The 144,179-nt window shown below is 36.7% G+C and overlaps 1 protein-coding gene across 1 annotated transcript; it reads left to right on the forward strand.

Moving 5' to 3' along the window:
* The first annotated feature begins 26,483 nt into the window (after window positions 1–26,483).
* Window positions 26,484–101,873, forward strand: LOC150075295 (uncharacterized). The gene is made up of 11 exons (XM_090388313.1): window positions 26,484–26,599; window positions 38,513–38,864; window positions 48,613–48,734; window positions 59,919–59,963; window positions 69,047–69,178; window positions 69,281–69,482; window positions 83,439–83,618; window positions 84,453–84,695; window positions 90,244–90,359; window positions 100,309–100,404; window positions 101,301–101,873. The coding sequence occupies exons 1-11, from the start codon at window positions 26,489–26,491 to the stop codon at window positions 101,610–101,612; spliced, it is 1,911 nt and encodes a 636-aa protein (XP_090244439.1). The 5' UTR covers window positions 26,484–26,488; the 3' UTR covers window positions 101,613–101,873.
* The last annotated feature ends 42,306 nt before the right edge of the window (window positions 101,874–144,179 follow it).

The following is a 144,179-nucleotide window of genomic DNA, read 5'->3' on the forward strand; positions in this document are numbered from 1 at the left end:
TTTATTTCTTCAATCCAATGGCCAATATTGCACAAACTATTAACAAAGTGAGAAAAATTTGCAAGCTTTTTCGAATATCGCCTACCAAAAATGATATATTACAAAATTTTGTTAAAGCAAAATTTAATGGGAAAGAATATAAACTTATATTAGATTGCAAGACTATATGGGATAGCACATTCTATATGATTGAGAGATTTTTGAAATTGAAAAATTGCATTCCAAATGCTCTGTGTGCAGTAATGTCAACTGAAGTTGTGTCTGACGATGCCTGGAGAACACTTGAATTGCTATGTGAAACTTTGCGACCAGTTGAAATGATTCTGAGGGCTATAACCTCAGAAGATACAGACTTACTTAAAGCAGAGTCTTCAATAGAATTTTTCTTGCTAAGCTTGATACAGCAGAAAACCCATTTGCTTTAAAGTTTCACCAACGCCTTTTGCAGCGTTACAATGTAAGACGAAATTGCCAAACTGTGGCTTTGCTGAGCTATCTACACAACCCCAAAAAGTTTAGGAAAGAAGATTCAGGTTCAAGAACTTTTGATTTTCCAAGTAAACAAGTTTTGAAAAAGCATGCTGAGAGATTTATCAGAGATTATTTGCGAAACATTCCGAAGGAGTCTTAGCGTTGAATGAAGAAATTGAAACTAAACGAACTGTTCTTTTAGAAGAAAACAAAGACTCGTCTAGTTCCGATGTTGGAGATACACTCATGCGAGAGTATGATAGTGTAATAAAGAGATTAACTGAAGAGCCTTCAAAATATCCGAGCGAATTGGAAATCAGCAAAGAATTTAAAATTTTGGAGGCAACTAGCAGTAGAAGTGAAAAGCTGGAGAAAGTTTATAGAGCACTGCTGACCATTAAACCAACAAGTGTCCAATCTGAGAGAGTGTTTTCGATCACTGGTCTCTTTAACACAAAAATAAGGTCAAGTCTATCAGGAAAAATGCTTAATATACTGTGTTTTTTAAAGGATCATTTTCAGAAAAAAGCTGAGCAATAAATAGTAAAGTAATTTCCCCAAGTTGTTTTTTTTTTCACATTATTTTTATTTATTTATTATTATAGGGCTTATTATTTTTTTGTTTAGTATACGAAGATAGTTTTTATTCAAAGGATTTGAATACAATTTGTAATTTTGTATAATCTCAAGCTGGTTACTTTTTTGGAGCATTTTAATTTTTTTTAATATAAGAGGTGATAGACTTTGTTTAAAAGATTTGATTACGATTTGTACAATCTACCCAAGATAAAATAAATACCTGTGTTATAAGCTTTTAATTATTTTCCCTAAGCCTGAGAAAATCGGTTTTAAAAGTAAACTTCGGTTAAACTCGGTTTTGAAATTTCTCGGTTTTATGCAAGCCCTAGTCCCCACGGACTGGTGATGTGCAAATGTATCCCTAATTCACAAAGGGGGATCGAAGGGTCACAAGAGTAATTACAAACCAGTTAGTTTAACTTCTGTTCCAGGTAAAATAATGGAGTCACTGGTTAAAGATGCATGGCAGGATCATCTAGACAAGACTGCAGCAAGAATTCAGACACAGCATTGGTTTGTTAGGGGAAAATCTTGTCTGACAAATTTGATAGGATATTATGATGTGGTTACAAAGGAACTGGATGTAAAAAATAATTTTGACATCATATATTTGGATTTCAGGAAAGCTTTTGACACTGTTGCGCATGGAAGACTATTGTACAAATTGGAGCAGAATGGTATTAAGGGTAAGTTGCTACAATGGATAAAAGGATGGTTGAGTGGGAGAAGACAGAGGGTGGTAATCAATGGGTGCTGCTCTTCGTGGAGTAATGTTATTAATGGAGTCCCACAGGGTTCGGTGTTGGGTCCACTGTTGTTTTGTTTATTTATCAATGATATTGATGAAATAAAAATCAGGCTTAGTGTCAAAGTTTGCAGATGATACAAAGATTGGCAGGGTTGTTAATGACAGTAATGGTAGTGTGCTACTGCAACAGGATCTAGATAATTTGGGCAGATGGGCTAAGAAGTGGCAACTGAAGTTTAACCTTGACAAATGAAAAGTACTGCATATGGGTAGAAGTAACCCCAGAGAAACGTACCAACTGTGTGGTACTACACTTAAGGTGGTAGAAAATGAAAAAGATCTGGGAGTAATTGTGCAGTCAGATATGAAGTTTTCTGAGCAATGCAGACAGGCTGCCAGGGCAGGTCATGGGGTTTTGTCAATGGTATATAGGAATTTTGCTAGCAGGAAAAAGGAGGTGATTGTCCCTCTGTATAAGGTAATGGTCAGGCCACGCTTTGAGTACTGCGTACAGGTCTGGAGGCCTCATTTTAGGAAGCATGTAGATTTACTTGAGCGTGTACAGAGAACGGCAACAAGATTGGTGAGGGGAATGAAGGGATCCTCTTACCAAGAGAGGCTTAAGTTCTGCAAATTGCAGTGATTGGAGACTATGCACCTGCGCGTTGTGCAAGCCTTGAATGGGTTAAGCACACTGAATTCTGATGGGTTCCTTCCACTTTTTCAGATTACGAACCTAAGGGGGCATAAATTCAAATTAAGAAAAGACAGATATAGAATAGATGTGCAGAAATTTGCCTTTAGCCAGAGTGTGGTTAATTGCTGGAACAAACTTCCATCTCGTTGTGGAAGTTGATAGGTTAAATAAATCTAAGGAGGAACTGGACAGGCATTTGGAGGCAATGGTGTGATTTTTTTTTTTTTTTTTTTTTGGCTGATACTGCATAAGCTCATACACTTGCTTTCTTGCCTCGTATGCCACTACTACTACTGCACTGTTAAAATTGCTCACTTCCTAGAACTTAGGTGTTTACTATCCGTTGTGGAGAGTGCAGCGACTCTACCAACTGTGCTACTCTCATGGACAATGTTGTACTGGAGTATCATTGGTCATAAAAACATGGAGAGCTCAAGTTCGTGTGCTACCCCCAAAAAAGCACATTTTTAGCTGTGTCAGTATATCGTTTACAAAAAAAAAAAAGTTACATTGAAATTCTAAATCCCTCTAGGCACATTGGGATATTACTAGAGTATAAAAAGAGATTTTTAATTTTTTTTTTATTTCCTGAGTAGGAGGTTTGTCACTATAGGGGAAAAGGGGCTCAATGGTTAATTTGTTATTATTAGAAAACAGTGAAAGCTTTCTAGAATTACAAGGTTTTCGCCCACAGCTATATTAATAAAGAAGCCGGAATGATACTGCATTGTTCACTCATGTTTAGAAAAACGTTTTTCTAGACCAGTGGTTCCCAAACTACTGACATCTACTGACCCTTTCAAAAATCAAAAAAAAAAAAAAAAAAAAAAAAACTTTGCGGACCACTATATAAATATATATAACATATCCATATATTATATATATATATATGCATATATTTGTCTACGTGTGTGTGGGTATGGACAGTGGATTTTCTTTGAGAATAAACTTGAGTTGTTTATAAAAACAACTCAAGTTTATTCTAATTTTTAGATGATTATATAATAATAACTTTATTTATCATCAAATTGCTATACATAGAACGAATAATTTGACTAGTTCAATACGGTACGTTTCGCGGTCCCCCTGGAACAGGTCTACGGACCACCAGGGGTCCGCGAACCCTAGTTTAAGAAAAGCTGTTCTAGACAATACTGAAGTAATGAGAGAGACTTAATTTTTTTTTTTTTTTTTGCATCCAAGCCACTAAAATCGTTGACAGGATTTTGGTGTGATCGTAGCTTTTTCATTATTTCGTTTATTTATTATTTTTTGAAGAGAAAACACACTGGAGGTATATGATGGTAGTGATTTGCACATGATTTTTTTTTTTTTTTTTTCCAGGGGAGGGGGGGGAGTTAGTGATTGTTTCAGGTCCCTCCAAAATAGCAAAAATGTCTGAAGGAGATTTTTTAAAGCAGTAAAGTACTAAAAATTACGGATGCTATATATTATTTGTGTGTAGTGTGAAAAATTAGATGGAGGGTATCATAAATACCTTTTTGAAATCAAAATTATAAATTACTATTTTAAGTGTGTAGCGTCAATACACCGAGACTTTTTAAATCTATCGGACTTTTGGTTCAAATGTAAATATTTCTGGTTTCGCCTAAACCCCGCCCATTTTGCTGTTCTTTTAATTGTCTGCATTTAATGGTAGCAACCTCGTGATGTTATATATAACATCATTTTCCAGTATCTTCGCCATTAGATATGTTGATATTTACTGTTATAATTTGCAATGTGTGAACGATAAAAATTGCATATGAACCGCGGAGTGACAGAAAGTAGAACAGCTAGTGTGTCTTCAGTTCTAATTCCGCCATTTTGCTTTCGCTGTGCATGGTGGTCTAGAGGTGAGTTCCCAGTGTTCATTGTAATTTTTCCCAACATTCTGCTGTTTGTAACTACTGTGTGGCAGATATGTCTTGACATATTGCGTTTGTTTGTAGGTCGAATTTGTTCAAAATATAATATTGAGTGGCATTAGGCATTTTTATACTCATGTCTACCTGAATAGATGTAATAATGGAAAAGAACCGTATATTCGACAGAATTTTGCGTGACCTGCTTGTATTACTTGCCACTTCGAAATATAATGGGTATTATTGCTTGGATAGTGGAGTTAGGGGAGCATAACAAATAGCTTTTCTGTTGCATTTTATTTTTCATTGCTATAGGTTCAGAGCTGGTACCTGTATAAAAAAAAAAAAAATCTGGGTTAAAAATCTACTACAGTAGTAATCATGGAAAAAAAGAAGCTTAATGCGTTGTTTTATTCTCGCCATCGGTTTAGAGAATGACAGTACTTAATCAAATCCGATGTCACGGAATGTTTAATATTAGTACTGGAATTGGATGATGTACGTTGTCTTTTAATAAATTTTACAGAACTTCATCCATCGTCATAACGTATTTTACGAAGGAGTTTGCATTTCTTAAATAAATAAATACATTGTGTGGTATGAGAGAGGTAACAGATCTACAAGTGCATAAAAGTGATTATTATACTCACGAAGTAACGTTATTGATGTTTTCTAAAAGACTGCTGTCTTTAGCAACCTAATATTTTCGTCTAAAAATATCATCTTGAAGGTACATGATAACTTACATCCTGTTTAATAAATAGTTTTTATTAATAATTAAACTCATTTTTGAAACCTTAAACTCGACTAAGTAATATATATTTCACCATAGTGTTCTGCATGTAATTAGCACTTGTTACACAGTTTACATTTTCTTGGTTTCTTAATGTAATGACTAAACCAGCCATTAATTGGACCTAGCGATAACTTATTATCCACAGAACCAAGGCAAGGCCACTACTCCAGCTCAGAAGCCTGCAGTGGATGTTCCTATCGATTATGGTAAATCTTGTGAACTGATTTAGCATAGGCATTGAGCAACTATGTGCCTATAGAACTGTCATTCTTAGCAAACTTACCAGCTGGTGGCTTCCTTCTCCGTAGCCCAGAGAATGTAGCAACAGCTTGGGTGCCATATTCCTACGAATTTTGGTAAAGGATGCCTTCTCAGCAATAAGAACTTAATACCTGTTTGACATTTATCATCCACTTTTAATCAAACTTACACAATGCTATTGTATGTATTCCACTATGCTATGCTGTATACATTTTATTCTTGTGTTATTAAGTGTTTCTATCTACCCCACTAGCACACATTGCAGTATACCTGGGTGAAGTTGTACACTTGAAATTGAGTAAATAAATAATTGTTATAATTTGAATGATAACCATGAATAACACAAATACAACTGAATGACATGCAGGATTATATGTTTCTGGATAGAAATTGGATGGATGGAGTTCAGAGACCATTTACTGCATTTGTTCCAGTATTAGGAAAGAACCAAGCAATACTATTCCTGTTATAGTACTACATTAAACAGTAGAAAATGTCACACTTGCAGTATGCTATGTATATTTAAGAGGATGCCACAGAAAAACCTTATATAGTTTCTCAGTGTAGTGTGCCACTCATAAATAAACTACATTATGCAAAATGCCATTTTATTATACATATGTTTCATTGATATTACTTGCCAACATTATCAACGGAATCTGATGGTATTAATCAATGTAACATTGATAAAACAAAGTTTTATAAAGTGAATTTGTTTATAATAAAGTACATGTTGTAGTTTATTTATGGGCTTGTAAAAATCTTTCCCTAATGGTTTTAGTGACACATTCAGTATAGAGAAAATGAATGAATCCAAGAAATTGAATGAATCAATTTCAGATTTATTCCTTTGATACATCCTTTGAGAGGTGCTGTTTTAAATTGGATATATGCTTTGTGAGCAGGAGCATTGTCAGCTAGCAGGCGAATAGCCTCCCGCATCTCTTCAACTTAGCTTCTCTTAACTTTCCCACGACCTTTCTCCAGTGATACTGTTGGCTTATAATTTTTATAGTCACACATCTGTCTTCAAGGAATAGCTGTTCCACTTTAGTCACAATGGCAGGATCTGCGGGATTAGGTGGGCTGTAATCTGTAAGGATGATACCTTTAGAGTACCAGAAGACTGACAACGTAACCTTCTTTGCAAACAGTTGAATCTTGGCTTTGTTGGGGTGGGTAAGAAATTTTTTTGCACACCCGTTTTGTTTCTGAGTCAGTGATGTATCCAACATTTATCAACACAGTTTGATCAAAAAAGTCTAACATTCTCTCTACAAAGTTACAACAGTTTGTGTGGAACACCCTTTTCTGTGTAGCTTTTGAGGAAGTATCACTCATCTTAGAACTCTTCGGGCTGCCCACCTTAGACATGCAAGAACCTGTAAGTTATGGGGCAGACCAAATCATATTTATTGTTGACTTCATTTGCTTTAAAATTTTTATAGTTACACATTAACCCCAGGGGTTCACATCTGGTGAGTATGGGCTTAGCATACTCAGGGTCCTGACCTGCATATCATCATTCTTCACTTTTTTGTGATTCCCTCCTACTTCTCTCTATCTCTCTCTCTCTCTCTCTCAGGGTACTCAAATTTCTTTTGGCTGGTGCAGCATAAGCCTCAGGCTTCCTTGCACCATATGGCTAATAATAATAATCTGTCTTCAAAGACTAGCTGTTCCACTTCAGCCACAGCATTAGGATCTGTTAATGAGATGAGTTGTGCACACTGCTTTGCCCACACCCAAACTGATTTTTACAATTTTTCAGTCTCATATGATGAGCAATCCTTCCCACATACAGCTTTTATCTCATGAATTTGTTTTTCCCCTTTGCCTGCAAATAAAATTTTATAGTGGATCAGACAATCTCCAGCATAACTTTCACTGTGTTCATGGCTCTAGTTCAGTAACCAATGTATCTAGAAAAACAAATGTAGATTAACTTATGATACTTTGTAGTACAGTATGTGTGTGTGTATATATATTCATAAAAACAAATCCCTAAATCAAATATTTCTGTGAAAATGCTTATTCACCGCTTTGTAATTTAGATGTTGGTACTAGTCTGACTTACCACTGTCTGATTTGAATCTTATGTGATAAAATGAGTGTTTTTTTTTTTTTTTTTTTTTCACACACAGCATGGGTTTGTTAAGGGAAGGTCTTGTCTAACAAATCTGATTGGATACTATGATGTGGTTACAAAGGAACTGGGTGCAAAAAATAATTTTGTTGTCATATACTTGGATTTCAGGAAAGCTTTTGACACTGTTGTGCATGGAAGACTACTGTACAAATTGGAGCAGAATGGTATTAAGGGTAAATTGCTACAATGGATAAAAGGGTGGTTGAGTGGGAGAAGACAAAGTAGTAATCAATAGACGCTGCTCTTCATCCCACAGGGTTCAGTGTTGGGCCCACTTTTGTTTTGTATATTTATCAATGATATTGATGAAGGTTTATCAGGATTAGTGTTCACGTTTGCTGATGATACAAAGGTTGGCAGAGTTGTTAATGACAATAATGTATACTTGCGTGTACACCAATGCTAGGAGTTTAGTTGATGAATTTGGGGTATTGCTCAAAACATCAAAGGCAGATATTGTGAGGATTTCAGAGACGTGGTGTCACACAGATATAAGGAATGCAGAACTGGAATTTGGGGAGTACAATGTCTACAGAAAGGATAGGAAGGGAGGAGGGGTTATGCTATTAGTTAAGAAATACAAAAAATCTAAGGAAGTGAAGCCAGTCGACATTGCTGGACAATGCAGTGTCGAGTCAGTTTGGTATGACATAAGCATTGGGAGATCAAAATTGAGAGTGTGCTTATAGGCCTGATGAGTATAATAAGCAACTGTACAGGGAAATAGAGTGGGCCAGTAAATCAGAGAGTCTTATAATGGGGGATTTTAATTTCCCAGATATTGACTGGAATTTGGGGGCTGGTCACTCACACACCAGCAAGGCTTTTGTGGATTTATTGTATGATTGTTTTCTATATCAGCATGTTCGGGAGACAACTAGAGGGAGTAATACTCTTGATTTGATTATCAGTAGTGATTCTTCATGCATTAAGAATCTGCAGGTAGATGAACCACTAGGTGGCAGTGATCACAGTGTGCTGAAGTGGGATTTACTCAAAGAGGTAACTACCATTAGGGGTAAAGGGAAGGGTTATTGCTTTCGTAAAGGCGACTGCGATGGACTGAGACAGTATTTCAATTCTATACAGTGGGACCAACTGATGATGTTACCAACAGCAAGTTCAAAATGGGAAGCATTCAAAGAACTTATCTTTGAAGTTACTAGGCTTTACATGCCAACTAAGAAATATTGTTCAAGGTTTAGGCCTAAGTGAATGTCAGATGAACTAATGAGACATATGGCAGAGAAGAAAAATGCATGGGATACATACAAATTAACACGTGACACAGAAGCCTATGATAGATACAAGTTGATCTGTAACCAAGTTACAAAGGAGGTTAGGCAGGCGAAGGCAGATTACGAGAAATCTTTGGCAAGGGATGCAAAGAAAAACAGCAAAGAGTTCTTTACTTATGTAAACTCTAGAAGGAAGGGGATGAGTCAGATTGGTCCACTTGATATCGATGGGTCAACTGTTGATGATCCTGCTCAGGTAGCTAACAAACTGAATGAATATTTTGCGTCGACATTCACACATGAGGAGTTATTCAGTGAGGGGAATTCCAGATGTGTATTCAACTGTGGCAGTAAGCTAGAGAATCTTGTAATAACTGAGAGTAAAGTGGAGGAGAAATTGTTGAATACAAGAAAGGCACCTGCGGTGGATGGAATCTATCCAGTTATATTAAAGGAGACGGAAAAGGAAGTAAGCAAACCCTTAGCCATAATTATGAGAGCTTTCTTGGACTCAGGGGAAGTACCCATGGACTGGAGATGTGCAAATGTGACCCCAATTCACAAAGGAGGATCAAAGGGCAACACAAGTAATTATAGACCTGTTAGTTCTGTTCCTGGAAAATTAATGGAGGCACTGGTTAAAGAAGCACTGCAGGATCATCTATACAAGACTTCAGTTATAGCTCAGACACAGCATGGTTTTGTTAAGGGGAAGTCTTGCCTGACCAATTTGATTGGATACTATGATGCAGTCACAAAAGAACTGGATGCAGGGAACTCTGATATTATATACTTGGATCTTAGAAAGGCTTTTGATACTGTTGCACATGGAAGAATGCTGCACAAATTGGAGCATTTTGGTATTGGAGGCAAATTGCTGCTATTTATAAAGTTGTGTTTGAGGGGGAGAAGACAGAGAGTAGTAATCAATGGACACTGCTCATCATGGACTAATGTTATTAGTGGAGTCCCTCAGGGTTCAGTATTGGGTCCATTATTGTTTTCTGTATTTATAAATGATATTGATGATGGTAAAAAGTAAAGTGCAGCCATTACCAACCCACTGCAGATGGAAGCCTCCTCAACAATTCATGCTGAGGGAAATGGACCATAATCTGCCACGCTGGTCCAGTGCGGGTTGGCAGATCGACCGTATTCAGCAGTCAGAGGCTTGAACCGCGGTCTGCTCAAAGAGCGTGTGCTACTGCCCACTCGGCTACGGATGGTATATCAAGCTTAATGTCCAAGTTTGCAGACGATAAGAAGGTTGGTGGGGTTGTCAAGGACACTACTGACACTATGCTACTGCAACAGGATCTGGAAAGGTTGAACAGATGGGCTGAGAGGTGGCAAATGAAGGTTAACATTGACAAATGTAAAGTACTACATATGGGAAACAGCAACCCCAGAGCAACGTATCAACTCTGTGGTACTACACTGACAGTGGTAGAGAATGAAAGGGACCTGGGGGTGGTTGTGCAGGCAGATATGAAGTTTTCTGAGCAGTGCAGACGGGCTGCAAGAGTAGCTCATGGTGTATTGTTGATGATATATAGGAATTTTTCTAGCAGGTATAAGGAGGTGATTATTCCCTTGTATAAGGCAATGGTTAGGCCACACCTAGAGTACTGTATACAGGTCTGCAGGCCTCATTTCAAGAAGGATGTAGAGATGCCGGAACGAGTACAGAGAAGGGCAACAAGATTAGTGAATGGAACAAAGGGTGCTCTTACGAAGAAAGGCTTAAGTTTTGCAAATTACAGTGTCTGGGGACTAGGCACCAGCGAGGTGATCTAATAGGGGTGTATAAAGCCTTCAATGGTTTCAGCATGCTCAATGCTGATGGGATTCTTCCTCTTGCTCAGAATAATCACCTGAGAGGGCATAAATTCAAATTGAGAAAAGACAGCTGTAGGATAGACGTGAGGAAATTTGCATTTAGCCAGAGGGTGGTTGGTTGGTGGAATAGACTTCCATCCCTTGTCGTGGAAGTTGATAGCCTAAATAAGTTTAAGGCTCAGCTGGACAGGTATTTCGAACGAACAGAGGGGTGAAGTGTAAGTGGTTATTTTTTATTTATTTATTTTTTTTTTTTTGGCTGATGTTGCATAAGCTTGCTTTCTTGCGTCAAATGCCTCTACTAATGCTAATAACGGCAGTGTGCTACTGCAACAAGATCTAGAAAATATGAGCAGATGGACTGAGAAGTGGCAACTGAAGTTTGACAAATGCAAAGTACTGTATAGTTAAAAGTAACCATGCTAACTGTGTGGTAATACACTTAGCGTGGTAGAAAACGAAAAAGACCTGGGATTAATTGTGCAGTCAGATATGAAGTTTTCTGAGCAATGCAGACAGGCTGCCAGAGCAGGTCATGGGGTTTTGTCAATGATTTTCAATGATATACAGGAATTTTGCTAGCAGAGAAAAGGTGATTATCCCTTTGTATAAGGCAGTGGTCAGACCACACCTGTACTGCATACAGGTGTGGAGGCCTCATTTAAGAAAGAATGTAGATTTGCTTGAGCATGTACAGAGAAGGGCAACAAGATTGGTGAGGGGAATGAAGGGATTCTCTTACCAAGAGAGGCTTAAGTTCTGCAAATTGCAGCAGCTGGAGACTAGGTACTTGTGAGGTAATCTGATTGAGATGTATAAGATCTTGAATGGGTTGAGCATGCTAAATTCTCATGGGATTTTTCTGCTTGCTCAGATTACGAATCTAAGGAGGCATAAATTCAAATTGAGGAAAGACAGCTGTAGAATAGATGCGCGGAAAGTTTCCTTTAGCCAGCGGGTGGTTAATTGCTGGAACAAATTTCCATCTGTTGTGGAAGTTATTAGCTTAAATAAATTCAAGGAGGAACTGGAAAAAATTTTAGAGGGAATGGTTGTGTGAATTTTTTTTTTTTTAGCTAATGCTACATAAGATCTTACGCTTGCTTTCTTGCATCAAATGCCTCTATTACTATTAACTTAGTAATATTACCACAATCTCTTCTCAAATGAAATTAATACTGTGGATGTATTTTTTTTATCTGTATAAATCAAAGTGCATTAGTAAAGGCACATAATGCAAGAAAGCAAACTTATATAGCATCAGCCAAAAAAAAAAAAAAAAAAAACCGTCTTATTTCACCCATCCACTTGCTCCAAATGTTTGTCTAGTTTTACCTTGAATCTATTTAAGCTATCAACTTCTACAATGACAAATGGAAGTTTGTTCTAGCAATCAACCACCTTCTGGCTAAAGGCGCACATCTATCCTACAACTGTCTTTCCTCAATTTGAACTTATGACCTCTCAGACAGTTATTCTGAGCAAGAGGAAGAATCCCATCAGTATTGAGATGCTCAAACCATTCAAGGCTTTATACACCTAAATCAGAACAAATCGCAGGTGCCTAGTCTCCAGATACTGTAATTTGCAAAATTTAAGCCTTTCTTCATAAGAGCAACCCTTTGTTCCATTCACTAAGCTTGTTTCTCTTCTCTGCACTTGCTCCAGCAGCTCTACATCCTTCCTAAAATGAGGACCCCAGACCTGTATACAGTACTCAAGGTGTGGCCTGACTATTTCCTTATACAAGGGGATAATCACCTCCTTATCCCTGCTAGAGAAATTCTTGTATGTCATTGACTAGACACTATGAGCTACTCTTGCAGACTGTCTGCACTGTCAGAAAACTTCATATCTGTCTGCACAATTACCCCAGGTCCTTTTCATTCTCTGTCAGTGTAGGAACACACAGTTGATACATTACTCTGGGGTTACTGCTTCCCATATGTAGTACTTTACATTTGTCAATGTTAAACTTCATTTGTCACCTCTCAGCCCATCTGCTCAACCTTTCCAGATCCTGTTGCAGCAGCATAGTATCAGTAGTGTCCTTAACAACCCTGCCAACCTTGGTATCGTCTGCAAAGGACATTAAGCCTGATACACCATCATCAATATCATTTATAAATACAGAAAACAACAATGGACCCAACACTGAACCCTGAGGAACTCCACTAATAACATTAGTCCACGTTGAGCAGTGTCCATTGATTACCACTCTCTGTCTTCTGCCACTCAACCATCCCTTTATCCATAGCAGCAATTTGCCTCCAATGCCACACTTCTCCAATTTGTGCAGCAGTCTTCCATGCGCAACAGTATCAAAAGCCTTTCTAAGATCCAAATATATAATATCAAAGTTATTTCCTGCATTCTTTTGTGACTACATCATAGTATCCAATCAAATTGGTCAGACAAGACCTGCCCTTAACAAAACCATGCTGTGTCTGAGCAATAGGAGTTTCTTTCTGTGATATTCCTTTGCATTCATAAAAGTTCTTTATCCTTTTTTGCCCTTTTTAACCAGGTCCACAACCTTTTATTTTTTTAAGAATAACTTGGTTTTGTTACATGTGAAAAAATATTCTGATTTTAAACAAATGTGAATGTGGTCTAATTTTATGAGAGTTTAATGGGTTTGCTACTTCTTTGGAAAGGTTCACGTTCCACCAATGACTTGAGGAGTTTGTCAAAGGCCTTCTTACTTGGGGCTGTAATTGCAGGTGTAAGCCTTCAAGCACAGGTTTTTCATTTCACATATATTCAAACTGGCCTATGAACAAATATGATACAGATATGATAGATACAGGCTGTCTTTGTCTCTGTGCTGAAACATATATTAATCTGTTTGGCTGTAATTGGTTTTATTCTCTGGCTACCGCAGACTTCTGAAATTTACAAGAAAAGCTTGTTATTGTGCTCCCCAATATGTTCTAATCTCTGAGGAATATTATTGCCCATTAATATAGTGTGGGATGTTTACTAAATAACAGCTTTCTTTCAGGACAGAATTACAATAATTAGGGCTCTAATCATGTACATTATGGGAAGATTCCATGCCATGAAAGGAATTATGTTATTACAGTATGCATAGAGGATGGAGTTAGCCAGGCAGGTAAGCTGCTCTGAGCCGAGATCTGAAGGGGAAGAGGAATTAGAAGGGAATAACAGGCTTAGTGAAGCTGTGTGTCCTGCCTGCGCTGGCTCTCCGAACCCCTGATTTTGGGTCATCATATGAAAAACAATGAACTGGCTTGGAAAACCAGTAATGTTAAATTGATATAAAATGGTAAACTTTGCCTTTCTTTATTATCACATTAATATCTGTATCATTTAATAGATGTAAATGGGTTTGGATAGTGATTATGATGCTATTGTGTTAAATAATACTATTAATTTGTTATTAACTGTAGCTCAAATAGATTTCAGGTCCTCACAATGTGACTGAGTTGACCATGGTTCAAGCTCATGTGACCACTAAATATGGTTAATTGTAATATTCTTATCAAATGTAAACTCTTCTAACCTATGTGATCATGCCAGATTATAAACAGAACTTTTTTTTTTAACCCACTTACAAGACTCCAAAAAAAAAAAAGAAAAAAAGAGTATTATGGTTATTATTACAGTGTGTGAAATACGCATTAAGGCTATACTCCACCTTGTATGTAGTTTTTACAATAATGTTTTATTAACTATATGATTAAAAGAGATACAGTAATTCCTCACCAGCCATGGAAGATGCTTTCTAAAAAGTACTGGCAAGACAGATTCTATAGAAAATAAGGAGTTAGAGGGAAAAAAACCAGTAACTATGTCAATAAAAATATATGAAAAAAAAAAAAATAAAGTAAATTTCATTTATATTTATACAACATGAAAATGATAAGGTTGGCAGTACAATAGAAAGAAAAGGTGGCAGAATGTACGTACCTACTTTAAAATGTCAGTTACCTTCCTAGTTCCACTATCTTTTGATACAACATGACTTGCTTCTCAGTCTTCAAAATGTTACAAAAACAAATCCAAAATACATCTAGGAAAAATAAATGTTAAAAGTGTAAAACATTAGTCAAAAGCATAAATCTGCAGAGATGTAGCAACACATGAACAGGGTCTTTGAGAGATGGGAAAAGACAGACCTGGGAAAAACAGCCTCCTGGCCTTTCTTTCCAATTCTTCCTTTTTACAACTTATGTTAGTAGTGTCTTCTCCATGTTCCTGCCCATGTGTGCATCATTCTGAGCATAGACTATGGTGTCTCTCAAAAGGTGTGTGCTGCAAGATTAGGAAAAACTCCATTGAGTTTATAGGCAATCTCTTCAGATATGCTGAAAATATAGCATCTTTTAACACTAAATTATTTCAGTAACATGCTCTAAGGGGCTCACATCTAATGAGTATGGGCTTGGCACACCCAGGGTCCTGAGCTGGATATCATCATTCTTCTCTTGGTGATTCCCTTCTACTTTTCACTCTCTCTCTCTCAGGGTAATTCAGAATTTTTTTTTTTTTTTTGCCTGGTGCACCATAAGCCTCAGGCTTCCTTGTACCATATGGCTAATAATAATAATATTCTTGTTTGTCAGATTATAGAGTATTTTCTCTTTGGAAGTGTGTGTTCACACACTGATTTGCATGTTGTGCAGGTTAATAAACCTGGACTAACTTGGGGGGGTACTACTCCTGCTTGAGGTTAACTACAGCTTCTATAACCAATTGACTATAGCCACGATTGAAGAGGACTTTAGAAATTCCTGAAGTCATTGAGAGAAATTAAACCCAATCTCTCGAAATGAGTTGCAAATGGCAGTATATTGTGTGACAGAAATTTAATTATGGAGATAATACATGATGCTTAGCTCATAGGTCCTTTGAAATAGTTTATTTTATGATTTTAATGAGTTTAATAATTTTTATTGATAGTCTTAAATCTCAAGCAGTTTTTCCTGCTCTCTAGTATCTTTATAATGAAATATTTACATGATTAAGTATTTTGTTAATAAGAATTTCCTCCGGTTCAGTCGTGCTTCAATGCATAATAGAACAATTATTATACAGTTATTTTTTCTTGGTGACACACCTATGTCGTCAAGAAAAGACTAATGTGTTCTGACTGAATATAATCCCAGGGGCTCATATCTGGTGAGTATGGGCTTGGCACACCCAGAGTTCTGTGCTGGATATTATCGTTCTTCTCTTTTTTGATTTCCTCCTGCTTCTGACTCTTGTTTTCCCTCTCTCTCACAGGGTAATTCAGAATTTTTTTGACTGGTGCAGTGTAAGCCTCAGACTTCCTTGCACCATACGACTAATAATAATAATAATATTTATTCATATATCTCACTGGCAACTACTGACCAATATGCCTATTGCCAGTTATCCACAAGGCTGGACTTGCTGCATCATGGCCTTAGCATTAGCATTAGTAGAGGCATTTGATGCAAGAAAGCAAGCTTATGCAGCATCAGCCAAAAAAAAAAAAAAAAAACCACTTCCACTTCACCCCTCTGTTCGTTCAAAATATCTGTCCAGCTGAGCCTTAAACTTATTTAGGCTATCAACTTCCACGACAAGGGATAGAAGTCTGTTCCACCAACCAATCACCCGCTGGCTAAAGGCAAATTTCCACACGTCTATCCTATATCTGTCTTTCCTCAATTTGAATTTATGTCCTCTCAGGTGATTATTCTGAGTGAGAGGAAGAATCCCATCAGCATTGAGCATGCTTAAACCATTCAAGGCTTTATACACCTCTATCAGATCACCTCGCTGGTGCCTAGTCTCCAGACACTGTAATTTGCAAAACTTAAGCCTTTCTTCGTAAGAGCATCCCTTTGTTCCATTCACTAATCTTGTTGCCCTTCTCTGTATTCGTTCCAGCAGCTCTACATCCTTCTTGAAATGAGGCCTCCAGACCTGTATACAGTACTCTAGGTGTGGCCTGACCATTGCCTTATACAAGGGAATAATCACCTCCTTATCCCTACTAGAAAAATTCCTATATATCATTGACAATACACCATGAGCTACTCTTCCATCTTATGGTTTGCCAACTGTTTTTAGTAATTGGTTATTCAGTTTTCTCTCTGATCGCTCACTGAGGGTGATGGTAGATGGCTCTCTGTCTTCTAACTTCTCCACTAATGCCGGTGTCCCCCAAGGTTCAGTTCTTTCTCCCACTCTTTTCCTCTTGTATATTAATGACCTTCTTCCATTGACTGGAAATCCTATTCATAGTTTTGCCGATGATAGCACATTGCATTCCACTTTCCATTTTGAGAAACTTTCCCTCGCTCAATCAGCTTCAACTTCTTGAAAATCTGCTACCAATTCCTTAAATGCCGATCTTCAGGTAATTCTCCAGTGGGGCAAAGACAACTTAGTTGATTTCAACCCTTCTAAAACTCAGTCTTGTCTTATATCTTGCAAAAAGGATTCTTCTGCTCCTGTGCTTATCTTTAGTGACACTCCGATTTCTAGGCAAAATGATATATCTCTTTTGGGGAATACCCTGCCTTCTAATCTCTCTTGGCACAAGAACATTACAAATATTGCTTCCTCTGCATCTAAAATACTTGGTTTTCTCTTTCGCTCTCGCCTTTACTTTTCTTCCAAACAGCTGCTCACTCTGTATAAATCGCAAATCCGCCCTGTCATGGAATATTGTTCCCACATCTGGGGTGATGCCCCAAAAACCTCTCTCAGGCTTCTTGATTCCATTCAGAAGAGGGCAGTTAGGTTAATTAATGATTCATCTTTAACAAAGTCTCTCCACTCGCTGTCTCATAGACGTACTGTTTCTGCTGCATGCCTCTTCTACAGATACTTCAATGGGCACTGTTCTTCTGAATTGGCTTCTATAATTCCCTCTCTTTCAAAACAGTCCGAACACGTGCCGCCACCAGTTATTCATTCAACTGCCATTTTCTGGAACAACCTTCCTTCATACGTATTTCCTGAAAATTACAATCTACAGAAGTTCAAGTCCAACGTCAACAAATATCTTCTTTCGTCTTCTCAACCTCCAACCCAAGCACGGTACTAAGTACTATAGGTTCTAATACCTCTCGTGTTTGGGGTTTACATAAAAAAAAAAAAAAAAATTAAGGAGAACCTTTATCATGTATTCTGCTTGAATTGGTTGTACCTGGTGTTACAGCATCAGTTAAAATTTGATCAGATGATGTTATTGGTGCCTATTTATTTAATGGCACTAATGCTGTCACTTATTGGAAATGCTGTTGAACACTGCATCATCTACACTTTAAAATCGCCATAATTTTGAAAAACATGGCGCTTTGAAACATTTTAGAAGAAATGTACCTGTATCCTTAATTTTTGAAGTGAGTAAACATCATTGGGATGAAGAATGGTCTTTTCATCAGATACATGTTATATTGCCAGGAGTAACCAGGCACTTGCATGTTCCAGAGAAACTTTTATTGATACACTATTTAATAGCATGCCAGCTTGTCTTTAGCCTTATTTATGCACTGTATCCTGTTTAGTAGACTCCAATTTTTGATAACAGAAAGGTGGTATTTTGGTCAATTTCTCCTTCGAAACAACAATCAATTTAGCTACTGATTGTGGGCATTTTGGCCTGGCCAAAGTTGATGCTCCAGTTTATCTCAAATATGTTCAGTGCAGTTGAGATTGGGATCTGGGCAGGTCAACAAAGCTTTGGCGCACCTATGTCTTCACACCAGGTCACTATATTGTGTAGTATGATATGGTGCATTGTCATTCCAAAACAAAAAAAAGACCCTTTCCCATATTGCTTTATAGGAATAGGCAGCTCATTGCCTGTCCTATTGTTTCCACAACTGTGATTTGTTGTATTCTCTTTTTCACTTCAGTAGGTTGCGGTTACGAACTGTCCAAAAAAAAAAAAAGCAGAGCTAAAATTGCTAATGTTTGTTAAATTAAATTTAATGCACAAAGAAATTTTGGGAGGGTCTTAAAGAATGTATATATATTCATCTTATTTATTAATATTATGATTTTGATTCATTTCTGAAAAGACTAATGTTTTTTTAATAGGTACAAATCAGAAATGAAACAAAATGCATAAATAACACTGTGGTAGATTTCTTTCATCATGCACACCCCATTATATTGTGGTGCATATTGTATATGACTAATTCAATTCCCCACTGTTTTTCTGCTATTTCTTGACATCTGCACCAGTGACATGTCTATTTTAGGTGATGCATTAACACAGTTGTTATGCTCCTTTTTTTTTTTTTTGCATTAAATTTTATGGACTTAGTTATGCTTTTTTTGAGCTTTTATGATATTACATAAAAATGTCTTTAAAAAAAAGGGGCCTTTTTATAAATTTCTTAAATGCCTATAAAAATCACTTGGAGAGGTTTGAAACCCTACCAGGGTGTGACATCATGGAGCTACAGACAATAAAAGACTAAAGGTGGCTGTCTAACTTCTTTGTCAGCCATTAGTCCTCTATAGGAGTTTGATGTGCCAGTACTCACATTCTTGTGCTTATCCCCTTTGCTACTGTTCCCCATTCTTTGTTATCACCTCTTGTGGTTATTGGTTCATCAGGAATACTGTTATTGTTGCCCAGCTGACTACTGATTGGAACTAGTGTTTATCATGTCATATCCTCACCAGTGAAAATTATAAGTTTTTATAGGAGCAGACAAGCCGCTGTCTGTCTCATTGCATTCTTTCTATATAATTCTGTTCCATTGCTTATGTCTGTTTATTTATAGGTGTCCATATTTAACTAAATAAATTTTCTCTTTGTACTCTGGGATGACCACATGACCAGAGGAATTCACAAGACTGAGAGAATACAATCAGCAGTACTGTATTTAGTAGTTATATGGGCACTCAAAGCATGTGTAGTTATGCACCCTTGGGCTTAACCACTCAGCTATCAGTCCCTAAAATAAATTTTCTGTTTATACTTTGGGACAACCACATGGTCAGATTAGTTTGCAGGATAGAATATAAGAAACAGCACCATATTTAGCAGTCATGTGGGCTTGAACCATGCTCATTCAAAGTGTGGTATAGCTAAATGGTCATTTAGCTATGGCGGCCCTATTTTTTTAGCTGTTCCTGATATCTGAGGGCTAATCTATTATCTACAGTCTTTGAATGTGTTTTGTGTGACATGGAACTGGAAATGCACCCAGACTAAAATGTGATGCAAGTACACAGTATGCTTCTCTTAAATAATAGTGGATAATTTTTTGCTAATGAAAAAAAAAATAATAAAATAAATATATATATTTGTTGCCACCAATCCCAAAACCCAACAGATAATTTTTATTTTAACCCATTGATCATATGGGGTATTTTATCCCCCTTCTTCCTTTTTTTTTTTTTTTATATAGCTGATTCTCCATATTTTTTCAAAAATAAGGTAGTTCTGGCTGATGTAAATCTGGAAAAGATGGGTAGCTTTCTTTCAGTAGAGCTAGTTAATAACAATATAATTAATGAATGCAGTGTGTTACATTTCAAGTGCATTAGATTTTTTATTGCTTAAATTAATTGAATTCTTTCTTTTTCTGTGTTAATCAAATTGAAAAGTAACTAACTAATAATCTTGTTATTAATAATATACAAAAGTAACTGATTTCATTTCACTACAACAAACATTATATCCAGTGTTTCAGCTACAATATACGGTACATGGATGGCCTATGTGATGTGTGAAAATAATAATAATTGCCAAATTTTTTATTGGTCTGATTTAATATTACATACAGACAGACTAAGATATAAAAATTGCTGACTTGCAATTAGTCTAATTTTTAATGAAATTTGGGATGGCCTGGCAAATTTTAAAAGTGTCAAATATAAAATTTAATGGTAATTCTTGCACTGGGAGTGGACTTGTTGGACAGATGGACACGGTGAAGACAATGGGAACTTCACACATATGCCAACCCACCTAAAAAAAAAAAAATGCAGCACACAACCTCCTCCTAACTGACATTAAACTGAAACAGATGGCATGTTCTCACCGATCAGAGAATAGCAGCTCCCCTTCTGGTTAAGGACAAGCATATTCAGTCAATTACTATGGGTCTCTTGAAAACATAGGTAAATGTCTTGACAAAGATGTCTACCTATTTCTTCAAAGTCATATATACACATTAATGGATGAAGTTCAGCAGACATTACAGAAGAGTTTTCAGAAAAGTTTATAACGTTGGAGCAGCTTCATATGAGCACAGAAGTTTGCAGCATAATGCTGCAAACTCCTCCTGTGGCAATCCTGGGATTGCCATATTTGCACTTAGATTCATTGAAAACAGCCCTATCATTTTTGTCTTGGCTATATATTTCAATGACACTTTGTTCCAACAAGGTGCTATAAAGCCTCAGAGAACTGGCATTCAGTTTTAAACTTTTCTTCAGAGAAAACATTGGGAAAAGGATGCTCCCAAACAGATTTCCTGAAATTCATATTGCAGCGTATACTCATCTACTCTTTTCTTTTAATTTAAGCTATTTCTTGTAGGAACATTTCAGACTGTTTGCCATCAATCAGTGTAGAAAAGATTTGAAAGTGACACTAGAAAGGGGAGAAGACAGAGAGTGGTCATCAATGGACACTGCTCTTTGTGGACTAATGTTATTAGTGGAGTCCCCCAGGGTTCATTGTTGGGCCCACTGTTGTTTTCTTTATTTATTAATGATATTGATGAAGGTATATCAGACATAATATCCAATTTTGCAGACGATACATACAAAGGTTGGCAGAGTTGTTAATGACAGTATGCTACTGCAACAGGATCTAGAGAAATTGAGCAGATAGGCTGAGATGGGTAGCAGTAACATATCAACTGTGTGGAACTACACTCAGCGTAGTGGAGAATGAAAAAGACCTGGGATAATTGTGTAGTTGGATATGAAGTTTTCTGAGTAGTGCAGACAGTCTTCAAGAGTAGCTGATGGTGTCTTGTGAATGATATACGGGAATTTTTCTAGCAGGGATAAGGTGATTATCCCCTCGTATAAGGCAATGGTCAGACCACACCCGAGTACCATATACAGGTCTGGAGGCCTTATTTTAGGAAGGATGTAGAGCTACTGGAACGAGTACAGGGGAGGGCAACAAGATTGATGAGGGGAACAAAGGGTTGCTCTTACGAAGAAAGGCTGAAGTTCTGCAAATTGTAGCATCTGGAGACTAGGCACCGGCGAGGTGAACTGACTGAGGTGTATAAGGCCTTGAATGGTTTGAGTAAGCTCAGTGCTGATGGGATTGTTCCTCTTGCCCAGATTAATCACCTGAAGGGACATAAATTCAAATTAAGGAAAGACAGTTGTAGAATAGATGTGCTGAGATTTGCCTTTAGCCAGCAGGTGGTTGATTGCTGGAACAAACTTCCATCTGCCGTGGAAGTTGACAGCTTAAATAAATTCAAGGCAGATCTAGACAAACATTTGGGGTGAAATGGGAAGGGTTTTTTTTTTTTTTTTGGCTGATGTTGCTTTCTTGCATCATATGCCTATGCTAATGCTAGAACAAGGTGTATACTCAGTTTCCACAAACTTTACAAGTTGCTCTAGAATTTCAGTTAGGTCTCAATTAGGGCTGGCTCAAAGGTGTGTTCAAAGGGATTGACCAAACCCGATTCTGCACTTATGAGGGTACATATACTGTACCCTCATAAGTGCAGTATCCTGTATGAAGAAATAATATCAGTAAGAAAAACTTTACCCATTTGTATTCTATAGGATCGGTAAATTACAGAATGATCTCATACATAACCATCTTATGGGCATACAAAAAAATTTTGTATGCCCATCAGATTAAATTTTTTTAAATAAAAAAAGTTAATTGTGTACTTTGTAATGTCATTCTTTATGTTAATCTTATAATAGATGCAACTAGACATAGTATATGTTTGTTAAATGCAAACATTAAATGTTTTTCAAAGAAGTGCTTGCTGATGCCCTCTGTGAGCCAGGCCCTAAATCATAATTGTAATAGTTTTAATAGTGACAAATGATGCAAGAGAGCAAGCTTATACAACTTCAGCCAAAAAAATTCCAATTTCATCTATCCATCTCATCCAATAGTTTGTCTACTTCTTCCTTTGAATTGATTGAATCTATCCACTTCCACGTTAGTGGATGCAAGCTTTTTCCAGCAGTCAACCACCTGTTGGCTGAAGATAAACTTTCACAGATCTATTCTGCAGCCATCCTTCCTCAATTTGAATCTGCCCCCCCCCCCTCATATGCATAGTCTGAGCAAGTGGAAGAATCCCACAAGTATTGAATTTGCTCAAGCCATTCAAAGCCTTCATGGAGCAATATGGTCTTAGTCGCTTATGCTCCTAAAACCCTACAACAAACAACCATTAAATCCCTAAAAACTTAGCCAGATCACCTCACAGGTGCTTAGTTCCCAGACGCTGCAATTTGCAAAAGTGAAGTCTTTCTTGGTAAGCGCACCCATTTGTTTCCCTTGCCAATCTTGTTTGTCCTACTCTGCACCTAATCCAGCAGCTCTTACATCCTTCTTAAAACAAGGCCTCCAGACCTATATGCAGTACGATGGCCTGACCATTGCCTTATATAGTGATAATCACCTCCTTATTCCTGCTAGCAAAATCCCTGTATACTGTATATCATTGACAAAACACCACGAGCTGCCGTGGCAGCCTGTTTGCAATATAAGGGAACTTCATGTCAGAATGCATAATTGCCCCCCCCCCCCAGGTCCTTTTCATTTTCCATTACCCTGAGTGTAGTAGCTCACAGTGGATAAATTACTCTGGGATTACTGCTACTCATATGCAGTATCTTGCATTTGTCAATGCGAAATCTCGATTAGAAAATCTAATTTCTTTTAGATTTTGTTGCAGTAGCATACCTTCATTAATGACCCTGCCAACCTTTGTATCATTTGCAAACTTAGACATTAAGCCTGAAAAATCCTCATCAATATCATTAATAAATATAGAAGACAACAATGGACCCAGCACCAAACTCTGTGAGGTTCCATTAAGTAACATTAGTCCAGAAGAGTAGCAGATGTTGATAACTACTCCCTGTCTTCTTCCATCAAACCATCCCTTTATCCATAATAGTAACTTTTCCTTAATGCCACACTGCTCCAGTATCAAAAGCTTTCCTGAAATTCAATATATGATATCAAAATTATTTTTTGCATCCAGTTCTTCTGTCACTGTATTATAGTATCCAGTCAAACTGGTCAGACAAGATCTCTCCTTAACAAACTTATGCTGTGACTGAAGTATAAGTGCAGTCCTGTCCAGATGGCCCAGCATTACTTCTTTAACCAGTGACTCCATTATTTTACCTAGAACAGAAGTTAAGCTAACAAGTCTGTAATTACTCATGTCATCCTTTGATCTCCCTTTGTTGATTAGGGATATATTTGCATATTTTTATGTTTAACTTCAAAAATTTCTCTTTCATTTTTCTCTCAGTTATCACAAAAGCATTCACCTCTCTGTTAGAGTTTGATAAACTTCTGGATTATCCCTCACAAAGGAATTTCTCATGTGTGAAAGGCACCTGGGGTGGATGGAATCTATCCAGTTATATTAAATGAGGCGGCAAATGCAGTAAGCAAACCCCTAGCCATAATTATGAAAGCTTCCCTGGACTCAGGGGGAGCCTCCGTAGCCAGTTGGGAAGGAGCAGCAGCGCGTAGCACACGCTTCTTGATTAGACTGGGGTTCGAGCCCGTTACCACCAAATACGGAGGATGCGGAAAGGTCAGGGAATGACCACCGCATATCCCGGAGCAATATGGCCTTAGTTGCTAATGCTCCTAAAAAAAAACCAAATAACAATAACAACAACTCGGGGGGGGGGCTACCCATGGACTGGAGATGGGCAAATGTGATGTGTAAAGTACTCAATCCACAAAGGAGAATCAAAAGGAGACAGGTAATTACAGACCTGTTAGTTTAACTTCTGTTCCAGGGAAATTAATGGAGGCACTGGTTAAAGAAGCATTGCAGGATCATCTAGACAAGACTTCAGTTATAGCTCTGACACAGCATGGGCTTGTTAAGGGGAAGTCTTGTCTGATTAATTTATTGGATACTATGATGTAGTCACAAAGGAACTGGATGCAAAGAATAACTTTGATATATATTTAGATCTTAGTAAGGCCTTTGATACTGTTGCACATGGAAGACTGCTGCACAAATTGTAGCAGTGTGGCATTGGAGTCAAATTGCTGCTATGGATAAAGGGATGGTTGAGTGGGAGAAGACGGAGTGGTAATCAATGGACACTGCTCTTTGTGGACTAATGTTATTAGTGGAGTCCCTCAGTGTTCAGTGTTTGGTCCATTGTTGTTTTCTGTATTTATAAATGATATTGATGATGGTATATCAAGCTTAATGTCCAAGTTTGCAGACGATACAAAGGTTGGCAGGGTTGTTAATGACAGTACACTGCTGCAACAGGATCTAGAAAAGTTGATGGGCTGAGAGGTGGAAAATGAAGTTTAACATTGACAAATGTAAAGTACTACATATGGGAAGCAGTAATCCCAGAGTAACGTACCAACTCTGTGGCACCACAGTGACAGTGGTAGAGAATGAAAAGGACCTGGGGGTAATTGTGCAGGCAGATATGAAGTTTTCTGAGCAGTGCAGACGGTCTGCAAGAGTAGCTCATGGTGTCTTGTCAATGATATGCAGGAATTTTTCTAGCAGGGATAAGGAGGTGATTATCCCTTTGTATAAGGCAATGGTCAGGCCACACCTTGAGTACTGTATACAGGTCTGAAGGCCTCATTTTAAGAAGGATGTAGAGCTGTTGGAATGAGTACAGAGAAGGGCAACAAGTTTAGTGAACAGAACAAAGGGTTGCTCTTATGAAGAAAGGCTTAAGTTTTGCAAATTACAGTGTCTGGAGACTAGGCACCTGCGAGGTGATCTGATTGAGGTGTATAAAGCCTTGAATGGTTTGAGCATGCTCAATGCTGATGGGAGTGTTCCTCTTGCTCAGAATAATCACCTGAGCGGGCATATATTCAAATCGAGGAAAGACGGTTGTAGGCTAGATGTGCGGAAGTTTGCCTTTAGCCAGCGAGTGGTTGATTGCTGGGACAAACTTGCATCTGTTGTTGTAGAAGTTGATAGCTTAAAGAGATTCAAGACAGAACTTGACAAACATTTTTAGCAAGGGGGATGGGTGAAATAAGGGTTTTTTTTTTTTTTAATTTGGCTGATGCTATATAAACTTGCTTTCGTGCATCATGTGCCCTTGCTAATGCTAAAGTAAATTCCACATCAATACACTGTGATCACTGCCACCTAGTGGTTATGTTATCTGCAGATTCTTAATGCATATAGATTGTATTTTAATTATATTGAATAGGCTTCTTATTCTTATACAAAAGGTGTCTAAAACAGCTGAAATTAATTGATTTAATTAATTAAATCAATTAATTGCAACTGGTAAGTTATAAGTTATTTATTATTTTTCATTATTTAAAGATTATTGTGGGATAATTTAAATTATTTATATTTACTAATTGGTCTCTTGTGGAAGCGTATTGAGGTATTGGGTTTACTGCTAAGGACAAAATAATAAAATGCATAAAAATGTTTTATTGCGAGGATGTATTTCCAGTGTTTACTAGCACTTTTAATTGACAGTGAATTCTATTTGATTCTCTTCATTTTATGCACAATGAAACAGTCTCTGTTATCATATTTTGGTGTTTGCATTATTATTGTCTTTGTAATTAGTGTATTTATATCTGGTATTTTCATAGTTTATATTTTGCATATAAGTGTGATGTTTTAACTGAACATTTTACTGTATTCTTTGTATATATAATTTTACAGATTGTAATGGATGATGGAAGTGTATCAGATGTGGCATCAGCTTCAGAAGTTGATGTAACCTCACCAGTGCCTGGTTGTCATGTACAAGAGGTTATAGGTTTACTTCTAGCACAACCTGTAAGTTATATATATGTAAGTTAGTTATATCAAGTTATATTTATCACAATTATATATATATATAATTGTGATAAACAATTTGTGGAATCAATACAAAAAAACTTTTGTGCACAATTTTTAAATAAATGAATCTTTTTTCCAAAGAATCAGATTTTATGCATCTTCAGAGTCATCTCCCCCTCCACTCCTTTTCCTGATTGAATGCAGCTTTTCATTGATGTCATAACTCTTGGATGTCCTAAAATGCATTGTTTTTGTTGTCTGTAAGATGGCTAGGTTTCGTCTTCCATAAAAATATCAATATCAGTAAGGTGGGCAAAATGTACACTCTGAAACCTTTCTTTCAGTTTCAGGTAATTCTTATAGTTGCTAAAACTCTTGTGCAACAATAGTAAACTAGTAATGGCTCCTGCTAATTAAAGGAAGTTCTCTGAAAATGCTTTTAAACAGTCCTTGTTTACTAGGTGGGAGAAGACAGGGTGGTAATCAATGGGTGCTGCTCTTCTTGGACTAATGTTATTAGTGGAGTCTCACAGGGTTCAGTGTTGGGTCCACTGTTATTTTGTATATTTATCAATGATATTGATGAAGGCATATCAGGCTTAATGTCGAAGTTTGCAGATGATACAAAGGTTGGCAGGGTTGTTAATGACAGTAATGGCAGTGTGCTACTGCAACAGGAACTAGATAATTCGGGCAGATGGACTAAGAAGTGGCAACTGAAGCTTAACCTTGACAAATGCAAAGTACTGCATATGGGTAGAAGTAACCCCAGAGAAACGTACCAACTGTGTGGTACTACACTTAAGGTGGTAGAAAATGAAAAAGACATGGGAGTAATTGTGCAGTCAGATATGAAGTTTTCTGATCAACGCAGACAAGCTGCCAGGGCAGGTCATGGGGTTTTGTCAATGATATATAGGAATTTTGCTAGCAGGGAAAAGGAGATGATTATCCCTCTGTATAAGGCAATGGTCGGGCCACGCCTTGAGTACTGCGTACAGGTCTGGAGGCCTCATTTTAGGAAGGATGTAGATTTACTTGAGCGTGTACAGAGAAGGTCAACAAGATTGGTGAGGGGAATGAAGGGATCCTCTTACCAAGAGAGGCTTAAGTTCTGCAAATTGCAGTGGCTGGAGACTAGGCACCTGCGCGGTGATCTGATTGAGGTGTATAAGGCCTTGTATGGGTTGAGCACGGTGAATTCTGATAGGATCCTTCCACTTGTTCAGATTACGAACCTAAGGCTGCATAACTTAAAATTAAGAAAAGACAGATGTAGAATAGATGTGCGGATAAATTTGCCTTTAGCCAGCGGATGGTTAATTGCTGGAAAAAACTTCCATCTGTCGTTGTGGAAGTTGATAAGTTGAATAAATTTAAGGAGGAACTGGACAGGCATTTGGAGGGAATGGTGTGTTTTTTTTTTTTTGGCTGATGCTGCATAAGCTAATACACATGTTTCTTGCATCACGTGCCACTACTACTAGTATTTTGATGTAGTGTGCCATACCATATGTATGATGCACTATGGCCATAGATGCGCCTAATAAATCTGCAAACAAACTGTTTTGACCAGAGTGATGTGTTCAGTGATCAGAACAGTTTCCCTGCTAACGTTTGCTTCAATTTATAGATTCATAATCTCTATCGATAATATTAAGTCTGCTATAAGTTGAGGTATTTTTGTAGAGTTATTAAATGTTTAATTTAAAATAAAATTACTAATGATATTAAGAGTAGGAGACCAGCGGAATTACTTAACAAGTACAGGTCACTGTTGAAAAAAAAGCCGTGAAGTAGGGTTGAATTTGAAAGTGTCTGCAATTCTGCCCAGACACGATAGGAGGGAGTATATGATGAGAGCCTTGTCGATCAGTTCGGCCCTGGAAAGATTGTGCAAGGCTCAAGGGGTAGAATTTTTTTCAGCCTGGAATGTACTTGTTAACAGGAGAGATTGCTTCTACAGGGATGGGATACACTTAAATAGAAAGGGTGCAAGAATATTTGCTGATGCTATCGAGGCAGTGTTAGGTGGGTAGGAAAACTGCTAGCTTGGGGGAGACAAAGACTAATGGATTAACAGTAGCCACTGGCAGAGGTGAAAGAGATTCTTGCACTGCTTCTATTGGAATGAGCAGAAGCCTGAAAAACAAGATGCAGGATATTTCAGAGACTGCTGGAAGTCATTGCGGTACAAGTAAACACATGGGTTGTGTTAGGGTAGCTAAGAATAGAAACAGGTGCATGTATACTTGCGTGTACACCAATGCTAGGAGTTTAGTAAATAAATTTGATGAATTTGAGGTATTGCTCAAAACATCAAAGACAGATATTGTTGGAATATCAGAGACGTGGTGTCACACAGATATAAGGAATGCAGAACTGGAATTTGGGGAGTACAATGTGTATAGAAAGGATAGACAGGACAGGACAGGAGGGGAGGAGGGGTTATGCTATTAGTTAAAAAACACATAAAATCCAAGGAAGTGAAGCCAGTCGACATTGATGGACAGGGCAGTGTCGAGTTAGTTTGGTGTGACATAAGCATAGGTAAATCAAAATTGAGAGTAGGAGTGTGCTATAGGCCTAATGACTCTGATGAGTATAATAAGATACTGTACAGGGAAATAGAATGGGCCAGTAAATCAGAGAGTCTTATAATGGGGGATTTTAATTTCCCAGATATTGACTGGAATTTGTGGGTTGGTCACTCACACACTAGCAAGGCTTTTGTGGATTTATTGGATGATTGTTTTCTACACCAGCATGTTCGGGAGGCAACTAGAGGGAGTAATACTCTTGATCTGATTATCAGTAGTGATTCTTCATGCATTAGGAATCTGCAGATAAAGGAACCACTGGGTGGCAGTGATCACAGTGTGCTGAAGTGGGATTTACTCAAGGAGGTAACTACCATCAGAGGTAAAGGGAAGGGTTTTTGCTTTCGTAAAGGCGACTATGATGGTCTGAGACAGTATTTAAATTCTATACAGTGGGACCAACTGATGATGTTACCAACAGCAAATTCAAAATGGGAAGCATTCAAGGAACTAATCTTGGAAGCTACTAGGCTGTACATACCAACCAAGAAATATTGTTCAAGGTTCAGGCCAAAATGGTTGTCAGATGAACTAATGAGACATATGGCAGAGAAGAAAAATGCATGGGATACATACAAATTAATGGGTGACATGGAAGCCTATGATAGATATAAGTTGGTCTGTAACCAAGTCACAAAGGAGATTAGGCAGGCAAAGGCAGATTATGAGAAATCCTTGGCAAAGGATGCAAAGAAAAACAGAAAAGAGTTCTTTACCTATTTAAACTCAAGAAGGAAAGGGATGAATCAGATTGGTCCACTGGATGTTGATGGTTCAACAGTTGAGGATCCAGCTCAGGTGGCTAACAATCTAAACGAGTATTTTGCATCTACATTCACACATGAGGAGTTATTCAGAAAGGGGAATGTCGTAGGTGAAGTAAACATTGGCAGTGAGCTAGATTATTTTCTAATAACTGAGAGGAAAGTGGAGGAGAAATTGTTGAGGATAAACATAAAAAAGGCACCCGTGGTGGATGGGATCTATCCAGTTATATTAAAGGAGGCAGCAAAGGAAGTAAGCAAACCCCTAGCCATAATTATGAGAGCTTCTTTGGACTCAGGGGAGGTACCCACGGACTGGAGATGTGCAAATGTAACCCCAATTCACAAAGGAGGATCAAAGGCTGACACAAGTAATTATAGACCTGTTAGTTTAACTTCTGTTCCAGGAAAATTAATGGAGGCACTGGTTAAAGAAGCACTGCAGGATCATCTGGACAAGAATTCAGTTATAGCTCAGACACAGCATGGTTTTGTTAAGGGCAGGTCTTGTCTGACCAATTTGATTGGATACTATGATGTAGTCACAAAAGAATCACAAAAGAATGCAGGGAATAACTTTGATATTATATATTTGGATCTTAGAAAGGCTTTTGATACTGTTGCGCATGGAAGACTGCTGCACAAATTGGAGAAGTGTGGCATTGGAGGCAAATTGCTGCTATGGATAAAGGGATGGTTGAGTGGCAGAAGACAGAGAATGGTAATCAATGGACACTGCTCAACGTGGACTAATGTTATTAGTGGAGTTCCTCAGGGTTCAGTGTTGGGTCCATTGTTGTTTTCTGTATTTATAAATGATATTGATGATGGTGTATCAGGCTTAATGTCCAAGTTTGCAGACGATACCAAGGTTGGCAGGGTTGTTAAGGACACTACTGATACTATGCTGCTGCAACAGGATCTGGAAAGGTTGAGCAGATGGGCTGAGAGGTGGCAAATGAAGTTTAACATTGACAAATGTAAAGTACTACATATGGGAAACAGTAACCCCAGATCATCGTATCAACTCTGTGGTGCTACGCTGACAGTGGTAGAGAATGAAAAGGACCTGGGGGTAATTGTGCAGGCAGATATGAAGTTCCCTGAGCAGTGCAGACGAGCTGCAAGAGTAGCTCATGGTGTCTTGTCAATGATATACAGGAATTTTTCTAGCAGGGACAGGGATGTGATTATTCCCTTGTATAAAGCATTGGTCAGGCCACACCTTGAGTACTGTATACAGGTCTGGAGGCTTCATTTCAAGAAGGATGTAGAGCTGTTGGAACGAGTGCAGAGAAGGGCAACAAGATTAGTGAATGAAACAAAGGGTTGCTCTTACGAAGAAAGGCTTAAGTTTTGCAAATTACAGAGCCTGGAGACTAGGCATCGGCGAGGTGATCTGATAGAGGTGTATAAGGCTTTGAATGGCTTGAGCATGCTCAATGCCGATGGGATTCTTCCTCTTGCTCAGAATAATCACCTGAGAGGGCATAAATTCAAATTGAGGAAGGACGGATGTCGGATAGATGTGCGGAAATTTGCCTTTAGCCAGCGGGCATTTGGTTTGTGGAATAGACTCCCATCGCTTGTTGTTGAAGTTGATAGCCTAAACAAATTTACGGCTCAGCTGGACAGGTATTTCGAACGAACGGAGGGGTGAAATGGGAGTAGTGGTTGGTTTTTTTTTTTTGGCTGATGCTGAATAAGCTTGCTTTCTTGCATCATATGCCTCTACTAATGCTAATGCTAAAATAAAAATTTTCTATAAGATTAGATGATAGCAATCTGTGTTGGTTCAGTTCAACTCAGACTCACTGTATATCAACTGCAGCTCATTAGACACTGCTATTTGAGGAATTGTCCCCATCTGTAAGCAGATTTGAAGCAGTTCTGGGACAGCTGGACATATTCAACAGCTCTTGCATCTCCCCAAATGTTTTGGACATGATGATAGCTGCAAATAGAATGTAACCTCCAACATATCTCCACCAGGCAGGATAGAGTGAATCTGATGCCGAACTTGATTTTGGTATGGTGCCTTTGTTCCTCCACCCAAATTTTTTGTTGTGTTATGAAAATTCACAATTACTAAATTTAAAAAAAAAAAAAAACTGTGTATAGGACCACTTTGGTTCTGATGTTAATAATAATTTTCAAAAATCTGATTTAGTGCACATTTTGTGGTAATTTCTCTGTTTTTAAATATATAGAATGATTATAAAAAGATTCGGGAGTCCACATTATAGCTACTACTTGTATGATTACATAATGTAGAACTGGAATTTGGCGAGTACAATGTATACAGAAAGGATAGATAGGGCAGAAAGGGAGGAGGAGTTATGCTGTTAGTTAAGAAACACATAAAATCTAAGGAAGTGCATCCAATTGATGTTGGTGGACAATGCATTGTTGAGTCTGTTTGGTGTGGCATGTTAAAAATACATTCATTTTTAACCGTATTAATACATCCTTAGAGAACACAAGTGCCCCATACTTTCTTTTGCTGCGCTGTATCTGTCATACGATATTTACTTCACCGGAGAAGGCAGAATTACTTTCGTTTTCGCATGGGAGCAGAGCCGCACCCACGAAATTCCAAACCACCGCCCGACCTGCCGTAGCGGCCAGACACTATTTATTCGTTCGGAGCGGGCAAGCATCCGAGCGTATTGTTGACAAAAACAGGGAAAATCGCGGCGCTAGTCGTAAAAACAGGGGAGTTACATTTGGAAGAACACTACTAGTATTGTATTGGAATCAGGCATCAGCAGAGTGTTTATTATTTCATAGATTCCTTGTGTCGGAGTAGACGATTTGTATGTCCGTTTTGGCCTTTGTGCAGTTCGGAAACGCAACCTCATACAAACATGAAATTCTTTTAACTACCTTCATAAATCGGACTTTTGGTTGAGTCAGGACGCTGTGAGGCGACAGTTCCCCAGATGTTTTTCTGCTTGATGACACTAACTAGAGGGGAAATAAGGGGAGGCAGTCGGTCAGCAGAGGGTGTGATAGGCCAGAGGGGGAGTTGAGGTCAGAGTTCTTGGCAGTCGGAGTCGAGACTGGGAGAGGGGCAAGTGGTTGGTGAACGAGGAGTGACTTGGAAGGGTAGTTAGCGGAGTTCGAGCTAGTATTTTAGTAAGTTAGAGAGCCGTCGCGATGATAATCTTTTGTAGAATGTGAAGAAAATATTCTTAAGAAGAGAAAACGAAAAGTCGGGAGAAGGAGGAGAATACCCGTTGATGAGATATAGGAAGGAATCGAGATGAACTACTGTCCTGTAACTACAGTTCCAGAGGCGATGCTGAATTATTTGGGTAAGTTAACCCTTGTTGTTTAATTACAAACGATACTAAATTGCGTAAGCTGAACATACTCCCCCCCCCCCCCTTTTTATATATTTATATTTGCTTAAAGACATCTATCCTCACGGACACTCGCACTTTGATGAGAGTTTTGTTATTATATTTAGCATTTCACATTTAATAGATATTGTAACTTTTACATGAATGCCTGAATATTAATCATAACCTACAAACTTACTTGTTCCACAAGTGTGTTGTAATATTCGTCAGCTACGCGATGTACGAACAATAGTTGGCTGTGCGAATATACATGAAGAAACACAACAATTTTGCAAACCAATACCATTAATATATTAACCCGTTGGTTACCTAAATATGTAAAGGTATAAAGCTCAAGGTTATTCTACTAAAGATATATACACTGTTTTGTTTAACTGTATGTGTAACAATTTAGTATGTTTAATAAACCATGTTTTGTTTAACAACCTTTGCCTCATGATTACTCTCTGATGACACATGATTCCTTGAATGGATTACTGATAAAGAACAATGTTAAGGCGGCGCTTTTGATTCTAATCAAATAGAAAGGAATCAAAGGTGACAATCACAATGCAATCTTTGATGTTGCAGACTAGCTCAACGTCCATCTGGGTTAGTTTTCAGAACACGGGATTTGTCCTAACTAACTGCTAGACGATTACATGAAAGCCAGGTTTCTCCGGATGTAAATATTAGTGTAACTCTTGCAAAGAACATTTATTCCTAACTGACACATCACACCATAACTGAGAATTGTTGGAACACTAGCAAGTTTATACTATAACGGAGAAAAAGCCTTCGCAACAGGCATAAGCACTTGGAAAAAAAAAAAATGAGAGTAGGTGTGTGTTATAGGCCAAATGAATCTGATGAGTATAATGAGCAATTGTGCAGAGAAATAGAGTGGGCCAGTAAATCAGTGTCTTATAATGGGGGATTTTAATTTCCCAGAGATTTGTGGGTTGGTCACTCACTAGCAAGGCTTTTGTGGATTTATTGGATGATTGTTTTCTACAGCAGCATGTTCGGGAGTCAACTAGAGGGAGTAATACTCTTGATCTGATTATCAGTAGTGATTCTTCATGCATTAAGAATCTGCTGATAAAGGAACCACTAGGTGGCAGTGATCACAGTGTGCTGAAATGGGATTTACTCAAAGAGGTAACTACCATCAAGGGTAAAGGGAAAGGTTTTTGCTTTTGTAAAGGAGACTACAGTGGTCTGAGACGGTACTTAAATTCTATACGATGGAACCAACTGATGATGTTACCAACAGCAAATTCAAAATGGGAAGCATTCAAAGAGTTAATCTTGGAAGCTACTAGGCTTTTCATACCAACAAAGAAATATTATTCAAGATTTAGGCATAAATGAATATCAGATGAACTAATTAGACATGTGACAGAGAAGAAAAATGCATGGGATACATAAATTAACATGTGATATAGAAGTCTATGATATATATAAGCTGGTCTGTAACTAAGTTACAAAGGAGGTTAGGCCGGCGAAGGCAGATTACGAGAAATCTTTGGCAAAGGATGCAATGGAAAACAGCAAAGAGTTCTTTATTTACGTAAACTCTAGAAGGAAGGGGATGAATCAGATTGGTCCACTTGATATCGATGGTTCAACTGTTGATGATCCTGCTCAGGTAGCTAACAAACTAAATAAATATTTTGCATCTACATTCACATATGAGGAGTTATTCAGGGAGGGTAATGCCAGAGGTGTATTCAACTCTGGCAGTAAGCTAGATAATCTTGTAATAACTGAGAGTAAAGTGGAGGAGAAGTTGTTGAAGATAAACATAAGAAAGGAACCTGGGGTGGATGGAATCTATCCAGTTATATTAAAGGAGACGGCAAAGGAAGTAAGCAAACCCTTAGCCATAATTATGAGAGCTTCCCTGGACTCAGGGGAGGTACCCATGGACTGGAGATATGCAAATGTGACCCCAATCTACAAAGGAGGATCAAAGGGAGACACAGGTAATTACAGACCAGTTAGTTTAACTTCTGTTCCAGTGAAATTAATGGAGGCACTGGTTAAAGCAGCATTGCAGGATCATCTAGAGAAGACTTCAGTTATAGCTCCAGCATAGCATGGGTTTGTTAAGGGGAAGTCTTGTCTGACTAATTTGATTGTATACTATGATGTAGTCACAAAGGAACTGGATGCAAAAAATAACTTTGATATCATATATTTGGATCTTAGAAAGGCCTTTGATACCATTGCACATGGAAGACTGCTGCACAAATTGCTGCTATAGATAAAGGGATGGTTGAGTGGGAGAAGACGGAGAGTGGTAATCAATGGACACTACTCTTCGTGGACTAATGTTATTAGTGGAGTCCCTCAGGGTTCAGTGTTGGGTCCATTGTTGTTTTCTACTACCCAGGTAGTAGAAATGATGGAAGTGGTGTAGTAACCCATTCCGATATTCCCTGTCAGAGACTTCGTAATTTGGAAACTCCTCTTTTCGATCTTCTCTGGCTTAAAATCTTTGTACGTCATTGTGTCAAATTCATCTATTGTCTCTACCCTTCTCCCAACTCCACTAATCACTTGGAGCTCTTTGACTTCCTCCCTTTGTAACTTGACTTTCTCTAGTCCAACTTTCCTAACAGTGAGGTAATTTTCCTTGGTGATTTTGATGTTCACAACGCCAGTTGGCTTCTATTTTCTAGTCACACTGACCCAGTTGGTTGAGATGCTGAGGCTTTTGCAATTACTAATGACCTTGCACAGATTGTTCATTTACCTACAAGAATGCCAGACAATCCTAACCATACAGCCAACACGCTTGATCTTTTTCCTACAAACAACCCTTTTAAGTACACGATTGAAGTGAGTGGTCCTTTAGGCACTTCAGATCACAACTTGGTGATTGTCTCTTCTCCAATGGAGTCTTTATCTCATGGCTATTCCCAACCTTGTGTTGTTTGGCATTACAAGAATGCAAAATGGGATGACCTGCAAGGTTTCTTTTCTTCTTTTTCTTGGTCAGATTACTGTTTCAAAACTTCTGATGTCAACGTTGCTCAGATCGTGTCAGTGAAATTATTCTTGCAAGAATGGAATCCTTTATCCCACACTCCAATTTAAAATTTCGTCCTTTATCTTAACCTTGGTTTTCCAATAAATGTGCTAAGGCTGTTCAAGAGAAGAACGTTGCATATCGTAATTGGCTTGTTTCCAATTCTTCAGTTTCATTTTATGCCTACACGAAAGCGCACAATAATTGTAAAGCAGTTATTAATCAGTCCAAACTAGATTTTGAACAGGCTAAGAGTAGAAAACTTGCTTCTTGCCCTAATGGTAGCCGAGCATTCTGGTCTCTTGCCAAAGCTATTGGCTGCAACTTTTTCCATATTTGCTCCCACCTCTGCCAAAACCAGATGGTCCTGTTGTCACTTCAGCCAAGGATAAAGTTGAATTGCGAGCATCCCATTTTTCTTCCAACTCATGTATTAATGATCTTTGTAAAACACCTCCCACCATAGGCACCTCCGTAGCCAGGTGGGCAGGAGCAGCAGTGCATAGCACACGCTTCTTGATTAGACCGGGGTTCGAGCCTGTGCCCACCAAATACGGAGGATGCGGAAAGGTCAGGGAATGACCACCGCCTATTCCCAGAGCAGTATGGCCTTAGTTGCTAATGCTCCTAAAAACCAAATAACAACAAGCTCTATTCAATGCCTCCTGTGATCTTCCGTCAAAAGAATGTCAGAAGGATTTTGACGTCCTGAAACCATCCAGGTCCTGATGATATTTCTCCACTTATTCTCAAAATCCTGTGCTCCTGAACTTACTCCTGTTCTTTGCCGCCTTTTTTCACTTTTTTATTCCAAAGTTGTTTTTCCTTCTGCTTGGAAATTTGCTCATATCCAGCCAGTTCCTAAAATGGGTGACAAATCCCTCCCATGCAATTATCGTCCCATTGCAATTACTTCTACTCTTTCTAAAGTAATGGAGAAATCAATTAACTGCCAACTCTTAAACTACCTAGAAACCTTCTGTCTGATCAACGATCGCCAGTATGGATTCCATCAGTGTCGATCCACTGGTGATATTCTGGCTTATGTTACCCATTTATAATTTGTATGGACAAATTCAATGGAAAAGTTCAGTGAAACACAAGCAGTTGCTCTTGACATATGAAAGGCTTTTGATTGTGTTTGGCATAAAGGTCTTCTAAACAAGCTTCCATCTTATGGTTAGGTGAATTAAAGACTCATCTCTAACAGAGTCTCTCCACTCTCTGTCTCATAGACGTACTGTTTCGACTGCATGTCTTTTCTACAGATACTTCCACGGGCACTGTTCTTCTGAATTGACTTCTATAATTTCTGCTCTCTCTTTCAAAACAGTCCGAACATGTGCTGCCACCAGCCAATATCCATTTACTGTCCAACTTCAAACTCACAGAACCAACTTTTCATCTTTCTCGTTTATTCATTCAATTGCCGTTTTCTGGAACAACCTTCTTTCATAAGTATTTCCTGAAAATTACAGTCTACAGAAGTTCAAGTCTAATGTCAACAAACATCTCTCGTCTTCTGAACCTCCAACCCAAGCTCGGTACTAAGTACTGTAGGTTCTTAATACCTCTTGTGTTTGGGGTTTTCATAAAAAAAAAAAGTACCCATGCATAAACCAACTCTTTTGATGTTTTATATGTTTAAGATCTTAAATGCTCCAAGAATAGCTTTTTCAAATCTATCTTGTTAATCCACTTTTTAGCCAATTAGCTAAAAAATGGATTCACTTTTTCTGGTGATGCTGTATGATTTAAAAATATAATAGCAATTTAGACAGAGCTGTGGATGATGGTATTTGTGTCTAAGTTGAACATAATCTCAAGCCTTGGTAGTCAGAGATTTAGCCCTTGTCTTTAGTGGAAGCAAAGATCTGCCCATGATTAAAATTAAATGTGATAACAGCATACTTTTATTGATGTATTATTTTTGTTAATGATAATATTTCTTTACATAATTTCACCAGTTAGATTGTGCTTTTTTAGGACCAGAAGAGTAGTTTATAAAAACACTGTTTTTATAAAGTTTATAAAAATGTGCGCATAGTTTATAAAAATGTGCGCAGTTGTATTCATATTTTTTCATGGTATTTAAAAGTAATTTATTTTATAATGTAGAGTTTTGATAATTTTGAATTGCTTAGTTAATTTTATTATTTTTTTAGAGTCAAGATGATACCTGTAAAGGTAGCTTGATTCCCAAACCTGAACCTGACTTAGTTACTTCAAGTTCAGAGAGTGATGGAATTGCTGTATCATCATCACACATGAACATTGCCAGTGTAACATTAGCTGATGCAGGAATTTCTTTAGTAAAGCATGGAGATGATGGAGACATTTGTCAAAAAGGACTAGAAACGCACACAGTTCAACTAGAAGATGGCACTACTGCTTTTATTCAGACTTTACCACTTGTGGAAGAATCTGATAGTTCTGATACTCCAACCAAATTTATTGATGGTCAGGCTGTACAGTTAGAAGATGGCACAACTGCATTTATCCATAGCACACATAGAGGTGAGTTAGAATAGTACATTTAAATCAGTGTTTGAAAGTTACTTAGGTGATATATTGCAAAAAAGCAGTAGATGGGATTAGCCACCAAGATCTAATTTCAGATTCCTTAATTAATAAGATTATTTTTTATATGGAAAGTGATGCTCACTGTGCCATATTGGTCTGAAAAATAATTTATTAATAGCATATTATTAATAAATTATTTTTTGAAGAACAGTATGTATGTGTGTATTTCCACATGATGGAATGGCACCCAAATAGAATTATTAAGTTGCACTTAAAAACTAAAATAAAAAAAAGACATACATACTGTTTTCCAAATAACAGCAAAGTTTATTTATTTTTTTTATTATTATTTTATTTTATTTATTTATCATTATTATTATTTTATTTATTTATTTTTTTTATTAGAGAAGGTTATTTCTCTATGCAGCTTGTTTTTTTTTTTGAAAGTTAATGTTTTGGGAAAATTAACTACTGTGAACATGCGATTCGATTCATACATAATATAATCATCATAAGAAACAGCAATACCAAGGAAACTCATGGCAAAGAACCTACATAATATAAGATCAGTACACTTAGAAACAAACTTAGTTTGCATGGTGCTATGTACAGACCAAGGCTGTTTTTCTTGTACAATTGTTGTAACATTAATGATTAGGAAAATAAATATACACTGGTGTTCAAAGAAAGTGCATCACCCCTTAAAATTGTAATTGTCGTCCAAATAACATAAGTATATGGCAATATTTCTTACAGACTGAATCAGATAAGATTGACACATGTAAGCGATGATGTAATATTGCATCAGCTGTTACTTTCAGATATATAAGCACGTTCTGCAAGAGTTGCAGTCATTCCTTGCTCGTGTGAGGATGGCGAGTTATGTGCATTTGATGCCATGAAGAAAGAGTGCTATTGTTGGTTTATGTGAGGAAGGATGTTCTTCCTCTCATATTGCTTATAGTGTCTTGTAATCAGTGAGTAGATTTCTTTCCAAACTCAAGAATACTAGTTCTGCTGATAAGAAAAAAGGAACCGGACACAGAGTCTCTACGTCAAAACAGGACTTCGTTTTGAAGCACTTATGCCTTAAAAACCGTAAAGCTTCTTCGCCCGAGCTGAAAAGAGAATGGGAAGAACGTACAGGATTGGTAGCAAGTGCAGTAACAGTCAGAAGATGCCTCTTCAAAAATGGACAGTCAGAAGATGCCTCTTCAAAAATGGACTTGTAGCCCATCGTCCTAAGAAGAAGCCCCTCACACAAAAAATGAAAAAGGCCCGATTAATTTGGTGTAAGGAGCATGTCAAATGGATCCCCGAGCAGTGGAAGTCAGTTATTTTCTTGGATGGGAAGAAATTCAACCTGCATGGCTCTGATGGGAGACAAATGATTCGCTAAAGACGTGGTGAAGAATACCATCCAGACTGTATGGTGTCTACAGTGAAATTCCCTACCAGCCAAATGATATGGGGGTACATTTCATATTGCGGAGTAGGTCATCTGCAGTTTATAAAAGGTTCCATAAATGCCAATGGATACCTGGCTATATTGGAAGGCAAATTGGTGCCAACCATTAGAGACCATTTCAACCTGCCAAGTAACTGCATCTTTCAGGATGACTCTGCTCCTTGTCATCAGGCAAAAAGTCTGAGTAGGCACTTTTGTATTTACTCTAGCTTCATTTCTGCATTAGAGGTTCGAGAGTAATGTATTTACATTTGTTACAGGTGAAAAAATGGTTAGAAGAACAGTCCATTACAACTCTTATCTGGCCAGGAAACAGCCTGGACCTGAATCATATAGAGAACTGTTGGCATCGTGTGGAATCTGCAGTTGCCAGAAAGTAACCAAAGACCCTTTTTGAACTTCAGGAAGCCATAATTCATGTTTGGAACCATGAACTATCAGTTGATTATCTTCAGAAATTGATCTTTTCAATGCTTCAACAGTGTGCTGCTGTCATCAGGGCTAGAGGCAGTTCAACTAAATGTTAGTTTGCACCTGGTGAACTTATTATTTTGTTTTCCATTTAAAACTGAGGGCTTCTGTAACTTTTCAGCCATAATTGTCGTGTTTACCAAAACTGTTGTATAAAGGTTCCAAATGCTCATTTTGGAATATTTTGAGAGCACCTGTCAAATATTACTTAGCTTTGCCTTAACTATTAATAAATATCTTTTGTTTATATTTCTATTTGTGATACTAGTCATTAATGTAACATACCATCGCAAAAAAGGGTTAGAACTGTGAAATTCCTAGATGATGTGCTTTCTTTGATACCAGTGTATATTTAGAAATGCAGTTGAATTTGCCAAATTCAGCAGTTCATTATCTGCGTCTCTGATTTTTTGGTTATTTTTACCAAAATGGTTAAATCTGGCAACCCACTTAAGTATTAGTGAGTTTAGTTTTAGGGTTGGTCATTTGATGAAGCAGCAAGTCAGAACTGATTGTGCAGGGTGGAGATTTTATCTCAAAGCTATAAAAGGTTTTTTAACCATTCTCCAACCACATTAGCATTAGTAGAGGCATATGATGCAAGAAAGCAAGCTTATGCAGCATCAGCCAAAAAAAAAAAAAAAAAAACGCTCCCATTTCACGTCTCCGTTCGTTCCAAATACCTGTCCAGCTCAGCCTTAAATTTATTTAGGCTATCAACTTCCACAACAAAAGATGGAAGTCTGTTCCATCTTTTGTTGTGGAAGTCTGCCTTTAGCCACTGGCTAAAGGAAAACTTCTGCACATCTATCGTACAACTTTCTTTCTTCAATTTGATTATATGCCCTCTCAGGTGATTATTCTGAACAAGAGGAAGAATCCCATCAGCATTGAGCATGCTCAAACCATTCAACGCTTTATACACCTCGCAGGTGCCTAGTCTCCAGACGCTGTAATCTGCAAAACTTAAGCCTTTCTTCATAAGAGCAACCCTTCATTCCATTCACTAATCTTGTTGCCCTTCTCTGTACTCGTTCCAACCATTAGAGACCATTTCAAATGAGGTCTCCAGACCTGTATACAGTACTCAAGGTAGGGGATAATCACCTCCTTATCTCTGCTAGAAAAATTCTTGCATATCATTGACAAGACACCATGAGCTACTCTTGCAGACCATCTGCACTGCTCAGAAAACTTCATATCTGCCTGCACAATTACCCCCAGGTCCTTTTCATTCTCTACCACTGCCAGTGTGGTTCCACAGAGTTGATACGTTACTCTGGGATTACTGCTTCCCATATGTAGTACTTTACATTTGTCAATGTTAAACTTCATTTGCCACCTCTCAGCCCATCAACTTTTCTAGATCCTGTTGCAGCAGTGTACTGTCATTAACAACCCTGCCAACCTTTGTATCATCTGCAAACTTGGACATTAAGCTTGATATACCATCATCAATATCATTTATAAATACAGAAAACAACAATGGACCAAACACTGAACACTGAGGGACTCCACTAATAACATTAGTCCACAAAGAGCAGTGTCCATTGATTACCACTCTGTCTTCTCCCACTCAACCATCCCTTTATCCATAGCAGCAATTTGCCTCCAATGCCACACTGCTACAATTTGTGCAGCAGTCTCAAATGTGCAATGTGCAACAGTATCAAAAGCCTTTCTAAGATCCAAGTATATAATATCAAAGTTATTCCCTGCATCCAGTTCTTTTGTGACTGCATCATAGTATCCAATCAAATTGGTCAGGGAAGACTTCCCCTTAACAAACCCATGCTGTGTCAGAGCTATAACTGAAGTCTTGTCTAGATGATCCTGCAATGCTTCTTTAACCAGTGCCTTCATTAATTTCCCTGGAATAGAAGTTAAACTAACAGGTCTATAATTACTTGTGTCTCCTTTGATCCTCCTTTGTAAATTGGAGTCACATTTGCACATCTCCAATCCATGGGTACCTCCCCTGAGTCCAAGTAAGCTCTCATAATTATGGCTAAGGGTTTGCTTACTTCCTTTGCTGCCTCCTTTAATATAACTGGATAGATCTCATCCACCTCGTGTGCCTTTTTTATGTTTATCTTCAACAATTTCTCCTCCACTTTCTTCTCAGTTATTACAAAATCATCCAGCTCACTGCCAGAGTTTAATTCACCTCTGGCATTCTCCTCCCTGAATAATTCCTTATGCGTGACTGTAGATGCAAAATACTCATTCAGTTTGTTAGCCACCTGAGCAGGATCATCAACAGTTGAACCATCACGGTCCAGTGGACCAATCTGATTCATCCCTTTCCTTCTAGAGTTTACACAGGTAAAGAACTCTTTGCATCCTTTGCCAAAGATTTTTCATAATCTGCCTTTGCCTGCCTAATTTCCTTTGTGACTTGGTTACAGATCAGCTTATATTTATCATAGGCTTCCATGTGACCCATTAATTTATCCCATGCATTTTTCTTCTCTGCCATATGTCTCATTAGTTCATCTGACATCCATTTAGGCCTAAACTTTGAACAATATTTCTTAGTTGGTATGTAAAGCCTAGTAGCTTCCAAGATTAATTCTTTGAATGCTGTTGGTAACATCATCAGTTGGTCCCACCGTATAGAATTTAAATACTGTCTCAGCCCACCGTAGTCTCCTTTATGAAAGCAAAATCTCTTCCCTTTACCTCTGATGGTAGTTACCTCTTTGAGTAAATCCCACTTCAGCACACTGTGATCACTTCCACTTAGTGGTTCCTTTATCTGCAAATTCTTAATGCATGAAGAATCACCACTGATAATCAGATCAAGAGTATTACTCCCTCTAGTTGCCTCCCGAACATGCTGATGTAGAAAACAGTCATCGAATAAATCCACAAAAGCCTTGCTGGTGTGTGAGTGACCAACCCACAAATTCCAGTCAGTATCCAGGAAATTAAAATCCCCCATTATAAGACACTCTGATTTACTGGCCCACTCTATTTCTCTGTACAGTTTCTTATTATACTCATCAGAGTCATTAGGCCTATAACACACTCCTACTCTCAATTTTGATCTCCCAGTGCTTATGTCACACCAAACTGACTCAACACTGCACTGTCGACTGGCTTCACTTCCTTGGATTTTGTTTCTTAACTAATGGCATAATCCCTCCTCTCTTCCTATCCTGTCTATTCTTCCTGTACACATTGTACTCCCCAAATTCCAGTTCTGCATTCCTTATATCTGTGTGACACCACATCCAAACAATATCTGCTTTTATCACAACTTTTATATTGATACCCCAACTTTTATATTATCTGCTTTTATATTGATATCCCAACAATATCTGCTTTTGATGTTTTGAGAAATACCTCAAATTCATCAAATTTATTTACCAAACTCCTAGCATTGGTGTATATGCAAGTATACATGCACCTGTTCCTCTTCTTAGTTACCCTAACAAAACCCATGTGTTTACTTGTACTGCAATGACTCCCAGTAGTCTCTGAAATATCCTGCATATTGTTTTCCTGGCTGCTGCTCATTCCAATAGAAGCAGTGCAGGAATCACTTTCACCTCTGCCAGTGGCTACTGTTAATCTATTAACAGTAGCCACTGGCAGAGGTGTTAATAGATTAACAGTAGCCACTCTGCCAGTGGCTACTGTTAATCTATTAACAGTAGCCACTGGCAGAGTCCTTGTCCCCCCCAAGCTAGCAGTTTTCTGAACCACCCAACACTGCCTCGATAGCATTAGCAAATATTCTTGAACCCTTTCTATTTAAGTGTATCCCATCCCTATTGAAGCAGTCTCTCCTGTTAACAAGTACAGACCAGGCTGAAAAAAATTCTACCCCTTGAACCTTGCACAATCTTTCCAAGGCCGAATTGATCACATGGAGAAATCTCAAAGCTCTGTGAACATGATCAGTGACTGGTGTGCATATTAAAAAAGCTCTTAAATGTTTTACTGCTGATAAGTAATCTGAACTATATTTTTAATGGAAATTTTGAAAGTTACTTGAAATTTGCTCTGTTAGATCAGAATTAAAAAAAAAATTGGCAGAGGTTTATTTTGTATCTTTACAGATTTTAGAAATAGGTTAATTTTATGTAAAAATACCAATAAGATTTTATAAAAACAGAAACATCAAAGGCTACTTTGCCTCGTCAAGCATAAAGGCCACAAACTAGATTTCATATTCGCTACACTAGGTAAAACTTGTTCCTTTTTGATTGCTTCAGGCAACTAGCATCAGTGGGTGTTCCTTTTTTTAGCATTCAGTAGTAGTCAGCATCGCCATCGTATTGCTATTCCATCCCCCTCCCCACCGGTACCTTTTTGTCCATTTCTTTTATATGCTGATGAAATCTTTCCCCCTGCTCTTCACTTAAAATACTTATTTTTTCAGGAAATAGTTGAAATGAGAATGCACGAAGTGTATCTTAACAATCATACTGTAGCCTAGTTTTCTGAACTTCTCCAGCATGACACTCACAATTGGCTCATAATCTGGGTATTTATTGTTAAACAAAAAATTGTGTATTACATTTTTAAAACCAGTCCAAGCATCTCTTTCAGCTTGGACTGTATTATTGGAATTAATGGATTCTTCAAATACAGATCCTGGCAGCAGCTTGCAGATTTGAGGTAAAACAAAAATTCCTACTTCGATTTTTTTTTCATATGTAAGTGATGGGAATCTAGTGCAAATGTACTTGAGACATTTTCCTTCTTTATTCAGGGCTTGATCTTACTGTTTCATTAAACCTAACCTTATATGCAGAGGAGGTAACAGTACTTTGTTTCATTCTACTAGTGGCTTGTCTCTAATGTTCTTTGAATCTGATTTAAGATACTATCTTGCTGGCTACACTTTCCTTTTCCAATCTTCACTTCTTGCTCAATGTCCCACTCACACGAAAGTAAGGCATTTTTGTGTAACCAAATTGTTGACCAAGTAGCAGACCAATAACTTTAAAATCTCCACACCCTAGCAAACCATAATCCTTGTACTAGATTTTTCCCAAAAGCTTAACATTTTCATAGTTTTCTTTTAAGTGTACTGAATGGGCTACAGGATGCATACTTATTTCCATTATGAAGGAGAACTCCTTTGAGGTTTAGCTTCAATGAGTCAATAAATAGCTTCCACTCTGTGGTAGAAAATTCCAGAAAAGTTCATAATTGTAAGGATGATGTTAATCTGGGATTACTATATAAGTACCTTGTGTTTGTCAATGTTAAATTTCAATTGCCATTTCTCATCAATCTGCCTGATTTTTCTAGATCTTGTTGCAATAGCATACCTTGATTATTGTCATTAACCACCCTGCCAACCTTTCCATCATCTGTAAACTTAGACATTAAGCCTAATATACCTTCATCAATATCATTAATAAATACAAAAAATGCCCAGCACTGAATCCTGGTTGGGGGGGGGGGGCTCTGCTAATAATGTTAATCTGTGAAGAGCAGTGTCCATTGATAATTAATGTTGATTTTGACAAAAATTCAGTATTATTGGGCATGCCTTTTGGTAGGAAATAGGTCTGAATTTTTTATCCATTTATGCAGTTTAAATTTACATTATATTTAGCATGCAGGTAAGTTAAAATTTTTAGGTAAAGTTAAGATTTTTAAAAATTTGACAAAATTGTATATTAGTGACAGTAGACCATGCTGCTATTATCTGCAAACAAAGCTGTGTGGTTATGAAAAAACCTACAGCTAATGTAATCATGCTTTTTCTCTAGTTTTGTGTATTACCATTAAAATGTCCAAAGAAATTATTACAGAGTTTGGTGAACTGTACAGGGAGAACCACTGTTTATGGAAAGTTAAACTGAGGGACTAAACAAATGAAAATATAAAAACAAGGCCTGTTAACACCCAAGATTGATTTGTCTATGAAGAAGTCAGGCTGGTTAGATTATCTATGCCACTTTTATATAAATAGCCACACTGATATGATGCATAAAAAATTTACTTAAAAAGTAATTAATAAAATGTGTTAATTGACTGTTATGTGAATTTTTAATTTCAGTAATTTATGTAGGGAGGATGAATTTGTAGCAATTTTTTTTAACAGTGAAATTTTGTGCATATGTCAGTGTGGATGGTATTTAGCAGAAGCAAAATAGGTGAAATTTGCTGTTTTTTTCATTCATAACATTTTTTATAAGTGAATACAATTCTATTTACATTCATGTGATAGTTTTGTTTCTGACAGTTAAATATTAAGGACATCAGAGTGAAATTAGGAAAAAAAATAATGTAAAAAATATTTTGGAAAAAAAAAATCATATAACCAAAAAATTTTGAGTAACACAAAATTCTGTTGTATTCATACATGACAACTCTATAAGATTGTGAAGGGTGGTATATGAAAATAGACATTTTCAACCAATTAGATTGTGAAATTGAAGAATTAAATCTACTACCACTGTGGTCATATTATTTTAAAGTTACAGAAAAAAGAATTTAATGATCAGGAAAAAAATATTTCCACGGGAAGTATTTGTGACTGCTCACACTATAAACATTTTTAAGGTGGAGTGGATTTCCCACTTCACGTAACTACTCGTGTTTCAGAATTCTAATCCATCACTGATTATTTAAATATATTCAGTCTTGCATATACTATATAATGTGTTTATTAGTTATTGAGAGATTAAAAGAAGGAAGAAAGAGTGGAAAAAGAAGAAATATTAAATGAATAGGTGATTCTATTCTTTTAATAAGGACTTAATTTATCATAAGCAGGAAGTCTGTCAGTCATTTACATGAATGTGAATTAACTGACTCCCCTGCAGTATTATTAATTTACATGAATTAAATTCGAAAAATAGCAAAGGCCTAATTTTCCAGTACTCACCTTGGTCGATCTGCAATTGTTATGGTTTGAATAATAAGAGATTGGCTAATTTTAGGGTGATTAGTTTTTAAAAATTAAGGGTATGAGTAAGTGGTGATTACAATGGAAATGGGATTAAAATATGCGCAAGGAAGTAGAAGTGCACTAACTCTGTCCTTGGTTGTCATGAAGTTGATTAAAGTTGAAATTCTAAATAGTGAATAAGCCAATAGTCGTAACGGTGGACTTTCATTAAAACGTCTTCAGTTGGCAAGTTAAGTGAAAGGGAACGCATACTGTATTTAAGAAGAATTTTGTAATCCCGTGATGCACTTTGCTTCTTGTGGGAATCTCAAATTGGTGAGATTCCAAACTGGAGAAAGATTGAAGGGGAGTTTCACATTTAAAATGTTTAGATCGGAGTGGTGATGAAATGCGAAATTCCCCTTCAATCTTTCTCCGATTTGGAATCTCACCAATTTGAGATTCCCGCAAGAGGCAAAGTGCATCACGGGATTACAAAATTCTTCTTAAATACAGTATGCATTCCCTTTAACTTAACTTGCCAACTGAAAACGTTTTAACAAAAGTCCACCGTTACGACTATTGGCTTATTCACTATTTAGAATTTCAACTTTAATCAACTTCATGACAACCAAGACGGAGTTAGTGCACTTCTACTTCCTTGTGCATATTTTAATCCCATTTACATTGTAATCACCACTTACTCATACCCTTAATTTTTAAAAACCAATCACCCTAAAATTAGCCAATCTCTTATTATTCAAACCATAACAATTGCAGATCGACCAAGGTGAGTCCTGGAAAATTAAGCCTTTGCTATTTTTCGAATTTAGTCCAATAAAACAGTACTTTAAGACATACTATAACTTCTAAACTTCTAAATTTACATGAATTGCAAAATTGTGATTATTTTGTTAAATAAATTCATATTTTATTTTCTGCAGAAGGACTTCAAGCTGTGCAGCTAGAAGATGGTACAATGGCTTACATTTCACATACTGGAGCAGATGCACTATTTGATGCTGAGACTACTGGGCTCTCTCTGGATCAATTAGCTGCTTCACAGGTTATAAATATATTTTCATGTGTTAAGGATAAGTTTTTTTTTTACTTATTAGCATCATAGTTTTCATCTAACTCTTGCATTGATGTTCTTGGTAAATGTTCTTTTACCCTACTGAATACATTCTGTTCAGTACTTCCTTTATTTTCTAACAAAAAGAGATTCAAAGAATCTTGGCCAGTCTCCATATCCCAATTTCATGTTTACCACTTGTTCTTAAAACCTGTTCTCTTGAGTTCAGAGTTAAGTTTCTTGTTGACTTTTTACACTATTTTATTACACTGGTGATTTTTCTTTTCCATGGAAATTTGCTAATATCCAGCCAATTCCTCAACTGTGAAACATACCTGAGAAATCTGTTGGCTGCCAGTGTCAGTCCACTGGTTGATATCTTTGGCTTATGTTAGACATCTGTGGACAATTTGTATGACATTTCAAAGGCTTTTGATCATGTTTGGCATTAAAGAAGCTTCCATCTTATTATCTGCCTTCCATACGTTGTTATTGGGTAGCCAATTTTCTTGCTGTGTGTGTGTGATCATAGATGGCTCTCTGTCTTCTTCTCCGCCAATGCCCAAACTCCCTAAGCTTCCGTTTTCTTTCTCCTGCCCTTTTCCCCTCCTTGTATATTAATGGCCTTCCACTGAATGGAAGTCTAATCCATAAGTTGACCAGTTGACTAAACCTTGCTTTATTTAAACTGCTCAGATATCTCCATTTGCAGTTCCTTAAGTGCTGATTTAGGGAACTGGAGATGTATAAGATTTTGCTTTCTTTCATCATGTTATTAATACTAAATACAAATATTGGTTACAAAACAGACTTTTGTAACCTCTTAATAGAAATTTAAATTTATCTCACAGTTAACACAGCAGTAAGTGCTTCATCTTCATCCTCTTGCTTATGTGTCAGTGTTTATGCATAAATATATAAGTTCTCAAATTTGAGCTAATAAGCTCTGAACAGTGTGGCTATAGTAAGATTCATTATTTTATAGCACAAAGAAAGGCAGTTTTACAAATAGGCATGGATATCTCAAATTATAGGGCTACCATAATGAGGTGTTTTATGCTGTACTGCTGCAAAGTATCCTCTCCCCCATGGCCATTTCTATGATTGTTGGTACCTGCATTTCATCGGTGGGCACTAGGCACTTAAGTACAGCATCTGACAACCCAGTGATGAGTTTAACTCATAAGAGAAATGTTAAAAGTTGTCAATACTAACATTTCAAAAATGAGTTAAAAAGCTCTTAACTTCTGTAAGTAATATGGGTGTATGCACTTGTGTGGAGTGTTTTAAAGTTTAAAACTTTCTGTAAGCAAAATATCAATAAGTGAAAGAGTTCCTCTTTGGCTTTCCTTGCACTTATCAATGCATATATTAATGTATATTTTCACCCAGACATAAGCTAATTGTGTTTGCTATCCTCTTCATCTTCTGAAATAAAACAATTATTAGCGGAAAATTGAGCAACAACAGATTAGCAGTGATGAATTTTACTTCTAAGAGGTTTGCTGTAGCTGACTGCAGCCTTATACTGCTGAATAGAGATATAAGTAATTTTAGCTTACCTTTTTATCAGACACAATTTAGAATAACTGTTCATATATGATCATTCTGAAGCTTCCAATGTCACCACAGGCAAATAAAAAAGAAAAGGACATCTTAAAAAATTTACTAAATAATACAATACAATTTTCTCTAGTCAACAAGCGTCTGTTTCCCATTTATCATTTTTTAATCTACCAAATTCTTTGGTTTTCTGAATGCCAAAGGTATAGACAGAGTTAAAGTTTTTACCCTTTTAGAACTTTATTTTGTAGGTCACCTTCGATTCTTCACTGTTAAAATGAGAGCTTAAAGATGCAAGACAATAAATCCAGTCAGAAACACTTAAACACATAAAAAAGAAAAGGACATCTTAAAAAAATTACTAAATAATACAATAGAATTTTCTTTAGTCAACAAGTCTTAACTTTTATCAGCAAAACTCTAAAATACTGTAGTCATACCATGTCTGAATTTTCATTATGTTCAAATCTGTTTTCTTTTTGATCATCTGGCTCTATTTTCAACAGGTTTCAGTGTTCTGATCCTTTGCATGCATTAAAATAGATTCATTTTAGAACTTTTAGAATAAAGTTCTAAAAGTAATCTAATCTTCTTTAAAACCATATTATTATAAATGATTATGCATCATACTTTTTCAACATTCAATCAGTAAAATGAACTTTGCATAAAAGCAGCATTTTTCTCTCTTGTAGAGAAGTACAGTCAGTCCTCGTGTTTACACTACACGAATTTGATCATACACAATTTATAAATAGGGGAATGATATCGTATATAACACGAACCAAATTCGCTTATGCACGATTCGCCTTTGTGTTTACAAGAAATGGCAGTCGAACGCAGAATCACCCCAACCGAACGCAAAAATGTATTTATGTTTTTTTATATCAGTGAAGGGGAAACACATTTCACCATAATAACGTAAAATCCAACACAATTCCAGCTATCAGTATAATCGCAAATGCAATTAGATCGAGTTTACTACTAGATTCCACTAGCAGAAACGCAACTGGAAATTGTTTTATGGTAGTAACCCCTAGAAATGTGCTTTATTAAAATGTGAGGTGTTAATCTCTGCCTTTACGGTGTTGTTTATTCAGTTGCTACACATGCGCAGCTTTGTTTATGTGTATCAAGCGTGCCTCCTCATTTTGTAATTGTGCTTTATTCCCTAAAAATGAGTAAAATACTTAAAAGGTGTGAAAAGGAAGAGTCCTGGTGAAGACACTGCAGATTCTGAGAGAAAAAGAAAAAGAAAAGCAATATCGATAAACAGAGGCGGACTGGGTCAAAAATTCTTACCTGGGAAAATTAATAGTGGCCTCATACTATGGTTTATGGCCAAAATCACACCGGTCTCCGGTCCACCAGGGTGTCCCTGGTAAGGCTTACGGCCAGTCGGCCTCTGTCGATAGAGAAAAAATATGAAATTGTGAAATGCTTTGAGCAAAATGAAAGATCATGTGATATTGCACATGCTACAGACCTAAATGAGGCAACGCCGAGAATTACAAAGACTGCAGAGAAAATAAAAACAATTTTCATAGCAGGACCAACTCAAAGTGTAATTAAAATCCATTAGATTAAGACAAAGAATTGGAAGAGATGGAACGGCTGTCATCTGTTTGGATAGAAAATCAAACAAAAAACAAATGTGCTTACTATAGAAGCAAAAGCATTAGCAATATTTTATTACGTAATAGTCGTAATAAAATACGTAAGTATTTTATTACGCAGCATAATATGAAATGGAAGACAGTGGTCTTCCATTTCATATTATGCTGCTCTCACCAAATGTTACCCAGGCTAGATAAGCAACAGCAATCAAGTTGAAATCAAGTGTAATGTGTATGATGAATCATTCATTATTTTAAAATATTATCTTTTGAATGTTAATGGAAATCAGTTCATATCTTTCTTGAAATCTATCTAGCTAAATTACCAAGTATACTGATTAAATTCAGAAACTTTAATTTTTAAGAAAATATTAACTTTCTGAAAAAAAAATTAAGTTTCTGTTGTGGCTTCAATGCAGTTAAGTTGCTTCCAAAATTTTAACTTCAATTAATCACCTTGGACTGTAATCCTTACTGGTTGCTGCTGTGCCTGTGGCATTCCCCTTCCTACTTTGATCTTCTTCACAAGTGTCAGAAGGATGTACAAATAATATTTTAGAGAATATTTTCTTAAGGTAGTATCATGTCAGTTCATTGAACGACAGTTCACAGCATAATTCACTGTATGCGTCAATTTTGTATACGACAATTTGGTGTATGACAATTTGTTGAAAGATAATTGGTGCCTATGACAATTTGGTGAATTCTTTGGGAGAATTCAGTGTATGGCAATGAAAGACAGAAAATGCAAATTTTCACATGCCAATGCTGTAAATTGTGATTTTGTTATCACAATACCATTCTTGATATTTCATATTGGTGATGTGGAGTGTACTATCCATCTTTGTTTTTTAATTGTAGTTTTTTAAAGGAGATCCTGTTAAAAAAATCGCATGTGTACCCTGTACGCATGAAAGATGATTTGTGTGTAAACATCTTTGATGACACCTACTAAATTTCGAACAGCTAGAACTGAAATCACGAATGATGTAATTTATACTCACACCCTCTACTTACTCTACTGAATTAACATTTGGAAGAGGTTAGGCCAGTAGCCTAATTACCCATTTGATTGTAGCCATTTGTTGAATAGTATGAGTGCAACAATACAAGTATTTGTATTGTTACATTCATACTATCATGTTGGATCATGTTACTCTGTCACGCTTTCTCGCAAATTACATATGCAGCACTACGAGATCTGCAAGAAACAACAGTATCCACACATAATACACTATCAAAGCTATGACTTGGCTCAGGATCTCAACGAGTACAAATGCAAGATGGTAACGCTGCACATTCCATTGTGCAATGAGGAAACAGAGATACTGTCAGAGATAAAATAATAAGTCAAGATCTACGACGACAATGAAGAGCTCATACTAGATCATAAATTGTATGAATTGGACTTTGACATTTGCAATATGATTGAAATAAGTAAGACAATGACAATGTTCACCCACTAGCCTTGTAATGCGACTGCAAGAAGACCCCTTTTGAAACTTTTACAATCATCCAAACAGCAAGATGAATGAGAATCTAAAGCTCAGATGCTCAACCAACTCAGCACAATTGCAAAGAAACACAAAAATTTGATGACCGACGAGGACTTCTGCAACTTAATGAGAATGGCAAATGACAAGCAAAATATTCTATTCATACATGTAATTTGGGGTCTGTTATCTCCCAATCATGAACCATTTCAAATATTCTTGACCGGCCCTGCTGGTTGGAGAAAAACGTTTATGATTCGCCTCTTGATGGAAGTATACAACCACTTCAGTAATACAGATGGGTACTGTAATGCCTACATTACATGTGCTTTAACTGGTTTGGCTGAAGCGCATGTAATGATCTTGGATGTGCTCAGAGCTGATTTATGCCACCTCTGAGCACATCCAAGATCACTGCTCTCAAGATATCCATTTCTCTGGTTACCAAAAGGTTTCTGCCATGGGCGGCAATGGTTAGCCCAAAGCCACCTAAGTGGTATCCTCCAAATCATAAATGTTTTTCCACAGTCATCTGGTTTATGCCAGCTCTGAGTACATCCAACATCACCTCTCATGATCCTTTGCACAATCTCCTCTCCCGACTCTGTTTTTCTTTGTTATGAAACGGAAATGATGTCAAAATGATGTAATTTCCACATCGCAAAATCGCGACAAATTGATTTTATCACCATCTGAAATTTAGTAGGTGATCTTCAAGATCATCTCCCACAATCTTTTGTGCAATCTGCTCTCCAAATTCTGTTTTTATTTGTTATGAAATGGAAATGACATCATTTCCGTGTTGCAAAATCGTGACAAATTGATTTTACTACTGTACGAAATTTAGTAGGTGCTGCCAAAGATGTTTACACATCAAAAACCTTCCCACTTCACCCTCCAGTCACTCCAAATGTTTGTCTACTAGAGCCTTAAATTTATTTAAGCTATCAACTTCCACAACAGCAGATGGAAGTCTGTTTCAGCAATCAACTACCCACTGGCTAAAGGCAAACTTCTGTGCGTCTACAATGTCTTTCCGCAGTTTGAATCTGTGCCCCCTCAGGTTCCTAATCTGAGCAAGCAGAAGAATCTCATCAGCATTGAGCCTGCTCAAAACATTCAAGGCCTTTACACCTCAATCAGCTCACCTTGCAGGTACCTAATCTCCAGATGCTGCAATTTGCAGAAATTAAGCCTTACTTGGTAAGAGCACCAATTTGTTTCTCTCGCCAATCTTGTTGCCCTTCTTTGTACTCATTCTAGCAACTCTGTCCTTCCTAAAATGATGCCTCCAGTAGACCTATATGCAGTACTCAAAGTGTGGTCTGACCATTGCCTTATACAAAGGGATAATCACCTTCTTGTCACTACTAGCAAAATTCCTATATATCATTGACAAGACTCTGTGACCTGCTCTAGCAGCCCACTTGCACTGCTCAGAGGCACCTCCATAGCCAGGTGGGCAGGAGCAGCAGTGTGTAGCGCACACTTCTTGATTAGACCTTCCAACAATGGGCCCAGCACAGACCCCTGGGGGACTCCACTAATAAGATTAGTCCATTGATTTCCACTCTCTGTCATCTCCCATTCAACCATCCCTTTATCCATTGTAGCAAATTGCCCTTAATGCCATATGCAACAGTATTAAAAGCGCTCCTGAATATCTAAGTATATGATATCAAAATTATTTTTTGCATCCAGTTCCTTTGTCACCACATCATAGTTGTTGTTATTTGGTTTTTAGGAGCATTAGCAACTAAGGCCATATTGCTCCGGGATATGTGGTGGTCATTCCCTGACCTTTCCGCATCCTCCATATTTGGTGGTGATGGGCTCGATGCCCGTCACTACCGCTCCTTCCCACCTGGCTATGGAGGCACCACCACACCATAGTATCCAATGAAATTGGTAACACAAGACTTCCCCTTGACAAACCCATGCTGTGGCTGAATTATTACTGCTATCTTGTCTAGATGATCCTGCAATGTTTCTTTAACCAGTCACTCCATTATTTTCCCTGGAACAGAAGTTAAACTAAAAGGTCCATAATTACTTGTCACCCTTTGATCCCCCTTTCTGAATTGGAGATACATTTGGACATCTCCAATCCATGGGGACCTTCCCCAAATCTAAGGATGCTCTCATAATTATGGCTAAGGGTTTGCTTACTTCCCTCGCTGCCTCCTTCAATATAATTGGATAGATTCCATCTGCCCCAGGTGCCTTTTTTTATATTTAACTTCAACAATTTCTCCTCCACTTTGCTCTCTGTTATTACAAAATTATTTAGCTCCATGTTAGAGTTTAGTAAATTTCTGTCCTCCCCTTCCTTACAGAATTCCTCATGTGTGAATGTAGATGCAAAATACTCATTTAGTTTGTCAGCTATCTGAGCAGGATCATCAACAGTCAAACTGCCAACATCAAGTGGACCAATCTGATTCATCCCTTTCCTTATAGAGTTTATATAAGTAAAGAAATCTGTTGTTTTTCTTTGCATCAAATGATTTCTCATAATCAGCCTTTGCTTGCCTAACTTCTTTTGTGTATTGATTACAGACTAGCTTGTATCTGCCATAGGCTTCTGTGTCACCTGCTAATTTATATGCATCCCACGCATTTTTGTTTTCTGCCACGAGCCTCATTAGTTCATCTGACATCCATTTAGGCCTAAATCTTGAACAGTATTTCTTAATTGGTATGAAAAGCCTAGAGCTTCCAAGATTAATTTCCTGAAGACCTCCCATTTAGAATTCACTGTTTTTAACATCATCAGTTGATCCCACTGGATAGAATTCAAAAACTGCCTGAAACCATTGTAGTCACTTTTACGAAAACAAAAACCCTTCCCTTTACCCTTGATGGTAATTACATCTTTAAGCTAATTCCACATCAGTAGCCTATGCTCACTGTCACCTAGTGGTTCCTTTATCTGCAAATTCCTAATGCATGAGTCATCACTGCTGATAATCAGATCAAGAGTATTACCCACTCTGGTTGCACCTCGAACACGTTACTGTAGTAAACAATCCTCCAATAAATCTACAAAAGTCTTGCAAACGTGCAAGTGACCAACCCACAAGTTCCAGTCAATATCGGAAAGTTAAAATCCCCCATTACGACATTCTGATTTACTGGCCCACTCTATTTCTCTTCACAGTTGTTTGTTGTACTCATCAGAGTCATTAGGCCTATAATACATTCCTACTCTCATTTTCCCTTTACCAATGCTTATATCACACCAAACTGACTCAATATTGCACTGTCCACCAATATCAACTGGATACACTTCCTTAGATTTTGTGTGTTTCTTAACTAACAGCATAATCCCTCCTCCCTGCCTATCCTGTATATCCTTTCTGTATACATTGTATTCCCAAATTTCAGTTATGCACTGTTTATATCTGTGTGACACCATGTCTCTGATATCCCAACAATATCTGCCTTTGATATCTTGACCAGCACTTCAAATTCATAATGTATTGCTTATGAATAAAAAACAGTTAAAAGCAATCTGCACTTAAACAAATTCAAAATCTTGACATTTCCTTTAATGAGACAATTGCAGCTGAGTTTTTAGCAGCAAGAAAATAGGTTGGTGGTAGGTATGCTTAAATAGTGGAGCAAATGGTCATCAGTTATTATTGAGCAAAAGTGTGATTTTACAAATTTTATTTTTGAAAATGTCGCTTACATATGTAAGTGCTTCCAAAAAAACAGTCAATGTTTATTTTGCAAGTCTTTCGATTGTGGAAATTTTGAATCTGAGAGACATTTATTTGTAAAATTGCAACTTTGTACTTGAATGGAAGGCATTTTGCAGTTCATTAAATAAATTAATAAATTTCCTTTTAGCATTAGCATTTAGCATTTGTAGAGGCATTTGATGCAAGAAAGCAAGCTTATGCAGCATCAGCCAAAAAAAAAAAAAAAAAAAAAAAAAAGTAACATAAATAAATAGAAATAACCACTTCCACTTCACCCCTCTGTTCGTTCGAAATACCTGTCCAGCTGAGCCTTAAACTTATTTAGGCTATCAACTTCCACGACAAGGGATGGAAGTCTGTTCCACCCACCAACCACCCGCTGGCTAAAGGCAAATTTCCGCACATCTATCCTACATCTGTCTTTCCTCAATTTGAATTTATGCCCTCTCAGGTGATTTTTCTGAGCCAGAGGAAGAATCCCATCAGCATTGAGCATGCTCAAACCATTCAAGGCTTTGTACACCTCTATCAGATCACCCCGCTGGTGCCTAGTTTCCAGACACTGTAATTTGCAAAACTTAAGCCTTTCTTCGTAAGAGAACCCCTTTGTCCCATTCACCAATCTAGTTGCCCTTCTCTGTACTCGTTCCAGCAGCTCTACATCCTTCCTGAAATGAGGCCTCCAGGCCTGTATACAGTACTCTAGGTGTGGCCTGACCATTGCCTTATACAAGGGAATAATCACCTCCTTATCCCTGCTAGAAAAATTCCTATATATCATTGACAATACACCATGAGCTACTCTTGCAGCTCGTCTGCACTGCTCAGAGAACTTCATATCTGCCTGCACCACCACCCCCAGGTCCCTTTCATTCTCTACCACTGTCAGTGTAGTACCACAGAGTTGATACGTTGCTCTGGGGTTGCTGTTTCCCATATGTAGTACTTTACATTTGTCAATGTTAAACTTCATTTGCCACCTCGAAGCCCATCTGCTCAACCTTTCCAAATCCTGTTGCAGCAGCATAGTGTCAGTAGTGTCCTTGACAACCCTGCCAACCTTCGTATCGTCTGCAAACTTGGACATTAAGCCTGATATACCATCATCAATATCATTTATAAATACAGAAAACAATAAAGGCCCCAATACTGAACCCTGAGGGACTCCACTAATAACATTAGTCCACGATGAGCAGTGTCCATTGATTACCACTCTCTGTCTTCTCCCCCTCAACCACCCCTTTATCCATAGCAGCAACTTGCCTCCAATGCCACACTGCTCCAATTTGTGCAGCAGTCTTCCATGTGCAACAGTATCAAAAGCCTTTCTAAGATCCAAGTATATAATATCAAAGTTATTCCCTGCATCCAGTTCTTTTGTGACTGCATCATAGTATCCAATCAAATTGGTCAGGCAAGACTTCCCCTTAACAAAACCATGCTGTGTCCTAGCTATAACTGAAGTCTTGTCTAGATGATCCTGCAGTGCTTCTTTCACCAGTGCCTCCATTAATTTTCCGGGAACAGAAGTTAAACTCACAGGTCTATAATTACTTGTGTCAGCCTTTGATCCCCCTTTGTGAAGTGGGGTCACATTTGCACATCTCCAGTCAATGGGTACCTCCCCTGAGTCCAAGGAAGCTCTCATAATTATGGCTAAGGGTTTGCTTACCTCCTTTGCTGCCTCCTTTAATATAACTGGATAGATCCCATCCACCCCAGGTGCCTTTCTTGTGTTTATCTTCAACAATTTCTCCTCCACTTTGTTCTCAGTTATTACAAGATTCTCTAGCTTACTGCTAGAGTTGATTACACCTCTGGCATTCCCCTCGCTGAATAACTCCTCATGTGTGAATGTCGATGCAAAATATTCATTTAGTTTGTTAGCTACCCGAGCAGGGTCATCAACAGTTGACCCATCGATCTCAAGTGGACCAATCTGATTCATCCCCTTCCTTCTAGAGTTTACATAAGTAAAGAGTTTACATAAGTTTTATTTTTGATATTGCTAAGGTCAGATGAATCTGCATGCCAATTAGCTGCATATTAGTTAGTTCAATCCAATAAATTCAGTTGCTTCTATTTCAAAGGCAAAAGGGTTCTGAAACATGTGTATATCTCAGGAATGTTTTTCAGAATCATGAAATTGTGTGCAAAGTTCCTTCTGCAACAAGTTACAGCTTACAGTTTAGCAAAGGGTAAGTTTCAATTGGAATGATCATGTTTGTTCTTTGCAGTGGGAGCAATGGGATGGTACATCTAGTTAAGTCCACCAAAGCAGGAGGGAGGTTTTGCTTCTTGGTGCCAGTTATAGTAGAAATTTATTAAGTCCTGTTTGGTGTGATGTGAATAAGTTGTCTTGTCAAAAATTGCATTAAAATGTAATACTAGCTTGCAAAAAGAGGAAATCATTGAAACATTTTTTTTTTTTTTTTTAAGCATTGGAATGGATGAAAACATCAGTGCAGGTTATAGGATGTCTACATCTGACTTAGATGTTTATAGCATTATAAATTTAGATGAATATCAGGATATTATTTCTTTCAGGCATGCATTTTGCATAATCATACTATTATATCATTCTGTTATCCTTGATGAAATTGTTTTGTATTATGAAAGGTCACTTGTATTGAAACTTTATATACTAGCAAGAATAAAAGAATAATAGCATACTTGTGTTTGTTTTCATAGAATGAATCAACAATTGATATGAAAATCTGTTCTTTTAAGCAGTTTAATGACTTTTTATTTTAAAACCTCTGATTTTTTGTGCAATTTAATTATATTCTCATTTTTTAGGTTTCTAATGATCTAACTGAAAAGGATGGCTTAGGCATTAAAGTGGTAAGGGATTCTAATAATAAATTTGTGAATAGTTATATAGTGTATACTTTATATACTGATATATTAGTTACTAAAATAGAAATCTGAATATCCTTTTTAATAGATAAGAGCTATCATATTTGATCCCGAATGATGCCCCTTTCCTATCTCTAGAGTGGATGCTAAGTTGTAAACAAATTAAAGTAGTCACCATGCTTTTTTATACAATATACAGTTTAGTTTACTTATTAACAAAACATATACATTCCAATATCATGGAGATTTTCTGAAAAAGGGCAATATTACATGAACCTGACGTCATATTCTTTCAAACACCCTCCCCCAAACATAGAATTTCCAATAAGTGTCTCTCTCTAATGAGGATTTCATATGCAGTTATTTCTTGATTTATGTGATGTGCACACCTAAATTAAAAACATGTAAATTAAGAGAATTAACTATAATGAATAATGGAAAGGGTGAGATGTGTGCAAAGGCCAAGCTGTTGCAATTATAGATGTTTAATTATGTAAAAATGTCAAAAATTATTTTTATATAGTAAGTGATTTTAAATGCATGTACATGGAAAATGAAGTCAAAATGCAGAACAGCTATGCATTGGTGACCATGAGGTCTTTTTGTCATGCTTTTATCTTTTACTCTTTTTTTTTGTTTTAGACTTTAAATTAGTTTAAATTTTTATTTCATACTAGCTTTTGTTGTTTTTTATTTTTTGTTCAACCTGAGGCAATAAATGAATTTTACATACCATATTTGTATGCATACCAATTTAGAAAAAAAAAATTATATCATTATTGCCATCCATTTAAAGTAAGAGCACCCCCTAGGTTTATATAAACTATAAAGTGATAATAATAATGAAATAGGTAAATGTGGCTTTAATAAAAGAATAAAATAAAATGTAACAAACTCAATGAAACAAGATACAAGTCTGCAAAATTAAAAGTTTGATACGAGTGAATCTAAAACGCTTTCTGTATACCTTATCATGAATCCACACAATCAGTGTCAAGATTGTAGCTAGCTTGACAGAGTTTTTTATTCTGAAGAGATGAAGTAGCTCTCATAGTGCAATTTAATTTAAGGTCCTAATTTAATATTAATAAAAAATTTGTTGCAATTAAATGCAGTTTGATTGTAATTAATTGCAATTATAATTGTTAAACTTAAGAAAAATACAGTTTATAAAATATATCATATACAATGCAGTTTTACATATAGAAATCATACAAATTAAAAAAATACAGCTCAGATCACTAAAATAAAATTACAAAAAGTTAAGTATCAATTACAATAAAATTGTAATTGATACTTAACCTTTTGTAATTTTATGAAACCATGGAGTTAAGTATCAATTACAATAAAATTGTAATTGATACTTAACTCCATGGTTTCACTTAAACTTGTGAAATTTATTGGATACTGAGCAATTTTTTATTACACCTAATGACTAATGAGTAACGATTGTCAAAGTGGCTTTTTTTATTCAGCCACTCTGGTATTCTTGCTCTAACAATGACATTGTTTCAAACTCAGTTTCGGATTTTGTTATGAAGACTTAAAAAGAATCTGTTGTGACTTGTGTGGCTAGTAGTTATTGTGGTGTCCTAGGTGTCAGTCTAACGTAGGACCCCAACGTAACTACTAGCTTTGCAGGACACAAGACAAAGGGTGTTTTTTTAAGTTTTTTTTTTTTTTAAGGTGATAGCAAACTCCAAAGTTTGAAATGTTGTTGTGATTGTTAGAGCAAGGTTGTTGGTGGTTAAGCACACAGCCTACTTCATTTACTTATTAGTCATTAAGTGTAATAGAAATTACCTGTATCCAATAAATCTCACAATTTTAAGGTAAAATTTTAAGTGGAGTTAAGTGTCAGTAACTTTAACTCCACTTAAATTCTGATTTAGTGATCTAGAATATTCTACATATGCCTTTCACATAACATTAAAATGTGGCTTAATGCACAAATAATTAATATCCAGTCAATTACATTAACTATGATGTAATCAGTGTAAATGCATGATTCCCTGCAGAAGAAGTTGCTCCCTCATATTAACTAAATTATGATGTGAAAGATCTGGTGGTATGACCACTTATGTTTATACCACCAGGGTGCTGGTGAGCTGTCGGTAACCCACTGATTTCTCCCAATTTGCAATCCAGTAGTGGCCCAGGTAGTCAGCATTTAGGCTTCTGAGTGCAATAGCATGCGCTCTTTGAGTGGACCGGGGCTCAAGCCCGTGACTGCTAAATATGATTAACATGTGTATTGATGATTTATCGTAAACCCCACAGACCTGGTGGTTGTGCCGGAGTATAAACAAGAATTTTTTATTTTTTTTATTTGGCGATTTCACTGAAGTAAATGCTATTGTTGTTTTGGTTAAAAATCTGTAAATCAGTCTGCCCCTATTAAGGCCGGGGATGAGCGAGTCTTGGCACTGGTAAAGACTAATATATCTGGATATATATTAAATGTTTTCCAGTAAGCTTCACCAGTGGGGGCAGATCTAGATATACTTTGGGATTCTTGCATGTCTTGCAGTATGCTTTGTGATGTTGACAAAAAAAGTATGTAATTGTAGCCAACTGTTAGTTGACTCTCTGGAATGTAGAACAGTTGTGTAATTACAATGAGGCAATGCATAAATTCTCTATTTTCATTTTTTATGCTGTTAACATCAATAGATCTGGCACTGTGTTTCTGCAGTAAAAGAAAGCCATGTGAAGTAGGACTGTGATTGCTGGTAGTGCAGTATAAGCAAAACTGAAATGGATAAGCATGGCATTAGCATTAGTAATAACAAACTGCTCCTATTGTAATGAGCAGCAGCCTAGAGAGCAAGTTTCTGGGGAATTCAAGAGCTGCTGGGAGTCATCATGGACCAAGTGGGCTGTGTTCGGGTAACTAAGAGTAAGAACAGGTGCATGTACACCAATGCTAGAAGTATAGTAAATAAATTTGGAGTGCTAATCAAGACATCAAAGACAGATATTGTTGGGATATCAGAGACATGGTGTCACACAGATATAAGCAGTGCAGAATTGGAATTTGGGGAGTACAATATGTACAGAAAGGATAGACAGGACAGAAAAGGAGGAGGGGTTATGCTGTTAGTTAAGAAACAAAATCTAAGGAAGTGCATCTAGTTCACATGGGTGGACAGTGCAATGTTGAGTTAGTTTGGTGTAACATAAACACTGGGAAAGGGAAAATGAGAGTAGAAGTGTGTTACAGGTCTAATGACTGATGAGTACAACGAATAATTGTGCAGAGAAATAGTGGGCTAGTAACTCAGAATGTTTTGTAATGGGGGATTTTAACTTTTCAGATATTGACTAAAACTTGTGGGTTGGTCACTGGCACGCTAGCAAGAATTTTGTGGATTTATTGGAGGATTGTTTTGTTATTATTTTTTTGTTATTTGGTTTTTTTTTTTAGGAGCATTAGCAACTAAGGCCATATTGCTCCGGGAATATGCGGTGGTCATTCCCTGACTTTTCCGCATCCTTCGTATTTGGTGGTGATGGGCTCGAACCCCGGTCTAATCAAGAAGCGTGTGCTACGCACTGCGCTCCTTCCCACCTGGCTACGGAGGCGCCCTAGAGGATTGTTTTCTACAGCAACATGTTTGAGGGGCAACCAGAGGGGATAATACTCTTGATCTGATTATCAGCAGTGATGACTCGTGCATTAGGAATTTGCAGATAAAGGAACCACTAGGTGACAGTGAAAACAGTCTACTGATGTGGGATTTGCTTAAAGATGTAACTGCCATCAAAGGTAAAGGAAAGGGTTTTTGTTTTTGTAAAGGTGACTACAGTGGTCTCAGACAGTTTTTCAATTCTATACAGTATGATGATGTTAAAAACAGTGAATTCTAAATGGGGGGCCTTCATGGAATTAATCTTGGAAACTACTAAACTTTTCACACCAATTAAGAAATACTGCTCGACTAATGTCCATTGATTACCGCTCTCTGTATTCTCCCACTCAATGAAGAGACTAATGTTATTAGTGGAGTCCCCCCTCCAGGTTTGGTGTTGGGCCATTGTTGTTTTCAATATTTATCAGTGATGTTGATGAAAATATATCAGGCTTAATGTCGAAGTTTGTGGATGATACAAAGGTTGGCAGGGTTGATAGCGATAATAAAGACTATGCTACTACAACAGCATCTAGAAAAGTTAGGTAGATGGTCTGAGAAGTGAAAACTGAAGTTTAATATTGCCAAATGCAAAGTACTGCATATGGGTAGCAGTAACCTAAGAGAAATGTACCAAATGTGTGGTACTACACTCAGGGAGGTAGAGAATGAAAAAGACCTGGGTGTAATTGTGCAATCAGATATGAAGTTCTCTGAACAGTGCAGATGGGTTGCCAGAGCAAATCATGGAGTTTTGTCAATGATTTTGCTAGCAGAGTCAAGGAGGTCATTATACCTTTGTATAAGGTAATGGTCAGGCCACACCTTGAGTACTGTATAAAGGTGTGGAGGCCTCATTTTAGGAAGGATGTAGAGTTGCTAGAATGAGTACAGAGAAGGGCAACAAGATTGGTGAGAGGAACAAAGGAGTTAAATGCTGAATGGATACTTCCACTTGCTGAGATTAAGAACCTGAGAGGGCATAGATTCAAATTGAGGAAAGACAGTTGTAGAATAGATGTACAGAAGTTTGCCTTTAGCCAGCGGGTAGTTGATTGCTGGAACAGACTTCCATCTGTTGTTGTGGAAGTTGATAGCTTAAATAAATTTAAGGCTAAACTTGACAAACATTTGGAGTGACTGGATGGGTGAAGTGGGAGGGTTTTTTTTTTTTTTTTTTTGTCTGATGCTCTATAAGTTTGCTTTCTTGCATCATATGCCTCAACTAATGCTAATGCTACAAAATTATGCAAAAAAACAAGCTTAAAGGATCAACAAAAAAAAAAAAAAAAAATTTCTCACATTCCTCCAATAATATTCCAATTTTTCACATTCCTCCAACATCTAGAAATTATTCAAACTACCCACTTCCAGAACAACAGATTGAAGTTTGTTCCACAAATCAAATCAACCACCTGCTAGCTGAATGTAAAATTCTGTACATCTCCTGCAACCATGCTTCCTTAGTTTGAATTTGTGCCCCCTCACGTGTGTAGTCTCAGCAAGAAGAAGAATGCCATCAGCATGGAGCTTGCTCAATCCATTTAAAGCCTTGAACACCACAATCAGATCACCTCACTAGTGCCTAGTCTCCAGACACTGCAATTTGCAGAAGTGAAGCCTTTCTTGGCAAGACCACCCTTTTGTTACCTCCACTAATCTTGTTTGCCCTTCTCTGCATTTGTTCCAACAAATCCACATCTTTCTTAAAATAAGGTGTCCAGAACTGTATACAGTACTTAAGTTGTGGCCCAATCATCACCTTGTACAATGAGTTAATTGCTTCCTTATTCCTGTTAGCAAAATTCTTGTATATATCATTGACAAAACCCCACAAACTGTCCTGGCAGCCTGTCTGCAGTGCTCAAAGAACTTCATATCTGACTGCACAATTACCCCCAGGTCTTTTTCATTTTCCACTGCTCTGAGTGTAGTACCACAGAGTAGGTATGTTAATCTGGAATTACTGTTACCCATGTGCATACCTTTGCATTTTTCAATGTTAAACTTCAACTGCTATTTCACAGCCTATCTGTCTAATTTTTATAGATATTCTTGCAGTAGCTTACCTTTATTGGGACTATGCAACGTAGATTGAAGTGAAGAGATGGCATTGGCAATTCGTAGGTCAGGAACCTGATAAACAGATGATGAACCAAAATGGGATCTTGGTTTATGGATTTGCAGAAACCCATAGAATTTCGGTAAGTGGGTGTCTGTTTTATGATCAACCATGTAATCTCTTTGGCTAAGGATTTTATGATTCTGGCTCCACTGTTAGATGGTATCGTTTGAAATTTTATTTATTTATTTTATTTTAATTTTTTTTTTGTGCTGGAGAGTAGGCATCTATTGATAATGTTTTTTTTTTTTTTTTTGTGCAGAACTGGTCATTACTTAATGTGTTCAGGATCTTGTCAGTGTAGGCAACGTAGTTGAATGCTATGATCTTTTATCTGTCAAATTTATTATTGTATGTTTCTGAGATTGGGTAGTTAGGTGTGTATGAGCAGCTGCATGCTAACACTTCAATCGGAGGATTTCTGTCAAGTAGTGAGAATTTAGGTTTCCTGAAAAAAGAGAGAGAGAGAGAGCTGGTCTGCTGTGTACAATTTACTACTCAGATTTAGAAAATATTCTGGGGAACATGGGATGGAACATACTGTAGTTTTTAGTGTTTTGCACCAACCTTGCGTAGAAATAAAAATAAAAACACCAAGGAAACTGAACTTTTGATAACTGTGTTTATAATAAATTACAATAACCTGTATTTACAATAAATTTAACTTTACAATAAACTATACATATGAATTATTAAAATCTGCTACATTACAATCAATAAAATGCATTAAAATATACTAGATTAAAAGCGATAAAAATCGTAGCTTTCAAAGGCTCCAGCCTTCTTCTTCAGCGGTGTTTTCTTGTTCTGCAGTACATCTTTAAATATTAGTAGGTTAATGGTACTCCTCACGTGTTTTCAGCTAGAATACTAAGAAAGTACCAGACACGTTGTGTGCAGCTTCCAGGGCGGAGGCTGCACACAATCGTGTCTCAGGTTAAAGACCCCATTCAAAAAGAGAACACAAGTGGGGTCGTATATAGCATTAGATGCCCGGATTGTGGGGAATGTTATGTAGGGGAAACAAAACGCCGTCTTAAAGATCGTCTGGGGGAACACACTAAGGCAATAAGAAATGCGGAATATGGCAAGTCCGCCGTGGCCGAGCATTTTTGGGAGAAGCAATACCAGATCTCCCCGGACGATGCTATCATCACCGATCGGGCGCATAAGTTCTGGGACCGTAAGAGGCTCGAGAGTTTGCGGATTTGTTCTACAATTAACATTAATAGAGATAGAGGTACGCGGATTCATCCCATCTTTGAGACCACTATCCTCAGAAGGGATGAACGGTTCCGTATGACTTCCGCTCGAGCCACTTCCGGTTCCACAACGCAAGAGAACGGAACACGTGTGAATGAAAACACGTGAGGAGTACCATTAACCTACTGATATTTAAAGATGTACTGCAGAACAAGAAAACACCGCTGAAGAAGAAGGCTGGAGCCTTTGAAAGCTACGATTTTTATCGCTTTTAATCTAGTATATTTTAATGCATTTTATTGATTGTAATGTAGCAGATTTTAATAATTCATATGTATAGTTTATTGTAAAGTTAAATTTATTGTAAATACAGGTTATTGTAATTTATTATAAACACAGTTATCAAAAGTTCAGTTTCCTTGGTGTTTTTATTTTTATTTCTACGCAAGGTTGGTGCAAAACACTAAAAACTACAGTATGAATATACCCAACCTCAGAGGCCTGTTTGAAGAATGGGATGGAACATTTTGCTGTCAAGTTCTTGCAAAGATTCTCAAAATTATGGATATATTCATTTTTTTTTAATTGGTTAGCTATGTGGTGTTAGATGATACTGTAAAGGTTGCTGTAAGTAGAAAAGGAAATTGTGCTTATCAACATGGTACAGTCAGTCCTCGTATAGCACGATAGTTGTGTTCCTAGAAACCCTCATGCAATGCAAAATTGTGCAATATAAACAACAGGCCCTATGGGAAAAATCAAAACATTACCAAACACAATAAATTATCGTGATAAAATATGTAAGTATTTTATTACGACTATTACGTAATAAAATATTACTAATGGTTTTGCTTCTATCATAAGCAAACTTTTTTTTTTGTTTGATTTTCTATCCAAACAGATAACAGTCGTTCCATCTCTTCCAATTCTTTACGTCTTAATCTAATTGATTTTAATTGCACTTTGAGTTGTTCCTGCTATAAAAGTTGTTTTTATTTTCTCTGCATTCTTTGTAATTCTCAGCATTGCCTCATTTAGGCCTCTAGCACGTGCAATATCACATGGTCTTTCATTTCGCTCAAAGCATTTCACAATTTCATATTTTTTCTTTATCAACAGAGGCAGACTGGCCATAAGCCTTACCAAGGAAACCACGGTGGGCCGGAGGCCGGTGTGATTTTGGCCATAAACGCTAGTATGAGGCCACTACAAATTTTCCCGGGTAAGAATTTTTGATCCAGTCCGCCTCTGTTTATCAGTATTGCTTTTCTTTTTCTCCCTGAATCTGTAGTGTCTTCACCAGGACACTTCCTTTTCACACCTTTTAAGTATTTTACTCATTTTTAGGGAATAAAGCACAATTACAAAATGAGGAGGCACACTTGATACACATAAACAAAGCTGTGCACGTGTAGCAACTGAATAAACAACACCGTAAAGGCAGAGACAACTCTATTAACATCTCACTAGGTCACATTTTACTAAAGCACATTTCTGGGGGTTACTACCATAAAACAATAAAAACAATTTCCAGTTGCGTTCCTGCTAGTGGAATCTGTTATAAACTGGTAGTAAACTTGATCTAATTGCATTTGTGATAATATCGATAGCTGGAATTTTATTATTATGGTGAAATGCGTTTCCCCTTCACTGATATAAAAAAACATAAATACATTTTCAGAATCTTCTCTTCATTCCTATCGTGTTGCGTTCAGTTGGGGTGATTCCGGTCCGACTGCCATTTCTTGTAAACACAAAGGCGAATTGTGCATAAGCGAATTCGGTTCGTGTTATATACGATATCGTTCCCCTATTTATAAATCGTGTGTGATCGAATTTGTGTAGACACATGTTATACGAGGACTGACTGTATTTAACTGATTCAAACATTGAGGTAGCCTGCAGGCTGATGCCACTTTCTTGGTGTGCTTCTCAGGAAATGATATGCTTACATGTGGATATTGCAGTATAAATTCATAGTGGCAATAGCATCAAATTTGGCATTCCTCAAATGTTCTATTTTCTCTTTCTACTTAATTTTTAAATAGAAATTTTCATTGTTTTTCTGTAATTATTATGATCAGTATAGCCCATTTATATTTGTTTTGAAGACTTTAGGAATCCTGCGATCTCCACCCTCTAGTCAAGTTAGTAGTCCAAGGGCATTAGCAATGGGAGCTAAAGCTTTTCGCTGTCCATATGAAGGATGTGGTCGTCTGTACACAACACAACACCATCTAAAGGTATGTATGCTTAATTTCTCCTTTATTGCTGATTTTTTTAAATTAAATAGAAAGCAATAAGAAGTGGAAAATTTAAACATTTCTCATTTAAACTTTCATTAGGTTCATGAACGATCTCACACAGGAGACAGGCCATTTAAATGTAATGCTCCTGGCTGTGGAAAAGCATTTGCTACTGGATATGGGCTCAAAAGTCATACAAGGGTTCACACAGGAGAAACTCCATATAAATGTCCAGAAGAGACCTGTAATAAAGCTTTTAAAACATCAGGAGATCTACAGAAACATGTCAGAACACATACTGGTATGAAGTTTGAAATATAAAACATCTGCTTAAATCCAATATGAAATGGAAATTACTGTATAATGTATATATATAAGGGGAGTCTTAGCATATGTATATGGCAAGTGTTCTTCAGAGCCTTTATTCTCAGTTCCTGTCATATGATAAAACAATCTAATATTTATTAAATTTTAGACTATGTTATCTTCCTGTGTATTTTGTGGCCAACAGAATTTTAGCTGTCACAGCTAAATGCTATGATCTTAATACTGGAAAAATTTCTCAAGAGCTTAAATTGCCCAAGATATTTGTAGTGTGTATTACAGGACACACAGGATATTGCAGAAATCTTTCTTTTTCTCAAAACTGATACATTTTAATCAAATTCAGCAAACAACACTAAAAGAGATGTAAAAAAAAAGTGCAGCCATTATCAACCCACTGTAGGATGGAAGCCTCCTCAACAATTCATGCTGAGGGAAATGGACAATAATCTGCCACGCTGGTCCAGTGCGGGTTGGCAGATCGACCGCTAGATTAGTCCAGCAGTCAGGGTCTTGAACCCTGGTCTACTCAAAGAGCGTGTGCTACTGCACTCCCGCTCCTGACCACTCGGCTACGGAGGCCGTATGTATGTCATGCCAAACCATTTGAAAGGCATAATATAGATAACCAGTACACATTTACAACAGTAAAAGCAATATTTGATGGCTACGTGGTTATTTTTTGAAATCTCGAGTATTAAGACCATAGTGTTTACTCATGGCAATGGAAATCTTGCTGGTTACAAAATACATAAAGGAAAAGATAGAACTTAATTTATTTCATAGGCTTTGTAGCTTTCACTATATTAAAATGATCAACATTATAATCATTATGAACTAAGGAGTGAAGTTATCACCTGACAACTAGCCTGTTTACTAAGTGACAGCTCTGATGTTATGCCAGCTTCATTACAGTAACTTTCTGTAGCCCTTAATATATATATTGCAAGCTGTTGATTAAAAATATTAGGTTACCAATAGGGAGGGTAAAGGCTGAGAAGTGTAATTTTAGAATGGGTCTTGTAAAAAGAGCTGCTTGCAAATCTTGCGAGAGCAGAGTGGCACTAATCTCCATAGTGAGCATTAATATAAAGCTAATGAAGTTTACTGCTAATTGCTGTACTTTTAATATGTACTTGTCATATTAAAAGGTCATTTGTGCCTCCAAACTGCAATTTGGTATTCATAAGATTCAACTAAAATTTGTTAAGTTTGGGTTCCTTGTCTAATCTAAGTCGGATGCAGAAGCCTTCCTATCCATTACTCCTCGAGAAGAATGGAAACACAAATTGAGTTTGAGTTGATAGTATAAACAAAAACATACATACTGCGGTTTATTACTAAGTTAATTTGTGAGATGGCCAGAATTCCAGAATGGTGTTCACTTTTCTTCCTGAAGAAGTAACTTAAAGTAAATGGTGCCACAATTCTTGCTGTTAGAGAAAAGATCATTAGATTTAAACACCAGTTCCTCTTAGAAGCAAATAAATTAATATAAGGATTTATTAAAACATGTACAACCCTTTCACTTTTAAAAATTCAGTTTATAACAATAGTTTTACATAAACTTCTTTCTGCAAAAAAGAGTGTCAAAATATCATATGTGGTTTCTGCACACAATAATATATATGCCAAATACTAAACTAATAAAATTACAGGCCTTTACTTTCATTTAACTCATAATGAAGTTTCAGAACATTAATTAATTCAAAAAACAGTCTAGTTGTTTTGCTTCCCTCTCTTTTCACAAACAGTATATATTTTTGCCTTATATCATTTCCTTTTAAAATGCATCACTACCAACAGAGGCCAGTGATCATATAACTCGCCAAAAGTGACATTTAGTAGCATTACCTAGCCAACAAAACATATGCAAACAAATCAACATTAATATTAACCTTAAAGTAAAAAAATATACAATATAAATTTCAGGTTTAAAAATATTCAGAAAAGAATGAAGAAAGGAAGAACAGTTCAAATATAAAGGTAAGTCTGCTCTTCTTTCTTCAGTAGTGATATCATCTGATTATACAGCCAACACATTATATTAAGGGTGTTTTTAAGCTTAAGTAAAATAAATGTTGACAGGGATGCATTCTACATTCCCATTTTAATTGGAAGGATTCATACTTCACCAATACTACTGCAACCCCATATCCATAGTAAATATCTATGTTTGTATATCATATGTGTTTCCATTTTTATCAGTACCTTAGTACACTGTTGTTATTAATTTAACAATACCAACCTCTGACAATCAACCTTTTAACCTGTTGTAGGTTATATGAGATCATTTCATTTTTTATTTATTTATTTTCCTTTACTTTACTACTCAGACTATTCTGTTCACAAAAAAACACATTGAATAGGGTGATATTAGCAATATTGCTAATATCTTACCAGGTGTGTCAGAAAAGTTTTAGGACTACATTCATAAAAAATCAATCTCAAAGAAAAAAATTTATTACCATTTAATCTTCGAAGTACTTCCCTCATAACTCAATATACCTCTTTACAAGGTTGTACAGCTTCTGAATGGCTCTACGGAACTGATCTTGTGGCCCTATTTAACTCCCTCATCATGCTGGTTTGGATCTCTAAAATGCTGTCAAAATGGCACCCCTTCAGGTGGGATTTCACTTTAGGGAATAGAAAATAATCAGAAGGTGCTGAATCCAGTGAATACAAGGGATGGCAAAACACTGTAATGCCTTTCCGTATGAGAAACTGCTTGACGATGGTCACTTTGTGTGAAGGTGCATTGTCATGAAGCAAAAACCACTCACCTAACTCAGCTGTGTCTGGCCTAACATGGAAAATTCTTTTCAGCAGTCTGTCCATCTGTAAAATTCAGAGTTGACTGTCTGTCCTTCTGGTACAAATTATTCTTTGTGCACAACTTCCCAATCAAAAAAAAAAAAAATCACCAACATTGTTTTGGGTTGAGACTTTAGGAACCGGGTTTCCTTCAGCCTTGGCAAATTTTCTACAACCCGTGCAGCTGATTGTCTTTTTGTTTTGGGCTCATATGCAAAGAATCAGGATTCATCACCAGTTATGAATTTTTTTAAAAAGTCTTTATCACCAGCTGCCATGTCAATGAAATTTCGACATGCAGCAACTTGTTCCTCCCTCTGTACAAAGTGTGAGCACGCTTTCCTTTTTATCAAATCTTCTACAACAGTCAAAAGCATTGTATCCTTGCTGATGTGAAATTGGTCTGCTGTCATTTGGAGGGACAGGTGACAATTTTCCATTAACACCTGCTGAAATTTTCAGTGGTTGAGTCTGTCCAAGGCTGGGATGGGCAATCACTTTTACGCATTTTCTTGAATGTCTTCTGCCCTTCAGAAAATCTGCCCATACCAGCGAAAAACGTTGGAACATAATAGCACTTCATGTCCGTAAACTGCACTCACCATTGCAAATGTGTCAGTTGCACTTTTTCTGGCTTTTAAAACAAATTTTTACTGGCACTCTTTGCTCAGGCCTTGAATCCACAACAACATGATTTTACTGCAATTTAAACACAGCTTTTTAGTAGCATGCCTTTGTGTACACTGATGAAACTTGGCACAGAACCAGTTCAGACTTTATAATGAATACTTTCAACAGTGTATGGTGCTAGTAGTATTGTTTAAAAAAATCAGTCCAAAAATTTTTCAGACACCTTGTATATATGAGTTTACGAAACTGCCAGTGGGTCGTGTTGTTTGCATTGTGTATGTATACCCTCACCCTATATGAACTGGACATTGAATGCAGTTAACCTTTAAGTATGCCTTCCTAGTCTTAATGACATAAGATATACGAGGGATGACATAATATTCACTGTAAAATAAATAAATCTACATGTTAGCTTGCTGCATGTATTGCTGTTTTTTCCATTTTAGGTTTTCTTTGCCATTGGGCAAAGAAAACTTATGTGATGGAAGTCAAGATCACATATACTAGATGTGATCTTGATCGTGCATTATGTATATACAAGTGTGTGTGTGTGTGTGTGTGTGTGTGTGTGTGTGTGTGTGTGTGTGTGTGTGTGTGTGTGTGTGTGTGTGTGTGTGTGTGGGCTTGAAAAACTCAGAATAACTCACGAGAGGAGGGAAAGTGACTCCTTAACCTCTTCCTGTCACAAAAAAAAAAAAAAAAAAGAAAAAAGAAAATAAACACCTTAGTCAATCATTTATGATATATTAATGATTGACTAAAATGTAAAAACTAAGGTGTAGAGACCCATAATGCCATATTTTGATTTCAAAATTTGCTTAAAAGTCAAAACGCATATAAAAATCTACAAAATTTCCAAACTCAACTCACTAGTTACTGCTAGGTACCTGGTATGCATATCCACTGTTAATAAGTTAACTGTAATAAAACTGCAATATGCACTGTTCATAGCTTAACTGCAATGTCATAGCAGTCTGTCAGTGTTGACAGGTTGCTATGACATTTTCATTATCTATAGTCTTGAGTTTGGTGGTACTTTTCATTATCTATAGTCTTGAGTTTGGTGGTACTCAACTGGTAGTCTAGTGTCAGTTATTCTAGTTTTACATTTCAGGTCTAGTGCACTAGACCATATGTATTATGGTCTAGTGCACTAGACCAAAGTGGTTAATATGACAAGTAAACCCCCTACCAACCATCTTATTTGTGATGAAATTTACCTGTACTGATTATTATGCATTGAATTTAGAACTAGGGACTAAAATGAAACTAGAGAATTCTTTTTAGGATTTTATTAAAGGTTTTATTATTTCCTGCATACAAATTAATGTTATACCTCTTATGAAGAGAGCATTTTTGTTTGAACATCCTACAGAAAATGATTATAGTGTTAGTTTTTTAAATTATATAAAAAGCAATGGATTCTTTTTTTTTTTTTGTTAAAATGCTGCATGTTATCATGATAAAATGTCTTCAGTACGGTCATAATTGATGCACTTGCAATGTAAGTGTATCCCTTGAAAAATTTCAGTGAAGTGATGAACAAATTCTTTTAACTTTTTTGTAGGATTGTAATGCCATTTTTGTCTCATCATCATAGGTTCTCTGATGCATAGCAGATCCATGACAGTCAAAACTCAATCACATCTCTCTCTCTCTCTTCCCCCACCTCTTTTCCCCTGAACCCCCACAAGCCTCTGTTAAATCATTGAATATTCCAGTTCTTCTCATTGTTCCTCTTGGTCTCTTGCCCATCACTTTCCCTTCAGTTACATCTTTTAACTAACCCTTCCCCTCAATACATATCCAATCCAGTTTTTCTTTCTTTTCCAGTATAGAAACTTTTTTTTTTTTTTTTTTAAATCTGTCCATTTCATGGACAGATGGACAACCCCTCTGCCCATTTCAAACTTTCTCCCCATCCACATTTCTAAAACTTCAATTTTTTTAATATCCTCCTTTAGTCCCCACCTCTCAGACCCATAAATCATGATGCTCATTCAAAACATATAATAACTACTTAATTCAATTTCTATTCTTCATGCAAATATCTGCTTCCTCTTCTAAAATGTTATTTTAGCCATTGCAGCTCTAATTTCCTGACTACTGTTACCTACACTCATTCTCAACATAATCCTTTGACACAAATATAATTCAATGTCTTCAAACAGGCCTACGAGGTTGGGAAAATTCATGTTGAAAAATTATACTTCACACCAACCAGAAATTGTAAGTTTTTTACAGCAAACTAAAATACATGAATTAGATAAAACTGGTAAAAACAGATGTATTTGCAATAAATATGACAGTTAAAAAATGAAATGACAATTAAAATATGGAAGTTAAAATAATAATAAAATATAATAGTAATAAAAGCACTAAAAACAGTTTTTGTGCTGGTTAACACATCCAAGGCAGATATTGTTGGGATATCAGAGACGTGGTGTCACTCAGATATAAGGGATGCAGAATTGGATTTTGGGCAGTACAATGTGTACAGAAAGGATAGACAGGATAGGAAAGCAGGAGTGGTTATGCTGTTAGTTAAGAATCACGTAAACTTTAAGGAAGTGCATCCAGTTGACTTAGATGGAAAGTGCTATGTTGAGTCAGTTTGGTTTGATGTTAGCATTGGGAAAGTAAAAATGAGAGGAGTTTGTTATAGGCCTAATGACTCTGATGAGTACAATGAATAGTTATACAGAGAAATGGAGTGGGCAAGTAAATCAGTGTCTTATAATGGGGGATTTTAATGTTGGTTTTTGGTTTTTAGGAGCATTAGCAACTAAGGCCATATTGCTCCGGGATATGCGGTGGTTATTCCTTGAACTTTCCGCATCCTCCGTATTTGGTGGTGACGGGCTCGAACCCCGGTCTAATCAAGAAGCGTGTGCTGCGCACTGCTGCTCCTTCCCACCTGGCTACGGAGGTGCCTGGGGGGATTTTAACTTTCCAGATATAGACTGGAACTTGTGGATTGGTCACTCGCACACTAGCAAAGCTATTGTGGATTTATTGGATGATTGTTTTCTACAGAAGCATGTTAGAGAGGTAACAAGAGGGAAATTAACACTCTTGATCTGATTATCAGCAGCAATTATTCATGCATTAAGAATTTACAGATAAAGGAACCACTAGGAGGCACTGATCAGTGTGCTGATGTGGGATTTACTTAAAGATGTAACTACCATCAGGGGTAAAGGGAAGGGTTTTTGCTTTTGTAAAGGTGACTACAGTGGTCTCAAAGATTTTTTAGGTTATATACAGTGGGACCAACTGATGATGTTACCCACAGCAAATTCTAAATGGGAAGCATTCAAGGAAGTAATTTTGGAAGCTACTAGGCTTTTTGTTCCAACTAAGAAATACTGCTCTAGGTTTAGGCCCAAATGGATGTCAGATGAACTAATGAGACTTATTATTATTATTGTTGCTCTTATATTATTTCTCCGTGATGGGTACTGCTACCAAGTACACAGGCGCCTCCGTAGCCAGGTGAGAAGGAGCAGCAGTGCATAGCACACACTTCTTGACTAGACCAGGGTTCGAGCCCGTCACCACCAAATACAGAGGATGCGGAAAGGTCAGGGAATGACCACCGCATATCCCGGAGCAATATGGCCTTAGTTGCTAATGCTCCTAAAAACCAAATAACAACAACAACAACAACAGCTACCAAGTACAGGGTGGTTGTAATGTTTGGTGTTACTGTTGGTCGAGGAAATCTCTGACTATCCTATAGGTGTTCAGGCTTGCGATTTTCTGGAGTTCCTTGTAGGTGTTCTCTGGGAAACCTGTTGCTGCTAGGCTGCTATGTAGAGTCTTTGGCACCATACCGGTGGTTGACATGATGATCGGGATGGTCGATACTTCTTGCATATGCCACATCTCCTTGACTTCATGTCTCAGGTTCGTGTGCTTCCTAATTTTTTTCTCATGGGTTTTCTGGACATTGCTAGTGTTGGGCACTGCTATGTCAATCAGGTAGGTAGCCTTTTCCATCTTGTCCACAAGGGTTATGTCCGGTCTGTTGTGCGGGATGGTCTTATCTGTTATTATGGCACGGTCCCAGTACAGCTTGTGGGTTCGGGTCTCTAGTACTGCCTGGGGTTCGTACTTGTAGTACAGTACACTTTCTTCGATCGACTGGTATTTCCTCACTAGCTTCTGATGTATTATCCTGGCTACCTGGTCTTGTGTCTATGAGTGTACTCAGTCTGGGTGATCACCTTGCAACCTGCAGCGATGGATCATTTTTGAGGCTAGGTGGCATCGTCGACATGTGTCATCTGACATTCCAGGCTCCTTTGCGATGTATTTTCTATAGTTTCTGATGTTGATTACCTGGTCTTGGATGGCCAGCATGAATCCTTCAGTCTCGGGGAAGAACGTCCCGCCTGTGAGCCATGCATTGGAAGCAGTGTTATCGATATGATCTTGATGGAGGTCATTATAGTGTCTGCCATGGAGTGTCTTCTTTGCCCATCTTTCTAACTTCGTTTCTTGTGCTGTCTGGGTGGGTGGGGGTTCCTTGCTTAGGTTGAGTGGGGTATACCACTTATCTATCTTCCTTATGGCCTGGTGGAGTGCTGCTGTGTGTTTCAGGAAGTAATCCTTCAAGTTAACTATCGCTGTCTTCTGTTGCTCAGTGAGGTCTATTAGGCCCCTTCTTCCCAGGCAATTGTCAGTCTCTCCACGGCAGATCTCGGGTGGTGTTGGCGGCTCTTGGTCATCATTGTCCTTGTCTTTCACATGATATCTTCTAGCTCAGTGTTAGTCCAATCTATGACCCTGTAGGTGTATGTTAGTACTGGAGTGCATGGGTGTTTATGGCTTTAACTGTGTTCCCTCCGTTCAACTTTGCTTTCAGCAAGCTTCTGAGTCTCTGATGATATTTTTCAGTCAGGCACTTCTTTATTTCCTTGTGCTCTAACTGCTGAGCCTGCATCATCCCTAGGTATTTGTAGGTCTCTCTCCTTCTGTCATTGCTTCGATCTCTTTACCAGTTAGCAGCTGGTAGTTTCAACCAACTAATTTTCCCTGGTGCAGTGTCTTGCATTTGTCTAGATCAAATTCCATCCTGATGTCCTTGCTGTATTCTTCGGTGATCCGGAGTAGTTGTGGAGTTGCTTCTTGATTGCTGCATAGAGCTTGATGTCATCTGTGTACATCAGGTGGGTGAGGGTGTACAGGTTCTTTCTTCCTTCTTTGAGATTATATCCATACTTGCTGCCATTAAGCATGGTGGATAGCGGGTTGAGTGCTAGACTGAACCACAGTGGGCTCAGAGCATTTCCTTGAAAGATTCCTCTTCTAATGGGGATTGGCCTGGTTGTGATGTTCTCGACCTTAATGGTGGTACTCCATTTCGCCATTGTTGCTCCTAGGATGTTTGTCACTATCAGATTGACCTTGTAGATTTTCAGGGTCTCTATTATCCAGCTATGAGGTACGGAGTTGAAGGCCTTGTGCTAATCGATGTAGGCTGTGTATAGGTTGCGGTGCTTCTTGTAGGCTTGCTCCATAACTGCGGCATCTATGGTTAATTGCTACTTGCATCCTTTGCTCCTCTGCTTGCATCCTTTCTGCTGTTCGGCCAATATGTTCTGACTCTCTAAGTGGTCTAATATCTTCTTGGTTATGCAGCTGGTCAGGATCTTGTTCATCGTTCGGAGGCAGGTGATTGTATCTTCGTCTTTGGGTTTCAGATATGCGACTCCTTCGGTGAGAAACTTCAGGATTGTCGCCGATCATAACTTCGATCTTTTTACCAGTTAGCAGCTGGTAGTTTCGACCAACTAATTTTCCCTGGTGCAGTGTCTTGCATTTGTCTAGACCAAATTCCATCCTGATGGTGCAAGGAAGCCTTGAGGCTTATGCTGCACTAGCTCAGGACACTGGGTGTGCCAAGCCCATACTCACCAGATGTGAGCCCCTGGGGTAACTTGTGGGTACCTTATCATTTGAGTGAACTGCTCTGCTAGGTGCTTGTGTGTGTGCAGGTGAGCTTCTTGTACCAGTAGTTGTGGATGTTATCAATTCCTGGGGTTCGCCAGTTGTGGGTGTTCCTGATCGACTGTTTTACTTCTTCTCGAATCTCCCACTCTCTCATCTCTTGTATGTCCTTGGTTTTCTTCTGTTCTACTTCTATCCAGGGTGCTCTGCTGTTATGTCTTACTTCACTGCTCCAGATATTTCCCCAGAACTCCTTGATCTTCTTCTTGGGTTGTCCGTTTCCTGCCACCCAGTTTCCTGTAGAAGGCGCTTTGGTCCTCATCGAAGATTTGGTTGTTTATTTTCCTCTGGGAGCTCTCTTTGTAGTCTCTTGCTGAGTGCAAGGAGAGATTATTATTAGCCATATGGTGCAAGGAAGCCTGAGGCTTATGCTGCACTAGCCAAAACAAAATTCCCAAGTTACCCTCTGTGAGTGAGACAGAGAGAGAGAGTCTGAAATAGAAGGGAATCACCAAGAAAGAAAAGAATGATGATATCCAGCTCAGGACCCTGGGTGTGCCAAGCCCATACTCACCAGATGTGAGCCCCTGGGGTAACTTGTGGCAGAGAAGAAAAATGCATAGGATGCACATGAATTGTCAATAGACACAGAAGCCTATGGTAGATACAAGCTAGTCTGTAATCAAGTCACAAAGGAGGTTAAGCTAGTGAAGGCAGATTTGAAAAATCATTGGCAAAGGATGCAAAGAAAAACAACAAAGGCTTCTTTACTTATATAAACTCTAAAAGGAAGGGGATGAATCAGATTGGTCCATTTGATATTACCGGTTTGACTTTAGATGATCATTCTCAGATAGCTGCTGAACTAAATGAGTATTTTGCATCTACATTCACATATTAGAAATTATTCAAGCAGGAGAGGGCCAAATGTTTATCAAACTCTAACAGGGAGTTAAATGATTTTGTAATAACTGAGAGCAAAGTGGAGGAGAAATTGTTGAAGTTAAACATAAGAAAGGCACCCGGGGTGGATGGAATCTATCCAGTTATATTAAAGGAGGCAACAAAGGAACTAAGCAAACCCTTAGCCATAATTATGAGAGCATCCTTGGACTCGGGGGAAGTCCCCATGGACTGGAGATGTGTAAATGTATCTCCAGTTACAAAGGGGATCAAAGGGTGACACAAGTAATTACAGACCTGTTAGTTTGACTTCTGTTCCAGGGAAAATAATGGAGTCATTGGTTAAAGAAGCATTGCAGGATCATCTAGACAAGACAGCAGTAATAATTCAGCCACAGCATGGGTTTGTCAAGGGGAAGTCTTGTGTTACCAGTTTCATTGGATACTATGATGTGGTGACAAAGGAACTAGATGCAAAAAATAACTTTGATATCATATACTTGGATTTCAAAAAATCTTTTGATACTATTGCACATGGAAGACTACTGTACAAATTGGAGAATTGCGGCATTAAGCGCAAGTTGCTACAATGGATAAAAGGATGGTTGAGTGGGAGAAGACAGAGAATGGTAATGAGTGGATACTGCTCTTTGTGAACTAATGTTATTAGTGGTGTCCCTCAGGGTTCGGTGTTGGGCTCATTTTTGGTTTGTATATTTATCAGTGATATTGATGAAGGTATATTGGGCTTTATGTCCAAGTTTGCAGATGATACAAAGGTTGGCAAGGTTGTTAATAACAGTAACGACAGTATGCTTCTGCAACAGGATCTGGAAAAGTTGGGTAGATGGGCTGAGAAGTGGCAACTGAAGTTTAACATTGACAAATGCAAAGTACTGCATATGGGTAGCAGTAACCCCAGAGAAATGTTCCAACTGGGTTCCAACTCAGGGTAGTGGAGAATGAAAGAGACATGGGGATAATTGTGCAGTCAGATATGAAGTTTTCTGAGCAGTACAGACAGGCTCCCAAAGCAGGTCATGGGGTTTTGTCAATGATAAACAGGAATTTTTCAAGTAGGGATAAGGAGATGATTGTCCCCTTGTAAAAGGCAATGGTCAGGCCACACCTTGATAAACTAGACTAAAACTAAACTAAACTGATAAACTAAAATGATGCTTCCAGACCTGTACTGTGTACAGGTCTGGAAGCATCATTTTAGGAAGGATGTAGAGTTGCTAGAACGAGAATAGAGAAGGGCAACAAGACTGGTGAAGGAAACAAAGGGGTGGTCATGAAGAAAGGATTAAGTTCTGCAAATTGCAGCTTCTGGAGACCAGGCACCTGCGAGGTGTATTAGTCCTTGAATGGATTGAGCAGGCTCAATGCTGATGGGATTCTTCCTCTTGCTCAGGTTACAAACCTGAGGGGGGGGGGTATAGATTCAAACTGAGGGAAGACAGTTGTAGAATAGATGTGTGGAAGTTTGTCTTTAGCCAGCGTGTAGTTGATTGCTGGAACAAGCTTCCATATGTTGTTGTGGAAGTTGATAGCTTAAATAAATTGAAGGCAGAAGTAGACGAACATTTGGAACGAATGGATCAGTGTGAAATACGACTTTTTTTTTTTGTTGATGCTGTATAAGCTTGCTTTCTTGTATCATGTGTGCAGGTTTTCAACCGGCATATAGATCATTGCTTCATAATCACTGCTAAAAATTGAAAAATCAATGTTATCTACCAAAATGTATTGATTAAATATGAAAAATATCAGAGAAAAAGTGGTCCCCACTTATAATGCATTCCTGCTTATAGTGTTTTTTTAGAGCTGTGCCCTTATAAAAGGTATAATAGGCATTTAATGTATTTCTTTTCATCAAAATTCCCATTATCTCTATTGCATCTCCCTTTCTGGAACCCATATTCTTTCTTTCCAATTTTCTTCACCCTTCTGTTTGTTATTCTCATCATCTTTGCTGAATATGATATCTAACATGGTTCTGAAATCCTTATATTTGAAAAAAACATATCAAGGCCTGTAGTTATCACAACTTATTTTATGGCAAAAGACATATGATGCATCAGGAATCACATTGTCAGGTATCATATCAGCAAGCCACTTGTAATGAATCTAATGAGTTCTTTCCTTGAAGAGCATCTGTTTAAAATTATATCTATATCTTTCCATCTTTGTAGTTCCATCAAACAGGAACTACAAAGATAGAAGGATATACATATTTGCAATCCTTACATTTGATTGATTTAATTTTTTTTCTATCGGATTCATAATAGTGGTTATAAAATCCTCTGGCCATTTTTCCATTTTAGATATCTGTATATATTTTTGTTAATTCTCTTATCCCTACATTTCCCATTGTTTCAAGTATTTCCATTGGTATCCCAATATAGTTGCAGCACCATCAAATCCTCTTAAATCCATTTCTCTGTTTTATCTCTTACTTATTTATAAACCACTGGTATTGAAGGTAATTCTCAGTTAACTTTTGGCTTCCTTATATCTTAGGGTAGAAAAAGCAGGCTGTCGGTTTTCCAACAACAATGCCAGTAGGAAGCTGAAAGCTTAAATTTCACAGATAATTTAATGTGAATGCACACAGTAAAAACTTATCATAATTTGTCAGTGCTGGTCACATCCATCTGCCTGCTTACTGGAATGATTTTTAGTTTAAGCTTGCTGGTGCCAGCATTAATTTTTAATCATAAAATTGATGATTCTTTAATTTCCAAGATTTATATAAGTCTAATGTGGGACAAAAAAAACCAAAAAAAAAACCACTCAAATAGGAAGGCAGTAGAGAAATGTAGACAACAAAAAATATTTGTTACTTCAAAGTAACAAGTCTTTCCTCTGGTAGCATTGGTTGCTTTTATGCCAATTAGTTCACATTTTTGTTAATTTAGGTCCAGCCTTTTTTAAAATATATATTTAAAAAGTTCTGTTTATTATAATAATATATTTAAAAAATCAGCCTTCATAAAATATGATGATATTCGCAATTTTTGTCTATTTGAATTTTAGGATATACATCAATTCTATTTCTATTCATATTAAAAAAAAATCTCTGATTAATTTGTCATCTGAAAAATCTGAACTGAAGGGATGTCATGTAACATTCCCTTCAGTTCACATATAAAGACTGGCATTTTCAGACTATTATGCTTTTCTGTGTTTCCATAGTCATTAAGCAGGTTAAGGTAGATTTTCAGTGCTGACAATAGCTGGTCAGCCTACTTTTTGTGTGTTTATACCCTAATTTATAACTTCATTATTTCACACTCAGTTTTTTTGCTTTCTCATTTTGAAAAGTGATTTAAAAATATGGGTTCCTTTAACTGATATTTCATCACTTTATTTTTATCAGTATTTTAAATGCTTTTATTGTTTTATGTTCAATTGCTTTTAGATCCATTGTCCTCTTCATGTTGCTTGCAAAATTTATTTTTGATTTCTGCATTTGCTGTTTAGGATAAATGTGTATATCTAAATCAAACATTTTATTAAATTAAATTTAACTACCATCTCACTAGTTGCTGTTTTCATAGCATATTACTAATATTTCTTGTTTTTGTACATTTCACAAAAATGTGAAATTCTTCAAATATTACAGGTGAGCGTCCATTTAAATGTCCATTTGAAGGGTGTGACCGAGCATTTACAACTTCTAATATACGTAAAGTTCATATTCGTACTCATACAGGAGAAAGGCCTTATACTTGTAAAGAAGATGGTTGCGGAAGAGCATTTGCTAGTGCAACAAATTACAAAAATCATATACGGATACATACAGGTAAGTGTCAAGTAAATGTGATTATATAGATATGTAATACCTAAAATAAGGTTAGCTAGGCACCATGGAATGTTTTTGATTGAAGTTTATATAAATCTGAGAGAGAAGAGTAAAATAAATAATTGTGAAATTTTCATGGTATAATATGATGTTAGAACTAGAGACACAGCTGAGAGGGAGGAGTTACATGTTTTTTATAGGAAATTTTCCTTTAGCCAACAAGTGGTTTATCAATTGGAATAAGTTGCCTCCATGAGTAGTTGAGGCTGACATCTTAGAGAAGTGTGAAAGCCAACTGGATTGGTGTCTACAGGAGGAGAGGGAAACTTATGGATACTATTTCTTTTTCTTAGCCTGGTGTGGCAAAAACCTGGTTTTCTTTCACCATGTGTGGTCAATACTAATAACCTAATTAAAGTGTTGTAACAGTATATGCAGGTAATATTTTATAAACATACTAACATTCAATCTGCATAGTTTTATTCTTTCTTGATGGGAGGATTTGTTGCATTCTGCTTGCTTGTGTATATCACCACTTTTTTCCCTCATTCAAAAATTTGCATATACTTTAGGGATATCCTTTGCTGTATATACTTTATATTTGTAATTTAATTTGTAAATTTGCATATACTTTAGAGATATCATTTTCATATATAATTGTTTGTATAATTAAGGCATAATGATGCATGAATAATATAAACATTTGTTCTTATCTTTATATTTTAATTATGCTACATCATAATTTTCTTTCTTAAACTTTTAAATAATAAGTTGATATTGTCTACAAATTTTTATTATTATTTTAAATTACGTATTATTCCATAAATTTTTCAGGGGAAAAGCCCTATGTGTGTAGCTACCAAGGTTGTGGGAAAAGATTTACAGAGTATTCCAGTCTATATAAACATCATGTTGTTCATACTCATTCAAAACCATACCTCTGTAATTTATGTGGTAAAAATTATAGACAAACATCTACCCTCGCAATGCACAAACGTACAACACATGGCATTGTAGATGGACCAGAGGAGTGCTTAGTAGATCCTACTACAACTGTGACAGATGAAGGAAGTTTGGGTACGTATTCAAGAAGAATAAGTCTATTACTCAATAACAGCAATCAATTTGTATATAAAATATGATAACTTGACTTATTCTTTCTTGAGTAGATAGACTATATGTAATTGACTTAATGAAATAATTAATTCAAATTATTTAATTAAATTAAATGATTTAATGAAAATACAAAAATGCATTGTACATTGAAAATCTTCACTATGGTTTCCTTTACAGTGGCTTATTGGTATTGTGAAAACAGTGAACTATTTACTGTATCTAGTGTGACAGTTTCAGGCACAACTAGCTGAATTTATTTTGAATTTGTTTTTCAGTAATGTAATTTAACCCTTTCTGTCTTTAGAGCTTTTATCCCTGAAGAATAGTGCCAGGAAGAAATAATGTATGGTCTCTCTTCCTGCTTTCATTAAATTAATTATTTTTTCCTCTTTAGAATAATTTGTCTTGTTTACTTTATTCCTGCAATAAAATGCACTCTTTGGCTGTCATATTGAGAGATAATAAACATATTGAGAAATAATTTGTTAAAATAAAGTGCTTATGAATGGTAAAATTTTTCTTTATGTGCAACTTTTCCATTCATAAGTGATTATATAGTAGTCAAAATGGCAGATTATTGGGATTCCAGTGTCTAGTTTGAAACTTTTATCCTCATAAATTTGAATAATAGCAATGCACTTGGGGACTTCAACACTATTATCATATTTGAGAAGGGGGAAAAAAAAGGGTACACGGTGTTGTATTTTATAAAGAAAATACAACAGTATGAAGTGAAGTAATATGTAAAATTAATTGTGATGTGCTTTTTTGATCTGTTCCAGATGGCATATTCTGTTATGTGGTTTGTTTATTAATGAGTGTTATCTTGAGTTATTGCATGCATTAGCTGATGGCTGGGATTTGGATGTGGTAGGATATTATTTTAAGTTTCTTCTTGGGTGGAACATTTAGCTGAATACTGAGTAAATTACCAGAAATATGTGTACAATTATAGAACAAAGAAATGGGTTAAATATCAAATTTTAATATGGTGCAGGGCATTCTTTGACCTGTAATATGGGATATAGTCTTCATGGCACTGTTCCTACCCATTTATAACACGTCAGTAGAATTAATAGAAGAATTAATAGAAGAACAAAAAAATGAAAAGTTTGAGTACAAGTGAGCTGCATCTACATAATAATTACAGACTAATTTCTACTGGTAGTTAGATACATTTGAAGGAAGGTATAGCAATACTTTTTATTAGTTTGACAGAAAACTTAGGAATCATTTGGTGGAATTATGTGGGAAAAATTTAAGACATGAAATTGTCTTAAATTGTTGGGTGATGAAATTTGTTTGTACACACTCAAAAACAGATGAAACAGACGAGTTCTTTAATATTTGAGAAACAACAGTACAAACTAATCACAAATAAAGAATATTATTGGTTTGCGATTTTATTAAATGGAAATGGCAATTACATTTACACAAGTAGTTAGAAAAATTTGGAGAGAAAAGTCAATCTAACAGTAATGGCAGCAAGTTACTAGAATTTTGCATAGCATGGATTCTAATCAGTTCTAGAAAAAAAAAAAGACACTTCATATGAATTGCAAGCTAAAATTGTTGGTTTATTGGCTATTGACATGTCTTCCCCCCCATGAACTTTACTTAGTTGAAACTTACTGAATAAGTGAAAGTGGCTCTACTTAACCACTTCATAATACAGCCCTATTCACCTATTCCAATGATGTTTCAATCTCAACTTCGCGGGTTTATTAAATGTAGGCTTAAAAACAGGCAGACTAAGTCAGGGTTAAGCAAACCGCCATGTCCTGCACAACAATAGTCTCCCCTTGTCCAAATCAGAATATGAAACCCAGAAGCAAAAGAAACAATAAACATTATGAGAATTAACTTATTAAAGGGTACAATTTATTTGAATATCCTCAATAAGCATAATTTAAGCAAAGAAGCAGTAACCACCCGTTAAGATCTTCAAGAATAATCATTCCATGGTTATTTCAAAAGCCAACAGTAATAATTAACAAATAAGACTCTAAGCTGAAAATCCAACATCTTCTGAATGATAAGAATATATATTAGATAACCATCCCCACAAGCAAAACAGAGTTAAAAGTCAAGCAAAAAACTTGAACAACTACTGGACCAAAAGAAAATCACTGAGGAACTCTGTAAGTCACTGAACCCAATAATTGCACTAGGAAAGGAAAAATGAGAGTAGGTGTTTGTTATAAGCACTGAGAAAGGAAAAATGAGAGTAGGTGAATATTATAGGCCTAATGAATCTTATGAGTATAATGAGCAATTGTGCAGAGAAGTAGTGGGCCAGTAAATTAGAGTGTCTTATAATGGGAGATTTTAATTTCTCGGATATTGACTGGAATTTGTGGGTTGGTCACTCACACACTAGCAAGGCTTTTGTGGATTTATTGGATGATTGTTTTCTACAGCAGCATGTTCGGGAGGCAACTAGAGGGAATAATACTCTTGATCTGATTATCAGTAGTGATGCTTCATGCATCAAGAATCTGCAGATAAAGGAACCACTAGGTGGCAGTGATCACAGTGTGCTGAAGTGGGATTTACTCAGAGGTAACTACCATCAAGGGTAAAGGGAAGGGTTTTTGCTTTCGTAAAGGTGACTACGGTGGTCTGAGACAGTATTTAAATTCTGTACGGTGGAACCAACTGATGATGTTACCAACAGTAAATTCAAAATGGGAAGAATTCAAAGAATTAATCTTGGAAGCTACTAGGCTTTTCATACCAACAAAGAAATATTGTTCAAGATTTAGGCCTAAATGGATGTCAGATGAACTAATTAGACATGTGACAGAGAAGAAAAATGCATGGGATACAAATAAATTAACATGTGACACAGAAGTCTATGATAGATATAAGCTGGTCTGTAACCAAGTTACAAAGGAGGTTAGGCAGGCGAAACCAGATTACGAAAAATCTCTGGCAAAGGATGCAAAGAAAAACAGCAAAGAGTTCTTTACTTACGTAAACTCTAGAAGGAAGGGGATGAATCAGATTGGTCCACTTGATATTGATGGTTCAACTGTTGATGATCCTGCTCAGGTAGCTAACAAACTAAATAAATATTTTGCATCTACATTCACACATGAGGAGTTATTCAGGGAGGGGAATGCCAGAGGTGTATTCAACTCTGGCAGTAAGCTAGATAATCTTGTAATAACTGAGAGTAAAGTGGAGGAGAAATTGTTGAAGATAAACATAAGAAAGGAACCTGGGGTGGATGGAATCTATCCAGTTATATTAAAGGAGGCAGCAAAGAAAGTAAGCAGACCCTTAGCCATAATTATGAGAGCTTCCCTGGACTCAGGGGAGGTACCCATGTACTGGAGATGTGCAAATGTGACCCCAATCCACAAAGGAGGATCAAAGGGAGACACAGGTAATTACAGACCTGTTAGTTTAACTTCTGTTCCAGGGAAATTAATGGAGGCACTGGTTAAAGAAGCATTGCAGGATCATCTAGACAAGACTTCAGTTATAGCTCTGACACAGCATGGGTTTGTTAAGAAGTCTTGTCTGACAAATTTGATTGGATACTATGATGGAGTCACAAAGGAACTGGATGCAAAGAATAACTTTGATATCATATATTTGGATTTTAAAAAGGCCTTTGATACCATTGCACATGGAAGACTGCTGCACAAATTGGAGCAGTGTGGCATTGGAGGCAAATTGCTGCTATAGATAAAGGGATGGTTGAGTGGGAGAAGACAGAGAGTGGTAATCAATGGAAGCTGCTCTTTGTAGACTAATGTTATTAGTGGAGTCCCTCCAGGTTCAGTGTTGGGTGGGTCCTTTGTTGTTTTCTGTATTTATAAATGATATTGATGATGGTATATCAGGCTTAATGTCCAAGATTGCAGACGATAAGGAGGTTGGGAGGGTTGTTATTGACACTAATGACAGTACACTGCTGCAACAGGATCTAGAAAAGTTGAGCAGATGGGCTGAGAGGTGGCAAATGAAGTTTAACATTGACAAATGTAAAGTACTACATATGGGAAGCAGTAATCGCAGAGTAACGTATCAACTCTGTGGTATGACACTGACAGTGGTAGAGAATGAAAAGGACCAGGGGGTAATTGTGCAGGCAGATATGAAGTTTTCTGAGCAGTGCAGACAGTCTGCAAGAGTAGCTCATGGTGTCTTGTCAATGATATACTGGAATTTTTCTAGTAGGGATAAGGAGGTGATTATCCCCTTGTATAAGGCAATGGTCAGGCCACACCTTGAGTACTGTATACAAGTCTGGAGGCCTCATTTTAAGAAGGATGTAGAACGAGTACAGAGAAGGGCAACAAAATTAGTGAAAGGAATAAAGGGTTGCTCTTACGAAGAAAGGCTTAAGTTTTGCAATTACAGTGTCTGGAGACTAGGCACCTGCGAGGTGATCTGATTGAGGTGTATAAAGCCTTGAATGGTTTGAGCATGCTGAATGCTGATGGAATCCTTCCTCTTGCTCAGAATAATCGTCTGAGAGGGCATAAATTCAAATTGAGGAAAGACGGTTGTAGGCTAGATGTGTGGAAGTTTGCCTTTAGCCAGTGGGCGGTTGATTGCTGGAACAAACTTCCATATGTTGTTGTAGAAGTTGATAGCTTAAATAGATTAAACACTTGACAAACATTTGGAGCGAGTGGATGGGTGAAATAAGGGGTTTTTTTTTTTTTTTTTTTTTGCTGATGCTGTATAAGTTTGCTTTTTTGCATCATGTAGTTTTGGTATTGCTAATTGAGAAGCTTCCCCTATTTATTTACAAACACCAAAATAACAAAACTTACTGTCCTGAGTAATTAATTTCTATTTCTTAGGATGATAAATAGGCAACTGGCAAGACTTAATAAAAGTTGACCCTCAGAACCCACAAGCCATTAGAAACACAATCATTAATTGAAAAACCGATTTGGATTTTTTTTGTCTTTGTATTTTGTCTCTTTTTGTTGTCTTTTCTGTAGTTTTTGATGGTTGTTTGAATAATTTTGGTGAGGTGGAACAGTAACCATTATTCAATAATGTTTCATTAAAAATTAAAAGAGGATAATATCAAAAAATTCAGAAACAAAGCCATAAATAGAAACTACAGTCCAGATGGATGGATTGTAGGTCCACATATTTGTCAGATATATTCAACTAGAAACACTCCACCCTAGAATTTAAAAAAAATGTCTTAACTCTTTCTGCTCCAGCTGTTTCACACTATAATAAATTAAACTAAATGAACAAGATTATATTTGAAATATTATATATCATGTACTACACTTTGTAATTTTAATTTGTTCAACTTCCAATATTGGTGTTGAATTCTTTTTAAACACACACACACACACACGCACACATGTGATTGTTCTGTTAAGGTAGGACTTATCAAATATTGTATAATAGTTTTTCATGTCAAGTTATCCATATATTAAGTTCCTTTTTTTTTTTTTTTTTTCTTTAAGCAATTTTAAAGTTTTTTTAAAATTTCAAATCTAATTTTTTTTTTTTCTTTTTCCAGAGGATGATAATGAAGACTTGGAGCCTGAATCAAAAAGAGCTAGGATACAGTTCCAGTTAGGAGACTTAGAAGAGGGAACAGGTAGCTTGGTAATAACACAGCATGCATCAAATCAGGTAAGTCCTAACAACTACAAACATTATTTATTTATTTCTAAAAGTAATTGGTGTTGTACAGTTCAGAGATATTGGGCACTGTTTCCCAATCAATAATACAATATATTTCGAATGGGAAATATAAGCATTTCTTTTTTTCACCTCTCTTGGGTGTGCTTTTTTTTTTTATGTTCTGTAGTATGCAGTATCCACCAGATATCTAGATAGAAGTTTGTGCATGTTTCTAAAAAGACTAGATATCTTGAATGCTGACATATGTCATGTTGCAAAATCTAGTGAAAATAACCCTACTTTAGTTCAATGCCTGTTAATGGAGTCATTAAAAGTACTGTTCAGTACCTTTTAATTAATTAAAATTACAAGTACTGTTCAGTATTTAGTGATTGTTATGAATAATTGGACCAATAATTAATGCTGTTGAATAATTCCTATGAACTGTATGCAGTTCATAGGGATTGTTTGCTGTCCAAACTTTGTTGCTCTTAGAATTGACAGAACTATTAATATATAATTCACTCCTGATTATCCAGGAGCAGTTGACCAAGGGCTCAGTAGTATGCAGAAGTCTAAGACTTTCCACAGAAGTCAAATAAATAAAGAGGAAATACACAGAATCTGATATAGGTGCTGCATGTTTAGATTTTGTGATATTCCTGTAAACAAGACCATGAATTCCCCAAAAACCTCAAGCTTTGCTTTCTGCCTACTAGCTCAAAAGACTAGATTGAACCTACTAGCTCAACTAGTCATATTTCAGTAATTCTTTCAGATATACTACTGTATGGTTAATTTTAGCATTCTTCTCAGTTTTTATTTGTGTTTGTGTTTGTGTACATCCATGTTAAAACAGAAATGGGTTGTGTCTATCAAATTTGAGCTAATCAATAAACATAAAAATTGTACCGAAGTGTCAACTTAAATGAGGGAATAAAATGTTGCTGAAAAAACCATATATGAGATATGTTAAAAAATAAGGATAAATTAATCATGTTTGCTGGAGTTTCCCACACTATATACTGTTGTGTATACTTTTATAATTATGAATATATATATATACACACGAGAGGGTATCAAAAAGTTCATACCCTTACCTCGAAATAATAGCCCTAAAAAGGTGAAACTTCAAGGAACTTTAATCCTTTTCTATGTACTCTCCATGTATAGTAACAAATTTCTTCCATTTATGGATCAGTTGTTTAATGCCTTGATCATAGAAGTCCACACTTTTTACCCGAAACCATGATTCCATTTCATTGATGACTTCCTGAGACAAATCAAAGTGGCATTGATACAATAGTTTCTTCATTTCTCAAAACAAGAAGTCTGACGTGCTAAGTCAGGACAATAGAGTGGGTGCTGCAGTAGTTCGAAGCCACACTGGTCAACAAAATTTACCATTGTGGCAATGGCCATGTGAGCCGGTGCATTGCCTGAGAGAAGATGGACCACTTTGGTTAATTCCACTCCTTTTCACCTTCAAAGCATCGCGTAACTTTTTCAAAAGATTTCTGTAGTATTCTCCTGTAAGTGTGGAACCATGAGGTAGGTAATCTCTCAGGATAACCCCTTTTCTGTCCCAAAATACGGACATCACCTTCTTTGCAGATGTAATGGTCTTTGCCTTTTTGGGAGGTGGGGAGGTATGCTTCCACTGCTTTGACATGTCTTTAGTCTTTGGATCATACTGGTACACCCAGCTAAAATACTTCCTAGATCATTTCACAAATATACGTGGTCTAGGAGGCTTCCAGTTCAGCTAGTGTATAATCTTGCTACCTCTACTCTGCCAGATAGTAACTGGAGGGACTCCGAGTAGTATGTATATGGGGGATGGCATTGTCGAGGCCAGGTTATGTCAAGGATCTGGGTATATTCTTACCATGTGTACGCCATATCCAAAAATTTCATTACTTCATACAGCATGTCCCTCCCCCCACTTTTTCTTAGAATACACCATGAATTGTCAAACTAATAGAGTATAGACTAAAACCAAACAACAACGGTCGAAGTGAGTGGTCCTTTAGGCACCTCAGATCACAACTTGGTGATTGTCTCTTCTCCAATGGAGCCTTTATCTCATGGCTATTCCCAACCTCATATTGTTTAGCATTACAAGAATGCAAAATGGGATCACCTGTGAGATTTCTTTTCTTCTTTTCCTTGATCGGATTACTGTTTCAAAACTTCTGATGTCAATGTTTGCTCAGATCGTGTCAGTTAAATTATTCTTGTAGGAATAGAATTCTTTATTCCACACTCCACTTTAAAATCTCGTCCTTTCTCTAAACCTTGGTTTTCTAATAAATGTGCTAAGGCTGTTCAAGAGAAGAATGTTGCTTATTGTAATTGGCTTGTTTCCAATTCTTCAGTTTCATTTTTTGCCTACACCAAAGCTCACAACAATTGTAAAGCAGTTATTAATCAGTCCAAACTATATTTTGAACAGACTAAGAGTAGAAAACTTGCTTCTTGCCCTAATGGTAGCTGAGCATTCTGGCTGCAGCTTTTCCCTATCTCTGCTCCCACCTCTGTCAAAACCAGATGGTTCTGTTGTCAAGGATAAAGCTGACCTTCTAGCATCCCATTTTTCTTCCAACTCATGTATTAATGATCTTGGTAAAACACCTCCCACCATTCCCAACATGCTCCATTCAATGCCTCCTGTGATCTTCCATAAAAAGGATGTTAGAAGGATTTTGACGAATCTCGATTCTAAAAAAGCTCCAGGTCCTGATGGTATTTCTCCACTTGTTCTCAAAATCTGTGCTCCTGTTCTTTGCTCCCTTTTTACACTTTCTTATTCCAGTAGTTCCAGTTTTTCCTTCTGCTTGGAAATTTGCTCATATCCAGCCAGTTCCTAAAAAGGGTGACAAATCCCTCCCATCCAATTATTGTCCCATTACAATTACTTCTACTCTTTCTAAAGTAATGGAGAAATCAATTAACCGCCAGGTGATCCCCTGGTGATATTCTGGCTTATGTTACTCATTTATGAACAAATTTAATGAAAAAGTTCAGTGAAACACAAGCAGTAGCTTTTTACATCTCTAAGGATTTCAGTTGTGGTTGGCATAAAAGTATTCTAAACAAGCTTCCATCTTATGGTTTGCCAATTGTTTTTTGTAATTGGTTATCCAGTTTTCTCTCTGATCACTCACTGAGGGTGATGGTAGATGGCTCTCTGTCTTCTAACTTCTCCACTAATGCTGGTGTCCCCCAAGGTTCAGTTCTTTCCCCCACTCTTTTCCTCTTATATATTTATCTCCTTCTTCCATTGACTGGAAATCCTATCCGTAGTTTTGCTGATGATAGCACATTGCATTCCACTTTCCATTTTGAGAAACTTTCCCTCGCTCAATCAGCTTCAACTTCTCGAATATCTGCTACCAATTCCTTAAATGCTGATCTCCAGTGGGGCAAAGACAACTTAGTTGATTTCAATCTTTCTAAAACTGAGTCTTGTCTTATATCTTGCAAAAATAATTCTTCTGCTCCTATGCTTATCTTTGGTGACACTCTGATTTCTAAGCAAAATGATATATCTCTTTTGGGGATTACCCTGACTTCTAATCTCTCTTGGCACAAGCACATTACAAATATTGCTTCCTCTGCATCTAAAAAACTTGGTTTTTCTCTTTCGCTCTCGGTGTTACTTTTATTGCAAACAGCTGCTTACTCTACAAATCACAAATCCACCCTATCATGGAATATTACTCCCACATCTGGGGTGGTGCCCCCAAAACCCCTCTCAGGCTTCTAGATTCCATTCAGAAGAGGGCAGTTAGGTTAATTAATGACTCCTCTCTAACAGAGTTTCTCCACTCTCTGTCTTATAGATACTGTTTCTGCTGCATGCCTTTTCTACGGATACTTCCACGGGCACTGTTCTTCTGAATTGGCTTCTATAATTCCCACTCTCTCTCTTTCAAAACAGTCCGAACATGTGCCACCACCAGCCAACATCCATTTACTGTCCAACTTCAAACTCACAGAACCAGCTTTTCATTTTCCTCGTTTATTCATTCAACTGCTGTTTTCTGGAACAATCTTCCTTCATACATATTTCCTGAAAATTACAGTGTACAGAAGTTCGTCTAATGTCAACAAATATCTTCTTTCGTGTTTGGGGTTTTCATTAAAAAAAAAAAAAAAACATTTGTCATTTGTCAACAACAGAAAAAAAAAGTTCTCAACATCGACATTACACAAATCCAACAGTTGCCGAGAACATTGCATTTGACATTGATTCTGCAAAGGCATCAGCAGTCTTGGAACCCATTGTGCGGAGACCTTAAACATGTGCAGATGGTCATGTAAAATGCTGTGGACAGACTCATAACTAATTCCCACTGCATTTGCAATGAAATGAATTGTCACACGTCTGTCACTCAGCACTAGCTGCTCAAACTTTGCAACCGTCTCACTGTCTGTGGATGTTGATGGCCTTCCTTCTCTTGGCTCATCAAAGACACTTGTATGACTGCAAGTGTCTTTGATGAGCACTTTTTTTTTACCGTGTCATAGGATGGACAATTCTGCTCATACACAGCTTTCATTTCTTTGTCAATTTCCTGAGCTTTCTTGCCCTGCAAATGCAGGAACTTTTGATCACTGCTCGATACTTCACTTTGTCAACTATAGAGCCCTTCCTCAGATTCCGGGCTCTACCTCTGGTGTTCGATCACCTACAGGAATGAAATTTCATGTGTTAGTTATTGAATATGTAGACAACTTATATTAAGAACGGCATGTTTCTACTGATGTTTTATTTAGGTCAGGTACAAACGTTTTGATATCCCCTCATGTATATAAAAGTAAATTTACATTTTTATCACATTTAAGAGTTTTTCTTAAATTTTGCAGATTATCTGGGAAAAATTTATTTCCCAGCTACCCCAGATGATCAGGAGCAGAATGCTTGAATCTTCCTCAAACCACTCCTCATGCAGTTAGCACAGTGGATGGTTCCATTGTCATTTTGGAAGTATCCCTTTCCATAGGGGTAAATGTTGTGGATTGAATATACTCAGCATTGCTGAGTGTACTGGATCCACAACAATGTATGTTCAGATATTCTGTGACATTCACAGTATCCTCCAGAGGGTTCAGAGACCAAGGGTATGTCAGGAAAACATGACCCACACCATTACCCCCCCTCCTACACAACATGTGCTGTCATTGCACAGCAGGATGGTTCCTGTGCCTCATGGTTTTCTTGATGTGTGTGCACTCTTTGATCAGTGTGTTCCAATTTAAGCTTTGATTGGATCATGTGACTTGCTTCTACTCTTCTTGCATCCATCCTTTGTGTTCCTGGCACCAGTGCACCCATATTTTCCAGATGGTATCTGAGATCAATGGCTTCTACAAAGGTTGCCTACTGCCATGGTGCAGCTTTGTAGGTTTTTTTGCATGGTGTGAGTTGAGTCCAATGCTTTGTACTTTTCCTGTGTAAAGGTAGAGATTAATTGTTCCACCATTTGGTAATGATTACACTTCATAATCTACTTCCATTGCACACACACCCTGCTCTGCCACCTTACATCTGCCGACCGGGCTAGCCGAGTGGGTAAAGTACCTGCCCGGCAACCCAAAGGTCGCGGGTTCGATTCCCGCCTCGGGCTTGGATCAAAGTACTGCAAAAACCTTGGGAGGTGCAATATGGCCACAGAAGCCGATGCGCCAACAACTACCAAATCAAAAAAAAAAAAAAAAAAAAACCTTACATCTTTGGCTGCAGTTGTGTGCATTCACAAATATTTTCCAGAAATTTTATCACTCATTAAAGACTCAAATGACACTAGTCTTTCAAGAAATTTGCCAGATGTGCATTGACAATCATTAACTGTTTGGAGGGCCTTGCAATTTTATCAACTCTCCATTGCCAGTGAACTGATTTTGTCTGGTCACATAGCTTTATAGTGCTTTCCTCCATGTCACGTGAATTCTTTGACTAACAAAGGTGATTTGTATGCAGACCAAACCTCCATGGCCTTAATGGAGTGGCCAGGCAGAATAGATGTTTTTCCTTGCCCTCTTTCCTTTAAAAAATCACTTATCCTATTATTTCTTGCATCTAATAATCTGAGGTCATAAAACAGAATGAACAGTTTTCACTTCTGTCAGCTGATATCAACTCCATTCTTTGTAATGCAACACTGGAGGAGAAGCTTAACACATACACATAAATATATAAATTTATACTAAAACTACTTTACTGTATTTCATAATTTATACTATAGAGATAATAACATCTAATATTAAGTTTTTATCTTACATTTAATATTAAGCATTAAATTTTAAGAAATCTGGTACTAAAATTTATTAATTTTGAATTTTTTAAATGTCTTGTAATAAATTTCTTTTCTTAAATATAATTATTAAAATTTTGAAATTTTAGAATGTTATATAAATTATGAGAAAAAACATTTATCCTTCCATTTTTCATATCTAATAGTCTCTAAGGTCACAGAACAGAATGTATGAATATGCTTTACAGTTAAATCTGATATGAGTTATGGGGCTAGCATCTTAATGTAAGAAAACCATTCTTTGTAATGCAACAAGAATGCATTACAGAGAAATGTGTAAAATTGTCCTTCACTGATGGAGGACAAGTTTGCCACATTTATTACCTTTATATGTTACTGCTGTAATTGTAGAATTTTTTCCCTCCATGAGTTAGTATTAGAATTCAAAAAATGATTTAAGAAAAAAAGCATATACAGAATCATCATAAAAAAAAAAAAAAAAAAAAAACCTTATCTCATTTGCCCATTCGTTTTAATAATTTGTCCAATCCTTCTTTAAATTTATTCAAACTGTCCATTTCCCCATCTTCAGGAAAATTGTTTCAACAATTACTCTGGCTGAAAGCAAATTTCCGCACATCTATCCTGCAACCATCCATTTTCAATTTAAATTTAACTCCCATTGTGTATTTTTCTGAAAAAGAGGATACCATTAGCATTTAGTTTACTCAATCCATTTAAAGCTTTAAACACTACAATCAGATCTCACAGGTGCCTTTCAGTGTCTAGTTTTCAGAAACTAATTTACAGAACTTAAGTCTTTCTTGGTAAGCATACCATTTTGTGTCTCTGTTGGCCTTCTCTGCAATAGACCATTTCAACAGATCTGCAGCCTAACCATTACCTTATACAACAGGAAAGTAACCGGTTTGTTTCCATTGGCAAAATTCCTGTATATAATTCCTAGAACCCTCATGAGCTGTCTCAGATTACTCTGTTACTTCTGCCATTTTCATTCTCCTCTGCTTTGAGTGTAGTACCACAGCAATTGCAGAATAGCAAAGCAATTAGATTTGCTATTCTGCAATTATTGATACTATATGCAGTACCTTGCATTTATCAATGATAAAACTCAATTGCCACTTTTCAGCCTGTTTGCCTAATTTACCCAGGTCTTTTTTGAAGTAGTGTACTCCAAGTAGCATCATAAACCAAAAAAAAAAGGGTAGGCCCTCTTTTGTGTCATCACAAATTTTGACATTAAATGTAATATGTCTTCATCAGTCTCATTATTAACTATTGAAGACAGTAAGGGTCTCAACACTGAACCCTGATGGACTCCACTAATAATAGTCCACGAAGTGCAGTGGCCATTAATAACCACTATCCCCTGCCACTCAACTATCCCTTTATTCACAAAAGTAACTTGCTACACTGCTCCAATTTCCACAGATTTTTTTCATGCAGAACAGTGTCAAAAGCTTTACTGAAATATACCCATATGATGTCAAAATTTATTTTTATTTATTTATTATTTTTTCATCCAGTTCCTCTGCAATTACTTCATATTAACTAATCAGATTGTCATAAAAGATCTCCCCTTTAAAGATCCATGCTATGATTTCTGTGTAACTACATTCGTCAAGATGATCTTGTGTTAATTATTTAACCACTGGCTCTATTATTTTCCTTGGGACAAAGTCAAGCTTGCATATATAATTATCCACTTCCATCTTTGAACCCTCCCTTTTGAATAGGAAAGACATTCCAGTCTGAGGGACCTTCCTAGATTTTCAGGATGCTCTCATTATGATGACTAAAGGTTGAACTACCTCTTTTGCTCTTTTTAACTACTTCTATAATTGGATTCTAATGAATACAATTACATTAATATTTTAATATAATTGGATTCATTCCATCAGCCCCCAGGTGCTTTGTCCACATTTGGCTACAGCAGTTTCTTGCCTTGCTTTCTCTTATTATAAAATCATTTGACCTCCAATCAGTATTATATAGACTTCTGCTAACCCTGTCTCTAAAAACTTCATATATGAATGTGTGAATATGCAAAATATTTATCAAGTTTATCAACAATAAGTACAGGATCATCAGTAGTTAAATCACAGTACCTGTGATTAATTTTATCATGTAGCATTTGTTAACAGCATCAGTTGGTTTCACTGAAAAGAATTTAAACTGTCTAAAACCATTGTAATCACTTTTGTGAAAGCAAAATTTCTTTCACCCTTGGCAGTATTTATTTCTTTAAGTAAATTTAACGTCAGTATACTATGATTGATGCTACCTGTATGCCCTGACATTTACAGTAAATGTTGAATGAAGTTGCTACTGATAATCAGATCGAGTATTGCTTTCTCTTGTTGCCACTCTAACATGCTTGACCAAAAACAGTTATCTAGTAAATCTAGAAATGTTTTACTACTGAGTGAACAACCAACTTGCAAGTTCCAATCAATATCTGGAAAGTTAAAGTTAATGGTAGGAAATTCTGAAGTGTGATAAAAAAAAAAAAAATTCAGACAGCTATAATCAAAATAGTCTGTGTCACAGATCAGCCAAACCTGCTCTGATTTGACTAATGTGGTAATTTAATAATAGCTGCATCACTTCAGCATGCTTTTCTATGATATATTTTGCAACCTATTCAGTAGACATTTTACATCTTTCTTTTTTTTTGGTCAAAAGATACTCAGCTACTGACATTAGATACTCAATCTTCTGTTCCTAGACTTAAAAGCTGGATCATATTCTGCTGCTTCTCAAATTCCTTAGTTAATGACATTTTGTAGTTAGCATATGAGATTATTTCAATTAGTTTTTTGCTTCTGCAAATATAATTTTTAAAAATATTACTGCATTCTAAGGTTTAAAATTTTACAGTGAACAGCTAAAACCTTATTTGCTTCAGTGGAAAGAAGACAGTAAAATATAGCATTTCTAGTAATTATTCCTCTGATCTCCTCTTTAAAAACATTTAATGGAACACAATCAGATGAGCTAATTTTTTTTTTTTTTTTTTTTTTGTGTATAAATTAATTTAGAATGGTTCATTGCAAAATTATACCAGAAACTAATATTGATGGTCACTTCTAGGTAAGATTAACTTGTTTTCTTTTTTTCTTTTTTTTTTTTTGTCTCATTTGAGAACTCTAATGAAGCTTTCTGCAGAGTTGATATCTTGTATATATTTTTCATTTAACTCTGCCAGCCTTATTAAATGTTAAATATAACAATGTAGAATAGATGTGTAGAAATTTGCCTTTAGCCAGTGGGTGTTAATTGCTGGAACAAACTTCCATCTGTCATTGTGGAAGTTGATAGGTTTAATAGATTTAAGGAGAACCTGGACAAACATTTAGAGGGATCTGTTTTGTAATTTTTTTTTTTTTTTTTGGCTGATGCTGCATAAGCTCATACACTTGCTTTCTTGCATCACATGCCACTACTACTACTCTTATGGTAGGAAAAAGGATGAGACGAGATTCTTGAAACTAGTTACACAAATATCTTATCAAAATAAATAATTCCTTATTAATATAACTCAAATATCAAAACTCTCCATATATTAAAATTCTCCATGTATTGAATTCATCCACTCTAACAATGTTAAGTGGATGAATTCAAAATTATATGTATCAGAAAAGTTCAAATTTGCACTAAAAGTAATATTTCTGTAGGTTGCCATGGTAACATCAGGAACAGGATTAAGCAGTGAAGCAGCTATTGTTGCACTACAGGCAGCACAGCAAGCTGCGGAACAAGCGATGCAGCAGGTAAGAACCGTCATACAAATATCTTTGTAGTCGAACTCTTTGTTCAAGTCAATTGCATCTACTTGGAGAGTTCTAAAAGCAGATTAGTTTACTTTAGTGTTTTAAATAGTATAATAAATAAACTTATATGAAACCTAAGAACTTAACTGGTTACACCAATGAGTATATTAGTGTAAGAACCTTCATCAATTTCGAAATGTTTTATGTAATGTATAGTGTAATTGACAAAATTTTTTGTATCTCTTTCATTTTTCTCTTTACCATAAAAGCATTAAACATCTTATATTGTGAATGAAGCTACAGATTTATTCAGTGTATGTAGCACTTTCCCCACAAAGAGAAGTATGTTACCATTTATTTATGGGCACCATTTCCAGAATGTGATTGTTCATCAGTGGAATAACTATGCTATATAGAGTTTGAATATTACTAGTTATAAATTTATGGCATTTGATCATATGCATATTTTGATATCTCACATTTGTGAGATATCAAATTGTAGAAACTTGTTGATCACCAAGTTTTCTTCATCAGATCCTTCATTGATTGTGCTTAGTCAACCACTGTTGAAAAGGCAGAAAGTGTCCTGAAACAAGCTGCTGGGTAATGACAATCTTTAAAAAATAAATAGTATACTTGTCTTTATGGGGAAGTGCTGTTTGGATGTAAAATTAACAAAATAAATTAAATTTATTATCTTATCAGTTTCAATTCAGATTTTTTTTTATATTAATTTTAATAATTGAAATTACAATGTGCTTTTAATTTTATGATTCCTTCTATCTTGAGCTGGCCTGGTTCTGTTTACCTTAAATAATCAAGACTACTGTATTTACTTTTACAGTGATATTTAAGTACTACACTTGTTTGAAATTGGCTTATAATTTTTCTTTTAGGGTGAGCAAGATACCATTGTACTGCCTCCACAACCTCAACAGATCCTAGTAGTAGCTGATCCAGCTCATTTAGTAGCACTTCAGCAATTTGCACAACAAGCCCAATTAGAAAGTAGTCTTTCTGCAGATGGAACTGAAGACCCATCTTCTCCACAATTGCACGTCGATGACTGTATCACTATTGAAGGTCCAAACAATCTTGATGATACTGATGATGATAAAGATGGTGTTTGTGGTCCTGTTGATGTTACTCTAGCTGTTACAGATACTGGTTCTCTCATCACTTATACCACTCAAGCTACTGATGCATGATGACTCTACTATATGTTAGTAGATATAATGCAGCTTCCAGTTTTCCTTACATGCATAGCAGTATATAATGTACTTGATGTACAGCATCTGATTCAAGCATCTGTTGTAGAGCTCAAATTACTCTGAATCAAGATGCAAGAAAGCTGATATTCTGTACAGAATCAAGTCATAAACTGAAAGTGATTAGCAAGAAAATTTGCATGCACAGATTTTTATGCATTTTCATTAAGAACGTAGTAAATAAAGTCATACAAGTTGTGTACAGGCCTTTCATAATATAGGCACAACTTTTAAGTTAATTTTGCTTGCATTTTTAATGTAAGTAGTTCTTGAAAGTATTATCCTCTCACAAAATCCTTGTTTAAGTCCTGGAAAAAAATGTTTCTGCTGTAACTTTTTTTTTTTTTTTTAGAATTTTCACAGAGCATTTGTTTCACCTTTTGTAACATGTGACTTGATTGATAAAAATGCTTCAAGATTTTTCCCTATTTATAGAAAATGAATATAACTTCATAAAAATGCATGGATTATGAAGCAACGTTTGTAAAAAATTTTTTAAATGCAGATGTGATATATTTATGTGAAGCTTGTTCAAAACTGTTCAAGAAATTATTTAGGAAGAAAATTATTAATCGTATATCCTTTTGTCAGCAGCAATGAAATTTTGCTACAAATCATATTAATTCAGTTAAATGCTTGGGTCTATATACACGAAGAGGAAACCTATTCTAAATTAATATTATCCACGTTACTGTTACTTTTTGTTCACAGAACCTTGTTTTTTTTTTTTTTTTTTTTAAACAGAATTTGGATAAACTAATATTATTACAAAGGGATACACAAGGTTCATAGCTCTACAATTTCATATCAGTTATGTTTTTCCATAAAGGATATAAGATTTAGAGAGATATTGGATGTGTTAAATTTCGTATATATTTTAGTTACAAAGAAGTAGACAATTGAAATATGTTGAACTTAAGGTTACAATTATTAAAAAAAAGTTCAAATCAGTGCATTATTTATAGCTTTTCATTTGTTGAGGCCTAAAATGCCTTATATTCATCAAATGATTGCTTCCTCTAAAACTGGAAAAGAACAGTTTTTATATCCTTTGGCAGAATATGAATACCTGCCCTGTCCACTACTTCAACAGTTTTAATGTGAAAAATAATTTCATTGAAGGGTTGCTTTATATGGAAAAAAATATATATAATAAATAAATACCCTGTGTCCAGAAACAAATACATAGCTGCGGCAGTTCATTTGCTTTTTTTCTTATATTGGAAAAGGATTGCTTTAGCTTATCTATAAAATCGCAGAGATCAATATTTCAAAAATATTTAATTGCATCTTTTCCTTTTGATTTCAGATAAATGTGCTACTGCAACAGGGTATTATTGATATTGAATATGGTTAAAATATTATCCAATAATCTAAATAAATTTTAAATCTTGTTCCTTGATCCTCCTGTAAACCAACCCTGGATATGTCAGAATTCCATTTGAATGTGCCAATAATGTAATATTGAAAATCAGAAGTATTTTTACCATATCCTATTGTATATAAGTCAAAGCAACAAAATGTACAGTAATAAAATGTCAGTACATTGCAGTATTTATTGCAGATAATAAAAAAAAAGTCAACCCTAAACTTGAATCTTCTTTACTAGGAAAAATAAATTTTGTGTATTGTATTAATTATAGTGAAATTCTTTGTCAGTGGGAGAGGAAACTGCAATATTTGTACTTGATTCCAGAATATAAAATATGCTAATCGGAAAAGCAAAAAATTTTGAGTTGATATTAATTTAAAAGATTTAATTTAATAATAATTTAATTCAAAAGCAACTGAATTGTTGCCATTTGAGGAAATGTTCAAAGGTCTGTTGATTCAGAAGTTTCCAACCTCCAATCAATGCGCTGTTTGGCAGAAATACATTGCCTGCTGTGCACGTCTGCCATATAATTTTTCAGGTTCTTATAATCTGTAAGCTTGCTTGCTTGAATTGTTTGCTTAAAGGAACTGCAAGGTTTGAATATCTGTTTTATTAGGCTTGTGCAACATATCTGCCAAGAATTTCAATCTATCACACTGTCTAAGTTATTTTTATAATTCTTTGTATTTAAGCATGAATAGGGAGGAACACAAACTATACTACACATTGGAATGGGAGAAAATAATGTTTGCTGAGTTCCACATTATAACTATTTCAGCAATGTTGTTTGTATATCCAGGGCTTCCTTATATCAGCAAGCAAAATGATAAAATTATGAAATAATAAAAAATAGCATCTGTATGAAGTTACTTATGTTTTTGGTGAATCTTAATTAAAACCATTTATAAGAAACTATAAGACCAACACTGGTACTAAAAGTCAGAACCTTTTTTTGTCACTAAAAAAACAATTGTCCTCACTAACAAAATATGCATTTTCATGGCTTCTCTGTTTTAATTCCTATTTTTGTAGTTGCATTTTTAATGTCCAAGGTTCTGATTTTGAGTTCTGAATGTATTATGATTTCTTATAAACTATTTTAATTAAGATTCGATGAAAGCACAGCTTTAGTCCATACCTATGCTATTTTATCACTTTGCTTGCTAATAGAGGGAAACTTCAGCTATACAAATGCCCTTATCAATATAGTTGAAACTACATTATTGACAAATCAATAATTTATATTATTTGAAGAATTTGTCAATAAGTATATATAAGGTGTTGTAATGAAGTTTCTAAACTGATGCAATAAAAAGAACACAAACTGAAGGAGCTCAAAAATAGTTTGTTTTATTCAAAGTAATCATTACCTAATTAAATGCATTTATTACAGTTTCAAAAATTTCTGAAAAGAGTCAACAAAAGCATTCAAAGAGTTCAGTGATTAAGTTTTTCTTTATGTCCTCAACATTCTGAAATCTCTTTCCTTTGAGGGCAGTTTTCACCTTGGGAAAGAGGAAGAAGTCTGTTGGTGCTAGATGAGAAGAGTAGAATGGATGGTTGATCTATACAATACCCTGTTTCATCAGGAATGTCTTCACAACAAGTAATGAGTGACAGCATCATTGTGCAACAAGAACCAGCTGCCTTTCTCTTGAAATTGCGGCGTCACCTTGGATGTGTGCTTCAAGTTTTTGAAGTACCTCTAAGAAAAATGCAGCATTGACACTCTCCACTCTTCAGGTACAAATTCCTTGTAAATTCATACTGTTTGTCAAAAAATATGGTCAGCATCATCTTGTTTGTTCCTGGACCTCTACGAACAAAACTTTTTGAGCTTTGGTGAAGATTTTGAAGTTCACTGAATGCTCTGATGCTTCGTTTCTGGGTCATACTGAAACACCTAACACTCATCTCCAGTGACAATACAGGCAAGGAAATTGGTATTGTCTAGATGAAATCGTCACGTGATGACATTCCTCGTTGCTTCTGCTCATCCACGAGGCTGTTCAGCACAGACTTTGTACAAATTTTCCTAAAAATCCATGTATAATTTTATGAACCCTTCCCTCACATATCTAACTCATCAGCCATCATTCTGAAGATCAAACAATGATCTCTTGCCACAATTTTGCAACTCTGTCCTCATTTCAAGAGGTTGATGGACGTCCACTTCTTGGATCATTGCAAACATTGCTACAGAAAGGATAGACAGGATAGGAAGGGAGGAGGGGTTATGCTATTAGTTAAAAAACACATAAAATCCAAGGAAGTGAAGCCAGTCGACATCGCTGGACAGTGCAGTGTCGAGTCAGTTTGGTGTGACATAAGCATTGGGAGATCAAAATTGAGAGTAGGAGTGTGCTATAGGCCTAATGACTCTGATGAGTATAATACGAAACTGTTCGGAGAAATAGAGTGGGCCAGTAAATCAGAGAGTCTTATAATGGGGGATTTTAATTTCCCAGATATTGACTGGAATTTGGGGGCTGGTCACTCACACAGTAGCAAGGCTTTTGTGGATTTATTGGATGATTGTTTTCTACATCAGCATGTTCGGGAGGCAACTAGAGGGAGTAATACTCTTGATTTGATTATCAGTAGTGATTCTTCATGCATTAAGAATCTGCAGATAAATGAACCACTTGGTGGCAGTGATCACAGTGTGCTGAAGTGGGAGTTACTCAAAGAGGTAACTACCATTAGGGGTAAAGGGAAGGGGTATTGCTTTCGTAAAGGCGACTACAATGGACTGAGACAGTATTTAAATTCTATACAGTGGGATCAACTGATGATATTGCCAACAGCAAATTCAAAATGGGAAGCATTCAAAGAACTTATCGTGGAAGCTACTAGGCTTTACATACCAACTAAGAAATATTGTTCAAGGTTTAGGCCTAAATGGTTGTCAGATGAACTAATGAGGCATATGGCAGAGAAGAAAAATGCATGGGATACATACAAATTAACGCGTGACACGGACGCCTATGATAGATACAAGTTGATCTGTAACCAAGTTACAAAGGAGGTTAGGCAGGCGAAGGCAGATTACGAGAGATCCTTGGCAAGGGATGCGAAGAAAAACAGCAAAGAGTTCTTTACTTATGTAAACTCTAGAAGGAAGGGGATGAATCAGATTGGTCCACTTGAGATCGATGGGTCAACTGTCGATGACCCTGCTCGGGTAGCTAACAAACTAAATGAATATTTTGCATCGACATTCACACATGAGGAGTTATTCAGCGAGGGGAATGCCAGAGGTGTATTCAACTCTAGCAGTAAGCTAGAGAATCTTGTAATAACTGAAAGCAAAGTGGAGGAGAAATTGTTGAAGATAAACACAAGAAAGGCACCTGGGGTGGATGGGATCTATCCAGTTATATTAAAGGAGGCAGCAAAGGAGGTAAGCAAACCCTTAGCCATAATTATGAGAGCTTCCTTGGACTCAGGGGAGGTACCCATTGACTGGAGATGTGCAAATGTGACCCCAATTCACAAAGGGGGATCAAAGGCTGACACAAGTAATTATAGACCTGTCAGTTTAACTTCTGTTCCCGGAAAATTAATGGAGGCACTGGTGAAAGAAGCACTGCAGGATCATCTAGACAAGACTTCAGTTATAGCTAGGACACAGCATGGTTTTGTTAAGGGGAAGTCTTGCCTGACCAATTTGATTGGATACTATGATGCAGTCACAAAAGAACTGGATGCAGGGAATAACTTTGATATTATATACTTGGATCTTAGAAAGGCTTTTGATACTGTTGCACATGGAAGACTGCTGCACAAATTGGAGCAGTGTGGCATTGGAGGCAAGTTGCTGCTATGGATAAAGGGGTGGTTGAGGGGGAGAAGACAGAGAGTGGTAATCAATGGACACTGCTCATCGTGGACTAATGTTATTAGTGGAGTCCCTCAGGGTTCAGTATTGGGGCCTTTATTGTTTTCTATATTTATAAATGATATTGATGATGGTATATCAGGCTTAATGTCCAAGTTTGCAGACGATACGAAGGTTGGCAGGGTTGTCAAGGACACTACTGACACTATGCTGCTGCAACAGGATTTGGAAAGGTTGAGCAGATGGGCTTCGAGGTGGCAAATGAAGTTTAACATTGACAAATGTAAAGTACTACATATGGGAAACAGCAACCCCAGAGCAACGTATCAACTCTGTGGTACTACACTGACAGTGGTAGAGAATGAAAGGGACCTGGGGGTGGTGGTGCAGGCAGATATGAAGTTCTCTGAGCAGTGCAGACGAGCTGCAAGAGTAGCTCATGGTGTATTGTCAATGATATATAGGAATTTTTCTAGCAGGGATAAGGAGGTGATTATTCCCTTGTATAAGGCAATGGTCAGGCCACACCTGGAGTACTGTATACAGGCCTGGAGGCCTCATTTCAGGAAGGATGTAGAGCTGCTGGAACGAGTACAGAGAAGGGCAACTAGATTGGTGAATGGGACAAAGGGGTTCTCTTACGAAGAAAGGCTTAAGTTTTGCAAATTACAGTGTCTGGAAACTAGGCACCAGCGGGGTGATCTGATAGAGGTGTACAAAGCCTTGAATGGTTTGAGCATGCTCAATGCTGATGGGATTCTTCCTCTAGCTCAGAAAAATCACCTGAGAGGGCATAAATTCAAATTGAGGAAAGACAGATGTAGGATAGATGTGCGGAAATTTGCCTTTAGCCAGCGGGTGGTTGGTGGGTGGAACAGACTTCCATCCCTTGTCGTGGAAGTTGATAGCCTAAATAAGTTTAAGGCTCAGCTGGACAGGTATTTCGAACGAACAGAGGGGTGAAGTGGAAGTGGTTATTTTTATTTATTTATGTTACTTTTTTTTTTTTTTTTTTGGCTGATGCTGCATAAGCTTGCTTTCTTGCATCAAATGCCTCTACTAATGCTAATGCTAATGCTAACATCCTCACATCTGTTTTTGAACTGTTTATACCATTCAAATACATTGATATGACTTAACATTTCATCACCATAAAGTTTTTAACATTTCATACATTTGTTGCAGATGTTCCCAGTTTAAAGCAAAATTTGATATTCGTTTGTTGCACCATTTGCAAAATCGTGGCACAGAACATTAATGTTACTAACAAAACTGGTTGTTACTTGCAACCTGTCAGCCCAGTTTCTGTATCAACATCTGTTGGAAGAAGTTTGAACCACAATATACCATTTCTGTTTATTCATTAAACATGAACACAACAGCACCAGTCCAGCAAGTTCGTTGCTACACCTCATATTTCCATTCTTCCCAGTGTGATTGGAGGATATTCAAAATTAGAGCATCTGCCTCTACCTTGTTACTGTAAACAAAGTGATATGGCAATGCCACCAGAAAAACCATGACACAGAATGCAAATATTCAATTTCATTCAAGGATCTAATTTAAATTCATGCATTTCTTGGGTGGTGTCACTGATTATGATAATAACACATTCAAGCTTTCTCAACGTAGTTGAAGTTTTGTTCTGCTAACTCTAGTGTCAACTAATCTTGGAATGGTCATGTTATTCATTTATTTGACTCTATAATTATATATAACATTTTGGCACCTTTGTATGTCATACTATGTTGTCTCCAGACTGCCTGTTCTGGAAGTCTGCTGTTATGTAAACACAAAATCAAAACAAGTTCTCTTCAGCCTTAAGATTTGACTCTTAAATTTGATCAATTTTTGTTAGTCCTCTGGGTTAGGAATCTCTGTATTAATGTGAAGGGTGACTTTAGTTTGCTCAACCAATATGCTTGCTAAAGATCATGGTAATACAAAGCTGAAGAATACTATTCAATGAAATATGCTACCCAGCATTAAAAATATTTTACTTTTTTTCTTTTTTTATTTGTAAATTTAATTTGAGTTTATATGTAAAAATAATTTAGGACAATTTTATATACTGATATAATCACAAGTTTGAGAAATGCACTACTAATTTTGGATAATGATTTGGTTCAGCCTGGCTAATATTCAAATAAAATCCAAAAGTTCTTTTCTAATCAAATCTTTTTGTTATACAGTCGTTATGGGATCTATCCAGTTATATTAAAGGAGGTGGCAAAGGAAGTAAGCAAACCCTTAGCCATAATTATGAGAGCATCCTTGGACTTGGGAGAAGTCCCCACGGACTGGAGATGTGCAAATGTATCCCCAAATCACAAAGAGGAATTAAAGGGTGACACGAGTAATTACAGACGTGTTAGTTTAACTTCTGTTCCGGGAAAAATAATGGAGTCACTGGTTAAAGATGCATTGCAAGATCATCTAGACAAGACCGAAGCAATAATTCAGATACAGCATGGGTTTGTTAAGGGAAAGTGTTGTCTGACAAATTTGATTGAATACTATGATATGGATGCAAAAAATAATTTTGATATCATATACTTGTATTTCAGGAAAGCTTTTGATACTGTTGTGCATGGAAGACTTGGAGCAGAATGGTATTAAGGGTAAGTTGCTAAAATGGATAAAGGGATAGTTGAGTGGGATAAGACATAGTGGTAATCAATGGACATTGCTCTTTGTGGACTAATGTTATTAGTGGAGTCCCCCAGGGTTCAGTGTTGGACCACTTGTTTTGTATATTTATCAATGATATTGATGAAGGTATATTAGGCTGAATGTCGAATTTTGCAGCTGATCATTGGCAGGGTTGGTAATGTGCTACTGCAACAGGATCTAGAAAAGTTAGACAGATGGGCTGAGAAGTGGCAATTGGAGTTTAACATTGACAAATGCAAAGTACTGCATATGGGTAGAAGTAACCCCAGAGAAATGTACCAACTGTGTGATACTACACTTTGGGTGGTAGTAAATGAATAAGATCTGGGAGTAATTGTGCAGTCAGATATTAAGTTTTCTGAGCAGTGCAGACAGGATGCCAAAGTATGGGGTGTTGTCAATGATATACAGGAATTTTGCTAGTAGGGTGATGATCCTTTTGTATAAGGTAGTGGTCAGGCTATGCCTTGAGTACTGCATCCAAGTCTGGAGGCCTCATTTTAGGAAGGATGTACAGTTGCTTGAGCAAGTACAGAGACAGGCTACAAGATTGGTAAGGAGAACGACCAAGAAAGGCTCAAGTTCTGCAAATTGCAGCGTCTGGAGACTAGACACCTGCAAGGTGATCTGATTCAGGTGTATTAGGCCTTGAATGGTTTGAGCAGGTTCAGTTCTGATGTGATGGGATTCTTCTTCTTGCTCAGATTACGAATTTGAGGGGGCATGAACTCAAATTGAAGAAAGACAGTTTTAGAACAGATATGCAGAAATTTGTCTTTAGCCAGTGGGTAGTTGATTGCTGGAACAAACTTCCATCTGTTGTGGAAGTTGACAGCTTAAATAAATTCAAGGAGTAACTGGACAAACTCTTAGAGGGAATGGATGTGTGAATTTTTTTTTTTTTTTTTGATGCTACATAAGCTTGCTTTCTTGCATCACATGCCTCTACTACAGGAAAAAGAGAAGCTACTAGCCTCTGGTTGGATGTTATTCCCATGTTAATTGTGAAACTAAAAAAAAATAGGCTTTGCTGGAGGCAAGAGAAACAGTTTCCAATATAAAAGAGAATAGGCCTGTGGCACTGGTTTCCATAGTTTAATGCATTGTTTCCAATATAGTTGCAACTGTTTTTTTTTGCTATAATTCTTTCTGATTTCTATACAAATTTAGGAATTTCATCCATTACTAACATTCTTTTATTAGCTGACAGAGGGGACCAATTCTCAGGTCGAGCCACTATTTTTATTAGCACAGCTGTTGTGTGTATGCACAGCATCTCCTCTAGGGATAGTTCTACTAGCCATGCATGGAGAGGGGGATAGAAGTTTAATTACTTAGCCATGCATGGAGAGGGGGATAGAAGTTTTCCCTTTATCAGGACTGTTGTATCACGGAAGCTTCTTTGAATTCTCTTCTTCTGCCATGGTGTTCTGATTAGCACTCAGGATTATGAAGATTAAAGGAATGGTTTTCCAAAATGCTGCAAAATGACATCACATTATGTTAGAAATAAGTGCAGTAGCACATGCTCTTTGAGTAACTCCTCAAATAGGCCTCTGAGGTTGGGTATATTCATATTACGTTCTTAGCGTTTTTTCACCAATCTTTCATGGAGTAAAATAAAATTAAAATAAAATAAAACAAAACAAATCTTGATAACTATATTTACAATAACCTGTATTTACAAAATTAATATACGTATTACAATATTAAAAGTATTAAAACACAAGATTAAAATGCATTAAAATATAATAAGTTAAAAGCGATAAAATCCCGTAGCTTTCAAAGGCTCCAGCCTTCTTCTTCAGCAGTACTCTCTATTATTCAGTACATCTTTAAATATCAGCAGGGTAATGGTAGGCATCACATGTTTCCATTCTCATGTGTTCCGCTCTCTTGCATTGTGGAACCGAAAGTGGCTCGAACGGAAGTCGTACGGAACCGTTCATCCTTTTTTAGGATAATAGTCTCTAAAAGAGGGTGAATCCGTACACCCCTATCCCTATTAATGTTCGTTGTAGAGCTGATCCGCAAACTCTCGAGCCACTTACGGTCCCAGAACCTATGTGCCCGATCGGTGATAGTGGCATCGTCTGGGGAGATCTGGTGCTGCTTCTCCCAAAAATGTTCGGCCACGGCGGACTTGTCATATTCCGCATTTCTTATTGCTTTTTTGTGTTCCCCCAGACGATCTTTGAGACGACGTTTTAGATAAGACGACGTTATAGATAAATTTATTAATGAAAATCAGAGGAGAGATGAATCTTTTATACCAGTATCTACTGCATACATTCCCTATTATCCGGGCTTGACGGATTATATAACTAGAGTATTATAACTCTATAATACTCTAGTTATATAATATTAAATGATAGTTTCTCTAGTTATATATAACTAGAGAAAATATCAGACACGCTGTGTGCAGCTTCCGGGACGAAGACTGCGCACAGTTGTGTCTCAAGTTAAGGACCCCATTCAAAAAGAGGATGCTAGTGGGGTCGTATATAATATTAGATGCCCGGATTGTGGGGAATGTTATGTAGGGGAGACAAAACGTCGTCTAAAAGATCGTCTGGGGGAACACAAAAAAGCAATAAGAAATGCAGAATATGACAAGTCCGCCGCGGCCGGACATTTTTGGGAGAAGCAGCACCAGATCTCCCCAGACGATGCCACTATCACCGATCAGGCGCATAGGTTCTGGGACCGTAAGTGGCTCGAGAGTTTGCGGATCAGCTCTACAACCAACATTAATAGGGATAGGGGCGTACGGATTCACCCCCTTTTAGAGACTATTATCCTAAAAAAGGATGAACGGTTCCGTACGACTTCCGTTCGAGCCACTTTCGGTTCCACAATGCAAGAGAGCGGAACACGTGAGAATGGAAACATGTGATGCCTACCATTACCCTGCTGATATTTAAAGGTGTACTGAATAATAGAGAGTACTGCTGAAGAAGAAGGCTGGAGCCTTTGAAAGCTACGGGATTTTATCGCTTTTAACTTAGTATATTTTAATGCATTTTAATCTTGTGTTTTAATACTTTTAATATTGTAATACGTATATTAATTTTGTAAATACAGGTTATTGTAAATATAGTTATCAAGATTTGTTTTGTTTTATTTTAATTTTATTTTACTCCATGAAAGGTTGGTGAAAAAAAAAAAAAAAAAAAAACTAAGAACGTAATATGCTCTTTGAGTAGACTGGGGTTCAAGCCCCTGACTGCTAAATATGGATCAATCTGCCAACCTGCATGGCAGATTATGATCCAGTTCTCTCAATATGAATCACTGAGGCTTCCATCCTGCAGTAGATTGACAATGGCTGCAGTTTCAATTCAATTCAGGATGCCGTATCAGTAACCTTCCTGTGTACACAACTGTATCTTACCCGAACCAAAATTCATTGTTGAAAATGTTATTCAGAGATGAGAAACTGGGTGTTACCTCCATTAGAAAAGGTCTGGATGATATAACAAACGCTTAATTTTGACAAACCATAAAGAGGATGTCTCATGCATATCACCTGTAAAGAAAACAGAGTAGATCCAAGAAACTGCAGGACCACCCATCAGTATATCAATTACCTGCAGAAAGCTGCAAGGGTCTTGTGTTTAACAGTTTTGCAAATTAGTATCTGGAGACTAGGCACTGGCGAGGTGTATAAAGCCTTGAATGGTTTGAGCATGCTCAATGCTGATGGGATTCTTCCTCTTGCTCAGAATAATCACCTGAGAGGGCATAAATTCAAATTGAGGAAAGACATGTAGGATAGACATGAGGAAATTTGCCTTTAGCCAGCGGGTGGTTGGTTGGTGGAATAAACTTCCATCCCTTGTCATGGAAGTTGATAGCCTAAATAAGTTTAAGGCTCAGCTGAACAGGTATTTCGAATGAACAGAGGGGTGAAGTGGAAGTGGTATTTTTTATTTATTTATTATTTTTTTATTTTTATTTATTTTATTTTTTGGCTGATGCTGCATAAGCTTGCTTTCTTGCATCAAATACCTCTACTAATGCTAATAGCAGTGGGAAAGCATTGCAAGTAAACAGAGCCATATGTGTATATGAAACACTATACAATATTCCCAATACTGTACAAATGTTATTGTTAGTTGGTTTTTTTTTAGGAGCATTAGCAACTAAGGCCATATTGTTCCTGGAATATGCGGTGGTCATTCCCTGACCTTTTCGCATCCTCCGTATTTGATGGTGACAGGATCGAACCCCGGTCTAATCAAGAAGCATGTGTTACGCACTGCTGCTCCTTCCCACCTGGCTACGGCGGCGCAACTGTACAAATGTGTGCTATTCCATATGCACATATAATTTTGTTGACTTGAGCACTTTGCAACTGCAGGTCACATTGAAACTGTTCTGTATACTATTTCTCCCTACTTTGGAAACACATCCTTCTTTCATGTCATGCCAAAGCGAGTATATCCAGTACTTTTTGCTATTGATATGTAAAGAGGGTAGTGAAGTAATGGCTTGCCCTATGGAAAATAAAATTTCAGGCTGGAAATCCACGATTTGCAACTTTCTTCTTTCACTTTGCAGTATTTTGTCAAATAAGTGGAAGCACACTTATAGGACACCCAATATAATTAAGGGTGGCAAGATTGGCCAGACCATATTATTCACAGAAATTACAGCAATAATATTTAGACCAATTAATTCATGTATAAAGTTAGAAGCAATAAGGCAAATCCAAGTTTAATTAGTATAAATAATCTGTTGATTGTACTTTTGTTTTGTCCTTTGAAAACATGACAATATCATTAGTCAAAACTACCTACAGTAAACTCTTGAAAATCTGGCACTTCACATTCCCAAAATGTTAAGAAACCAACATGGCACTCATATCAATGATTGTAATTACAATCATTAATAAGAGTGCCAGATGGGGGGGGGGAACATTTTCTGTCATTATAGGATGCTTGCAGGACTATATTGAGCTTTAATCTGTTATTGTGGCCAGTAGGATTTAGACTGCATAACACTGATCTTAATTCTCACAGCAGTGAGAATTCAGGCAACAAATTAATGCAACTCATTGCCTTTGTAATGACTTGCCCTAGTATCACACTATAAAAATGGATGGCTTGTCAAAAGGTTAATCGCCCATTTGTTTAAAAGATGACTATTATGACAGCCTGTTTCAAGACTAATTGATCCCTCATTAGACAGCAGGTGGTCTCTAATCTGTAGACAAAATAGTTGTAAGTTATTTGATGTGAGCCATATATGTATACCACGTAGTAAACAAAAGCAGTTTTCAAAGTTGTAATATAGCTAAGGCTATCTGTTGAAAGTAGCGCAATACCTGGGTAACTCATTACAAACACACGTTTATTCTGTTATAAGAATTAAGACCATTGCATTATCAGTGCACTTTAAATCCTGTTGCTTCCAGAAACAGATGAAAGGTCAGGACAGTTATTATAAATGTGAATAAGTTCAGTTGTTTGTGCTTAATATTTATTGAAACATACTCCTCTAAAACTGCTCAACCATTATGTAATCCTCTCACTCCTACTGGTGCCAGATTTTAAAAAAATGACTGTATTTCTTGAGAGTTTTCCTTCTAAATCTTAAACAAACAAAAAACTTCCGTCACAATGCCTTTCTCATGCAGTTGAATTACGTCCATGTTCTCTCTCAAGAGAAATACGGTTGTGCCCCCGTATCCACTGATTCAATTACCCACGGTTAACCACAGAAATTAACACATACTACTCATATATGTCAATTTTAAATCGAATAGCTTCCCTTTATTTTTTACAATGTTGCGTATGGTTCGGTCACAACATTACAATGGTTCTTTAGAGATTTAACGGATGCACCATTTTCAAATGTCTTACTGTGTGTTTAATTTATCAATTACTTTATTATACTTTTGAATAATTCAAGTTTTTGTTTAATTTGAAAGCACAACTCTTGCGTTTACCCATCATTTTCATGATTTATAAACAAAAAATAAAATAATAAAATCTGACATACATAACAAAACAAAATTTGTCCTTTTCTGGTGCAAACGGAACACAACAATCGATGCGATGCACTAAATCAAACTAAACGTGGTCTTTTTTTTTGTTTTGAGCGGTAGGTATGAAGACAGCAGGGGTTGAAAGATAATAGGTACACTAATCTCCCAATGCCGACTTATAACACTGGTTCTTGTCACTTATTTACGACTTGCAAAATATCTATACCTATTCTAGTTATTATTTGAATTTTATGATTTCTGGTTGATTTTTTTTTTTAATTTGGAGTCTTTAAGTGTCCTGGTTAATCCAATCCAGGTAAACCGAGTCTGCTGTACTTTATTATTACCATATTTAACGTTGGTAATGTCTTATTGTGAAAGTGTCATGGTTTAATTTATCAATTACTTTGTTATACGTATGTATGTACAAGAAAAAAATCACGTTATAGATGGGGTCAGTAGATGTTCGCTTATATCCGCGGTAAGTCTTGGAATGTATCCCCTGCGGATATGGGGGTCTTACTGTATATACAAGTTTCTGGAATTAATGTCTTAAAACATAACAGTAAGTGTAAAGTAAGTACACAAGGGAGAGGGACAAAGTCATTTTAGAACAATGGCCAAATGTCCCTAACTAGATATTTCCATACAATTTTAATATAATTAGAGGTATTAACAAATCAAAACATTAATGATCCACAAAAATAATTTTTCTTACAAACATTATTTTAGCTAAACTTGAGAACTATGAAAATGTCTAATATGCATTTCCATTATTATTTATATTAGAAGTTTAAAGAAAAAAAAATCCAGGCAGAATGCGCTGGTCCCGAAGGAACTAGTAGTTGTTGGTTACTATTGTCAGGGAAACATGCTTTGTAAAAAGGATAGCTGGAACAGGACCAGGGTATGTCTGCCAGGGGCAAAGGTTGATGATGTAGAGCGAATAGCATCTTTTAAGGGCACAAAAGGTGATGTAGTTGTACACGTTGGCACTAATAATATTAAGATTAGGAGACCGGCAGAATTACTTAACAAGTACAGGTCACTGTTGAACAAAAGCCGAGAATTAGGGTTGAATTTGAAAGTGTCTGCAATTCTGCCCAGACACGATAGGAGGGAGTATATGATGAGAGCCTTGTCGATCAATTCGGCCCTGGAAAGATTGTGCAAGGCTCAAGGGGTAGAATTTTTTTCAGCCTGGACTGTACTTGTTAACAGGAGAGATTGCTTCTACAGGGATGGGATACACTTAAATAGAAAGGGTGCAAGAATATTTGCTGATGCTATCGAGGCAGTGTTAGGTGGGTCGGAAAACTGCTAACTTGGGGAGAGACAAAGACCAATAGATTGACAGTAGCCACTGGCAGAGGTGAAAGAGATTCTTGCACTGCTTCTATTAGAATGAGCAGAAGCCTGAAAAACAAGATGCATGATATTTCAGAGACTGCTGGGAGCCATTGCGGTACAAGTAAACACATGGGTTGTGTTAGGGTAGCTAAGAACAGAAACAGGTGCAGGTATACTTGCGTGTACACCAATGCTAGGAGTTTAGTAAATAAATTTGATGAATTTGAGGTATTGCTCAAAACATCAAAGGCAGATATTGTTGGGATATCAGAGACGTAGTGTCACACAGATATAAGAAATGCAGAACTGCAATTTGGGGAGTACAACGTCTACAGAAAGGATAGGAAGGGGGGAGGGGTTATGCTATTAGTTAAGAAACACACAAAAACCAAGGAAGTGAAGCCAGTCGACATCACTGGACAGTGCAGTGTTGAGTCAGTTTGGTGTGACATAAGCATTGGGAGATCAAAATTGAGAGTAGGAGTGTGCTATAGGCCTAATGACTCTGATGAGTATAATAAGGAACTGTACAGGGAAATAGAGTGGGCTAGTAAATCAGAGAGTCTTATAATGGGAGATTTTAATTTCCCAGATATTGACTGGAATTTGGGGCTGGTCACTCACTAGCAAGGTCACACTAGCAAGGCTTTTGTGGATTTATTGTTTTCTACATCAGCATGTTCTGGAGGCAACTAGAGGGAGTAATACTCTTGATTTGATTATCAGCAGTGATTCATCATGCATTAAGAATCTGCAGATAAATGAACCAATAGGTGGCGGTGATCACAGTGTGCTGAAGTGGGATTTACTCAAAGAGGTAACTACCATTAGGGGTAAAGGGAAGGGTTATTGCTTCCATAAAGGCGACTACGATGGACTGAGACAGTATTTAAATTCTATACAGTGGGACCAACTGATGATGTTACCAACAGCAAATTCAAAATGGGAAGCATTCAAAGAACTTATCTTGGAAGCTACTAGGCTTTACATCCAACTAAGAAATATTGTTCAAGGTTTAGGCCAAAATGGATGTCAGATGAACTAATGAGGCATATGGCAGAGAAGAAAAATGCATGGGATAATAACAAATTAACACATGACACAGAAGCCTATGATAGATACAAGTTGATATGCAACCAAGTTACAAAGGAGGTTAGGCAGGCGAAGGCAGATTACGAGAAATCCTTGGCAAGGGATGCAAAGAAAAACAGCAAAGAGTTCTTTACTTATGTAAACTCTAGAAGGAAGGGGATGAATCAGATTGGTCCACTTGATATTGATGGGTCAACTGTTGATGATCCTGCTCAGGTAGCTAACAAACTAAATGAATATTCTGCATTGACATTCACACATGAGGAGTTATTCAGCGAGGGGAATGCCAGAGGTGTATTCAACTCTAGCAGTAAGCTACAGAATCTTGAAATAACTGGGAGAAAAGTGGAGGAGAAACTGTTGAAGATAAACACAAGAAAGGCTCCCGGGGTGGATGGGATCTATCCAGTTATATTAAAGGAGGCAGCAAAGGAAGTAAGCAAACCCTTAGCCATAATTATGAGAGCTTCCTTGGACTCAGGGGAGGTACCCATAGACTGGAAATGTGCAAATGTGACCCCAATTCACAAAGGAGGATCAAAGGCTGACACAAGTAATTATAGACCTGTGAGCTTAACTTCTGTTCCAGGAAAATTAATGGAGGCACTGGTTAAAGAAGCACTGCAGGATCATTTAGACAAGACTTCAGTTATAGCTCGGACACAGCATGGTTTTGTTAAGGGGAAGTCTTCCCTGACCAATTTGATTGGATACTATGATGCAGTCACAAAAGAACTGGATGCAGGGAATAACTTTGATATTATATACTTGGATCTTAGAAAGGCTTTTGATACTGTTGCACATGGAAGACTGCTACACAAATTGGAGCAGTGTGACATTGGAGGCAAATTGCTGCTATGGATAAAGGGGTGGTTGAGGGGGAGAAGACAGAGAGTGGTAATCAATGGACACTGCTCATCGTGGACTAATGTTATTAGTGGAGTCCCTCAGGGCTCAGTGTTGGGTCCATTATTGTTTTCTGTATTTATAAATGATATTGATGATGGTATATCAAGCTTAATGTAAAAGTTTGCAGACGATACAAAGGTTGGCAGGGTTGTCAAGGACACTACTGACACTATGCTGCTGCAACAGGATCTGGAAAGGTTGAGCAGATGGGCTGAGAGGTGGCAAATGAAGTTTAACATTGACAAATGTAAAGTACTACACATGGGAAACAGCAACCCCAGAGCAACGTATCAACTCTGTGGTACTACACTGACAGTGGTAGAGAATGAAAGGGACTTGGGGGTGGTTGTGCAGGCAGATATGAAGTTCTCTGAGCAGTGCAGACGGGCTGCAAGAGTAGCTCATGGAGTATTGTCAATGATATATAGGAATTTTTCCAGCAGGGATAAAGAGGTGATTATTCCATTGCATAAGGCAATGGTCAGGCCACACCTAGAGTACTGTATACAGGTCTGGAGGCCTCATTTCAAGAAGGATGTAGAGCTGCTGGAACGAGTACAGAGAAGGGCAACAAGATTAGTGAATGGAACAAAGGGGTGCTCTTACGAAGAAAGGCTTAAGTTTTGCAAATTACAGTGTCTGGAGACTAGGCACCAGCGAGGTGATCTGATAGAGGTGTATAAAGCCTTGAATGGTTTGAGCATGCTCAATGCTGATGGGATTCTTCCTCTAGCTCAGAAAAATCACCTGAGAGGGCATAAATTCAAATTGAGGAAAGACAGATGTAGGATAGACGTGCGGAAATTTGCCTTTAGCCAGCGGGTGGTTGGTTGGTGGAACAGACTTCCATCCCTTGTAGTGGAGGTTGATAGCCTAAATAAGTTTAAGGCTCAGCTGGACAGGTATTTTGAACGAACAGAGGGGTGAAGTGGAAGTGAGTTTTTTTTTTTTTTTTTTTGGCTGATGCTGCATAAGCTTGCTTTCTTGCATCAAATGCTTCTACTAATGCTAATGCTAAAAGGGCATACTTGCATTATTCGGGGTATATCAATGCACCTGACGTCATTCTTGTAAAACTAGGTTTAGCATATTGTGCCACTTACACATAGATTGAGAAAACACACTTTTCTCCCTCTTGATGCTGGATTATTCAAGAAAAATAAAGTTTTTTTAAATAGATTTTCATTTTGAACTACTTAAAGAACGTTATGTTAGTTTACGCCACCAATTCGGAATGGATTTGAGCGAAAAACTGTCCATAACCTTGTATACATTAGATTAAGAAAACCATTTTATGCATAAATCTGTTAGTCTTGGGTGTTTATCCCCCACTTACCGCTGTTTAAAACAGTGGCAAGTGGGGGATAAACACCGTAATTAAAACTAACCATAGTGGACGAGGCATGTCAATCACTACTACTCACAGTGATCAATCAGACGGGGTTATACAGATTGTAAAGACTTACTTTTTTTAAAAAAATTTCATAATGTTACTTTTACTTGCATATGTTTTTTTTTTTTTTTAATTTGATAATTTCACGTTATCAAGCATAATACAATGGTTTTCCCCAATATCCAAACTGTGATTCACTGTGGAAGCGTTTTCTCAATCTATGTATAAGTGACACGCAAAACCTAGATTTGAAAGAATGACATCATGCACATCGATATACCCCTTATAATGCAAGTATGCAAAAAAAAAGTAGCAACATTTAAAAGAAATTTGGTTGTAACTTTTTCAAACATTTTTGTAGTTATTTATTTTTTTTTTGGCACATCAACTGCTTTGGCCACAGAATGCCAGGGCACTTGCTTGGTTTACAAATTCCACAAATTGTGTATTAAGGAATTTAGTTATTTTTCAGTGCTACTACATCAAGGACTCCTGCAAGAGGCAGATGCAACCATTTAATTATAAGCGTGGACAAAAGATAAGTACTATTTGAATTTCTGCATGTTCTTTACTATAACTGCTTTACCAGCATGTTCAGCCATTGTCCATTGTTCCAACAATTCTCAAAACAAGCTGTATGACCTTGACCGGACATCAATAGTCTGCTAAAGCATCCCATTAATCCTCACCCCTGCACAATGTAGGATAATAGCATGTGCACCTTGAGCTAGCCTTTTGTCTGACATACATGTTACGAAAATAAACAAATGAGGTTGACAGATTTTCTTGTCTAATCATGTACTGTGATCACTACACCAAACTGCCGCCTTTACTGTGCCAGTACATAGTTTCTTTTCTCAGGACAGCATATTTTACTTTAATATAGAGTTTGTGTTGGACAGCATAGAATAGGGAATCAGTATGGATGGACAGAATACTGGCATGAGAAAACCTACAGATACGTCTGAGGGAGGAAACGACAGTTCCCTCTTATTGCTTCCCAAATTGCCACAATCGTCTCCTCAGAAAGATATTGCTGGTGGTTTATCTACTGCTCAAAAAGCTGGGACAACCACGAATTCTGAAGATAACAAAATGATTGAAGAATTAGATATTATTAATGATGCATATTTGGTTTATGAGGTGATTTCAAAAATGCATAAAGATATGAGCTTTGTTTTAGGAGAGACCAATAAAGTAACTAAAAAGGCAGGAGATGCTATTATGGACAAACGGTCCAAATTTGAGACGGTGACAACAGCCCTCCTGATAGGAAACGAAAAATTGAAGGCCACTAATCATGAAATAAATATGCGAGCTAATCTAGACAAAATACCACAAACCTTTTCTGCAGTGACTCCAAATAAAATAGATTATGTACAAGAGCCAGAAGTTCAGGCCCCTGCTGACAGGAAAGTGCAACATGAGGACCTCCTCCTGTTACAGAGAGCCCCCTTCTGTTAGATCTTATGCTGATGTAGCCTGAAATAGACCCATGCTGAAGCAACAAATAGCTAAACCTAGTGAGAATGTAATGGTACTTAGTATTAGAGAACAGCAATTTTAAAACCAGCGCTGATGTACCTTGGTAAGGTACATCAGCGCTGTAGGTAACCAACACTTTGAAGACCGAATTTAAAACAGTCAAAATAAAATCAATAAAATTAGCACGCAACAAAAGCATAATTTTGGAAACGGCCTCTAAGTCGGACTTAATTAGTATCTCAACATCTGATTCCTTGTGCTCTGCAGGAATTCCTAAAAAAGGTAACCCTTCCATAATTATCTACAACGTGCTCAAGGATCTAAGGAGGACATAATGGAAGAATTAAAAAATCTGGCTATGACTTACAATGTAGGAGAAGAAACCTTGTTCAGATTTACAACCAAATCAAGGTCCTTGTCAATGGTTCGTTGGGTAATCAGTTTTTCCCCAATAATTTACAGGTATATTTCGTCAATGGACAGAATATTTCTTGCTTGCAGCTCACATAGGCCATTTACAACATGGGCACACAACTCAATACTGTACCCATAACTCCCCATCCTGTGGACATTGTACCTGTAGTGGTCATGTGTATGCAGAATGCCCTCATAAGATGAGCCTGCTTGCTGCATAAATTGCAAGAGGCGTAAAAGAGACTTTCGGCACTCCATCTGCAATCCTAATTGCCATGAATATAAAGGAGCTCTAGAGATTGCACGATTAAGGACCGCTGATGAATGAGACAATGCATGACTCCAAATGCCCAGAACTTTTGCATACCATGGATTTCATAAGACCACTTTTGCATACCATGGATTTCGTAAGATAATGTACCAACTATGGGTACATTATCTTTTACCAGTTCTTCACTTGCGGATGAATCAATCTCTGAACTTAGCCTGCTTCAACTGAATGTTCAGCAGTCACAATTGGTGGCCAATGAAATCCAAAAGGTAACTGATGGAATTAAATACGATATTATAGCCTTACAAGAACCATACCATTTCCACAGTAAAATAACTGATAACCGGATACCCCATCTCTTTTAGGGTTATTCAGCCGGAACACGCTGAACCACGTACGCCTTTGTCATAGTCAATCCTAAATTAGACGTAGTCAAGGTATTTAGTCTTACCAATCAATATGTGTCTGCATAAGTGTCTACTCCTCACGGCTCTTACTTTTTAGTTTCACTATACTGCCCACTGACTTCCGACATTACACTCCATCTTGGCTACCTCAATCAAGTTATTTCTTTGGTAGGTACTACTAAACTTATTATAATGTCAGACGTTAATGCTAAATCCAGTCTATGGCACTCCTATCAGTATGGTCGGAGTGCCAAATCCAGTCTATGGCACTCCGACCATACTGATAACAAGGGTTCACTCATAGAAGACTTTCACTTGAGCTGACTGCTCTAATTAAACCCGGCTCACCTTATACCTGCAGCTCTCTAAATGGTGAATCAAATATAGACATCACTGCTACATCTTACACTGTTTCTTCAAACATTGCTGGACAGTAAATACCAACATTTGCTCAAGTGACCATCGTGAAATTACCTTTTGCGTGACTTGCTCTGCACAAACATATAATCCTCCACTCTTAGATTTTCTTTGCAACACATCATGTGGAACCAGTTTGATGACTTAATTAACACTTACTTCCCACTTGAAACCATAAACTTCATCCATCAATTTACAGCTTCTGAATTAGCTTAATACGTTAGTGATGCTCTCAGCCGCGCCTGTTATAAAGCAGCCAAAAAGAAAATTCAGTCCTCCCATCCCACTCCATGGTGGAACCGGGAACTAACTTTGCTTCGTCAGCAAGTGCATCGGGTTAGGCATACTTACCAACGACATTGGAGCTGGCCACCTCCTGACGTTGAAAGTCTTAAAACAGAATATCAGGTTTTCAAAAGACAATATGTCAAAACTACCTGCAAAATAAAATCTTGGCAGAACTTGGTTACCTCTACTGGCAATCAGGGCACATGGGGCCTTGTTTATTGCCTTACCAGGAACAAATCCTATTCTCCTGTTCATTATTCAATACCTGCAAACGGCACCGAACTCTCACCTGGAAGGGCACCATCAACACTACCCTGGACAATCTGCTTCCTTATGATTGCCCATAGGATGACTTGACTACTCGTCAACAAATAAGACAGCCCAATAACTCCTACACTACTACTTCTGAATTTCAGCCATTTACACAGCTGTCCTAAAAATTAACAAATCTGGTTGTCCAGGCCTCAACCTTCACGAGGCCATCTTTATCAAACAATTCCACAAGCTACATCCAACGGTTCTTCCTACCCTATTCAACAAATGTCTGAATGAAAGCACTTTCCCTGTTATCTGGAAGATTTAAACTTCTTCTTAAACTAATTCCTAAACCTTTAAACACCTTGAGTGGCAAGTCCTTCCGTCCTATTGCTGTTATCGCATTTGGCCAAAATACTTGAAAGATTGATTAAGACTCACTTCTCTTTTCACCAACACCTCTCTTGTATCTGATGATCAAACTGAACAAGGCACTAAAGCAGTCGTTGAATTTCTTGCTATTTTTGTAAACAACATTAAATTTGCTATTTGTTGCTTGCTATTTTTATTTATTTCTCTGTGGCCTTTGATCTGTTATGGTGGTCTAGTTTGCTCGCTTGCATGTTGCTGATTGTCCTCTTCCTCTTTATAACCTTCTAAGAAGCTATCTTGAAAATCATAGTTTCTATTATTTCTGGATCTAACTCTGTCTCCTGCTCTGTCACTAGGGGCTGCCCCCAGAGCTCTGTTCTTGAACCACTCGTCTGGAACATCGTTCTTGACGAATGGCTCCTTAAAACTATTCCTTATACTTCCATATTGGCTTATGCAGACGATCTCACCCTACTGGTGCCTCCGTAGCCAGGAGCAGCAGTGTGTAGCACACGCTTCTTGATTAGACCGGGGTTCGAGCCAGCGACCACCAAATACGGAGGATGCAGAAAGGTCAGGGAATGACCACTGCATATCCCGGAGCAATATGGCCTTAGTTGCTAATGCTCCAAATAACAAACAAACAATTCACCCTGCTGATCCAGGGCAATTCCCATGCCTATCTTGAAAGTACTGCCAATTTAGTCATGTCAGATCTCTATCAATGGTCCACCATAAATAAATTATCCATATCCTCCACGAAAACTAAAATGATGCTGGTTAAGGGTTCGCTTAATATTTCACGGCCTCCTGTTGTAAAACTTTGAAAACAAATTACTCTCCATTGTTTCTTCTCTAAAATTTCTTGGCCTGATCATTGATAGTAAGCTTATGTTTACTTAAAAACTTACTTTCTCACTTCTGCATCTCTCTAAATAGTCTTAATTCTTGCTTTCTATGGCTATATTACAAAGCTGTTTCTCTACCAATTTGTTCCCATGGGTGGCTGCCTGGTTCTGGCATGTTAAGGTCCAGACTTCATAGCATTCAACGCAAAATGCTTTTAGCAATGTGCAAGACCTGTAGGACTGTCTACTCCTGGTTTGCAGGTCCTTAACAGTTGTCTGCCCCCTCGATCTTTCTTCTGTAGCAAGGCCTGTACTTCTACATCAGGCATGCTGTCCCTGTGACCTTCCTGGGTATTACTATCAATGTCACTGTGGATCCCAAGGCAGACAAAAGACACTGTTGATATATTTTGATGCAGTATTGGCAAGACAGATGGTTCGCTACCTCTAAGGGTCTTGTTACTTTAAAGTTCATTCCTAACGTCACCTTTGCGATGTTAGAGTCCACTCGGAAATGGTTTTACCCTGGTGTGTACGCTCTACTTATTTTCTGGTCATGGCTCCCTTAATTCCAAACTAGCAACTTTCAACCTTACTGAATCACCTCTCTGCTCTTGTGACGTCCCAGAAGACTGGGATCATATTTTATATCACTGATATCAATACTTCTGTCTTTGACAGAACCTTCTACTCTCCAGAAGTATCACTGGCCCCAGAAATGAGCCGGACTTCCTGAGCACCAGAGAAAATTTCTAGTCCCTGCAAGAATTTGCTCATCATGCTTTTGATCATCGGAGATGCCTTCTGACTCAACTACGGAATACCCCCATCCTTCCTAGAGGAATAAAGAGGTATAAAGGCACTATTTTTTTTTTTTTATTTCTATTTTTTTTTATTTTACTTATTTATTTTTGCTGTTACCTGGGCTTGGGCTGCCCGAGGGACAGGATTTTATTATTTACTTACATATATATTATTATTATTTTTTTTTATATACAGCAGGCCCTCGTTATAACATGGTTCGCTTTATGCTGTTCTTATATTATAACCCATATCTGACTATAACGCTCTTTTACAGATTGCATTTTTGGCATATTTAACAAAATCGTTTCATTTGGAGTCGATAACTTGAAAATGAATAGCACAATGGAATTAAAACGCTTCCCACGCCGACTTGAGAAATTTTCCCATGCTCAGTGAAATTTTCTCGCACGCTAATTTAATTGCAGTACAGTGACTTGTTACATAGTTCTGAGATCAACATTTTAAAAAATGATCAAGTATATTGCTTGTAATATTTGCATTATATGCATTTATCCGAAGTCTAGTCATCACTCAGTACAGTATTAGGCATTGTGCATAATGGACACTTTACTCGAACATTGTATCATAATTAATGCAATCGACGCAGTTACATTTTCAAAGAGTTAATAACGGCGGATAAGAATGAAAAAGCAACGTCTCGACGCAGTATGAAGACTACAAATGTAAGAAAAAGTCTGAATTTCAAAAATTAAAGTAATTGTTTTGAAGCGAATTGATTCCTATCAATGACAAGCAGATGTGTGCCATAATTTAGGACTGGCAAGTTTAACTGCAAGAACAATTCTATGCCACTGTTAGCAGTGGGAAAGACAGTTGTTCCACTGCAAGCAACTAGGGCTAGGCCAGCTATCAGGATTGAAATGGAGAGACTTTAACTAATTTTATTTAAGATAATATCCAATGCAGAATTCAGTTAAGTTAAATATTATAAAAAATAAAGACTTAATTTTAGCAGCCCGTAGCGTAGCTACCCTTTTTCGGGCCCGGAGGCAAACATGTGCGAGTCCCTACTGAATTAATGAAAATTGCAAAAAGAGGAGACAGCCAAAGACGCCGGGCCCCCTAAAGGGCCCGGAGGCAATCGCCTTGCCTGCCTACATGGTAGCTATGCCACTGTTAGCAGTGGGAAAGACAGTTGTTCCACTGCAAGCAACTAGGGCTAGGCCAGCTATTAGGATTGAAATGGAGAGACTAACTAATTTTAATGAAGATAATATCCAACGCAGAATTCAGTTAAGTTAAATATTATAAAAAAATATTTAATATATAATTAAATAATGATATAATGATCTGAAGAAAACTCACCTAAAAAAAAAAAAAAATTCAGGGAGAAGCTGCAGATCAAGGAGCCGAAACTTTCAAAAAAGAACTTAAAATTATTGAAGAGGGGTATTATGTGTTATTATGGTATTATGTTATTATTATGTGTTATACTTCTCAAGTTTTTAGCATATATGAAGCAGGACTTTTTTGGAAACAAATGCCTAGAAGGAGTTTCATATTAAAAGAAGAAAAGAATGCCATGTTTCAAAGCAGTGAAGGATCGGTTAAATTTTTGTTGGGTGGTAACGCTGCGGGAGATTTAAAATTAAAACTCCTTTTAGTTTACCAGGAAGAGGGCCAAAGTACAACCCAAAATTGAGACATTTTACATGATTAAATTCAAACAATTAAAATCACGATTTTAATTGGAATTTTAAGTTTAATTTTGATACGTAAGTAGCTACCACATAATTATATATGTATGTAATGCAGGATATATTATACATGTGCAAATATTTGAATATTAAATATTTTGACCGACATTTTTTCATCTTTTCACTACTGTTTATTATTGATTAGGAAATATCCTATGGTACCAACCCCAACTCACAAATACATGTTACCTTATAGGAATGCGGCGCTCGCTTAGCGCAGATTCACTTAGCTCTGTTTTTCTGCAACGAATTATCAGAGTTAAGTGGGGGTCACCTGTATACATTTTTTTTGCTCTGATATTAAGGCAGTAAGAGCTGGTAAACCAGAGGGTTTTGAGGGCTGCCACAGTACATATGTGGCTGTGGCCTACCTCCCCATGGTATAGATGGACACTGGACAGGCTTTCCAGGTGATCACCTGCCTGGTGATAAAATGGCCAGAAACTACTAAACACACACTGAACAAACTCAAAATTACACACATTTCTAGCATGTTCTGTGATGATTACAGTGCTCTGTAATCATCACAGTGTACAAAGCGGAGTTGAAATGACTTTCAGATGCCATGCTACATAAGATATAATACATGTCTACCATACATGTGATTATAGTACAATCACCAGAAATGAGGCAAACCTCAACTAGCTGAGATTTTGGAAGTTCACCTGTACTCTCGTGTTGTTCATTTTGTGATTTTTCTGTTACTTTAAAAACTTTTTTTTAAGTAAAAAAAAATTTATTAATGATTTACTAGTTTTGCAGATAGCTAAGGAAAATTACCTTTAATTTGACTATGTACACACGAGCACGCTATTCTCTTGAACCATGAGTTTCAAATTTTTTTTTTATTGATATCATAAATGTAAGAGTAACTTAATTTGAAAACAAGATTTGGTTACAAAACCAGAAGATAACTGTGTCAACTCAGTGTATAATCCTTTTAATATTAAAACCAGAAGCTTTATAACATTGCTAGAGCAATATTTTCTGTTCTTTTATTTCATTTTATGCTTCCATTTTTTTGACTATTGCAAATTAAACTCATTCTAATTAATTAGCATTAGTAGAGGAACATGGTACAAGAAAGCAAGCTTATACAGCATCAGTCAAAAAAAAAAAAAAAAAAAAACCCTTCCAATTTCAATGATCCATTCATTCCAAATGTTTCTCTAGTTCTGCCTTGAATTTATTTAAGCTGTCAACTTCTACAACGGCAGATGGAAGTTTGTTCCAGCAATCAAACTACCTGCTGGCTAAAGGTAAACTTCCGCACTACAACTGTCTTTCCTCAACTTGAATCTATGCCCCCTCAGGGTTGTAATCTGAGCAAGAGGAAGAATCCCCTCAGAATTAAGCATGCTCAATCCATTCAAGGTCTTATGCACCTCAATCAGATTGCCTTGCAAGTTCCTAGTCCCCAGAAGCTTCAGAACTTAAGCCTTTCTTCATAAGAGCACTCCTTTGTTCCGTCACCAGTCTTGTTGCCTTTCTCTGTACTCGTTCTAGCAACTCTACATCCTTCCTAAAATGAGGTTTCCAGACCTGTAAGCAGTACTGAAGGTGTGGCCTGACCATTGCCTTATCCAAAGGGATAATCACCTCCTTATCCCTGCTCACAAAATTTCTGTATATCATTGACAAGACTCCATGACCTACTCTGGCAGCCTGTCTGCACTGCTCAGAAAACTTCATATCTGACTGCACAATTACCCCAAGGTCTCTTTCATTCTCCACTATCCTGAGTGTAACTTTTCTCTGGAATTACTGCTACCCATAGGCAGTACTTTGCATTTCTCAATGTTAAACTTCAGTTGTCACTTATCAGCCCATCTACCCAACTTCTCCTGTTGCAGCAGCATACTGTCATTTCTATTATTAACAACCCTGCCAACCTTTGTATCATCTGCGAATTTTGACATTAAGCTTGATATAACTTCATCAATATCATTGATAAATATACAAAACAACAATGGGCCCAACACCGAACCCTGAGGGACCCCACTAATAACATTAGTCCACATAGAGCAATACCCATTGACCACCATTCTGTCTTCTCCCACTCAACTATCCTTTTATCCATTGTAGCAACTTGCCCTTAATGCCATACTTCTCCAATTTGTATAGTAGTCTTCCATGTGCAACAGTATCAAAAGCTTTCCTGAAATCCAAGTATATGATATCAAAATTATTTTTTGCATCCAGTTCCTTTGTGACCACATCATAGTATCCAAACAAATTAGTCAGACGAGACTTCCCCTTGACAAACCATGCTGTGTCTGTATTGCTGCAATCTTGTCTAAGTGATTCTGCAATGCTTCTTTAACCAGTGACTCCATTATTTTCTCTGGAGCAGAAGTCAAATTAACAGGTCTAATTACTTGTGTCACCCTTTGTAACTGGAGATACATTTGCACATCTCCAGTCCGTTGGGACTTCCGTGGGGATTCCCCGAGTCCAAGGATGCTCTCATAATTAGGGCTGAGGGTTTGCTCACTTCTTTTGCTGCCTCCTTTAATATAACTGGATAGATCCCATCCACCCTAGGTGCCTTTCTTATGTTTAATTTCAACAATTTCTCCTCCATTATTACAAAATCATTTAAATCCCTGTTAGAATTTGATAAACATCTAGCCATCTCCTCCTTGAATAACTCCTCATGTTTGAATGTAGATGCAAAATGCTCATTTAGTTCAGCAGCTATCTGAGACTGATCATCTACAGTCAAACTACTGATATAAAGTGGACCAATCTGATTCATACCCTTCCTTTTAGAGTTTATATAAGTAAAGAAGTCTTTGCATCCTTTGCAAAAGATTTTCATAATCTGCCTTCGCTTGCCTAAACCCCTTTTTGACTTGATTACAAAGTAGCTTGTATATACCATAGGCTTCTGTGTCGCCTGACAATTTATGTGCGTACAATGCATTTTTCTTCTCTGCCACAAGTCTCATTAGTTCATCTGACATCCATTTGGGCCTGAACCTAGAGCAGTATTTCTTAGTTGGAACAAAAAGCCTAGTAGCTTCCAAGATTACTTCCTTGAATGCTTCTAATTTAGAATTTGCTGTTGGTAACATCATCAGTTGGTCCCATTGTATAGAACCTAAAAAATCTCTGAGACCACTGTTGTCGCCTTTATGAAAGCAAAAACCCTTCCCTTTACCTCTGATGGTAGTTATATCTTTAAGTAAATTCCACATCAGTACACTGTGATCAGTGCCTCCTAGTGGTTCCTTTATCTGCAAATTCTTAATGCATGAATAAATGCTGCTGATAATCAGATCAAGAGTGTTACTCCCTCTTGTTGTCTCTCCAACATGCAGCTGAAGAAAACGATCTTCCAATAAATCCACAAAAGCCTTGCGAGTGTCCAACCCACAAGTTCCAGTCTATATCTGGGAAGTTAAATCTCCCCCCATTATAAGACACACTGATTTACTGGCCCCCTCTATTTCTCTGTTCATTGTGCTCATCAGTCATTTGGCCTATAACAAACTCCTATCCTCATTTTTGCTTTTCCTAGTGCTTATATCACACCAAACTGACTCAACGTTGAACTGTCCATCTATGTCAACTGGATGCACTTCCTTATATTTTAATTAACAGCATAACCTCTCCTTCCTTCCTATCCTTTCTCCCCCAAATTCCAATTCTGCATCCCTCGTATCTGAATGGCACCAAGTCTCTGATATCCCAACAATATCTACCTTTGATGTCTTAACCAGCACTTCAAATTCATCAAATTTGTTTACTATACTCCTAGCATTGGTGTACATGCAAGTATACATGCACCTGTTCTTACTGTAATTCCTCTAATTAATCTAATCAAGTTACATGGCTTTGCTAAAGGTTTGTCAACAATAACCTGCCTTGATGCTCCAGATTGCTATGCTTCAAATATCAGTTATAGCATGCATCCACAACCATTTTGTTATACATTTGTTGTTTAAGATCAATAATCTCTTTCTTTTGTCAACTACTGACAAAAACAGTATTCCTTAGACATTATTTGTTATTTTAAAGATGGCTTCCATCATTTCATTAGAATTTGTTTCCTATGGCTGACCTGAACTGTCTGAAATATTATAAGTGCAGTTGGCAGATATACTATGAACCTAAACTTGGTAACATTGTTAATGCTTATGTGCAGTGGCATTTGTTCCATGGGGCACTTTGTTATGGAAACTTAACTCTGGTTTCGTGATCATATTACGAAACTTTCCATTTCGTAATATGATCAAATATCTTCATTTATTTAAATATGATGAAGAATTCCGAATATGCTATTAAATATTAAATTTTTACCATTTTAAATAGATGCCTGCAGGCATTGGTATTGTTTTATTAGTTTTAATTTTCTTAAAAAGTACATCAGATTCCCTTAAAGCAAACCAAATTTTATATCTCTTCCCCAACTTCACAGATCTGTGGATCATGTTTCTACAACTAGTACCGTGGAGCACATTATTAGCAAAAGTGCTTATAATTTCTGTACTTGATTTTAAAAAATTCAAACCCACTAGACTCAAAACTAATATTTTAGTCCTCTATGATTCAAATTAACAAAGTTTTACTGTATATGTATTATTCTTTTAAATGCCTAACATGCATTTCTATAGAAAATTTTAAATATTTATTGTTTTATTCTATTTACCACATATAAAAACAAGTAATAAAAAAAAATTAAAAACACGAATTACATTCAGCTTAGCTTTTAAAAAACAATTTAAAAGAAATATATATCTATATACCTAGAGAAAACAAAAGCAATTTGCATTTAACATTTTAAAAGAGTTTTACACTTTCTTTTTTTCCTTCTTCAATTAAGCTGGTATTCTTTTTTTATAAATTTAATCTTTTCTAAAATGTATTACCCCCCCCCCCCCACCACCCCAAACTCTTCAAACAAGCATTTTTTGAGATCAATTACTTTATCTTTCTTCAAAATCTTGACTTGATTTTTAAACAAAAAAAAAAAAAAAAAAAAAAAAAAAAATTATGAACCTGATTAAAAGCTTCCTGGTTCTTTTGTTAAAATTAGAGTCCCTGGATGTTTCATACAGACATATAAAACAATTACCTTATAAGGTTATCAAACTGATTACAACTTTAAAAAATAAATAATTAGAAATGCAATAAGATAGCAATACTTCAAAAAAAAAAAAAAACTTATTCTATTATAATCTAAATACTGGCCCCCCCCTCTCTCGTAGACAGCATTGGTATTTTAAAGGGTTTAGGCTAAAAGAATATCAAAATATTTTACATATTCTTTTATACCAGTGAAAACATTTCTGTCACAGTCTTGTGCATGAAAGAATGTTTAAAATTTCTAAAATGTCAGTTTTCCATTTAGGAAGACTTATCAAAAAATTGCAGAGAACAGATTCTTCCCTCATACTTTTGAAAAACAGCAACAAATAAAACACCATTTTGTTGATATATGAAAAAGTTTCTATGTAGTTAAGGCACAATAATTAATTGACAAAAAGAAAACTACATGCATGGGAAAAGCTTGCTGCTGCTTGCCCACATGAGAGCAGTAATTCAGATAAGTAACCATTGCTATTGGATCATTCAAAATTGCCTATCTTCTGTGTTTCAGAAATGAAATATATATATATATATATATATATATATATTTTTTTTTTTTTTTTTTTTTCCAGAACATAAATAAATTTTAAAAATATACATTTTCTACAACATTTTAACATTTCAAGAATGAAAGTGACAAAATGCGTTGATATGAGGAATGATTTCAATGTCTATACAACAGTGAAAATAGTACTAGTATCACTAAATGTCCTTAGAATATTTTTAGAAGATTGTGATGACCTTGGATTTCTTTTCTTATACTTGATCTTTTTCACATAAGCTAGTACCATATCCAAAATACGTTTTGGCTCAATTTCCTTGCTTCTATGCTGATAAACCTAAAAATTACAGATAAATACGTTATTTTATTTTTTTTTTTGACAACTACAAACTAAGCAAGCTGAAATTTGATATACTACATAATATTAACCAAATAATTAAATCTCACTCCTCTTTTCTGTGGGGATTTAAGTAATGCTTAAAAGTTGAACACAAAATAAGTAAAAGCTATAACCAAAATGTCAGTTTTTTCCCCTGAGTGAAACTAAATTGGAGCACAATGTTCTCAGTATTGAGAACATTCTATTTAAGAATCCTGTTATCAGAAAATATATTTTTGAGACAAAAAAATATAATTCAATAAAAGGCTTTATCTGTGCTGTTTGACAGCATTTACCCTAAAAATAGAGGTGATAATTAAAACATGAATCTAGGTTAGAATCTCAAAAGGAATAATCTCCACAGAAATGCAGTATATTGTGCATCTACTTTGTATAAGTTGCACTATAAATTTACCATTGATATTTGCACAATTTTATTTTTGTGCTGTGATAAACTTTGAAACCCTTCATTAAGTTGTGTAAATAGGAACACACACATGTAGTAGTAGTAGTGGCATGTAATGCAGAAAGCAAGTGTATGAGCTTATGCAGCATCAGCCAAAAAAAAAAAAAAAAAAAAAAAAATTACAAAACAAATCCCTCTAAATGTTCGTCCAGTTCCTCCTTAAATTTTAACCACCCGCTGGCTAAAGGCAAATTTCTGCACATCTATTCTACATCTGTCTTTCCTTAATTTGAATTTATGCCCCCTTAGGTTCGTAATGTGAACAAGTGGAAGAATTCCATCAGAATTCAGCGTGCTCAACCCATTCAAGGCCTTATACACCTCAATCAGATCACCTCACAGGTGCCTAGTCTCCAGCCACTGCAATTTGCAGAACTTAAGCCTCTCTTGGTAAGAGGATCCCTTCATTCCCCTCACCAATCTTGTTGCCCTTCTCTGTACACGCTCAAGTAAATCTACATCCTTCCTAAAATGAGGCCTTCAGACCTGTACGCAGTACTCAAGGCGTGGCCTGACCATTGTCTTATACAGAGGGACAATCACCTCCTTTTCCCTGCTAGCAAAATTCCTATATATCATTGACAAAAACCCCATGACCTGCCCTGGCAACTTGTCTGCATTGCTCAGAAAACTTTATATCTGACTGCACGATTACTCCCAGATCCTTTTCATTTTCTACCTCCTTAAGTGTAGTACCACACAGTGGTACTACACTTAAGGAGGTAGAAAATTACTTCTACCCATATGCAGTACTTTGCATTTTTCAATGTTAAACTTCAGTTGCCACTTCTCAGCCCATCCGCCCAAATTTTCTAGATTCTGTTGCAGTAGCACACTGCCATTACTGTCATTAACAACCCTGGCAACCTTTGTATCATCTGCAAACTTCGACACTAAGCCTGATATACCTTCATCAATATCATTGATAAATATATAAAACAACAGTGGACCCAACACCGAACCCTGCAGGACTCCACTAATAACATTAGTCCACGAAGAGCATGTGTTCCTATTTTATACTATATTCTTAGGTTTCTGTTTTTTTCTACATACATTTTAAAGAAGAATGTCCTTGTAATGTGTAAATAATATGCAAATAGTCTTGTATATGAATCAGTCTTTGAAGTTGGTCATGAATGTTTTTCCAGTGATGACAACCAGGCAGGTTTTAGCACATAGTTTTCAAAAGCTAAAACACTGATGGAGATGACACACAGGATATGTAAAATGTGTATGTTGAATTTCGGTTTCACCTCCACCTTAATTCTAGCATATCCTCCATAATGCATCGTCAGTGCAAAATATATATCTACCATGGCAAAAATTCAAAGTTACACTGACTGTGGTCCTGGGGTAATGGCATGGATACAAATTTGCACATTGTGGGATCAAGCCCGTACACTGCCTCAAAAAGTGCACAGCCCATTGTTAGCTGCTGCACCGTTTTATGTAAAATATCCTAGCCTTTGCCTTCCAGTATATGAATGGATATTTATTTATTAAAATACTTAGTACACTGAATGTGACCAACCATGGTGAACCATTACAAGCAAAGGGTTAGGATATTGGACTAAAAAAAAAAAAACCCCGATCTTCTTGAAAAGTTCCAAGGGCAGGCAACCTGCTTCATCAGATCTGCAAAAGGGACATCTTTATGAGGAAAGACTGAATGTGTGGGTTAGAGCTTGGCAGCTAGGTTCCTTAGAGGAGATGTGATTGAGATCTGCAAAGCTGTGAGAGGATATAGTAAAATGAATGAAGGCAAAATGTTTACTATTATAAATGACCTGAGAGTTATTACGTAGTCAGACATGAAGTTCTCTGAACTGTGGAGACAGGCTGCCAGGACAATCCATGGGGTTTTGTCAGTTATACACAGGAATTTTGCCAGCAGGGATAAGGAGATGATTATTCCATTGTAAAGGCAATGATTAGGCCACATCTTGAGTACTGCATACAAATTGGGAAGCCTTGTTTTAGGAAGGATGTGGATCTATTAGAACAAATGCAAGAAAGGGCAACGTGATAAGTAAGCGGAACAAAAGGGTATTAATTTCAAGAAAGGTTTCAGTTCTGCAAATTGCACAGTCTGGAAACTAGACACCTGTGAGGAGATCTAATTGAGGTGTTCAGGCTTTGGATTGAGCAAGCTAAGTACTGATGGCACTAGTTCTCTTGCTCAGACAACACGAGAGGGCATAAATTTAAATTGAGAAAGACTGATTGTAAGACAGAAGTGCAGAAATTTGCTTTCAGCCAGCGCAGGTATTTGATCATTGGAATAAATTTCCATCTGGTGTTGTAGAAGTGGATAGTTGATTAAGTTTAAAGAACTAAAAATTACACTGGCCAACATAATTTTAACCTCCTCCAATATATATCAGCCGACCAGGCTAGCCGGGTGGGTAAAGTGCCTGCCTGGCAACCCAAAGGTCGCGGGTTCGAATCCCGCCTCGGGCTTGGATCAAAGTACTGCAAAAACCTTGGGAGGTGCATTATGGCCACAGAAGCCGATGCGACAACTACCAAAAAAAAAAAAAAAATATATATATATATATATCAGCTCTTTGCAATCAATTTTTATGTAGATTTCGAAAGTAACTGTTAAACTTTCACATCATGTCACAATATTTACATATACAGGTTTCATGTTTACCCATAATACAGGAAATTCAAGGAAGTAGATCTGACACTGATCTGTGTATTACCTGCAAGTAATGTCTGTAACGTTATGGATGGTTAACATGTTCAACCTTGTCTGTCTGCCTCCTACTTCTCTTTTTCAATAACAGAAAGGTAGTTCCAGTCTGAGTACATGTACATTACATTTTATCTGCATATCCATTGCATACTGTTTGTTTTTTCTGTATTTTGCTTACCAATGTATTGCTAAAATGTTAAAGCAGAAATAAAAGAAGTGCCTTTATCATTCTAACAGTTTTTGCTACGTGTGTGGATGATTTACAACAAAAACTCAGAGAAAGAAAATCTACAGTATTACTAAATGTGTATATTCTTTGTATTTTAGCTGCAAGATCAGAACAGAACTAGGGCTCCACATATGTGCTGTATTACCTGCACCACAAATCTGAGTACATGGCTAACTGGGAAAATTAAAAGTGTGATTTTGCTGTTCCTATGGTGTGGTGAGAACTGTTCAACCACACTGATGACTACTATTTCTGCATGACAAAAATATCAGGGATGTTCAGAACAAACATGCACAGCATCAAGTATCCTAACATATTTGCAACACGGCCTGTTTCACATAATGAAGACCCACTATTACCAGATCTCCCAAAATCATGGGATGATGGAAGCAGTGAGAAATATAGCAAGGATTCTTGTGTTGCAGACTTTGCTGGACTGTCCATGTCAACAGATTTGGACTACCAACTAGAAAATTATAACATGACATACTTAATTAAGCAAGAAGAATTGACTGACTTAGTTTTGATTTAAACTTATCTAAAGGGTAAGCAGAACGTGATTCTAGGGTATTACTTGAGTGGCATGGTGCATAGGTAAACTGTGTTGTTTGAAGATAATAAAGCACTCAAAACCTAAATTGGTATAATTATGTTTACAGGTAGCTCTCGACTTTAAAATTTAATTTGTTCCTAGCGTGCACTCCGTAAAGTGAAAACTCCTAAAGCAGGAATTAATTTCCCTTAGACTAAAATATGAATAGCAAGTGCTTAAAAAACGGTACTCACCTTTGAATAAATCTGCAATAATTTTTTGAAAAGAATGGTAATTAAATCATTTAGGTGAGGAGGTAGAGTGAAGGAAATCCCTTAACACCCCCTTTAATTTCCTTCACTCTACCTTCTCACCTAAATGATTTAATTACCATTCTTTTCAAAAAATCATCTAGGTGAGGAGGTAGAGTGAAGGAAATCCCTTAACACCCCCTTTAATTTCCTTCACTCTACCTCCTCACCTAAATGATTTAATTACCATTCTTTTCAAAAAATTATTGCAGATTTATTCAAAGGTGAGTACCATTTTTTAAGCACTTGCTATTCATATTTTAGCCTGATTATTCAAGGTATTATAAGATTTCTATAATTTTTTAGTAATTCCCTTAGACATAAGGTTAAAAATAGGGGTTACATTCACAACAATGAAATTAGTTAGCTAATTAGCTTATGTTTAAACAATGATTGATTTATTGAAAGAAATGAAAACATAGCCTGTAAAATCAAGCAAATTATAATAATAGAGACATTATTTACGACTTACAAATGTTAAAGAATGTTTATTCTTCATCATCATCAACTAAATGCACACTCGGTGATCACTCATTATTGGCTCGGCACTCGTTGGTTTGTTGCACAAGGAGTCATCTTCTTCAGAAATGTTTCAAGAGGTGTTTATTTCCAAGATAATCTTCTCTTTTAATTATAAATTTCACAAATGCATGCATAAGCATTTTTTAATGACACACAAAGTGCAACTAACACGATTCACGTGGAGTAACAAGTTTACGAAACTTAAAAAAAAAAGGAATGAAGAGAAGATTCTGAAAATTTATTTATGTTTTTTATACGATTAAAGATTTCAGTAGAGGGCAAACACATTTCACCATAATAACGTAAAAACCCACACAATTCCAGCTATCGGTATTTTCACAAATGCAATATCAAGTTTACTACCCATTTATAATTGATTGCAGTAACAGAAAAGCCCAATAAACCAGAAAGTGCAAATTGTTTTTATTGTTTTATGGTTGTCACAACAATAAAAACAATTTGCACTTTCCAGTTTATTGATATTTTTCTAAGCACATTTCCAGAAATGTGCTTTAGAAAAATATCACAAAGCTGTTCAAAATTGGTTCTTAGAATGGAACATACGATAATGATGAAAGTGTAGTGCATTTTAATGATTTGAATTGGTAACTAATACAATTTACAAACCACGCTCACGACCTTTTATATGGCATTAAGGTCACACTCGTGACCTTAAAAATGACATTTTAGAGAGATAAATAGCTTTGTTATACAGTGAAAATTTCAACTTCTGAGATTTTTTTTTTTTTTTTTCCCCCTTTGGTAGATATTGGCACATCAGCTTCTGTGGCCATAATACACCTCCCAAGGTTTTTGCAGTACTTTGATCCAAGCCCGAGGCGGGATTCGAACCCGCGACCTTTGGGTTGCCAGGCAGGTGCTTTACCCACCCGGCTAGCCCGGTCGGCACTTCTTCTGAGATCTTAAAAACAATGTGTTATTGGGTTCACATTACGATAATTTAACGATACGATGGTGTCTCTAGAACTGATTAATATCGTAAAGTAGAGTACACTGTATTGTACAGCTATGCACGTGGTTTGGAATGTGGTATTTATGAATGTTTTAACATTCATTTTTTGCAATTAATGTTCATATTTTCGATTTTGTTGATACTTGATACTTGGGGAAAAAAACTCGTAAACCCGGGAACTTGTACAGCGATAACTCATAAAGTGAGAACTGCCTGTATTTCCAAATTGGAAATATGAACATAATGGAGTCAAATGTTTTGTGGCATTTTCGTACAACTTATTTGGTGACAGCTGTCTTTACAATATTACTATCACAAAAAGTCACAAGAACTGTTTTTATGGGTGAAGAGAAATCACCTTTTATGATGGTGATATTGCAAAAACAGCTGTCACTCAAGAAGTAGTAAGAAAATACCATGAAACATTTGACTCCATTATGTCCATATTTCCAAATCAGAATTTATCATCTTCAAAAACTAGTCTTGATTCTAGATTACAAGAGTGGAAGTTACTTGAAGAAGGAACTAAAGACAATATCGAAAAGATCACAAAGTATCTACAAAATATTTCATTACAGAAGACAGTCTGTGTTTCTATAAAGACATTAGTGATCTTCTGAATGAACTGGACATTGAACACAATCCCAACAAATGGCATATATTTATTGAAGCCTCAAAATTAAGTTTAAGAGCAGTTTTTTGCTATACAATGGAAATGTATCCCCATAGTCAGTATTAGTATTAATATTAGTAATGGCACGAGGTGCACTAGACAAAAATAATAAAAAATAATTATAAAATAAAATTAAATAAACAATTAAATAATAATAAGAGAAAGGGAAACAGACAAACTGTGCATTTCCTTCCTCCCATATGTAATTATCCAGCTGACCTTTGAATTTCCCCAAACTGTCAGCCTCTACCACCCATGGAGGTAACGTATTCCAGTATAACTCGCTGGCTAAAATAAAACTTCCTGCAATTCAGTCTAAACATCTCTCCCCGTAACTTGAATTTATGTCCCCTAGTTCTAAAATCATTTATAACTGTGAAAATTTCATCCTCATTCATTTTACTATTGCCTCTCAGAGCCTTAAACACCTCAATCAAACTGCCTCTTAGGTGCCTAGTTTCCAAGCTGTGTAACCCATACATTCAAAGTCTTTCCTCATAAGGACGTCCTTTTACTGATCTCACCAGGTGAGTTACCCATCTCTGGACCCTTTCAAGAAGCTCGATGTCTTTTTTTTTAGGTGCAATCTCCACACCTGAACAAAGTATTCCAAGAGTGGTCTAACTATAGCCTTATTAATGGGATTATGACATCCTTATGTCTACTAGCAAATATTTGATAAATCATCGACAGGACATCATGGACCTTTTTTGCAACCAGTCTACAATGCTCGGAGAACTTCATATCTGACCACATCGTAAATCCCAAGTGTATAAGTTATTTTGGGGTTATTGTTCTCTAGATGCAATACCTTACATTTTTATTATTGTGCATGATAGAGCGAAATGGAGACAGAATAAATAATGACAAGTTTAATATTAATTGGAAAACATACATATATTAAATTAAATACATACAAAAGCTTTCGGTTAGTTTGTTAATCTTAATCTGTCAAACTGACAGTTAAGAGTGGGAACATGAGGGCGTGTACTGCCAGTCATGTATATGAACTGCATGATGTTGCTTGTTGTTTGGTTTTTAGGAGCATTAGCAACTAAGGCCATATTGCTCCGGGAATATGCGGTGGTCATTCCCTGACCTTACTGCATCCTCCGTATTTGGTGGTGATGGGATTGAACCCCGGTCTAATCAAGAAGCGTGTGTTACGCACTGCTGCTCCTTCCCACCTGGCTATGGAGGTGCCCACTGCGTGATGTGATGGTTAATTGTTGGATGTTGAAGCCTGTGGCTGTGACACATGTGAACGTTGCCAACATTTTCATTCATCAAAATGGGTACCTTACATTTTGCTGGATTAAAGCATAGCTGCCTCTTTTCTGGCCATCCCTGAAGTCTATCTAGGTCACTCTGAAGAAAGAAGCTCTGCTTGGCAGTGATCATTAATTACTCTACCAATCTTTACATCATCTGTAAATTTACACATCACACCCTCTATTCCTTCATCGATATCATTTAAGGAAATCAAAAACAACAGTGGTCCCAACACTGATCTTTGGGGAATCCCACTTCTTACATTAACCCAATCTGAGGAATAACCATTCATTTATCACAACCCTCTGCCTCCTGCCCCGAAGCCATCCTACTATTCATCTAAGGATTTTCCCTGTAATTCCAACCTGTTCAAGCTTATAAAGTAACCGCTCATGTGGAGTCAAATGCTTTGTTGAATAAACAATGTCGAAATTATTTCTTAAATCCAGTTCATGAGTGACCCTATCAAAATAGCTAACTAGGTTTGTTAAACGTGATTTTCCCTTTACAAAATCATGCTGCGTATCCTTTAGTTCCTCTACTTCATGCTGCTGGCTTAAAAGAAACGTATGAAAGTATATCCATGATACTGAGTGTAATAAAGTACTTTGACTACTTGGAATTGTCTGGGTGATATTAAGGTAACTGGATTACTCACTGGTATACAGGGAGGTTTAACAACATGTTTTCTATATTTGTGGGAAAAATCATGCAACAAAAAAAAATTTTTTTTTTTGTTTATGAGTTTTTTATTAAGTGCACACTGCACTAGATATTAAATTGAAATAGAAAAATGCACATTTTATATTAAAATATAGCTGTAGGATTGCTTATCCATGCAGTATACTTTTAACATTATCTTACCTAACATTTTTCTGTCTGTGGATTTCTACTTGGATATTCTATTAGACATTACATGAATTTGATTGTTTCAAGATACTGTTGCAGACTTTCAGAAATGCTGAGTCAAAGTTTTATTCATAGCAACTGCTCAGCTGTCTAATCTTGGCTATCAGGAGAATATCCAAAGCTTCAACAAGAAAGAAAAGATCTGAACTCAGTTTGATTTTTATTAACCTGGCTGAATATTCTTTGTCAGTATTGCTATAAGGATTTATTAAAATGCCAAGTATAACTTGGGTAAATTACTTTCATTTCCCCAACCAAGAACCACTGGAAATCAATTCTTTCTTCTTTCAAAATAGTGCATGTTAGGTATTCACACTGAAATTGACAGAACTGATGCTGTAAAACATCTATTTCTTTATCTTTGATGACCAGTACTGGAAACTTTTTCACAAAAAATTTGAAATTTGAAAATGATGTGCTACCAGTTAATGAAATTTGTGCTAACCCAACATTTAAAAGAACATTTTTCAATGGGAACTTGTGCACCATGCAGTCTCACACAGCCATAAAGTACTTCCTCACTGAGCAAAAGAACAGAATATTCCCCTCTTGTTTTACTCTTCATGACCTTGGCAGTAGAAATGTCTATGACTAAGTTATCATTCTTCTCATTTAATCTGCTATGGTAATCATTTTCCAAAATGAAGTGGAGATTGATTTTAAAACTGTTAAAAACACAAATTTCCACATAACACTATTGGAACAAATTCAAGGAAGAATTACAAAAACTGTTAGAGGGGGATGTACAGGTGATATGGGAAGCATTGTTTTTTGGGGGTTTCATTTTTTTAACTGATGCTGTATAAGATTGTTTTGTTGCATCATTTGCCACCATAAATACTAACAGTCATAAACATATCTAGGAGTAATGACCCTAAGTATGCAACTGTGGGGGTATGTTAGACTGAAGAGCTATGTGCCAGACAATTTTTTGAAAGAATCCAAACTGCTTTCAGGTTATTCAGAAGATATCCAGTAGTGTACCTGTAGAGTGACCTTCCAAGAAAGTGGACTCTATACTGGCACTAAAGGGAAGCTGCTTTCAATGTGATGATTTTTATTATTATTATTACAAATGATCACTACAATTAGTACTACCTCTCTTTCCTTATCTGTGCAATTTTACTATCAATGCCTATCATTTTTGTTCTTCCAAAACCATATTTTTTGCTATTTCACTATCAAGAAACAAATTTCTGGGAAAGTTTCTGAGGGAAAATGCAGGTGCATGAAAAATGCACCTGCATGATCAACACAACTCAGAGGAAGATTACGTTCTATGGCAAATGATACAAATAAACATTTGGCACACATGACATTGTCATTATGAAATGCTACATATATTTTTGCATTTCTTTCTATGCACTGCACATTGTCATTTTTCTTATTTGTGTGCAAACGTCTGATTACATAGTGTTTCTCTCCATTTGAAACTGAAAAATCATATCTACATGTGATAAAGGGCAGAAAATGTGTTACCTTTTTCATATTTTACAATACATGGAAAATCTTGCATATATGTCATCTGAAGTTTCATGTTGCATTCCTTTGGCATCTTATTAACTTTGCAACTACACAAGTAATATGAAATGAATTCTCATGACAGAGAATAACACTATTATCCCATGTTTCTGTTTTGCAATATAGACTACCACAGCACACCTGACAGTCACTTAATTAATGGAAGTAACAAGAAATTTCCAAATTTTTAAAAATAATTCCAATTCTATTTATTTTTTTTTGTGAAAAGAAACTTATGAAAAAAATTACTGCAAAAAAGTTAAAGAAAACTCTGTCACCACTATATATTATGATAGTGAGATGGAGAAGTGTCAGAGAGAATGAAAAAGAGATTCTTCAATCTAAATCCATAGAGTTGGCAGCTATGTTTTTTCATGACAAAACTGTTCTTCATAAACTGCAATTAAATACTTTTTTTCTACCACATAAAAAAAATAAAAATATACTTTTTATTTTTAAATATTATTTTAATGAAAATATAGCAAGATAAACACTGACAGTGATACACTCAGTAATATC

The sequence above is a fragment of the Mastigoproctus giganteus genome, chromosome 14 (genome assembly GCF_048544385.1).
Source record: "Mastigoproctus giganteus isolate SK-2022 chromosome 14, ASM4854438v1, whole genome shotgun sequence".
Lineage (NCBI taxonomy): Eukaryota > Metazoa > Arthropoda > Arachnida > Uropygi > Thelyphonidae > Mastigoproctus > Mastigoproctus giganteus.

Coding starts and splice junctions, on each gene's coding strand:
- LOC150075295 (XM_090388313.1), top strand. CDS start 26,489: ATGGATGATGGAAGTGTATCAGATGTGGCATCAGCTTCAGAAGTTGAT. Junction 38,865..48,612: donor TATCCATAGCACACATAGAG/GTGAGTTAGAAT, acceptor TATTTTCTGCAG/AAGGACTTCAAGCTGTGCAG. Junction 90,360..100,308: donor CACAGCATGCATCAAATCAG/GTAAGTCCTAAC, acceptor ATATTTCTGTAG/GTTGCCATGGTAACATCAGG.